The 129625-nt window shown below is 43.0% G+C and overlaps 1 protein-coding gene and 1 long non-coding RNA gene across 30 annotated transcripts; both read left to right on the top strand.

The window, feature by feature from the left end:
- Nucleotides 1-8041: 8041 nt before the first annotated feature.
- On the top strand, nucleotides 8042-10713 carry LOC125880426 (uncharacterized). Its single transcript, XR_007448069.1, has 3 exons — nucleotides 8042-8091; nucleotides 9259-9345; nucleotides 10646-10713. It is a non-coding gene; the product is annotated as an uncharacterized LOC125880426 (long non-coding RNA).
- A 12617-nt stretch (nucleotides 10714-23330) lies between these two features.
- On the top strand, nucleotides 23331-127160 carry tcf7l2 (transcription factor 7 like 2). 29 transcript variants are annotated; one of them, XM_049562877.1, is made up of 15 exons: nucleotides 23331-23918; nucleotides 24063-24129; nucleotides 24337-24461; nucleotides 59289-59390; nucleotides 69368-69427; nucleotides 106247-106379; nucleotides 109988-110090; nucleotides 111114-111200; nucleotides 117024-117161; nucleotides 117254-117416; nucleotides 118726-118834; nucleotides 119479-119541; nucleotides 120328-120378; nucleotides 121507-121583; nucleotides 124848-125013. In XM_049562877.1, the coding sequence occupies exons 1-15, from the start codon at nucleotides 23730-23732 to the stop codon at nucleotides 124878-124880; spliced, it is 1500 nt and encodes a 499-aa protein (XP_049418834.1). In that variant the 5' UTR covers nucleotides 23331-23729; the 3' UTR covers nucleotides 124881-125013. The 29 variants fall into 29 exon arrangements, with proteins under 29 accessions (XP_049418834.1, XP_049418819.1, XP_049418818.1 ...); XM_049562862.1 differs by lacking the exon at nucleotides 121507-121583 and adding an exon at nucleotides 122131-122203 and having other exon boundaries at nucleotides 23332-23918; nucleotides 117039-117161; nucleotides 124845-127160; XM_049562861.1 differs by having other exon boundaries at nucleotides 23332-23918; nucleotides 118726-118833; nucleotides 119493-119541; nucleotides 121507-121579; nucleotides 124845-127160.
- Nucleotides 127161-129625: the final 2465 nt, after the last annotated feature.

Below are 129625 nucleotides of genomic sequence, written 5' to 3'. Positions count from 1 at the left end.
CAAGGCAGAGTGGCGAAAATTGGAGCGTTTGATGGTTTGATATTCGCGCTGAATAGACTCGAAAACAAAGATCAGGCCAAAACTGTATACAGTTTCAGGTTTTTCATTAAAATCTACAAACACTCACAATGATCTTTATACTCGTGTCTCCCAGTGTCTCATTGAGGGGATAAACTGCCGCTGTATGTCACCTTCACCAACGGGAAGGTGACCCAGCTGTGGCTCACTGATCATATAAAGCGAACACTTAATGTTTACTTTCTCCAAATTACTTGTAAAGAAGTCTGGTAATATTCTATAGTTTTCTCATTGTCAACAAATCTAATGAAAAACAACAATGACTTTATTCTGCTAAGTACTCTTTGTGTAGCCAAAGCCTAGTATCCTCTGTGCCATGGAGTTACAATATTTCTGAGAAAAAAATTTAAAATACACCATTCAGCCACACTGTTGCACTTCCTTAATCACAATGAACATGGACATGAGTTTATTTTGACCTAACACGTCCCTCTGCCATAAATACTTGCACCAAATCCAGCTGAAGTACCATTTGCTAAAAACTATGAGCCCCGATGTTTAGGGAAATCCTTTAGCCTTTTAAAAAAAATTTCAGTGTACATTTTTCACCTGTTTATAAAGACTGTTAAGTCTTCAGTAGGAACCAGTAGGGCTGAGAGCAACCTGAAAAAGTTTTGAGGATGGACTAACATGTTGTTGGTGTTGGTCTTTGTATGGAATTTGCTGACAAATACATTTTCAATGAGAGTGTAGCTTTCTGCTTTTGCCAAGCTCCTCACGTTTTTCCACTCTATATATCTCGTGTGTTTGTTTTGTTTGTTTGTTTTTTCATGAGTGCATTGAACATCTCAAGTTGAAAAACACTTCATCACACAGTGGAAAAGTACCTGATGAATGGAGAGGCGGGCCCTCTGCAGTGACGACAGCAAGTGGGGAGAACATGGAGGACAAACTAGTGATGGCTGTTTACCCAGAGATATATGACTTTACCAACCTTAGGTTATAAACTAAGTAACTAACGCTGCGTTTAAATGGGGTTGTGTTTACCATGTTCATTAGAGGAGTCCATATGAATGCACCCTTTTTTGGCTTTCCCAACATTGTATTTGGAAATTTTGTCAGAGCTCCAAGTTCACGAGACTGTGTTCATCACTTTCCATGTTGTAGACATGCATAAGTTCCATTTGAATGCAGCATAACTAACTAACTAACTGGCTAGCTAACCAACTTAATGACGAGCTATTACTAACTAGCTAATAACTAAGTAACCAAGTACCTACCTAACTAACTAACTAACTAACTAACTGATTAGCTAACTAACTGACTAGCTATTACTGACTAGCTAATAACTAAGTAACCAAGTACCTACCTATCTAACTAACTAACTAACTAACTAACTAACTGACTAGCTATTACTAACTAGCTAATAACTAAGTAACCAAGTACCTACCTAACTAACTAACTAACTAACTAACTAACTGACTGACTGACTAGCTAACTAAATGACTAGCTATTACTAACTAGCTAATAACTAAGTAACCAAGTACCTACCTACCTACCTACCTACCTACCTACCTACCTAACTAACTAACTAACTAACTAACTAACTAACTGACTGACTAGCTAACTAAATGACTAGCTATTACTAACTAGCTAATAACTGAGTAACCAATTAAGTAACTAACTGATTAGCTAACTGATTAGTTAACTGACTACCTAACCAACTTAATGACTAGCTTTTACTGACTAGCTAACAACTAACTAACTGACTGACTGATTAGCTAACTAACTTAATGACTAGCTATTATTGACTAGCTAATAACTTACTAACTAACTAACTAACTAACTAACTAACTGACTTATTAGCTAATTCACTGACTAGCTAATCAACTTAATGACTAGTTATTACTGGCTGGCTAATACATAAGTTAGTAAGTAAGTAAGTAAGTAAGTAACTAACTAACTAACTGACTGATTAGCTAACTTACTGACTAGCTAACCAACTTAACGACAAGCTATTACTGACTAGCTAATAACTAACCAACTAAGGGTGCCTTCAGAAATACTCCAAGTACCAGAGCTCACTCTTGCAAAAACTGGCCCATTCGTAAATTCGGATCGCTGTTGGAATGTACCACATCGTTATTCAGAACACCACACTCTCGGAGCAGCACAGCATACCCTGGGCACTCTGTCTGGAGGAACGGAGCAGTAGAGCGCCAAGTGGAGTAACTTAATGGTTTGTTATTTTTTTTAAGCTTTTATGTGTTTTGGGGCTGACATTAAAGTCATGCGACTGTGGTGTAGTTTATCTATAGCCTAACCTTAGCTTTTTACTTCTGGTGGTTGTATTTAGGCTTTAGAAATCATAGAAGTGGTGTTCATATGTGAAGATTATCTTGCTGAACAATGTGTAAGTATCATAAACGTTTGTTTGCTTATTTTCTGCAGTAACCCAAAATCCAATGGAAAAATCCCATAGCCTTTTCCTAACGAACCAGGGTGATGCTAACCTTAACGCTAGGTTAAGGTTAGCATCCTTAGTTAGTAACCTAAACGCCTATAGAAAAACATCATCCCTGGAGCACTCTATGTAGCTAAGGCTACAGGCTGCATTTTGCAACCTGCGAAGAGTTTTCTGTCAGATTGGGGCCTTTCTTTGCAGTAAAGTAATTTATGCCAGTTGGTGAGCTCCAGCTGGGATGAAACTACAAACCTTGTCAGTGTTAGTGCTATTCTCTATCCAACCATTCACACAGAATCAGACAAATGTAAGAGCACCTTTTGTTTGAGTCTATTAAATAATTCACCGATGTATGTGACCAGTTAGGACTTTTGTATTTCATATGTGTCTGTATAGAAAACTGGGATTATAAAGGAGGACCAGCAGGCCAAAATTGAAGACAAAAAGCTCTCCCCCAAAAAGTTGAAGAACCTTGCATGAGGTAACTTCATGCAATCACCCAAAATAAAAAAAGAAAACAAGTTTGAGCTGGAGAACTTTTACCTGTTAGAGACCCACAGGATGCTATCAAAGATGAGCCTACGTGTAATTGTGTTTGGGTTCAGCTTTCCAAAATGTGCAAAATTGTTTGGCTTTTTTATTTTGTGCTTTACTAAAACAAAATTTGTTGTGATGCCAGTTAACACTTCACTTCTTCTGCACTCAAAAAGGAAAACACAGCATCATTTACATTTTCTGGCAGTCGTCTTGGATTCACAATGTTTTCTTCTTTGTCTCATTTATTTGATTCCTGGGAACTGCAGCTAAATGTTATTGTTTCCATGATCTTGGATATTGGCAACTGGGAACCTCAGCAGACTGCGAGTGCTTTGGTTGGTTGGGGAGCCTTGCTTGCATGGCCTTGAGTTAGTCAGCACGGGCTCATCCCATGAAATATTGAGGAAGCTGGAAGGGCTGGGCTGGGGCCTCATGTAGGGGTGTGTGTGTGTGTGTGTGTGTGTGTGTGTATGGTGGGGATTGCCTGACGATGGAAGCAGTGGATGTTGTGTCAGCTCCCCCAAACCAAAACAAACTCCTTAGCCCCCCAGTGTACTCGTAAAATCAGAAAAGTGGATTGCAATATACCTTCCATTGAAAATAAACCATTCTCTCTCTTGTTTTCTCACCCTCTTCCCCCTCCTGTTCTCCCCTCCTCTCTGTTTTACACACACACACACACACACACACACACACACACCAGCCGGGCTCTCCGAGATTTAATCTCATCCTTATTCCCGTACCCTTAATCTTTTCGTTTCTTTACATCTCCATTTCCCAATGCAAATCAGTTCTTCTCATCTTCCTGCTTATTCGCCTTCACTTTCTGCTCTTTCTCTCTGTTTTCCAATCAGCCAGCAGAGCTGCTGTATATGTGTGTGTGTGTGTATGTATGTGTGTGTGTGTGTGTGTGTCTAGTCAGTCAGCGAGCTGAGCTACAGTACAGACAGTTTAGTACAGTTGAAAGAGCACATCAGACTTCTGCCCTGCTCTCTCTAAGGGCTGATAATATGAGCCCTTCTTACCTGTTAGGAGCTAGTGAGCCGCTGCTCCTCCCTTTAAATGAACTTCAGAGGGGGAGTCAGATTGACAGGAACACAGAGAGGGCTGCCCTGTTTGACTGGCGGTCCTGTCAAGGTGAACCCAAGGTGCTCTCTCAGGCCCCGCGCTGCTTTCCACAAGGCTGCCCCTGCTGAGCTGATTGGGCCTTAATGGTACAGTAATGACCAAAACAAGCCCACACACACACTCACATATGCACACACACACACAGCCTCACTATTGTCTTAGCCAAGGGCGCGTTATCTCAAAAGATTTCAGAAACTTAAAGGTCTAAGCCAGCTAATTTAGCAAGTTAACATCAGTTGAGCCTCCCTATTAATCTTTGTTTCAAAGTGTGTGAGGGAAATATAAGGCTGAGTGTAGTAGCTGTTTGAGAAACCATTAAGAGTGCGTGGTCTCGTTTTCCTCCCCTGACAGATTCTGCATAGTAATAAAGGCGAGGGGAAGCCTCTCTTTAAGCCTCAGCACCTTAATAGCCTGTATGATGACACTTTATCTATAGTTTGTGCATATAATCACCAAACTAAAGGGGGTGACCCCAGGGCGTGGGTTCACCCGCTGACATTTGACATCTTTATAATTAACTGGGAAGGTCTAATCTCTGCCTTCAAATGACGCGTGGCCACATTCCATTTAATATGCTTATAAGCACTATGTATTATTCAAATATGCAGATGAGGCTCCGTTAGAAAACAGACTTTCTGACACAGGTTTTTCTCTCCCGTCGTGGTGGGGTATGGAGGCCACTAATGGACCTGCAGGGATCGGAGAGCAACAGCCCTTCTGAAATTTTCATTCCCTGAGAAAGACGACAAAGTTTTCTCCTACTGTACATCTTCTTTGTCTGTGTGTTACTATTTAAATTTAAGCCACCCAGTAAAGGACAGAACTAAAATGAGCACTTTGCAGCTTTGTCTTAAGAGTAAAGGCGCTGAAAACCTAATTCTTCCTGCTGTATAAGCCACAGCACACTTTTATCAAGCCCTCATTACTCTATATAAAACATCTTTCGGACAGGGACTGCTTGTGTGAATTTTGTCTTCGTAGGAGTTTTAATAGTTTTGGTCGGAGATGTTTTGGTGGAGTCGCCCATCTTTAGACTGAGTGAACCAGCAGAGCTTTTTATGGATGCGAGCTCTAACAGGGCTGGAAGAAAGAGGCTCTTATGTTCACTTTTGGCTTGAGTTACTTTTGAGAGGCTGGTGGTCGCTGGGTCAGAGGCTTCAGTGAGCCGGTAACCACTACACGAAGCCCTCAGTCCTCACCGGAGCTTTTCAGCTGCTGCAGCGCCTCGCCACATTCACAACCTTATATCCTCTCACTTTAGGGAGGGAATGAAGTCAGACTTATCAGTGCTGTGTGCTGCTGTCTAAAATGCTGCTTATTTTTTTGCCTTTTCTTTTAATCCATATTCATGAATTGCTTGTAAATTTGAAAATCAATACCACACTACAGTTATATTGTGGTGAGGTCATAAGGTCTCATTATTTGGAAATCATAGCTATACAAGAAATAAATTAACCATTGTAAAATTATTGTAATGAATACAAGATAATTACAAACAGGAATATTCATTACATCTTCTGTTTGAATCTTTTGCAAACTCACTTGTTACTTGTACAAATTTTAGTGATTTTTAAATAGTGTTTTGAATGAATTCACTTTATCATGAACAGCTGCTTTGTACGGAAGCCCAAAGGAGGCAAGTGAAGGGCAAGTGAGAAAAAAAAATTCTGGTAATCTATTTTCTAAGCCTGATCTAAATTATTTTCTCTCCTGTTTATGACTTGAGTACAGGTGAAAAATGTTTTGCCAGGTTAATCTTTCCTTCCTTAGAGTTCCTTTATTATTTTTTCATATGTGAAACCAGTGACTCTATATAAAGATGAACAACATGTCTCCACTTTCTCCCACTGTACAAAAATGAAGCCAAAATATCCTTGATACGGGCGATGATGTCATTTGAGACCAGAGTCTTGGCAGTAGTGCTCAGAAAGTGGAGCCATGGCATCAAATTCCCACTCATACACCTGTCTGACTTTATGGCATCAAATAACTAATTAAAACCAAACTTATCAGGAAAAACAAACACTTGAACATACATCAGTATGACAAGAACTACATTAAATGACAATAAACATCTTTGGGGAAAATGTACTTGATGTGTATTTTTTTAGTGTGGCCCCTTTCCCATCTGCTAACAGAGGGGGTGGAAATTATGGCCTGTACTGTAGCCATAGGGCCATCAAGATGATATGGCTTCTTTGTGTTTTACACAAGCAGCAACCTCCAGGGCTGAAAAATGAAGCCAATGCGGACGTAGCAAAATCTGCAATTCTTTAAACGGCCAGTTGAGGCTGTCTCCAGAGGCCAGTCAATCCCCATAGACCCCCATGATAAGATGCCCAACTTTACAACAGAAATGAACATGTTTACAGCCTGGTACAAAAAACAGTTTTGGTATCTATAGCTAATTTACCCCCTCATGACAACTGTCCGGCGGATGAATTTTTTCTGTAACTCTCCCATTTACATTTCTTAAGGCTTAAACTTTTGGATGGGCCACTTTGTCAGTTAGATCTTCGCTTCTCCACAGTGCCAACATCTCACTTAATAACGGTCACTTTTGCTCCAGAAAAACAAGATGGCGACAGCTGAAATGCTGGATTCAAGGCTTCAAAAGGGAGTCCACAAATGATTGGGTGACGTTACAGTAGCTACGTCCATTATTTTTACAGTTATGGTTTTACGCATACAGTGTAAGTGTGAAACTGGTTGAAAAAATATTTTTTTTTCAATTTATTTTTTTTCAGGATCATTTTTGTGTTTGTTGTAATATTCATTTTTCCTAAAGGTGAGTTTCAATTTATATTGTGCATTTGCAAATTACATTATGTCACTGACTTGTCTTTGTTTTGGCTAGAAATGTATTTTGATGCTAACATGCCATTATCGTTAGCTATACTGCCACTAGCCCACTACCTAGCGAGTGAAAACCACACTTTTTATGGTTTACCAACAAATACAACCTATGTTAACTCGACTGCATAGCTAAACCTAGCTGTACCGTTAGTCATGGTTACGGGACACTTCATTAGCATGACTAACATTACAGAAGACTTAACGTTAGCTTGAAAGTTAGCTAGAGCTTCACTTGTTCTTAAGCTAGAAACACAGGACAAAAAAAATTAGATCAGGCCTAGAAAATGCATCACTAGAATTTTTTTTTTCATACTTGCTTCTCAGGGCTTCCATAGCTTTATGAATATGATCTTAAATGTTTGACTTTCATACATGTATAAGTTTATAGTTGTCTCTTAAATTTGAAATGATGATAGACTAAGAGTATGAAAGAAAACCAGACGCTGCTTGCCACCTCTGGTCTTCTCCATCAGGCCTTACAGGTTGGGACATCTAAAAAACTGTACACTCTTTAAAAGGGCATGTCATTTGTGACATTGTGAATTTGTAACTAACATTACACAGATTAAAATATGCTACTTTGAAAAGTAAGTGTAAATCAGACGTTCCCCTCCTTCGTTATACTGATTGTTCTCATCTCACCGTTTGACAATCGAAAAGGTGAAAAACAAAAGTGAACAATAATAGGCTATTAAAGACCAAAAAAAATAACAACTGTCTGCTGTATTTGCCCTCTGTTTCAGGTTATCCCCAGTTTGCTGTTTGGCTGTTGCAGGGTTGATATCGAACGGCATCAAATCACCTTTTTTTTGTTCCTTAAAGGTTGTAAACATTTGTAAATGAGTGCTTGCATGTGTTGAAGGCATATTAGGTTTTCTCCTTGGTGTCCATGGGGGTTTATTGAGTGTGCTGTTGTTGATCCTGGGCCATGAATCCTTCCCTGCCCTCTCCTCTGCCTGGAGCCTGCCCCCAGCCTCTCCACAACCTCCCACTGAGCTCCCTCTGTCTCTGGCTTCATCTCCAGCTCTGTCTATCCAGCTCACCATCGCAGCTCCCGCCTCCTGTCTCATGTCCCTTTCAACTAAACTGTGAGCTTTTTTATTTTTATATTTATATCAGCTTTTTATTCAAGCCTTTGTTATTCAACCTTCTCTCATTTCTACTTTTTCATGTAGCTTATTTGTTCTTTTTCTTACTTTGGCTTTGGTTTATTGTTTCTTTTACTGTGGAAGTGGCTTCCTCTTTTTCCCTGGTAATATACAGTATATATAATTATACAGTTCAGATAATTTACATTGCCTAATTGTTCTACTGTCAACCTCACCTGTTGATAGTGCATCAAGGATGATTACCCTTCACAATTCTCACAGGTGTTTTCACCTTCTGTCTGTCAACGTTTACACTTCACCTGTCTCCTTCAAAAGATATTCAAGGTAGAACAAACAACAAAATGCTTCAAGCATGATTTTGTTCTTCGTAGAAGCCACAAAACAGTTTTTATGTTATAGGAGACATGCAATATTGCAAATTCAGAGTTTCAGTTATGTGCTGCTTTTGAGAAATCACACCTTAAAGTTATAAATGTACACTCCACTGAAGTGGATGACAGTAAAGTTGTTTTTTGAAATTTTTTTTAGTCAAAATTAAGATTAATTTAGCTAAATGAAGCTCAAAGGAATAGTTTGCCATTTTGGTAATACACATGCTTTCTTGCTGAGAGGTAGATGAAAAGATCAATGTCACTCTCACGTTAGCTTAACTTAGCATGAGGGTGGAAACAGCGTTGCTGAAGGTTATTCAAACTAACTGGGGAAGGCAGCTTATGCTAACATTAGCGCTAACCTGGGGTCTCATTTATAAACACTGCCTACTCACACAAAAGGAGGCCTGAAAGAGGTGTACGCCACTTCCCACGCAAAAGTTGTGATTAATAAAAACAGACTTGATGGGAGAAACTTTGACCCATGCTTACTAACATGTTGGAGACGGGAAATTGGAGACACAGATGGTGAGGTGGCAGCTTGATTGTAGAAACTGTCAAATATTTTTTGGTGCACGCCATTTTTGGCTTTTGTCTGTACGTATAGTTTCAGTATGGATCCTATGCATCGTTTTATAAATGAGACCTCTTGATCGTAGTAAAGAGCAGCAGATAGCTGGACTCAAGTAACAAATACATATTTCAGAACATGTGATCCTATGGCTTTGTTCACTTTTCTACAAATTCTCTCCTTTTTTCTTCTGTCTCTGTACAGTACTGACATTGAATGGTAAAGTGCCCACCATGGATGCATAAGGAGACTTGGATACAGCATTGGAGGCGGAGCCCTCTTCATTCCTACGTAAGTTGCTCAGTGGCGTATGAAGCCAAAAAAGCTGGATTTCCACAATATGAAATTACCCAGATGATTAGCACTGCCTCTGAATCACTGGGCCCATAGAGCAAGTGCACTAGAGACTTTCACCAGCCAAGCTGGCTACCTCCGATTTAGTGCTCCACCAACTTGAATGTGGAAAAAAAGATTTGATCTTGCGGCTCTTTTAGACTTTCCAAATGTTATTGGACTGAATGGATCAAATTCTGATAGTGAAACAATCATTAAGGGGACTGTGACGCTCAAAAAAAAACGTGTCCACTGATTTACAGACGTCTCTCCCAATGTAAGTCTATGGGAAAAAGTCTTTTTGGGCCCCATGGCATCATGTGATGGGCTCCAGCTTTGTAACTCCTACTGTTTGGCCACTACGAAAATTGGCTTCAAAGCCCAGCACACTTTCTGGGGACTTGATGCCTACAGACGGTAATAATGAGTTTCTGATTTTGGATTCTCTGTGATGTCACGAGAATCTTAATTGGCTTGGCTAAATTGAATGATTTCAAGTCACACAGACTCTTATTCATGTCTATCTGAGTCTTAGCGTTGACTTTGTGTGTAATTGCACCATGCAAATAATTTGTTTTGCATTCACCTGCACAAATCTTAAAAGTAACTAATAAACACCTTTTTGTTGTTAATTGTTAGTATAAGTAGTAACTTAATTTGGTCAAGACTTGGTACATGTACTACCCCAGAAAACACAAATGGTCATTTCCACACTTTTTGTACAGATTAAATTAACAGAATACAATATGCTGATCAGTGAGCTTTGGAGGTGCTTTCAGAGAGCCAGGCTAGCTGTTTCCCCGTGTTTCTAGAGTTTATGCTATACTAAGCTAAGCTAAACGACTGCCTGCTCCAGCTCCATATTTAAAGCGCAGACAATAAGAGTAGTATTGGTTTTCTCATCTAACTTTTGGCAAGAGAGCCAGTAAAAGATTTTCTTGATTTCCTCATTTCTTCTGCCTGTGAAATTTAAAGGTGGCATATTTATTTTTATCTGTATTGGGATATACAGTAAATGCTCTCATGCCAAGGGTCTGCATACTTAGCCACAAGCAGCATCCCTGAGAATTTGATTACAAAATGCCACACAGAAATGATGTGCTGTAAAATATGCGTGGGGCGCTCACAACATCTTGTGCATCTGTCCACCAACAATTCTTCTTTGCAGACACATAAAGAAAAAAAAACAGTCCTGATGGCAGCCATGTTGGCTGAATGATTTATTACTTTTCTCACATCCACCTGTTGTTTTTCATAGGGCCTAATTAGAAGCCTACTGTGTGTGTCATCATGTAACGTCACTCACAGAAACACAGGGACGGTTGTGTGCAATTTGATCTGCCCAGAATAAACAAGGTAAGAAATATTTCCCATCATCGTCTGTGTGAGGTGAGAGCACCGGGCAGCTTCAGCTATTTTGGCGTCCTGAGACTGCATCACATGATGCTATGGTGTTTTTTGGGAGAGCGATGTTAAAGTCTTTTCTCACTGTTTAACAGCCTAAATTTAACAAGCGAGATTTTCCCTCTTTACGTTCTCCCTCTGTCCTCCCTCTTTCTCCCACTTACCAACCCCTCTTTATCACTCCAACACATCTCTTTTCCTCTCCATCTCTCCTTCTCTTCATTTCTCGGCCCTGCAGATTGTCACTGTTATTTACCAAATATAGTCTGACAAAGAAGAAGTGGGATTTTTTACTGATTGAAGATCAAAGTAGCAAAGTCTCCTCCTCGAAGCCCGCCCCTTCTATTAGCCGCCCTTAAGAACAGAGGAAAACATCAATTTCTCGCACATCAATGGCGGCTTCATAATCAATTGAAAAAGACACTTGTATGGGGATGCAAATCTTATCTTTGTCTTATTAGAGCTTTTAGAAGATGCATGTCGGGATTTAATGTTATGAAATAAAAGGGGGTCGCTTTTTTTAATCTAAAGATGCAGAGGCGTTAGTAATGGTCGAAATCAAAGCCCAGAGACTGTGGTAATTACTGGAGGAGTTTGCCTATCCTTATTAATATTGATCAAATATTACTGTGATCTGATCTCTGGGCTTATGATGAATTTGGAAGGTGGTTAACGAGCACAAAGAAGAACATGGCACTCGTTTTCCCCCCGTGCAACAACTGGGAGAAAATGTCCGTTTTCTTCTTCCTGGGATTTGACCATAAAAGAGAGAAAGAGCAGGAAAAATGCACCTTTGTTTGAGGTGAAATTGTTAAAATGCTTAAAGATTTTAGACTCCCATCTTTCTCACATGGCCGTTTTTCTACGTTTTGCCTTTCGCCTTGAGTTGTAACAAAGTGATGCATCTTGTTTGAGTGCTGGAAAAAAAGACAGTTGTGTCAAAGGGAATTCAAGGTTGCTTTTTCATTGACCTGATGATGATGTGCTGTGCTTTAAAATGGCCCTAAATAAGCTGATGTCCTCTAGGCAAGAGGGATGCACAAAACACGCCGCTTCATCCAGCAACAATGCTGCGGATGATCACAGAATGTTAAAAGATCCTCATTTTGAAGTGTAAATAAGGCAGGCTCAAAAGTGTTGCCGGTGAGGGCACAATTTCTGCACAATATACCCCAATTCTTCGAGAGCTTGTTCGTGTTAAGTGATGCTTAAGTGCTGACCAAACAGATCATTTCATGCCCCGGAATATACATTGCGCATCACAGGGGATCGCAAAAAAGGTGGAAAATTCATTAGTGTTTATTTCATTGAAATTCACATATCAAAATCCTCCAGCTATGAGCACATAAACAAAAGAGTGAGGGAGCTTTGGAGCCACCCATGTGGAAAGCATTGATTGCTGCTCACTTGACGCCTTCAGGAGTCTATTGGACACAAAACTTGAGGCCAATTGATTTTTCTGCATTAATTTCTCAATTAGGATCCTTGAAGAAGACCACGAGGGCTGCAGCCAAAAAAAGTCTAGCTGAGGCTGAAGCATGAAGCTTTGGGGCCTTAATGATGTGTGTTTTGGTGCATATGTGTCCATGCTGTATCTGATCTGCCTAACACAGAACTATCTGTATGATAAAGAACGATTTTGGGATCAATTTTCGGGAAAAAGGAATACCTGAGAGGTAATCAATATTTGAGCCAACTGTGCCCTTAAACTTCATGCGCTCACATCCCTCAATCAGAGTCAAACATGAAAACAAAAGGCAGACAGACCGTTCAGAGCAGCTTTGAGCGTTCAGTGTGCGTCATATTGACAACTCAAAGAGAGGAATTACACCGCTAAATGTGCAGTTTGGTTTATTTTGTTATTCCTTGTTGCTTTTCAGCCCCTGCTAAATATTTTTATTTCTATTTTACCTGAAAAATAACAACTGTTGAACTGTTGTCCGGGGCTACATCCATTAACTTGAAAACTTGGGGATTTCTTTTAATACAGTAGTTGCAGGGTGAAGGCTGCTTCACAGCAAACTTTTATTGTGATTTAATTTTGAAGTTCTGCAAAAAAGTTCTGCATCTTTGAGCCACAAGTTTCCTGCTTTAACCTCCATTATCATAGCTGTGTATAGAGAATTTCAATCACGGATGGTGAATGAACTTTAAGCAGAACAAAGTGCTTCACAATTCAGCGACAAAGACAAACAGCAAAGAAATAAAACCATACAATTATTCAGCACTCATTTAAGGAGAAATGAGAAGAATTAATTAACTGCTCAATTAATCAATATATTAATCAACCAGTTAACAGTTAACCAGTTAATAATACTGAAATAAAAATAAACAGCAAACTAAAAACATTAAAACAGATAGCTGCTAGTTATAGGCTTTATTAAAAAAAAAGATATGTTTTGAGTCGTCTTTAAAACTGTCCACTGAGCCAGCAAGTCTAATTCTTAAAGGCAGGATGTTCCATATTTTTTAGGCGTAATAGCTAAAAGAAGCATCCCCAAAGGTTTTTGTACTGACTAGGAACAGTTAAAAGAGCAGCTGTGGAGGATATCAGGGTTTGTGGAGGGACATAAGATGATAGAGAGTATATGATATAGGAGGGGGCCTTAAAAACCAACAGAAGGATTTTAAAATCAGTTCTAAAAGATACTGGGAGCCAGTGTAGGTTACGGAAAACAGGAGTTATATGGGCTCTCTTTTTAGTTCTTATTAAAACCCTGGCTGCAGCATTCTGAGTGGTCTGTAATTTTGCAATGGCAGTTTTAGGTAGGCCATCAGGGCATCACAGTAGTCAAGACGACTGGAAACAAAGCACAAACAAGCTCCTCAGCATCTTGCTGGCTCAGTAGAGGTCGTACCTGAGCTATATTGCGTAAATGATAAAATACAGTTTTGGTTAATGAATAAAAATGAGCTTTAAAATTGAGATCAGAATCTAAAGTTACACTGAGGTTTCTTTCTTGAGGTCGCTTGGGGTTTCTTGAGAGTAAATCTGTACAATTCTTCAAGTATTGTACTTAAGTACAAATTTTAAGTAAGTATAATTTACTTTAGTAATTTTATGTTACTTGATACTTAAATGAATGGCACAAGTTTCTTTTCGACAATATAGGAGACATATGAAACAAGGGGTTTGCCTCCGCCTCAGGAAATTTTGAATCTCAAACGCTTTTTGTCTTCCCTTCTGGTAAATTGTTCTGCGCTAATTTGTGCCTTCTCTGTATCGATTTATGTTGTATATGTCTTGATACTGAGGGGGGCCTGTCCCCTGCGAATATTACACCTGTCCTGTCCCTTTACTAATCAATAGTATATGTAGTATAAATAATAGTTTGAAAATAGCTCCACCTCAACAATCAACTATTAATATAATAATATAACACTGACTTATTTTTATTATGAGTACTTTTACTTTTGATACTAAGGGACATTTTGCTGCTAAAACTCATGTGCTTTTACTTATGTAAGATTTTGAATACTTGACTCTTATCTGAACAGTCGGCCTGGCTTGGATCTTGCACGCATGCGGTGGTTCTCAACCAGGGGTCCGGAGACCCACCAGCTTCCTTGAGGGGGTTCCAGGGGGTCCCAGAAAAATGAAAATAGTTTATTTTCACTATTTAATTCACTATATGACTGAGCCCAGTGTGAGTAAGAGTCATAAGAGTCACTATTCTGATTAGAGTTTTCACTTTTCCATATTATAGAGTGTCTACAGGTCCTTAAAACATCTTAAATTCAGTGTTACAAGGCCTTAAAAGTCATTAAATACTCTTAAACTTGAATTTGTGAGGTCTTTACGGCTACAAAAAATGATCTAATTTCATTTATACATCTTTTCATTTCTGTTTGTGGAAATGAGTGAAGCTTTTTAATGTGTAAGTCCACATTTGTAATGTTACAAATCTTTAAAACTATAATACTGTCCTTGTACTTCAGACCTGCACTTACAGTACCTGTTGGCTAAATGTAGATCAACTTAACTCACTCTAATAACCATATTCCTACATAACACCTACCTCTTCACAAGGCCGCGTAAATACTACTTACCTGCAATGCTTACATAAGGAAAACATGATTTGTCCAAAAATCTGTCCCAAATTTGGGTAAAGGCGTCTTGAAAGGGTCTTAAAAAGCATTAAACTTAGACACCCTGGGTTATCTCCTCAACTATAATTGACATCTACAGAATTCTGGTCTTTATCAAATCTAACAACCAAAATCTTTTCAGGTGGAGGCTCCTGAGGTGAAATCTTACCAAATGCGGTTCAGTCACATAATGTCCCTCAATGTATGGGTCCTTGACACGAAAGAGATTGAGAACCATTAATCTAATACTATGATGGGTTGAAAACCTTTTGTCTTAGGTTGAACCCAGAAGTCCACTACAACATACAAATTTATGATCTACACAGGTACACGTGTGCTCCTATTAGATAATATTAAGCATCTAAAAGATTTATAGAGACATGAGATATAAAAGGATTTGTATGAATATATTGTTAATATCACTGGACCAAACAATAGCTGATATATGCCAAATCTGTATGTATGTTCACTATATGCATTTTCACAGGTGTTGATGGCACAAAGTAGCCCATACAGCATAGATTTCAGAGGGACGTAGGGGATATAGAACACGTGCATTTGTCTCCCCCAAAAGAAACATGAAAGTAGCAGAGGACTTTTATTTTACAAAGGTACAGATAAATACACCAAAAATTGAGCAGGAAAAGGAACAAATTGGTGCAAAAAAATGAACCACAGTGCAGTTTAATGCTCAAACTTTACTGGCAGACAACCCCCAGGCTCCTGTTTCATATGTGTACACCACATGTTAAAACTCGTGGTGAGGGAAAAATCGATACAGTATTGTATCGCAATATTTTTGTGTGGCAATATCATATCGTCAGACATTGCCAGGTACGATTTTTTAATTGCATAAATCATTAATATTGTAAATACAACTTTAGGTAGCCTGCTTGAATAATGTTATCAGTTGCTTTTATCACAATACTCAGCATATTGCAACATGTTTAATATCGCAATAACATTGTATCGTGACTAAAGTATCGTGATAATATCGTATCGTAGATCCTGTGGTTATTTTAAAACCTACACCCTTATCACATTTGGTTTGTATAGGTTGCTGATTTACACTCTGCACCCTCTACTGACATACTAAAATTTAAACTATCTAATAAAGGCTGAACAACCAAATATTAAAAATGAGTTTATATACATAGGGCCGTAGTTAACTGTCTGATGAATTTCAGTTTAGCTCTACATGCTGCTTTCCTGCTCTCTTTGTTCGGAGATACTGACAGAAACATGTGACTATAGAGATACATATGTGCCTTTGCATCAACTATAACCTGCTCACAACTTAACCTTGGGCAATCTAGCTTTCTTTTGACTCCTATTGTTACACAGAACATAGACTGATGTCTCATTAACAGACTCATCTTCCATTCTGTTAATAGAAACAAAGCCAGATGAAGTTCAAGTTCTTTAGTCTTATCATAGGAACAACAATTAGAGAGAAGCAGTTGTTGGCAATGAAAATCTGAGGCCCCATGGCTGCCTCCAACAATGCTCATTAAATAGCTATAAAACAGGAAATCATGCAAGAAGAAATAAAATCTGGATCGAAGACTTTGAAGCACAGGGCTAAAATATAAACATAAATAAAATTAAAGTAATATAATTGTGTGTGTGGACAGTTATGCAGATGAATAAACTGAATGCAAACAGGAATGCTGCATACATGTAACAGGAAGTAATACATGTTTACATACAGAGGTGTTTGTAAACAGTAAAGTATATAAAGATAAAGTGACAGCAGAAGGTAAAAGTGACATTATAATCGTAAAGTGTCAAGTGATGAGGTCAGGAGCTCAGGAGTTCAGAAGTCTTTAATGAACATGACGGTGTGCTGATTTGTACCGAGAGGCAACTCATTTGCCTCAAGGTCACGTCTCCATTGTGTTGCCCGTTAATGAGCGCGCATGCAGAGCGTTAAAGATGCAATTGTTCCTCTGTACTAAAGCTTTTTCCCGATAATTTATAGCATTGAAAGAAAAAACAGCCGCTACTTTATAACTCAGCAAATGAGCAGCAGTGACAAGATCAAATGAGAAAAAGAAGTTACTTTATGTTTGCTATAATTTATCAAATTCCTCTCTGGGGTTTGATTCTCTGTAAAGATGATGAAATAATGTGTGCGAAACCTTTTCAACCACTAGTGTCTGTAGTATGTTGAAAAACAGCTCTGAATTCAAGGAGAAAAAGCTGCACTATATGTTAGCTTTTATATCAGTATGATTGGATTTCATTGGTTGTACAAAGTTGGATCATGATAGTAAATGCACATGCCAGTTTAGATGCAAAATAAACGCGCACAAAACTTTGCTCCAAGCTCACCCACAGTCTCAGACAAAGACAACCTGCCTCCATCGTGCACATAATGACCCCTCATTCAGGCCCCAAAAGGTCAACTTGCCCTCACTGTGATTTTAATTATGGCCCCATTGTCAGGAACATGAAGAAGACACTGTTCCTTCTTTTACTTCTCTCACAATAAGGCCTCCTGCTTCCTGTTTTGAGAAAGTACCTCCCTATGAGATGCTCCCAGTCTCTTAACCGACAATCAGAAAGGGCTTCTCCCCCATTAAGAGCCCAGAGATGTGGAGGGTCCTGCATAGAAGTCCATCAGAGAAAGACAGAGTTCCTATTTGCTCCTCAAACACAAAGCAGGGGTCAAACAGGAAGCCACTTTCTCTGTGTGCGTTTTGCTTTAAAAACACAGAGGTCAGGGGTTAAATTTGTCGTCTGACTTTTGCATTAGTGGCTCAAACTAAACATCTCAAATTCATCTTGAAATCAAGACTGGAAACGCTGAGATAAAGGCTTAATATTCATCTCTTCACAAGGGGCCACGTTCTTAAGAAGAGCACCCGTGGGGGGTTTATCCATCTATGATTCCTTTTCTGGTTTCATTAAACAGTCTGTCAGTGATTTCCTGTGATAAAATCAACACTGTGCTCTGTCGTGAGGGCATGCAGGAGGATGACTGGTGTTTGCGTCGAGTCCGCGGAAGGTCCAGTGGCAAACAAACACCATCTTCTCTCCCAATCAAATAAATCAGCGCATAAAAATCCCTTTGGCTACCTGACTGTAAAGCCAGTGTGAGAATATGACTCAAACCATTAACCCGCTGGCATGTATACCACTGACCTTTAAGTAACATTTACCAGCCAGCAGCGGCTTGGCTCTGCACTCCCTGCGAGATGCTGCCGTGACGGACAGGTGAGCGGTGTTTGCACTGGAGTTCATACTGTAGGTTACCTTGTCTCTCCAGTGGATTCCATGTTTAGAGAGTTCAGGACCTGCCTCGGACCTTGATTAATGACTATCGCGTCCATTTCTGAAAAACGCTTGGCTGTTTGTTTTGGAGGCGACGGGAGACAGCTCACGTAGCTGGCTTAATATGGTTCCCACGATTGCTGTGCGGATGAGTTCTGGAGACGCTCGCCTCCTGCTCGAGTCCAATACCTACAGTGATATGAAAAGCAGTGTGCCTGCATTAATCATGAGTGTCCAGGCTGTTCACAGGAACACTCCTGATCCCACTCCTGGGGTTTTTTCTAGAAGGGGAAGAAAAAAAAATGGAGCTCTGCATCCTGAGATTTTGATTATTGATTCATAAACTTTTAACCTAATGAAATGCTTGTTGAGCTGTTTGTTATATTAGTTGAGACGTCTCTGGAGGGTGATATTGATTTTAGATGAGTGCAGAGTCACAGGCCAATGTGACTCACTCTTCATTACACTATTATTCCCTTTCTCTGCTGTCTTCATTGTGATTTGTACCGTGGATTGTAAAGAGACAGAAATTCTTTTATGGGAAAAAAAAGAAAACTGTTTTTGCCGTGTTTTCAATAAGGTGCTTTTCATTACTTACATGCTCTTGCGAAACTAAACTAGAGCCGCTGTTGATTTTCAGAAACTGTATTTCTATACATGTGTGTGCAGGCTTACACAATTCCAACAGTTTTTATATGTGAAAAGATATTACCCTCAGCTCTTAAAGCTTTGGTCAGCATAACACTGTGAGCATTTTGCTTTTTAAACTCAAGGACTTAAGAACATAATTCCTTCATACAAAGCTTTTACTTGCATTCATCAAATGTATTGTCCTATTGTGTCAAATGATTAGAGCGCCGAGGGGCAAGGGAGCAGAGAAGCTCCTTTTCTACAAGTACAATAACAGGAGAAAATAAATATATATATATATATATATATATACGGTAGCCTACATACGTGTGTATTTATATATATATATATATATATAATCATTTTCTTCCCTCATCATTTGCCGCGTTTTGATGTATAGAGCACAAATCCCAAGCCAGCAGAGACTGAGCAAATATTTCTCAGAGTAATTAAAATAAGTACACACAGAAATTTTCTGCATAGAGACACAGACGTGACGTGCTGAATTAAACAAGCGCAGTAATAAGTACAATATTCAAGAAAACACAATTAACCATTTGCGCGCAAATGTGAGTACAATCTAGATGTTTGCCGTCTGATTTGCTTTTACTCTAATGAGTAATATAATAATATATGAATAATATACAGTATGAAACAGTCTTTTTGGTAATCAGGTAAATCAGACATGTATTTCTGCTTCCTGTCCATTCCAAGAAATGATGAGGACCATTAGTACACATGTAATTATGGCTAACCACAGTATTATCCCGGTGATAGAATTTATATGAGCTGTGCAGGAAATAAATGCCAAAATACTTAACAGCACCTCTCCCAACAATAGAAGGAATTTGCACTTGACTAAATGCAACTAAATTTAATAAGTTTTTCGCTTATTATCAAGCGAACAAACTTCATTACTGGAATAAATCAAACCACACTTGCCATAAAACAAGCGTATTTCCGCGCAGGGGGGAAAAAAGAGAAAATGTCCAGCAGTAATATGTTAATCAGCGATGAGAGACCTTTTAGCTGGTGTGGTTGGCAACATGGATGCATGATGGGTAATTAACTGTTTGCAAACACAGGAGGATTTGCACTGTGTGCTGCTGCTACCTTTCCACTGCTCGAGATGAAACAGTGAGGGTGTTCACAGAGAAAAGTAGGTGATTTCTCAAAGTAGTTTGGTGTTGTGTGCGAGGGTTTTTCGAATCTGTTTCTTTGAGGGCTTATGTAGAATTGATTTTACCAGACATTTCTTTCTTCTTCTTTTATTTTCTCCTCAGACATTCATTTAGCAGAGTAAAAGCTGTTAAGTCAAAATTACAACACATCACCTAACTGTCTTAAAAACATAATTTTAGGGCAAATAACAATATCAAAACACTGATCTGTAAAATATCTTATATCCACTCTCCCATGTAGACTGTGTATGAAGGCTGTAGCGCAGACGCCATATATGTTAATGTGATTGTACAGCTTTTAAACCACAGCATCTACAAACATAAACATATGTGCAGTGGGATTCTGGGGGATTTAAGAGATTCACGGTATTAAACCGTCAGCCCCTCTTCTGTTCACTCTGCTTATTCAAACACTGCTCACTGACTTTAGATCGACTATTTAATTATTCAACATTAAAAGAAATCATGTCCCCGGAATCCTTTGAAACCAAAAAATGATTAAAGCTAAAACGTCTATTATGTAAAACACTTCCTGTCTACCTGCTCTATACGAGTGCAGTCCTGGAAAATGTACAAAAAAAAACAAAAAACAAAAAAAACACGAATTATACAAGCTGAATTAATTGGCACATCTTGTATATGTATTGTATATATTGTTATATATATTCCAAGGTATTTGGGAGTTTGTTTGTGTTTATTCATGCCCTTTATAGGGGCAGCATGGAGGGTGAGGCAGAAAGCATGCATAGGCGTGGATTTCAGGGGGGTAGCAGGGGACACGCCCCCCTCATTATTTCGAGCATGTGCATTTGTGCACCCCAAAAACATGAAAGTAGCAGAGGGCTGTTATTTTGGCAAAATTAAGGATATTTACACCATAAATTGGTGCAAAAAAGGCAAAAATTGGTGCTTAAATTCCCCAGAGTGCAGGAAATTTAGTGTTTGATGCTGATAATTTTTTGGCGGAGAATCCCAAACCCCCTGTTTTATATGTGTGTCCCCAAATGTTAAATTTATTTTCAAAAGCACCCAGAAACACACATAAGAATCCCAATAGAGCTGTCAATGAGATGTAAATATGAAAATATCATGTGCTGTTAAGAGCACTTATATTTGTATAGGCTCCATAGACTGAATTGTAATTAAATCCGCCCCATTTTTATAAATGCTGACATCAAATCTGACTGTCTGAGGTCAGAATCAGTGTATGGATTCATCATCAGGGCTCGTGAAGACTACAACAGAGAGCTGATGTCTCGTGATCAAACACTGGTGATGCCTCTGACTTCCTCCACACTCTGAGACACAGGAGTGCACGGATGAGACAATCCCCCGGTCGTACCAAACCACAGCAGCACATGGAGCAGAGGTGAGAGAAAACACAACAAAATAAATAACACCAACAGAAAGCCGTGGGTGCTCCTGCTCCATCTCCATCATTCAGAGCAGCAGCAGCAGCAGCAGCAGCAGCAGCAGCAGTGGCGGTGGCGACGACGCAGCCTATCATCATCTTATTAAAGGGTCCTGTAGATTAGAATCACCGGGGCGGCATCAGAGGCAGGTGTCCCCACGGCAGGCATGATAACACGCTGCCAGCCCCCAGTAAACTCTCAGGTACCTGCTGCGGCAATCCGGGGAGAGGCCAGCTTGGAGCTCCTCCGCTTTGGTCTGGTCTGTGTGGGCTCAGGTTTGGAGGGCCCCGAGCGGCGGGGTGCCTCTTCTTCCACCGGCTGCCTAAACACAGACACACACTGGATGAGAACCAGAGACGGCAATCCCTTTCCCTTTTCCCTCCCTGCTCCCTAACACTGCTGGCTGGGCTGCAGCCAGCTCGCACAAACACCGCTTTCACCTCATCCAGATAAAGCACATCAGTGATCATTGAGCGGAATAGTCTGCTTTCATGGTGTTGCCTGGTCGAGGTGCGTTGGTAGAGGCAGACTCACAACACTTCAGTGCTGCTCTGTGCACATTATTCACAACACTGCTGCGGAGAGCAGAGGAATTACTGTCACAACATTTGTTTCTACGCATCCAACAGCACTCTGACATGAAACAATATTTTTTTAATCAGCAATTGTACGTCTTGTTTTGATCTTATAGTGATTTTTATTTTATTTTTCTTTGCCAGCCATGTTGCAACAGAGTGTAAGTGTCACCTAGATGTATGCATCAGCTCCATTTCTCGCCGTTACATTTGATTGTCGAATTTGGGGGGTGGATTGCTCCATCAAATATCGGTTATAACTGAAACTGCATTTCCTGAGCTGATGAGATAAGGTTAGTGAATCACCGGTGCTGAGCTCATCACCGACACACACACACACAGAGACACACACACACACATGCACAATCCCCTTGTTCAATCACCCCTCCTATTGCTTTTAAATATATTTCAGGTGGGCTACGGCTGCGTTTTTTGTCTGCTACGTATCATTTAGCCTGTTTTCACACAGGAAATAGTTAAATATTCCACATTTTTTAATTTATCGCTTCATTTTTGTATTTTAAATTTTAAAAACAGGAATTTTAAGAATAGGAAAAACAAAATACAGTTTCGCGTTCATGTGCTTTAAATGAAATCTTATAATTTTACACGGTCAGGCTGTATTTTCCTAACATTTTACAATTAAAAACAATCACCTGCTGCCTTTTGAACCTCATATTTGTCTTTTCAGGGTGTATTTCTGACACAAAAATGGAGCAATCCAAAAATCTGCATCAGTTGTTTGTGTCCAGTCTGGCTGCTGAGGGAGAAGAGGAAAAATAAAACAGCCCAGCCTGTGCTTATGCTGCCAGTGAGGAATTCAGGTTAGTCCCAGAGGACATCACACCTGTCAAGAAAGCAGGATGCAATAACACCCTCCATCCCAAAAAATAGATCTGAGGAAGCATTATCTAATATAATGAAAAATAGATCTGAGGCACTGACAAAGCAGATGAAATGGTAAAACAAGCTCAGTGTAATCGCTTTTATTCTGCTTTGATAGGCCTCTGGTTTTAAGTGAAGAGGAGGAGGAGGAATGAAAATATAAAAGTGTGAAAGGTTGGGGGAAATTTAAAGAAATAAAATGTAAAGTTTAAAGTTATTTGGCCCCAGTGTGACAGACTGGTGTGGTGGAGGAAGCACCCTTTTTTTGCCTCTTCCACCAGGAGACCGCCCATATGTGCGTTTAATCCACATTTACAAGCAACTCCTATCTTCCTCCTATTCCACCATCACTGTCCCTGCTCCCCAAACTGCCTTTTTCCTCCTCACATGCTTTTTCTCTGCATTCGTCCGCCCGGCTTCCTCCAGCCTCTCTCTCTCTCTCCTCTCCCTCCCTCCCTCCTCCTCCTCCTCTTTCCTTTTTTTTCCTTCCTCCTATTTATGAAAACGTCACTTCAAGTCCCTCCCTGTTTGAATCTCATTAGTTTCTTGTGTGTTTCTCCCTGTCAATAATCCTGAATCCAGACTCTCTCTATTTCCATCCCTCTCTATCTGTCAATCAGCGCCGCCTTTGAACTGAAAACCACTCCGACCAACTTCAACTCACTCAATCCGAGCGGCTCGGCTCCTTCTCCGGCTTCCTTTTTCTGCCAAGATTCCCTTCTTTTTTAGTTTTCTACCAGCCAGCCAGAGCTTTGGAAAACGCCAATACAAGACCCCCAAAACTTAAACTCGGACTCTCTTAGATCAAGGGTTTTAAGAAAAAACTTCGTGTTTTTTTTTTTGCCCCCCTCACACACGCAACAACAAGAAAAATTTTCGCACGGGGAAAAATGCCGCAGCTCAACGGCGGTGGAGGGGACGATCTGGGTGCAAACGATGAAATGATTTCCTTCAAAGACGAAGGGGAGCAGGAAGAGAAAATTTCGGAGAACTCCTCGGCAGAAAGGGATTTAGCCGATGTCAAATCTTCTCTCGTAAACGAGTCGGAAACGAATCAAAACAGCTCGTCGGATTCAGAGGTAAGTTGCACATTATGAGCAACCCCGATGCGTTCAGGGGCCTACATTTCTTACACACTTGCAAAAAGAAAAGTTAACTCTCACCCCTCATCGCCCGCTGTGTTAACTTTAACGCAATCCCTGTGTTTCATTGCATTTTTCAAGGCGGAAAGACGGCCTCCGCCTAGATCTGAAACTTTCAGAGACAAAACAAGAGAAAGTTTAGAGGAGGGTGAGTCTCTGCTTTATTCTTCCACTCTTTATGCTCATGTCTGCACCGTGACATTGTGTGTGCCGCGCGGAGGGCATCTCCTCCGCCTCATTCCTCAAATGCATATTTGTGGGAAATTTAAAAAAAAAAAGTTTACAAGGCCACTTTATAAAAAAAGTTTTCTTCTTCTCCCCCCCACCCCTCCCTCCCCACCCCCCGCCATGTTAGCTGCGAAAAGGCAAGATGGAGGGCTGTTCAAGAGCCCACCGTACCCGGGCTATCCATTTATAATGATCCCCGATCTCACAAGCCCCTACCTTCCCAATGGATCACTTTCTCCAACAGCACGCACAGTAAGTTCATTTATTTACAACTGTATGCACACACACACACACACTCCTCACACACACACACACACACACTCCTCCTCACACACACACACACACCTTGCAGACACACCGGGGGCAGCCGTGTTGTCACCCAGAGAGTGTAGCCCCCCGATAAAAATGTAGAGCCAAGTTTTTGCAACTCATGAAGTGTACAGTACAACGGCATGCATGTCCGCCTGCAGCCTGTGTGTGTGTGTGTGTCATGCACAGCAGCTAGCATGCTAACTGTGCTAAGCGCTAATGCAATGAAAATGGACATTCTGGTTTTAAGGCAGCTCATGTGCACTTGTTTTTTACTAATGTGCAAGCTGGATTTTTAGTTTTGCAACTTTTAAAATTAAATGCATGAAAAATTGTATTAAAATATAATAATTATAATAATTATAATTGTGCAGTGTCCTGTATCTGGGCTACAAGTGCATGTTTTTAACCCCCTGAATAATGCAGTTGGCTTGTGTTTGCACAGCCTCATCAAACATGCCCTTTTTTCTACCACACGCTGCACGAGCATTCAGACCTTTACACTGGCTCCCTGACACAAGCAGTGCAACGCAATGTAAAAAGCACGCAAATAAAAAAAAAAAAAATCAATATGCAAATGAGCTTTTCAAAGTGATTTGCATGTGTCAAAAGCCATAAAGACATTATGTGGAAGGTGCATGCATTAAAATTTGATTTTTCCCCCCTCTTTAAAATAATAATTATTTCTCATTGATTAATATATATTTTTAAAAAGTGTTATTTATTGGATGGAAATGACTGCTGTGCATGTGCACCACCTTTGCTTCTAATGAGGAATTTACAGCCTTTAAAAAAAAAAAAAAGAAAAAAGAAAAAGCATGTGCTATGTAAACCCGTATTTATAAATAAATTCATGTTATTTAGACACAATCAGCCGTGCTATAATTATGCACACTTACTCATTTGCTCAGCACCTCGCCAGTCCCACTGGGCAATGGCAATCCTTAAGCGGCATAATTTTCTCAACCCTGGGTGTTTTTTAGCCCCCCTATTTTAAACGGTTGCAATTACAAGTCTGCGCTTTAGGACCTGTCATCTCATTTTACAAGGTTAAGGCAAAGACCAGGCATTAGGAAATATGACCCCTCCACCCCCACCGCCACCTCCACCACCTCAGCTTTGGCTAACGAAACTGATATTTGTCACCTCAATTTTTTTGTGCACACCTTGAAAATAAACGTCTGACACGTAATGCCTTCTTTTGTGTGTGACACAATTTCTGCTTTCGCTCGTCCAGGGGTTTCACATGATATAATTTTTGCTGCTTACACAATTCTTCTCTACACGTGTGTGTGTGTGTGTGTATTTTATAGTTAAAGGATTTTATCATTCCCGGCATATGCACATGTGAGAACATTTTGTCATTCTTTCCCCCTTAGTCAGCCAGCCTTGTTAACGCTACCGGCTGGTATGTGGAATTAGTCACTCATTATTCTCATCAGCACTGACACAAACACACATTCACAACAACACACACACACATGATTTGAACTGAGGCACTTCCTTGTTTCAGTGGTTTGTAGTTTTCTTTGTGCCTATCACAGCGCTGTGCCCGGTCCGTGGAGCGCTTCGTTTCATTGTGCTCATGCAGCAGTTAGGAAAGCAGTAAATTGTTGTAGGGTGGCTCGAGGATGCTGCGGCGAGACGGTGTTGACCTTTGCTCCCTTAATTCCACCCCTGAAATACTGTTTCCAGAAAAAGACTTCTTTTATTATTTAAATATGTGCCACCTGATTTGTTACCTGTTGTTTGGTTTCCTCTCTGCGCCACTTGTTCCAAAATCTAAAAAAGCCACAGCTGATTATTGAGATGCTTTATTCATATATTAGGAGACGACACTTACACATGTACCTGAGCTGTGACTGAGGATGGTTTTCGGCTCGCGGTGATCTTCCTACTGTACAGCCTCGGCCCCCACTGTCTGCAGCGCCCTGTGTGTCCAGCCATTAGAGCTTTGAAGTCAGCGGCCGCTGTAATATAAATGTATTAGACTTAAAGCTGGCATAAATAATTCACCTGGACATTGATTAGCTGTCTTGCTCCCTAACATGTCATGTGAGGCACTGAATATGACTGCGAGGATTATTGGAATGAGACTTTTCTCTGTCTTGTCATGAAAGGCTTTGATTCTCGCTGCTTTTCCCTTCATTTTTTCTTCTGCTCCTTTTGGTTTGCTGTGATATTATTTTTAAAATGGGGATTTCAGCATCGAGGCCTGTGTTTTGTATTTAATATAAATGATTTAAATTGAGATTTCTGTATGGGGAAAATTTTCAGGTATTTCCCAGAGCAAAATTGAGATTATTTTTAATATCATCTGGCACTGATCCTCATCTGTCTGGACATTTTACCTTGCTTCTGTTTTTTTTGTTTTGTTTTGCATGACTTGAGTAGGAGAAAAAAAAATTCCTGCATGTGGCGGTTACCATAATTTGTCTGACCTCTGGGAGCCATAATCAGTGGGAATTTGTTTTTCCTACCACCTAAGTCCAAGGAGGCTCACAATTTAGTATCATTTAGCAATTTGACATGACGTTGTGCCCCGGCTTTAAAAGCCTTCCTGTCCTCGTCTCCTCCTCTTCTCTCCCTGCCGTCTCCCTCCTCCCAAAACCTCACACAAAGGCCTGCTGGATCACTGGGTGCAGGTTGAATTGGAGAAGTGGCCTGCCCAGTTCACCCCGGTTTTTCTATCTCCTTTCACTTTCCCCCTGTTCCCTTTGCTCTCTCTATCTCCCTTCCTCTCCCTGTCTACCTTTTGTTTCCTGCCGATGCTAACACAGGGCTTGTGGAAAAAAGGCGGCGGGTTAACTGCGGTGCTGTGGGCTAACATCACACCTCAACAGGTCTGGAGACGCAGAGGCTCAGGGAGGGAGAGCGGGATCTGGGCGGCCAGCTCTCCTGCATCGGGGCTGCAGGGCCGTAAATCCACTGGCTTTATTTACTGCCTCTCGGACTTATGAATGTTAAGATATTTGACGCCACCCCTGGCCCCATAATTCTCCAAGCCTGGAGACTTTTGGCGGAGGTTTTGAGTTTCGACGTATAATTACGAGTAGTTTAAAAAAGAACAAGAAAGTGAAGGGGGGGGGGGGGGGGGGCACAGGGAGAGAGGGGGGGATGAAAACGCAACACCAGCATCCACTGCTGTGTTTAGAGTGAAAAAAGACGCTCCCAGAACCCGTGGCGATTCTACTACAAGACGGTGGAAAGGCTTTGTGTGCTTGAAACAATAGCTTTTCTCCCCTTTTCCCTCTTTGTTTCAGTTGTGTTGTCGTGCCAGGATGCTGCCGCAGATTCACCTTCTCGGAAAATAAATCCACTTTCATACAGTCTGACTTCTTCCTTTATCGTTTTTTTATTTTGAGGAAGACATAATGGAGGATTTTCTGGTCAGATTATTGTAATGAACATGCACAAGTGAATGCAACGCCACCTCCTTTGTGCTCACGTGCACACATTGCTGTGGCCTTATCTGTTCTAATTGACACAGACAGACAGTATCTTTCCTGAACGTGGCAGCAGCATAAGCATAACAATGGTATATCATATGGATTATGTGTGTTCGGCTGCTGTAAATGGATTTTTGGCTGTGACAAGAGGAAAGATAGTTTAATGCGGATTTAAGGGACAGGGCCCACACCTTATCAAATTGGCTTTACATGTTAATAGGGCCTAATTGGTGTCCGTGGGGGGTTTCGTGGCTCGACGCGGCCGCATTTTGTGCCTCCAGCCGCAAAATGCACTCTGAATTTAGTTGGAAGGTTGCGCTCCTTTTGTCTTGCAAATCACTTTTGTTTACAAAGTATGGCGGAAGCGGCTCCCGCTCTCTCTCTCTCTCTCTCTCTCTCCCTCCCACTACTCCTTTTTGTGCTCCATCTCTTCCTCTCTCTGTCTCTCTCCCTCTTGGTGCTGTTTCTCTCATCCTATGCGAGGAGAGGGGAAAGAAAAGGTCCTTATTTTTCTCCGACTCAATAAACAGTCATAAAAAGCACAATCTGCTTTGGATTTGAGGAGTTAAGTTAGAGAAAGGGGGGGGGGGGGGGGTTGGAGGGGTTTGGAAGGGTGGGGGGGAGTTGGGGGGGGGCTGGGAAGCAAAGTTTGGCACCATTAAATTAAAATTGGGGCCTGCTAGACATTAGCGGTGCACAGCACATTCTCGGAGCTTAATTAGTCCGAACTGTAATTGTTCATGGTCTGCCAATAGGAGTAATGCTCAGGAAAAGTGGAGTTGCACTAAATCGGCCCAGGGTTTTTAAAACAATAAATCACTTGCATATTTGTGCCGTGATTCAGATGGAGGCTCGACCTCTCCCATCTCGACATGTGGTAAATTGTAAAGTCAATGAATCGCAGATGTAGGGGTGGGGAGGTGGTGGTGGTGGTGGTGGGGACTCAGAAAGAGAGGGAGAGGGAGTACAGTAAGGTTTTGTTAGTGCCTGGTGAATGAATGGAAAAGATTTGTGCAGTAAATATTTACTGAGGAGATATATATATATTTTTTCTCTCTCCCAGCTAGCGGGGCTTAATTGTCTAATGCTGATGATGTTGGCAGGCTGAGCCGTGCGAGAGCTTACGCGCTCGTCGATCTGTCACTCTGCTTGAAACACCACAGAGGCAAAAAAAAAAAAAAAAAAATCAGTCAGTTTGTGAGTGTGTTTCTAATCAGATTTTTAACTAGTGCAAAGGGAGTAGTGGTTCCCTGGTGGCAGTGTGAGCTGGGTTTGGGTGTAGCCAGCTGCAGTCAAGTCTGGTTTGGGGCTGAACCTTTTTTTAATTAAATCATTGACTTCATTGTTTTTAATGTAATAACAGCTAATCTGATGCCTAATTTTGACTTCAATGTAACAGATTATGCCTGTTACTCATTAAGTCATAGCACAGCCTGGGTGTGTTTTTTTTTTTTTGTTTTGTTTTGTTGTTTTTTTTTTGCCTCTTTTGGTGAAAACAAATTATTCTCAGAATGGATAAATCCATTTTCACCTCCTGTATCCTTCCTTGTTTCTGTCAGTGAGCCACCACACTCTGCTTCTCTGTGCCTGAGCAAAGAAAAAAAAAAGGCATTAGTTTAGCAGCTGTGCACTGGTGCCCCCCCCCCGCTCCTCAGCCCCCAGTGTACCCCCCCCCCCCCCTCCCAGCCGTGCACCCCCCCACCCCCCCCTCGCTGCCTCTTTCTCCCATGCATTTCTATAGAGCTCAACACAAAGATAGTACTGTACATCTGGAATGCAACTTTTGTCATCTGTTAAATATAGGCTCGCTCTGCTGCTGGCCCACAGGGCTTGGGGCTCCCTGAAACATGGAAATTAAATTATTGTGTGTGTGTGTGTGTGTGTGTGCATGTAGCCACCAGTTAAATCTGTATCCATATACAGAGCATGTCGCTTTATTTTATTTACTGTTTTTCCTTGCTAGACAGCACATTGTGCACTCCCCGGAATTGTTGGCAAGTTCACTTTTAATTTCAAAAGCAGTGCAGAGGTATGCACACAAGATTTTAATTTGGTTTTTGAGCATCTTTCTCATTCTAAAGAACCCAGGAACACATAAACATAAATACGCACCCAACTTTCTGTCAGTACTTTCAAAATACATTGCTCTTTTTGCATTTTAAACTCTCAGAGGATAGTGCGTTCATCCCAGTTAAGTGGCCTCCAGTATAAATACACGTGTTGACAGTGTTGGTTGGAGACATGTGCAGCTTCCTCTGGAGCTGTTTCACATGAAGACTTGTTGAAAATGGCGTTACGATAATTTTAAGTGGTTTGCTAGAGATTTTAGATATTATTGGCGGTGTTACGGCGCAGCATCCAGCCAGAAAGATAAGGTTAACTGACTATTGATCGCATCTTTTTAGACATGAAGGTTAGGATTAGCTAGTTTCAAGAGATGATTCATAATTACAAAACCTTTGGAAATGTCATTTTCCAGAGAGGTAGTTTGAGTGTGGGGGAATTTCTCGTCCTGTGGAGTTGGAAATGTGCATTTAACCATATATTAACCATAGTGCATTTTTGGTTGAGGGGTAAAAATCCACAGAATGTTATGTGAGGAATTGTCTGAGCTCAGGTATCACTCCAGAAATACTTCTGGTATGTGCATTTCTTTTTTTTCCTTCTTGGTCTTTTCCTTGCCTTGAATGTGCATATTTCTGTAAGTTCATTCATAATGGGACCAGAGTGCTCCAGTAGCCAAATGAGTTCACCAGTAGCAGAGTGGGAGGGAAAGCACGGGGCAGGAGGGAGAGGAGGAAGAGGTGGGGGGGGGGGGCGAACAGAGAAAAGCGGGAAATGTGTGTTTGGGCTCTGCGTGTGTGTGTGTGTGTGTGTGTGAGCAAGTGGAGGGGGACGGAGGGGCGACGGCGGGGGGAGGCCGGGGGTCGGACGCACAAAAGCCGTCTGAATAGAGCGCATAATTGCTGTTAATGCCAGGGCAATGAGAGCAGCGACAGTTCCTGGTTAGATGTCCAAACAATAGTGCCCCTAGGCTTCACATTTATCTTCCCGTTAAAAAAAAAAAAAACAGCAGGTCCTGAGCGGAGAGGAACACAGATTGGAGCAGGCAAGTTTCAGTTTTCAGCCACGCTTGACGAGCAGGCATGTGTTCATGTGTGTGGTTCCCCCCACCCCCTCCTCACCCTCTCCTCCACGTTACTCTCTCCGTGCTTCCCACACTCAATCGTCATCAAAAAAAAATTTGCCTTAAAAGCTCTTGGTGAGAGGGCCGCTGTGACGCTGGAGGAATTCTGGCGGTGCCGGCCTTCTGTTTGGATTGTGGAGTGTGTTTGGGAAGGGTCAAAGTGCACCAGTGCTGACATGCTTTTCGTTGAGAAAGGAGCTTCCCCTCTCACCCCTTTTTTAAATTTTTTTTTTTTTTTTTTTTTACAACAACTGATAGGGAGTGCTTGAGTCTCCACTGGAGTTTTTTTTTCCCAGCTTGTGTGTGTGTATGCGTGTGTGTGTGCATGCAGGGAGGAGGTGCCACACTGCCATCACAGCTCTTAATGATCATGTCGGGCTAGATAATGACTAGCCGTGCCAGTGTGCAGTGAACACCTGTGGTACACCAGCCTTTTATGGATGTGGTAGAATGCTCTGGAACGTACCACAGAAGAAGAATCTCATTCATGCTAATGTCTTTTTCTTTTTTTGAATACTTTTTGTTTATATTTTTTTTCCCCATTTACCCTTTTGTACATGAATAATCAGAGAGTTCTGGTGGAAAATTCTGGCATTGAATTCATTTAATGGAAACAAGATCTTATGTTACCTCAGTTTATTTATCTTGCGGTAGTCTGAGCTTCTGTATATTCTGAATGTGCATTATCAAATATAGTTAATCTACATACATGTAATATAATATGCAGATGATGTCTTGTTTTTGTACCCAGTTTGTATCTCCAGTCCTAATGCAGTCAAGGGATTTTCTGTATGCAGATAATCTGTTCAAAATGGCTCAGATGGGAAGGAGGCACTTTGTGTGTGCTAAACACATAATGGAGGAGTTTAAGGTGATAAAACTCCAGTCAATGTATTTTTGATCTACTAATTAAACTTTTAATTGTAGCAGGATAAGCTCCCGAGAAGTGTACGCGTGTGTGATTATGTGTGTGTTTGGGAAGCGGAGTGAGGCCGCTAATGAGGTGATCGTCTGCTTGTTTGTCATTTAAAAAAAAAAAAAAAAGGTGGTGGATTCATAACTGCCTGCGAGAAAAGGTGAGGGAGGTTTTAAGGAGTGCAAGCAGAAATAAATTCATCTGCTAATCTGCGGATTATGGTAGGATTTGGGGGGGAAAAATGTCGGCGAGATTACTTAAAAAAATGCACAAGGCTAATAAAATGTAACCCCTTTTGCCTTTGCTGTGGCGTGCCGTGTGGAGCAGCGTCAGATTCTTCTTCTTTTTTTCTCCCTCCCTCCCTCCCTCCCTTTCTCTCTCTCTCTCTCTCTCTCTCTCTCTCTAGTTGATGAACCAATTCCAGTGGAAAACAGATTAAGAGTAAATTCCCATGTTAGCTCTTTAACCAGCTGTTAGAAACCTATTTACACACAATAATAATACGCCTCTTGTAAAGAGACAGCTGTCAGCTTGTGTACGGTGCTAGATAACATTTCATGTGAACAGCTTGTCACATCCACACATGGCCTACGCCTGGCACGTAAGCGCTGAATGGCCAGCCATTGTGCAGGTAATGTGTGTGTTTAGTTGGCTCCAAAATGCAGCATCGAGCAACATGATTGGTGGCTCAAATTTAAATAGACTCCGGTGTAATTGTATACAGTCTCTAAAGGGGTCCTTTGTATTTTAAATTACATTTTAGACTGACTTTCACATTTTTATTTTATTCTTTTTTCTCTCAAAAAATTGATCTTGTAATTTTATCCTGCACTGAAACTCAAAACATATGTATGGATATTGTTTTAGGATGTTCTCATCTTAAAAAAAAAACCTCCAGTGAGAGGCCGGTGTGTCAGCCGTGGTTCGGGGTCAATTCCAAAAGTGGACAAATTGACTCACGGCACTGAGCGTATTGTCAGTTGGCTTCCTCCCTTCAGGGGTCAGAGTGAATGGAGTGTGTTGTTTGGACAACTGTCCCGAGGTGAGATGAGTTGTGGCCTCTTGTCGTTCAGCCACTGATGGACGGACGGACAAAAAGATCCAAATGAACTGGCAGACAAACAGACAGGCAAGAGAGAATGTGGCACTGCTGAGGTGGAAGACAATGTGTAGTCACCCTTGATTGAAATAATGACCTGCAGTTTGTCGTCGTTGGCAGCTCTGATGGTGTCCGCTGCTGAGGCGTCGTAACAGGGAGGAAGTCATCATTGTAGTCTTCCTATAATCAAACCGAGCCTAAGTGACAGCTGATTTAGTAGACCTCTGTGTTGGATATTAAATGCAGATTATTGCTGCATATGTTCTAGAGTTTACAGACTTTGGCACGGGAATGCTCCTTGGATGATTATTCTACATCCTGGTTTCTCTAATGATGGGTCTTGACCCAAACTGGGACACAAGTCTTACTCCTGCAGGTTTTCCTGGGGCAGTCCCTTTGCTAAACTTGTTGGAGCAAGATATTGGATTTCGTGTTTGGTTTGGAAGCTACTGAAGCGGAGCAACCCCTGTAGAAGTCCAAAATTAACACCACAAAATTCCAAAGTTTGTCTTCGGTGGATAAACCAGGAAGGAGATACTGGCCTGTAACTTCCTTGTTCTATATAAGCAGTCTGTAATTCTTGTGTTCTCACAAACTGGCAGTGATCGCCTTAATATAATACGATCTTTCAGTACAGGTGAACTTGTCTAGATGGTTTTTCAGGACGAACATGTACACTATACTTTTATTCTCAGTTGGTAATTTATTTTACTGTCCCTTGGCAATTTTAATTTCAGGTGTAGCGGTAGTGCTGTTTATCTGTCTAGATTGTTTTCGTGTGAGTTGCCGAATGTTGGTGATATCGGCCTTTGAGATGTCTGCCTTCTCTCAAATATAATAGAAATAGATGATGCACGCTTGTGGTGCTCAAAGCGCCAAAAAATACATTTGAAAAACTCAACTGCAATGTCTCTTTCCAGGAATCATGACCTGGTTACTCAAGATAATCCACAGACCTTGTTATGAACTATTTTCTTTCACACCTGCTACTGTGTGGTGATACGGTTGCTGGGTGTAGTTCAGTGGAAAGAAAATAGTTTCTCCTAGAAACTGCTCACAACAAGGTCTGTGGATTATCTTGAGTAACCAGGTTCTGGAAAGAGACATTGCTGTTGAGTTTTTCAGCTGTATTTTGTGTCGCTCTGAGCATCACAAACAGAGCGTTATCCAGTTTCATTGTATTTGAGATAAGGCAGACATCTCTACAGCTGATATCTCCAACACACTGCAACTCACACCAAAACAATCTAGACTGATTAAACCGCACCACAGGTAAGAGGAAATGTGTTTTTGATTTTGGTGTGGCCTGTCCCTTTAACCGTGATTCTGAAACCTTGCAGTCATAATGAAAGTTGAGGTTAGTGACTGGCATCACTGAGCGGGGGTGGCCTTTGTGTCATGTGATGAACGTCACTGTGCCCTTTAGAACCAGGAGGTTCTTATCTCCACTTAACTGCCTCCTCTATCTTTATTGGCTGCCACACTTTGCATATTTGAAATATCAATAAAGATAAATTTCCAGCTTCGTCATTACAGGTGGCGTCAAGTGGCTTCAGGATGGATCCTTCAGACGCGTGATGATTTTAGCTCTTTGAATAGCTAATCTGTGTTCCGTGGGAGGTTAACGTGGACTCTGGCAGTCAGCGTTTAAGTAGCCAGCGCAGGGCTCTGGAGCATTTCTAGTAGATGAGTCCAGTTTTGCATGTCTATAAAAGCCCTTTTGTCTGTCGTGGATGACCCTTGCTGTTTGTAAGGCCTGTATCTGTCTCTGCTCAGGCAGGCAGGCAGGCCTGCAGTGAGGATGCAGCAGCTGGCCGGGGCCCAGGCACAGGAATGCTGTGTGTGCTGTTTAAACAGTGGCTTGTCTCAGTGCAGGCCTGGAGGAGCTGAGGGAAGGAAGTTGCTGCATGTTTACATAGCTGAATTGTCCTTTGGGCCCCCCCAGTGTCTAATGCACTTCTGTTCAAACATTCACAAGTGTGGAGATGACCCCCACTGATGCTGGTCTTCACAGCTCTGCCTTCACCCTGCCTCTGCGCTCTGTCTGAATGTGTGTTTGTGAACAATGAAGACTCACGGCCACTACTTTCTTCCCTACTGTGGGTGTTTGCTGCTTTAACCTGGAGGCTTGAATGATAGATAAAAAAAAAACAAAAAGTAGTACAAGGCTCAATTTATCACATTGAGACATAAGGAAAGGGCAACGAAAAGAGCTGTACAGACAGATGAAGAGATAGAGGGCACCTCATTGCTCTCACTAAGGTCCTGTCCAACAAGGAGCCAGACATTGACATACGGCGGAGTTGTCAAGCTAATTGTTGTTTGAATTACCTGTTATGATCCGATGACAAATCTCTCACACTCCTGCCACCAGAGCGGAAAATGTATCCGGGGATTGGCATGATCTTGGCGAGTGTGTAAACCCGGCTTCAACAAGATGGATAAATGCAATTATTGGGCAGACCTGGAGAGGAGAAAATCCATTTAAAGCCCGTAAAGCTAAGCAGGGGCCGTGGTTAATTCATTTGGCCAATTTACGGGTGATGTACGAGTGTCAGGGCACATTAGTCAGGCGGGGGAGAGGTGAGTGTGTGTTAGGTTGGGTGGATGTGGGTGTGTATTTTTTTTGTTGGGGGGGGCTACATGTGAAGATGCTCTTTGGTTGCAGAGCAGTCTCCTTGAGACCTGGTTCCCTACTTCCCTCCACTCCCCCATTGCCCCAGCTTTGCCGTCTCAGCGGACAAAACAAATGGAGCCTGGACACGGAAATGACAAAAAGATGCACTGAGTGCACTGAGTGAGAGGGAAGAGGGATTGCTTTGCAAATGAGGTGGGGAAACGTGGCCGTGGTCCGCTGGGCGGCAGAGTGAGTACCACAATGCTTTGCCATAGTGAGAGCTCAATCAGGTCCTGTCGCCTCCTGCGAGTTAAATGACTGCTTTCTCTATATGCAGCAGTTGTGGCCACGCTGTGACCACTCATAGTAATTAAACGCCCCAAAAAAGCAGACCTGTAACCTAATTTCTACTTCTAGTGTCAATCTATCAAGTGGTGTCTTAACAAACATTTTAATGTCTGTGTAATTAGATGTGAGTGACAGATAAGGCAAAGGAAGAGCAAGAGAAAAAAACAATTAAAATGTTGCCGTAGGGTTTGTGTTAATGTTGATGGGGTTACAATTCACTCTGACCCGGTGTTATAATTACAGTGCGGATCCTCGTGTTTACTGTGGGTATGCAAAGTCTTCAGTGCAGTAACCTGCTCACCTGAGAAATCTTTCCTTTTGGCTCGAGCACTTGTGGTCTCACCTATGATACTTTGACGAAAGCTCTTCAGCCGCTTAATGCTTCCGGTGATTTCCGTCTGTGTTTCTTGTGTAGCGCGGACAGATTTGTGTTTATCAACTCTTGCAACACACTGACATTAGATGGCTTCGCTCTGCTTAGTCTGTTACACAGCCATTGTCTCGCTGGAGCAAAACCACTCAACGGTTACACAAGCTGAGCGGTATGCAAAAACAGTGGTTAGAGCATAGCCGGGCGGGTGAGAGGCGTTGAGGGAAGCTTTGGTTTACAGCTCCAAGCCACAGCCTGAATCAGGGCAGGGTTTGCTATCAGACAGAGAAACATGAGAGGTTAAGACCTCTCTCACTATGATCCCGATGCTTTTTAAGTGGTTGAGATCACACTCGAGTGCCTCTTGGTTCTGTAGATTTAGTTTGCCAGTGCGTGTACGTGTTTTCAGTCAGTGTTGGAGGCAGTTTGTGTGAGTGTGTGTGTGTGTGTGTGTGTTAGCATTTGTCACCTGACTGCCGGGCAGCCGGCTTCAGGAAACCAGAGTCAGTGTGAATGCCGAGGCTTGTCAAAGACAGGTGCCAGCGTACTGCCGTACAGCAGCTGGGGAAAGACTGCAAGTCCCACAGTCAAGTGTGGGCCATTGGGAGACAGCATCAGCTAGAATTCCCTGCTGGTGGAGGATCAAATGGGCAGGCCTCACTGCAGTCCTGTGGCTTAAAGCTGAAACATGCTGTATGCGCCTGTGCATGCACCTCCTGCAGCCGCACTGTATACCGTACATACTGCACTCTTTGAACTCTTTAGAGGGACGTTAGCATGCTCTGAAATAAACTTTAACACTTGATTATCCTTGTTTTACTTCAAGCGCTGTCGCATGTGATTTAGGTGCTATCAAAATAAGCAAGCTTTAACTTTAATTAAACAGATTCTGTTTCTTTCTTCAAGTATTCAAATAATTTACAGGTGAGAATGAAACATTGTGCAAACATTTGAAGCCCAGCTGAGATTCTTTTTTTTTAATGTGGCTGCATTTTGAATGGAGAACTGGAGTTGCATTGCACTCACCAAGAATCAGAAACCAAACAGGGCGTGCAATGGGCAGTTAGTGTATCCGCAATGTCTCGAATGTGTGGAGATAAGCAACCTATCTGCATACATGCTTTGATTACATCATTGCAGACGTGACACTTGACATGTGCAAGTGAGCTCCAGCAACAACAAGAGGCATGTAATGGCCTTCAGTGTTAGAGATACTCTACTATGTCACATCTGTTGCCTAATTGTGAACAAGAAAAGCAATAAAATGTTTTTATTTGGTGTGTCCGTTGCAATTTAATTTTTATTCAGAAGTTCTTTTTGATAAGCTAAGGTAGTATCAGGAATGCAGGCTGACTGGTTAGAAAATCATAATGTAAAACTGATTTTCTATGTGTGCGACTTCCCTGTGAACACTGTGGTATAAAACAGCAGTGCAGCTTCCCTCCCAAGCAAAGCAATGTCACAACTGGAAAGTGGAACAGGAAACTCCCCCGTCCTCTCAGGATAGTGGGGTTGTAGATGTGCCTGGGAGCCATTACTGTAAGCCCTCTGAGCCTTCGAGGGGAAGTTCCATGGACCCTTTTCTTCTCGTTTTCTACTCTCGCCTTTGGGATCGCTCTGAGTCCCGCAATCTGAAAATCCCGTGCTGTAAATATGCAGATCTAGTCGTCATCTTCTCCATCTGATCCGCCTGCTTGCTTCTTCCCAGATGCTTTGCCCACCCTCATGGGAGAACAACTGCTGGCTGCCGTCTATAGGCCAGTGCAATTCCTCACCCTGACTCACAAAAAAGAAAAAGAGAAAGAGAAAAAAAAAACGCGTGGAAGTTTTCTATATGCTCCCACAGATCGTTTTACATCAGTAGACGTGCCTCTCAACACAACTGTTCCCAGTTAGTGGCGGGCTGCCAGTCTTATTACGGTCACCAGTAGGACAAATGTTTTTCACTACCGCTGTGTGTAGTTTCAGACGACATGGCCTGGTGTTAAAAGTTGTTCCAGCCATTGAACCAGACAGTTAAACTGGAAATGGACAGCTTTTTGAGCTCTAACTCATCATGATGAAATAATTGCTGATTGCACATTGTAATGGCATCAGAATAATGACACCATCAGCATTTAGACTGATTGCATATGAGCCTCACCTTCACTATGCAATTCTTTCTGCCACCGGGTTCAATCTCCTCAGAAAATTAAGGCTACACTTACGGCACCAAGGAAATGTGTTTCCATGGTAGCTATCAGTGGCTGTCCCCTACCAAAGAATATCAGGTGTGTCCATGAACCGAGCATTGTTTGTATACATATAAAGTCCACCCTTTTAATTTCTCGCCAGCATCAGATTAAGGTGCAGTGAGTGGCCGTCTCGTTCCATGGTAGCATCGGGAATGTTGCGGTCCAACTAAGTCTCAGTGAGAATCAGAATGCAGCGTTTCTCTGTGCCTTGCTGCAATGTTACCTTCAGTTTTCGTTGTCCGTCTTGTTGGAAAGGCATCTTACGTTTGCAAGAAAAATGGTTGGGAGCAGTAGTTTGTGCCTCGTAGCCTTTAGCTTAGTTTGTAGTTCCATTCACTTCCCCCGCTTCTGCTTTTGCTCTCACTGCTGTTTCCAGTGTCTCCACAAAGTCCGCCTCTTATCTTCTCGCCAGCATCAGATTAAGGTGCAGTGAGCGGCCGTCTCGTTCCATGGTAGCATCGGAAATGATGCGGTTCAGCCACGTCTTGCTGAGAACCAGAATGCAAAGGGTCTCTGTGCCTCATTGCGATGTTACCCTCAGTTTAAGTTGTCCGTCTTGTTGGAAAGGGGTCATGCGTTTGCGAGACGAATGGCTGGGAGCGGTACTTTGTGCCTTGTAGCCTTTAGCTTTGCTTGTAGCCCTATTCGCTTCTCCCGCTTCTGCTTCCACTCTCCCTGCTGTTGCTGGTGTCTGCCTCCTGGGATAGTAGCCCAAACTGATAGCTGTGCTCGGACAGTCTCAGTTGGTAGTCAAACACAGGGTGATTGCATGTAGTGCCAGTTCTTAGGAGATCATGGCGGTTGTAGGCCTCAACTTCATAGTCTGAATCGAACAATAGCAAAAACGACAAACAGTAATAAAGAAAAGATGCCATATTATCCCAGTATGAAACAATCCAGTTGTTGTTGCGACTGCTGCGCCAACAATAATACCTCATGGAAATGCTAGTAAAGGGAAGGTTGTCTGCTTCCACTTTTATGTTCTTCCTCTTATGCTTAAGTAAATTTAGAAGTAAAGACTGGCCTCAGGTGTCCAATATGTAGACAAGTTTTTGTTTTGGCACACATTTGTCTGCTCCCGGTGTAATACATTAAGTTGTGGCTTAATATGACACCAAGAGGTGCAAGAGGTAATTATGGTGCTAAATCACCTCAACAAGCAGCCAATCAACCAGAGAATTTATAGTCATCATCTTTTTTTGGTATGCCTGAGAACCACTTTCTGGTGATTGAGTTAGCATTAGTGGGAGGCCTCGCACGTTCAGAAAAGATCTCACTGAAAGCATTTTATGCTTGACATTAATGAGGCCAGTCAGCGCAGTTAATTTGCTGTTATTTAGCTCTGTGGTGGTGTTAAATCATAAACAGGCTGAAAGAGGCCTCACTACCAGTTAGTGATGAATAAATAGCAAAACTCAGGCCTGAACTTGAGGAGAATCTTGTTTCTTGGCCGGACAGCCTGACTGTTGGGGCTCCCTGGCCAGAGATTGAGATGCTGTGGTCTGAGACGCTGGGAAAGTCAACCTCTAATTGTTCACAGAAGCCATTGGCAGGAGGAGCTGAGAAATGATGAGTGAGGCATCACCGGGGGCGGATGCCGAGATGAGACCACTCACACTTGCCGTGCGGGGTTTTTTCGCACCCACTGGGATGCTCCCCAATGACAAACTGGTTGTCCTAAAGAGAAAAACTCTCGAAAAACCCAACTCTTTTTCCTTGGCTCACTTTTAAGAGACAGACACTTTCTTCACGTTTTAAATTGGCCTTGTCATGCGGTTTCCTCCGCTGGGCTGCTGGGAGCCGACTGTTTCCATATAGGCCAATGTTCTGTACCAGTTTTGGTTTAGAGAAAAATAAGGGTCTGTTTTTTCTGGCACTGATCACTGCGGTATTAAACTTCCAATTTTTTCCCAAAAGCTAACACAGTCATGCGCTTGTATTCTTCACGCCTTTTTGATCTCTGTCACAGTTGCTCGGCAAGAGACACATCTGCCTCTCTGTCCTAAGACTGCCGCGACCCCGTAACCCTCCCCCCGCTCCCACTTGTCGCACAAATCCAGTTTTTGTGGTATTTTCCTGTGTGCCATGATTTAGCAAATAACATCAGTAATGATTCAATTGGGCATAAAGTAATTGAGAGGCGGCCTGCTTGCCATCTGTCTGGTGAGATTACTACTTTCTGTGTAATTAAACGTGTGACCTTGCGGCCGTGGAGGGAGGTGCCAGTGGGCAGCTACTGCCAAAGAGCCAGGCCGTCTTATTTGAAGTCGGGGGGAGGCTGGCTGGGAGGTGGGGGGGGGAGTTGTTGTGCGGTTTTAACAGTTTAGCCCAGCTGCTAAAGATAGCACAGCCTGATGTGAGTTGAGCTTAAGTGCCAGTCTCTCTTACATGGATGTGTCCTGTGTACGTGTGTGCGCGCGCGTGTGTGTGTGTACACACACCAACGAGCCCGTGTCAAAACCCAAGTCACCAAGCCTCAGTCAATTTGGCGATGTGAAAGGCGCCCCGCTGAAGTCGGAGTGATCCCTGTGTGCATACAGTGTAACCAGGAAAGGGTAGAGACGCTGGGCCCAAAGAGTGTGTATGTTTGTGTGTGTGTATGTTTGTGTGTGTGTGTGCTGGTGGGGTCACGACGGGCTGAATAGAGGCTGCTGTTTTAACTCTGATTTTATGTGTGGTTTTGTTTTGACTCCTGAGGTTTGGTTTTCTCTTGGACAGTGTCCAGAGATTACAAGGCCTGCTTCTCCTCAGCTCTCCTGCGAGGCCGACGTGAAGGGCCCTGCAAAGCTGTGTGATTGGATTTCAGTCCTGATCTGGTTGTTTTGTGTTGTAAACAGGGCATTAAAGACAGGGGAGATGGTGTGCTAATGAGTCTTTGTGTCAGAGTGTGCATAAGGGGGAGTGTTTGTGTGGTTTTCTGGCTTTATCCTCTGCATCCTCCATTGCGGTGTCACACACCCAGTTAAGAAGAGGAACTAAAACCCCCGTAGTATGCTGATGACATATTCGCACACAAACACAAAACTGAAAAAGACATCAGTATGGTTTACTCAGTGTGGGCTGGATGGTGTCTTGCAATACTTCCGCCCAGAGCTTGGAAAAAAAAATCCCTCTTGTTCCCCCAAACAAAAATAACCATTTTAATTACTATGGTTGTGCTATGGTGCAGCCACAGCGCGGCTGGCAGGACCCGGCTGAGGTGGCACCGGCCACTGGGGACGGGGACGAGGTCTGGGCTGGCCTCCAGGGAAATTACAGGGTGGTGTGGAGGAGGAGGACAGGGGGGAAGCTGAAGCCTGCCTCCACTCCCTGCTGTCAGCCTAGAGAGCTACCGTTTGCAGCTAGCTAGCTCCTCTCCGTTTCATCTTCGCCCTCTGGAGATAATTGGAGATGTACTCCGTGTAAACATGTTTTTTGTTTCAAAGTTAAGTTTCATTGTTTCAGTCAGGAGATCTGTGTATCTGCCCAGCATGCAGAAAAAAAATCCATTTTAGTTTTTCTTTTATAAAGTACCACTATCAAGTGGACTCAATTTTCATTTTCCGTTGTTCTGTACATTCTTCTGCTTCTGTTCTCTCTCTAACCTCTTCAGCCATCGCTTTCCCCTTATTTTTCTCCACCTCCCTCTCTCCACCCAGCTATCCCTCCCCTCTCTCCCTCTCCTCTCTCAGTATGTGCTCTGATTACCTCTCCAAACTGGCAATAAGTTGATTGCTTTACAGAGATGATGTAAGCCTCTGCCCTAGGGTACATCAGGTTGGATTTCTCCCGCTTTATCTTGTAAAGCCTAAATTAACAGCTGGTTTGGTTGGAGTTCTCCTGGATCTGACTAAAGGATTAGGCTTGGTTCTCATGCGAGTCAATCCGGTTTGATTTATTGCAGGTCTATCAAAAAAGATCAATGGGAGTCCTTTTGAAAGTAAATCCTTAATCGCTCTTTGCACTTACGTGTCATCATTGTGAATTTTTTTTCCCCCCTCCCGTCTATCTCTTGCTCTCTCCTTTCTCCATTTCTCACTCCCTAATTCTTATTCTTCCCTTACACCACTGCCTTGTCTGTTTTTATTTTTTTTTTTCTTCTCTCCTTTCCACACCCCGCCCAACCCTGCCTCTGTCGATGGTATCATGGTGAATCGCCGGATAGATTTTTCTCTGTTCTCATTAGGTATCCATCGGGGCAAGGCAGCCCTAAGCACGGTTTTAGCATCCTCTGGTTGTGATCACAACTGAAATGAGACCCTGCTGCTGCCGCTCTTGTCTCGTCTTCACCCAAAACTTCACCTAAATCATGCCCCGACTTTTCCCCACATTAGGCCTGTCACTCACCTCTGGCTTTAGGTAACAGTGGAGTTGAGGAATTCATGTTTTGTCATCATACCCTGAGACTATCCAGTCAGCTGCTGGCTTGTTCATGTGATAAGGGTAAATTATAACACTGTTGTGGTCCTGTGTGAAGCTCATTTACATGTTGTGGTTCCTTAAAAACACCAAACACTTTGTGTTTTTGGAGAGATAGCTGTTAAACTCTCAAATGTTATTGGTGTCAGCCTCAAAAATCCAGCATCGGTTCCTGTGTTGACCACCTCCTTCATTCCCTCCAGGCATAGATGCATGCTAACACGTGAAAAACATGTGCTAAACCAATTCCAATAACATAATCCCAACTTTCAGTCATCTCAAATATTGGCAACCTGTACGTTTATTTTCAAGAGCACATGCTTCCCTGTCGACAAAATGATATAACACTCAAACAACACCCTGCTGCATATTTTCTTCCAGACGTTCGTAAAGTGACCTGGCAGCTGTTGAGAAGTAGGGAGGGAAGGGGGGGGTTAAGATCTCAGTAAGGTTTATATTTTTCCTCCTACTCCAGCGTCCTCTTTCTCCACTCATTCTTTCTCACTTTCTCTTATTTCTCCATCAACAGGGCTCATTATATGTTCTTTTCAGTGCCGCTCTCCACACCTTATTTTCCTTCATCTCTCAAGGCCGTGACTTTCAAGGAATCTGTAACTTGAAGATTGCAACCAGTAGCACACACCAAAGGGCTCATTGGAAGGCCAAACTGCATTGATGATATGCCGATGACGTGTTGTAGCCTAAGTGTCGGTGGCTCCTCCTAAGTTTCTCCACCCAACATCCGTATTCCTCTCGGGTATTCCACGTCTTTGAATACTTTGGAGACTCTGTTGTGTGAGAGTGCACGGGGTGGAGGGAGGTGAAAAGGGCTGCGGGTCGATCGAAGTCAAATTCAGGTGTGTCCTCCTGGCGTGCTCGGTGAGCTGGATGGCTGGCAGACCTGGGGTTGGAGGTGTGGGAGGGGCTGTCAAGAGGGGTGGAGGTTGGGTATATGTGTGAGGGGTGTGTGTGCAGGGGGGGTGAGATCGACGGGATACGTGGGAAGGAAGGGCTTGCTGTCAGCCAGCTGGACCTCTTAATCCCACAGCCTTGGGGAAAGGGTGTGTGTGAGTGTGTGTGTGTGTGTGTGGATTGTGTTTGTCTCGTAGAGATTTGTCAAGTTTAGCACACCTCTGCTCCCCTCTTTGGCCCAGCTGAGCCCGCAGTGTGTGTGTTGTGTGTTGTGTGTGCGAGTGTTTGAGAGACAACCAGGATTTCATGTGCACTGTGTTTACTGTAGTCCTCGCTTTTAACGGCACACTGTATATTTATGTCGAGACGACACAGCCTCTCGCCCCCTTGATGTTGGAGAGGCGCTGGGGGTTGGTGCGAGGTGGAAGTGGAGGGGCGGGGTGGGGGGGAGAGAGAGAGAGGCTGTCCCGTGTTGCTTGTTGATGCTGGGGGAGTGAGGGGGGGAAGTTGTGAGGGCAACAAACACTGCCAGCACCCCCCGCTCCACCCCGTCCTATCATGCCCTGCCCTCTCCGAGTATCAAACGGCTATCCTCGAAAACCAGTGTGTGCACTTTATCCCGCTCTACGTCATACTGTAACTAACTGGCTGATTGCGTCATCCCCTTGTCATTCATTAGACACAAAACATACTATTTAGCCACATTCCATGCAAGCTTCCTCTCTCTTTTTTCCTGCTCCCGACCCTCTCTCTCTCTCTCTGTCTCTGCCCCACTCTCTCTCTTTTGGCGTAGACTTTTGCATATATCACAGGCTGGCAGGCTAAGAGCTTGGGACTTCCCCACGCCACACTCCAAGCCTTTGATCCTTTGCTTTGGAGGTAACATCAAAAGGAGAGGCATAGAAAGGCAGCTACTACTGTGAAGTTCAATGTTCAACTTGATGGCTTGGCTGAGGGCTTTTTTTCCTCTCTCCTCCTCTCCCCCCCCCCCCCCCTCCCCTCCCCTCCCCTCCCTCCCTCCCTCACCTCCCTCCTCCCGCTGCTCCCTCGATCCCTTCGCTGCATCCCTCAGCTGACAAAAACACACAGTTTGTAGCCAAGGGTTTTTTTTCCTGTGCCTCTGACCTCACCTCCATAGAACCTATCTGGCACAAAACAAGACCTCCTCCCCGTAAAAACTCCGATATACAGATGGTGTACACAAAGATTCAGTCGTTTCTTTTTGATGGTGTGGTAAAAGGTGCAGTTCCAGCGGCTCGGCCCTTCCCTTTTCTCTCTGTTTCTTCCACTCTGCGTGTGTGTGTGGATAACATGCAGCATCCTATGTTGCAGCTGGTTGCATCAATGCCGAGCCCAGGCCCATTGCAACAGCGGTGCCAGATAGGTTAGCGGGAGGAAAAGGGCATCACGCCATATTGTTTTCTGCATGCCCTCACTGTGCATAGATCCATCCTTACGCTCAACGTCACTTCTCCTGAATGTGAGGAAAAGAGATGTGCTCAGAGGAGGAGAAAAAAACAGACCTTTTCTCTGCTTTCTTTCAGCTGCTTTGGTTGCCGTGTTGACACGGGGCACGGAAAGCTTGCAATCATTCGCTCACAGGAAAACAAGTGATTTTCATAATGAACGCCTCGACTGACTTTCTTATGCAAACTCTCTAAATTAAGGCAGTATCAGATGATGCCATGCATTCCAGGTCAAAGCCAGGCTTTTCTGTGGTGTAGTCAACTGTATTTAAATGACACAGACTTGATAAGGCGATCCAGAAAGCTGAGGTGCTCCACTAAATGCTTTTTCGTCTTTTATGAGCTTCCCTGTCTGACTGTGCCAATTAGCAAAGGCGTGTGGCCTGCTTTTCTTCTCCTCTTTTTCCTGCTCCAGCTCTCTTTCTAGATAGACGCTCTCTATCATGCTCCCGCGCGCACACACACACGGCCGTACACACACCAAGCACACGTTTGGTGTATCATTAGCTTAGTGTGCGGGGAGGCGTGCAAGCCCGGGCTCTCCCCTGCCTTATCTCCATGTCAATCACAGCGTGTGTGTGAACATCAGTTGTAATGATCTCCATCCAGCCTGTCGGTGCGTGTTAGCGCCTGGCTTCCCTCGCCCCCGGAGCAAGCCGTTCCCTAGCTAATAGATGCAAAATTAAGCTGATCAATAGATGGCCTCAGCTCATTATTGACATGTTATCGCGGCGTGGGATTTTTGTGCGGGGGTTTTATACAGTGCTAGCTGGAGAGATGCAAGGCAAGAGGAGGAGAAAAAAAAAAAGTTAGCTGTCTTCTCCAAATGGCTCAGGCCACTTTGTTTCAACCCTGCGATGATATTACATTAAGCTAATTTATTCAGTCGTATGCATGTAATGTTTTATATGCTAAAGCCCTTTTCTATTTATATTACTTGTCCTATTGGAAGAGTAATCACCTGCTCAGTGGTAGGAAATGAGATGGAGACTTTGTAAAACGCCATATTAAAGATTCATCAATAATTGGCATGTGTGCTGCTGTTTGTGTTGCGGGGGAGGAGGGTGGTGGGGGGGCTCTTATGGACGGATCACCACGTGATTGAGCTAAGTGGTAATTAACCATGAGAGAGGTGTGTGTGTGTGTGTGTGTGTGTGTGTGTGTGTGTGTCTTTCTCGGTGTGTGCGTGAAGATGCTGCAGTGTGTCAGGGAAAGGTGGGGATGCAGAGGGTAAAGTGGGGGCTGCAGCACTGACAGAGTTTATTTGGAGGTGAGCGCCGAGGGCACGTGGTCAGGTTATGGAGGGACGTGGGGGAGAGCCACCCACTCTGGCCCGAGCTACACAGCCGCCTCCCTTGACCCTCCTCAGGTCTTATTGTCATGGAAGCATCTCCCATTTTAATGAGCTCCAATAACCAAGCCCTTATTACTTATTTATTCATTAAGCCACCGTGGCAAAGCAGCAGCACCCCCACTGTGTGAGTGTGCATGTAATTGCTTGTGTGGGATTCCCCCCCCCTTCCTTCACATGCACGATATCATAGTAAATACCATGTTGCGTAACAACAAGTTAAGTTAAAGCTAAACGAATCTAAAATAGATGGATGAATGAGCCTAGATGGTCGGGTTATGAATCAATAACCTGAAACTATATTTGAGATTTGCGCCGAAACCCTTAAAATCCTGGGCTTTAGGTATGCTGAGGGAGTAGGCCTCATGAATATGGAGGCTGAACTGCTTCAAGGTGTATGTGCAAGTGTGAAAGAGACACAAAACAGACTGAATGTTTGTTGGTTTCTTATGATGCGTTTGTGAAGATTAATTGCCTGTTGGTAAAGCGTGTGTGTGTGTGTGTGTGTGTGTGTGTGAGAGTGTGTGTGAGACACCTTCAAAATAATGCTTTCTGATTGATGAATATGCGTAGGTGGAATTGTGTGATAGCGTATAGTGTTTTCACAATATCGGAAGTCTTTGTGAAGCCTGAGAGTGTACACATTCTCTCCCTCTGAGGCATGTTTCATAGTTTCCTTATATCCAGTCTACCGTTTAACTAATTCATAGTGAACTCTCGCAGAACAAAACCAGACACCCAACATCAAGGGCAGCGTTCAGCTCTCCTCCAGCACAATACCAAATACAGCGTTCTCCAGCAGAACGTGGGCGCTGCAATCAGCTTAGTTTTTCTCCCTCAGCAGAGCTCAGCTGCTGTTCACCTTTTTTAACTCTCCCCTCCACGCCCCAAACCCTGCTTCCTGCAAACAAAGGTAAGCATGTAGTGTGTGTGCACGAGTTGCCCAACCTCTTCTCCTCCTACCCCCTGGCCTGGCCTTGCGTAAGGGGCCCAGACACACCTAGGCCTGCAGACGTGCCTGTTCACCTCCATGTAGCCTTTAAGTAGGTCAGTGTGTACGAGACTGCAACCAGGAAGGTCCAGGACCTGATCTTTGACCCGCCAATCCCATCAGGCTACTTCCTCTGAGCTGTGGGTCCTCCACTCACTACCATAACAACAATGCTGATTTAATTACACAGAATGTACACAACAACAATTACTGTCAGTACATTTAGGTAATAGTTCAAGCAGATGTTGACATGCATCTCAGTAATCAAGCTGCTTCATGCTCAAGTTGATGCATGAAGCCTACGATCTGATATAAAAAAAGGCAACTGGATTTTCTGTTTGAACCTTGAGGACTTTTCACAACTCATCTAAGATGCTTATTAGTTCTCAGCATTGATATGCAACTAAATGTCCCCAACAAAACCAGTCAATCCAGTTGCCTTTTGAATAAGTACATCTTGATATCCTGTTACATGGATGACTGAAAATCTTCCCAACAAGAAAAGTAGAGGGACTTGTTTATCATGCTGATGATTTGATATAGCACCTTAACACACACCTTTAGTTGAGGGTTTAGCAGCAAAGTAAAAAATGTTTTGGTCTCATGCCAAAAAGATGAGCCTCGTCTGTGCTGCTCTTATTTTTTGGAATACTTGTGCACTTTGCATCCGGATATCTTTTCAGCATTTTTTAACCAAATACCAATAAGTATTGACGAGTATTCCCACTCTGTTAATTCATTAACTGTGATTACAACCTTAACAGTAGTAGGGTGATACAGAGAAAATCAAATATCACAATAATATTTTTGACCTAATACCTCAGTTGAGTATTGGTGCTTTCACAAAATATTTACACAGTGAGATTTTTAATATGTGGATAAAATGATCATGAAGTGGGTAAAGGCAAATAATAGACCGAATCACAACGTTTGATTGATTGACAATCCCAGTATCACATACATGAACTGAAACAGCCCTGAGCAAACGCTGCCTTAACTGGTTACTTTTTAGCCAACTGAAAAACATCAATGTCACTTTAAGTGTACACCATATTTGTTATATTTTCACTGCTTCACCTTGCTTTCAGACAGGAAACTGAAGCCGTTACCTCAAGGCCACCAGACTCCTTTGACAAAAACATTTATTTTACAAAGCAGAATACGGGAGTTGTTGGTCTACCGCTGCGTTGATTGGTTTAAGAAGTAAGGTAATGCAGAGAAAATATTCTGAATATAGTGTCTATTTAAACTGATATTGAAATTTTAGGTTGCTGTAATACATTTTATTGTGATCCCATCCACAGCAGTATATGTCTTAGCTTCCTTGTCAGTAGATTTATTTTAGCAAAGCAACATAGTACATCACATAAGTACAGCACAAACATCAGATAGGTTCTGACAGCAGAAATAAACAAGATTGCAGATTTCACATATCTCTATGCATATCAGTTGGCAGTTGTCTACCTGGAAGTGATTGTTGTTAGAGCGATGTCATGGTGATTTGGTCTATGGATCAAGAACAGTCTGGTAGGTTAAGAAAATGACATCACTTTACTGCACTGGTTCCCAAATGATCCAGCTACAGGGTCTAGATTTCCCCTACATCAGTAGTTCAAGGTCCACACAGTGTAATATATTCAGCGTCGTACATGCGTTTGGCCATGTTGTCAAGCTAGTTTGCTGTCTTGTCAAGTCGCTGTCCGGTGTACAGCTGTTAAATTCATTGTACTTAAGAATAAAGTCTGTTTTGTACAAACTTGACACATTTGCAAGTCACTTATGGTCCATTCAGAATGGACCTGTGACGCACTTAAGGACCGTGACCCATCAGTTGGGAACCACTGTTTCACTGTAATGCAGCCTTTAAAACCAGGAAAAGACAACAGTTATGATATTGCTATATCCAAAATCTAAGATGATATCTCGCCTCATATAATCATAGAGATACATTGATATATTGCCCTGCGAAGGAGTATTGACAAGTAATCCTCTGTTGATTAACTGTGATTACAACCCTAACTGGAATAAGTAAGACAACTCAATTAAGATGCATTGATTACCATTGCAGTAAGAGATGTTTCAACACTAGTTGTTACATTCCCAATACCAATTCCGATACCTAGACTTGCGTGTCAGTCGATATCAAATAGTGATCCGATATTACTGCGTTTACAATACAATGAACAGCTGTAAACTGCTAACTTTGTATGGATGTTTAATGTTTGCTTTGTAAAACATGAACAAATACATGTAGAGAATGAATGCCATGGAACTTTCCTTTATCCATTGTAAAATATTGCCAAGCGGCTAAAGTCGTGCTATTTAGCTGCTCTGAAAAAAAGTAGTTGCTGGTGTTTAAGAGCGGCAAAGATGAATGGATTTCCAGGGATGCTGCTGTTTAATCTGGGTGTGAAACTACTTCAAAGTTTATTATTAAATTATGTGGTATCAGATCGGTTCATAGAGTTACGTCCTTGCCGATACCCAATCCAGAATTTTAGGTAGTATCAGAGGCATTTCCAATACTGGTTTCAGTATCAGAACAACTCCAATCAGAGCTTCCAGCCTCATAATACACAACCTACTCGGTTTGTCACCCAAGTGGTCAGGGAAACCAATAAAAGCCCCCCAAAGCCTGAGTTATATTTATAGAAAGACAGAAAGAACTAAAGGAGGAAAGAAAGTCAGTCAGATAGCAGAGGAGCTCTGTGAAGCAGGAGAACCACCTGAAAGCAGAGGCATTCTGCAGCAGAGCCTGATGCTAAAGGTGCCAGAGCGCCTGTTCATTAGCGGGGCTGACGGAAGACCAGCCAGCTCCTGCTGGCCTTCACCCTCCCTGCCACAATATTTATAGAGCAGCCAAGAGATAGTCTTAATGACACAGGGAGAGGGACAGTGGGAAAGGGGGGGAGGGGGCGCAGAAGTCAGAAATGGAATGCTGTTTACTTTCTGAGGCTTGTTGAGAAGTTGGTGTGTTTTGGACTGCAATCATGTCACCCTCACACTTCCTTTGAGAACACTACATGTGCATCCAGGTGTGAGTAATCCCTGCTGTGGTCTGTCATCATCAAATCAGTTTAATCAAAGGAAGTGAACTGCATTTTTTACTACACTTCAACAAGTGGACAATTTTCTCTCCTTGTCATTATTGTAGAAAAAAATTTGTCGGCTACGTGTTGTGCAATCCTTTGAAACTTTCCGGTCAATCAGCTGGTGTTTGAACAGCACATTTGTCCACACTTGCTAAGTAAACAGTGTTCCAGCAAAGCCATACTTATCTCATGAACCAGTGTTTAAGAGAGCGAAACTAACTTCCAGAACAGGCCAGATAAAAGTTAAGTGTTCATGGAAATAAGTCAAAAGAAAGGACACCAAACACATCAGTTAAAAACAAAGCAATTGTTCCCTTTTTTTGTCAAAGACCTGCAATACTTTCTGAGATATTATGAACAATAGTGGTTTCACAAGCCTGTTTCTACAGCCTCGTTTTAAGGGGTGAGTAAAGTCTGATCTGGATGGAGAGGAAGGAGAGGTCATGCATACATTCTCCATGTGGAAAAAACAGGCTTATATGAAAAGTGTCAGGTTGAGTTTTTCTGCAAGAAAGAAAGAGAGAGAAGGGGAGTTTGAGGTGGAGGTGGAGATTGTTGGCAAAGGGAGTAGGGGTAGAGGAGGTGAGGAGGGGAGGTTTTGGATCAGGTCGGCGGCCCCAGTGCTGTCAGGGCCAGTGGAACCCCCAAGCGGTTCTGGCTTTGGAGTAAATATGGGCCCAGCGGACCCCTTCCTGCCCCAGGGCACACAAACCCCAGGCCTTCCCACATTCCACTTTTATTTTCCTGGTTGCAAAACGCCTCTGGCTATCAGAGCAGGTGGGGTGTGTTTTTTTTTTTCTTTAATATTTACTCATAAAATGTGCATTAGTAGAACCAAAGCAGCCATGATGGGCCCTCTTGTGTCTGCTAACTTTCTCCCAGTTTGGGCTTGGTATTCTTGAGCTCGACCGAATGTATCGTATAGCTGAGTGGGCTCTCTTTTTAACCAGGGGGATTTCAAAGAGTCTGTGTTTCATTAAGCTTCTCCCTCCCTCAATTACAGAAAATTACTGCCCCCTCCCCAATAAATTACGTGTTTGCACAACCACGTGTCTTCTCTGGCACCTGTGAGCGAGGACAAAGACTGCCGGCAATATCCGCAACAGATCAAGACAATATGCTCAGCTCTCGTTTTTTAAAGGGATAAAATTGTAGTCAAACTGGATGAACTAATCTTTTAAGCTCTGTGCAGTTTACTTGCAGAGCTTTGAATGGGCTCCTCTTACTAGCCTTGATCATTTCAGACTTAAATAAAGCTCTTTAGAGTAGCGGTCTGATTGGTGTAATCTGCAAGCTGTCAATCCCATCTCTGAGCGCACTCCCAGAGGAGCCGCCGGGCCTGTCGACCAGCGTATGTTCAAATGTGGGTGAGCATTGTTGTTCAGGTGCGAATGCGTGAGTAAGCATGTACAGCATGTCAGAGGGGGGGTCGTTGTGAATGTACATGTGTTATCTGTATACGCTGCCTATGACGTTCGTGTGGAGCTATGTCTGTCACATGAGGCGGCCACAGATGGGTCGAAGATCTGCCGGACTCTCCAGAGCAACACCCAGTATCCATATGCTGACTCTAAACCCAAGCTGCTATCTGTCTGTCTGTCTCTGCCTGTCTCCCCTCCTTTCTCACATTGCTCACATGGCTGGGAGGCTTGATGAAGCCCCGGTGGTCCTCATCATCTGTCCCTTGGTTCCCCTGCTGGAAAGTGGACCAGTGTTTGCGAGCCACATTGGCACATAAGGAGCTCTGTTTGTTTGATTGGTCTGAAGCCCTCTGCTCTTAATCCAAAACAAAACGAACAAGCCGTGCGATGGCTGCTGCTCCAGCCGCCAGGCCGCATGTGATAAACACATCAGATGGGGGCTTGATGGAAAAGGAGCTGGTTGTTGACCAGAAACGGGCAGAACAATCCTGCACTTTGTGTGTTTGTCATTCACACTAAAAAATGTATGAGCAAGACCTTCTCCCCCTCCTTTGTCAATACGTATTGACGTTTGGTTAATGTTTGATAGGATGTGGAAAAAATGCTTTATATTTGGGAGGATCAGAGTCGAATGCTGGTACCAGGAAGGAGTGTTTTAGGCCAAATTGCTTCTGTGCCAGCTTGTTGAATTAGTAACAGCAGTGGTGGGAGCTGGTGTGCAGACGTGTGAGGATGATGTGTGAGCGCTCAGGATGCCCCTCCAATTGTCTCCAGCCCGCTTCCCCTCTGCCACGAGCTGTGACACCGGGGCCAGGGCCCCAGCTTGTTTTCACTGCGATGACAGTCAGTGTGGATCTGGGTTAACACTCATAACATGCCAGACCTTGGTGCAGCAGCAGTAACTCACATTTGGGTGAGTAGTCCAGCGTGCAAATAGAAAGCACCTGCTCGAACGTAGTATAGTAAAAAACAAATAGTGCTGAAACAAGAAGCAGATTATTTTATCAACAGAGAATGAATCAGTGGTTCAGGCTCGGGATGTTAGCAATTACTAACCGTGAATTGGTTAACCACCAAGAATATGTGTCTGCTTACACATGTCGGTCTATAGGTTAATTTTGCTGTTTTACATTTTGCACTGTGCACCACCTGGCTCTGTTAGGAGCTAGTGAGCACGCTAGCACCACTCGTAACGTTGTCCCAACCCAACAGCGTTGCTGTGAAAACATGGTGGCCACCCTCCGCGCTCCCCCAAGGTTGCCCCAGGTAGTAAACGGCTCAGTTTTAAGTAGCAAACCCCCTTTAGCATTGTTAACTGTCACTGTTAGCTCTGTTTGCACCGTTAGCAGTGTCAGCACAGCCAGTGCTGCTAACACTGCTAAAGAGGTTTTGCGTCTCAAAATGAAGCTGCTCACTCGCTGGGGTGACTTGGGGGAGAGTGGACGACGGCCACCATGTTACTGCAACAACACCGTTGGTCGGTCCCACCAACTTATTGACATTACCAGCTGTAGTCGGTAAGTGACTGATGCCACTAGCTAACATTAGCTCACACGTGACCCGTTTGGATTGTAGTGCAGAGCAACCAAGGCTAGTGTTAACTAAGTATCGCAGCCTGGAGGATGGGCATTGTCGACTATGCATGTCAGTGTGGCTAGCTGTCTGTCTGTTAGCAAAGCCAACAGAAAATAAAATAAAAGGCCAGATATTTACCACACAAGCAATAGCAATGTGGAACTAAAGCTCACTGAGTCAACGGAGCACAGGACTAAAAGGAAAGGCCTCTTGTATTTTACGTCATTTCGCTCTTTTTTTCTCCTAAAAAATTAACTGGTTAGTTACCTGTAAATAGGTGTCGGGCTATGAAGCAAAAATCACAGGACCTGATGTCCCTAGTTCTGGCTTCTTTTATTGTGAGGATGTATTTTGGTTTTGACAGTTGGTTAGACAAGAAAATCATTTTGAAGACATCACCTTGGGACCCTGGGGTCTGAGAACAGGCACACTGTCTGACTAATTTTACAGAATTTAACAGTTAATTGAAAAAAGAACAGACACAATAATCAATAATGAAAATAATCATTAGTCATAGCCCCTGTAAACACCTCCCAGCAGCCCCCTCCTTGTGCTTGGGAAAGCAGTAGAGGACAGGCAAATCGGAACAGTGAGAGTGAGTTCATCCCTCTGTAAGGATTTAGAGGACTCCCTTGTCTTTCACTTCATCAGAGACAATTGAGTCATTCAGCTGCCATTGTGAGGCTGGCCAGGCGAGGAGGGGCGCGGGGCAGGGGAAGAGAGAAGGGGGTAGAATGAAAGGGAGAGGGGAGAAGGAGAAGCCGTCTGCTGCTCAACCCGAAGCACAGCCACTGGGTGGCTCTTACAGGGTGGGGGGGGGTGGGGGGGGTCTGTCAAGGGGTCGTGTTAGTGTTTGTGTGTGTGGGAGGGATGGGGGTGGAGGGGGGCAGGAAGAGAGACAGAGGAGAGGAGAGAGTTATCCTAGAACTCCGGAGCAATTTGTCACATTGGAATGGCTCTTGAGTTACCCGGGGGGCCCCCCTCATAGTGGGAGAGTTTTCAGGTCGCAGAGTGGGGAACAGGGAGGGGCTTGGAGCAGCAGAGAGGGGTCAGAGGTCATGGCCTACTCAAGCCCAGGCGGTGCGTCGGTTAGCAGGTCAGGCAGGCGGGCGGAGGAAGAGGAAGGAGGCCAAGAAGGGGGTGGTCGGAAAGCCCGGTGCTTGCCAGGGCTCCGTTTTCCTTGGCATGCTTGTAAAACCTGCAGGAGAGATTAGTGTGTGAGAACATTTGCAATAGCAGGGCTGAAGTGGAGCCACTTGTCAGGGCATGCGCTGCGGCACCCTCCCTCTCTCTGTTGTCTTCCAGTGTCTCTCTACCCCGCCGCCACACTCGGGGGGTGTCACCTTCACGCTCCTTACCCACCTACTCAGAATGTCCTCTCGCTCGACCCCTTCTCCGGCTGCAGCTGCGTTTGAATATTTGCATGTGGGAGCATGTGTGCACACGCGATGGCAGGACTTTCCCATGACTGGACTCACAGTTCCCCCCGTCTTCTAGCCCCCCTGGCACCAATGGACACTGTCTTGAATTACCTCATAGATGACAGCAGCCCCGTCACTCTCTTCCTCCTCTTTTACTGTTACAACACCACCCTGTCCACCCCCCCTCTTCTCCCCCTCTCTCCCCTTCATGGCAATTAATACCCAGTGTGGGGGGTCCATAAAAACCCACAAGACCTCAACTCTGGAGTTTTTACAACCTTTCCTTTTTCCACTCTCAGGACATACAAACAAGCATAAACAAACCCAGTTTTTTAGCAATAAAAACCTTCCCGGGGTCATAAATGAGTGGTAGTGGTGGAGAAAGACCAGGCAACAAACAGTTTTTTCCCTTGCATGGGCTGTAACCGAGGACATGGAGTCAATAACTCCCTCCAGCGTCTACCACTGGCAGGCACCCCACAGTGAACTCTTCGCTAATTACCACTGATTTAGACACAGTCTCAGGAAGGGTCGCGACACACTCCCTCTCTGACCAGCTCTGACACACACACACATACGCACACACACAGCCTCAGACATGCATACAAACTAGCCATCACCCTTGCTGGATGGCAACACAAAGAAATTGAATCTAATGTACCTGCATCACTATACAACTGCTACCAGAGAGACATAGCTTAGTTTCCTCTGCGCTTTATATATTGTGTAGAAGAATCACTGATGGTAGCATTTATAAACAGCTGACTTTATGTCACCAAGTGCCAAAATGTGATCCTGGGATTTTGGCCAATAGTGATAGTGAGATAATTATGAAGTGTAACAGGATAGCAGGAACTGTCTTAGGTTTTATATCATTATTGCAAAGAAGCACATGATCTCAATCACTCATGAAATACAAGCTAATAGGATTCAGATAGCATCTCCAAATGTAGGTATCAGGCGGTGGAAAGTGTTTGGATTTCTCAATCATGTCGAAGATTTATGTGCAAATGGCATCACAGGCCCAGATCCAAGTCCAGGTTGACCTGTCAGACTGTTTTAGGGGGATATTTGCTTATATGGATGCCCATCGAAATGACTCTACCTTTGTGATAGTACGGGAAGCAAAGGTTATAAAAACAGGCCTTTTACCCACTTTTGTACAACCCCAATTTAAAAAATGTTGGGAAGCTAAAAACCAAATGCAATGATTTGCAAATCGTTTTTGATGTATAGCAGAGGAAATAAGTATTCAGCTTGTCAGAGTTATTTTTCAATATTTCAAGTGCAGCTTTTCACATGAAATTGAGACCGGACAGTGGTATTGACTCAATAAAACTACTCTGACAGACATTTCAATTCATAAAAATTATGTGCACTAAAGTGGAATGACAGGGAAAAAAGCATTGACTACACTAACTTGAATTTATTTAATACTTGGAGAAGCTTTTGCTCGCAATGCTAGTTTCAACACGCTTCCTGTCTGGAGAAACTGATCTCTCACGGTGTTCAGATGAGATTTTGGTCCACTCTTTGTCACAGACAGTCTTTAAATCTTACAATTTCTTCAACAGTTCGTGTCTTAAGTTCCCAAATGCTTACTGAGTGTTGTTAAAAGAAAAGGTGATGTGACAAAGGGGTAAATATGCCCCTGTCCCAGCTTTTTGGAACGTGTCACAGGCATCAAATTCAGCATGATTCAGAATGCTACGTAGCATCCCCACTTTTTGGAATTGGCCAGCACCAGTGGTTGTTCCTATTCTTTCCTTTGGTTTTTTTGAGACAAACTATTTTACTGCCAAAATTAGGCTTTTTCATTTGAGCATGTGAACCTTAAACTGTCTTTCTTAGTAAGCGCTTCAGTGCTCCACCTAGGTTAACTGCTCTGGTCATTCTATCACCTGCCACCACACCAAATTCCCTTCTCAAATGTAACACTTGTAGTTTCTTGGAAGTGTCTTCAAGTATCTGTCAGTTACTTTATATTTATCATTCCAAAGGCCACATGATCCTATCTTGCCATTCGTTCAAGATCCGCCGCACTGGTCTCATTTTAATAAGAAAATACTTCACTTTTAAAGCTGGTTCGCCCGATACGCCTGTTATTTTCTTTTTCCAAAACAGTGGTGAAGAACACCAAGAGCAAATGCCAAGAGCTGAGTTTTCATTAAAACAAAATTATGACCGGTGTGTTAACTGCATGCCAAATTAATCAGAGCACACGGGGCCAAATTGCCTCCAAAGTTATTACTGGTTGCTGACAAGCCATGTAGCATTTAAAAGGCTATTTTTTGAGTCCAGCACTGTGCTCGCGTCTCATAAAACGCACCAGGGGCTACATCACATCATTTCCAGCGAACCTCACAGAGAACAATGAGGGCAAAAGAGCAAAACATTAAATCCGTCACCACATTAGCATGATGTCAACCTTTTTGTACCGACAACTGTGCAATCTTCACTTCACCTGTACAGCTGACTTTTGTAGGTTAGATAACAGAGCTTTGAGTGTCCTGCTATTATCACAGACATGTGAACTAACCACAGACACTTGCCTTGCACATGGACTCATGCTGCTGGAGAATGAATATAGGGGATAGATTGGAATGGATGTTACTAAAATATCAAGATTTTTTGGCCTGGTGAGGCGTTCCTATTGGCCAGGCTGGTACAATTATATGGGAAGCACTGGGCTTTTTTTTCTTAGTATGTATTATATTTAGTATTTCTTGGATTAAACCCATTTTAATTGAATGCAAATCCAGAACTGCCATCACTTATGTAGCCACTGAGGCTAATATCTGAATGTAATGGAACTTCTGCTGACTCAGGAGTTCACATTTTTTAGGCCCTTCATCCCTTAGCGCTCATTTCAAAGGACTTAAGAGCTGAAACAGCTGCGGTGACCTTTCCCTCAAACTAGGTGGCCTTGACATTGACAAGCAGAGTCTGGACCACATGCTATAGCAAGGTCAACACCAGGCTGACACATCTACACAGAATTTGCTGTTTTGATTCAATGTGAATCTGCGCAAACAACGTGTTCTTTAATGACAGTAAATTGTTTTATTATGATTAAATATATTAAGATGAGGACACCAGCTCAGTCCTGTTCATTTTAGGTAGAAGGCACAAGGTAGTTAGATTAAGGAAAACAGTCAACACAGCACATGTCATCAAATTAAAAGGACTCCACCCAGTTTATAACACAGACAGATGTTTCTCATGACCCTTGTTTCTGCTTATCTGTTGTTCTGTGCTTGTGTGTGTGTGTGTGTGTGTGTGTGTGTGTGTGTGTGTGTGTGTGTGTGGGAGAAAGAGGGAGAGTCTTCTGATAGAGGCCAAGTCAATCATTTATGGGAGCAGTCAGGAGGTTTAGCCCCAGAGGAGTGTGGTGAGACGCCACGCTTTAACCTCTTTATGGGCTCCAGTAAAAGTCTGACAACAGTCACATTTATGACATTAGGTCATCTGAAAGCCGTGGGCTGTGTACAGTGCTACCTTTAACCTCTGCCCTCCCCCAACTCCAAACTGGTGACTTTAATGAAATCCAAAGTCAGTTGTCAGCTGCTTTGGAAAAGAAAATAGTTTTAGTGCTTACTGTGAGGGAGCAAGGCTAGTTAAAGAAGAGTTTTGTGCTGTATGATTCTCTAAAAAAATGTGTTATTCAGTTTACACAGCTCCTGTGTGCACCCCTGCTGGACTCTCAGATGCATGCTTGAGGCCATCCTCACCCCATCCACCATCCGCCTTAAGATCTTTATTTGCTTTTCCATGTTTTTGAGTTCTCACACCCTCGTACACCCGTCAAGAAATGTCGTCTCCCTTTTTTTTTGTCTTATTTTTAATTTGTCCTTTTTTGGTTTCTGCATTGTTAACATGTTTTGTTTTCTTTCTTTCCATTCTGTTTCCTTTCTGCCATTCAGTACCTACAGATGAAATGGCCCCTGCTAGATGTTCAACAAGGAGGTCTTCAGAGTAGACAAGCACTTAAAGATGCCAGGTCCCCGTCACCGGCACACATCGTTGTAAGTAACACTCCGCCCGGTACTTTTTTTCTTCCTTCACCAGCTCTTCTTCCCTGAGTCATGACAGAGAGACAAACAAACCCTGCTTTCCTCCTCTCATCCGTCCTGAATACGTCCTCAGTGTTACAGCCCTCCTCTCTGTTGTTTGTTTTGATTGGAAAAATGTGTATTTGTTTGCATTTAATCACAGTCACTAACACGTCACCCAGTCAGTTGTGTGTAAACTTTTTTTATAAGTGCCATGAGCGTGTTGTGGATCGCAGAAATTGGAGTTTGTGTCTGTTAGTGAGTGATCAGAAGGCGAGTGGCACCGGGGGCTGCCACTGTGGCAGGTGCAGCAGTTGTTCTTTGGACAGCCACGCTGCCTGTAATCCCAGAGAAAATGATAACTCCTGGCTCAGCCTTGCACTGAGCTGGAAGATTATGGAAAACTGCTCTTATCTTGACAACTTCTTTTTTTTTTTTTTCACGAGAATGAGCTAATGCTGGGCTGCCGTCTTTGAGGGAAGTGTGGGCGTTCCTTCAACATTGATTACCCTATCCATGGAGTTGGAGGAGTAGTCTGGCAGGAGAGTTGGCTGGACAGCCATAGGGGCATACGCTGCACATACACATAACAGAGCATCCACCCCAGGCATGTCAATATCTAAGAGGCAAGCGGCTCTAGAATGAGCTGTTGAACGTGAACTTGGTAGTTCGCTAAAGGCATAAAGTTTTCAGGAGGTCAGCGGAAAGGTTGAACATAGGGAGGTGTACGTATGTGGTCACAGGGTTAGCAAGCCAGGAAAATCAATGAGAGTGGGGATTGAGCAGAATTAGTGAGGTGATCATCAGTGCCCTGGGCCATTATTGGCACAGTTGTTACTTTTTTTTTGTTATGGAGCCGTGCATCTTCTACATATCGTTAGGAAAATGAAAAATTTGAAAAATGCATAACGATTTTTTTAGATGGAGAAGCCTTCCAAGTTTGTGTGCTCATGAATACAGTATCTCCTGTGGTAATAGTTCAGCACCGGCGCTAATAATACATGGCTGACCCTTTTTGTTTATGTGCTCCGTGCAGCAACATGGTTAGCAGTCGTCACGGCTGTGGAGCTGACACAGAAGGTAGCGATGATTTTTTTTTTTTAATCACACAAATTACACCGTCAAGACACAGTGTCCCTCCGAGTCCCATTTGACATTTGATCAGTTCAGTTAGTTTTATGGTCTGTAATAAATACCATCTCGAACAGTTACTCAAAAGTTGGCAAGCCGAGGCCTCCTTGGTATTTTGCCCATTTAAGTTAAGCACGTCTTAAAATAGCAGGAGTCGACAGGGCTGTTTATTTGAAACAGAAACCTTGTCAAAAGTTGTATTTAAGACAAAGAGCTCGCGATGACAGCGTTATTCTGAACAAAACAAGCCCGGCTAAGGCCCTCCTTATCTCTCCCTGTGATGCTCGTGTTATTTTTATACCAAAGAGTTCAGGGGCCTCTTCTTACTCTGTTATTTTAGGAGACGCTGAGAAAAGAGTCCCAGCTCCTATGAAGTCATTAAACTGGTCGTAGGCAGCAAAAGCTGCAGGTAAATACTTGAGGTTTTATCCTGCTATGAGTCATATGGCTGTAAATACTTACCACCTCACATCCACCTAAACTCCTGCTGTACGATTCCCTTTTAAAGGAGGTTTGAGAACAGCAGTAAAGTGTAGTGGATCGGCTCCAACTTATGAGAATGCACCCCTGACGTCACTTAACATACATCTCTGTTGTGATATATTTTCTAATTCAGATTAAGTCGGGTGCTGAAATGATCAATAATTACAGCAGAACACTTTGAGGTTTTATTTTTGGCAAAATGAATTCAGGCATCAATATTTCAGAGTGTACACAGACAGTTGTAATACAAACAGTCAGGCATGCAACACTAACAGGCTTGGAACAAACAGGCAAAGCCAAAACAGAAACTGGCTGTGGGGCAAAAACAAACTTGAAACAACAAAGATGGACAACCAGTCAGATGGAAACAAATAAGCCTCCGCATCGCTGAAGTGCAGATCCATTCACAGCAACACGTCGAATGACTGCACCTATTGAGCCACATGAAAATACAATAGAGAAGTGCGCGTCATGTGATAGATTAGCACGATGTAAAAACAAAAACATGTTGGTTAAAGTAGAGCTGTAACGATTTATCAATTAGCTATCAACCATTAAATTAGTCACCAAGTAATCTGATAATAGATGAATCATTTTGAGTATTTTTTTAAGAAAAAAAAGTCAAAATTCTCTGATTTTAGCTTCTTAAATATGAATATTTTTTTGGTTTCTTTACTTGTCTGTGACAGTAAACTGAAAAATCTTTGGGTTGTGGACAAAGCAAAACATATGAGGACGTCATGTTTTGCTTTGGGAAACACTGATGGACGTTTTTCACCATTTTCTGACACTTTATAGACCAAACAACTAATGGATCACTCAAGAAAATAATCCACACTTTAATCACCAATTAAATTACTTGTAAATTGCAACCTCAATTAAAAATACTACATAACGCAATCCATCATTGGGTCTCTGTTTGAATTTCAGCACTGAAGAAACAACAGATTTGATTTGCTCGTGATTGAGATCTGACTTTCAGCCTTCAGATGGCAATTTTAGCCCCAACAGAAAATAAAGTTAACAGACTTGTCCAAATTCTAACGGTGTCTTCACAGGGTCAGATAGACAGTTGGATTTGATGATAAAATAACTCAGTATCTGAAACTTTAATGAACCCTCTGGTTTCTTTTCTTTCTTTGGGCTTTTAGTTCTAAGCAGGAGACAGAAGCAAAAGCAGAATGGGAGCAGTGGGAGCACCATTAAACTGATATTGTGATTAGTACTGACACTGATCAATATGAGAGAATATATTGTAATATTTGTGGTCATATTGCCCGGCCCTGGTGTGATCTGTTTGATAGAGTACACAGGCTGGTAAGATCAGAGGCATTGCAGCATCGCTGCATAGGCACACATCTCGCTGTTAGCACCAAGTGATAAAATTGAATGTGAAACGCAGCTTGTATAGTTGCCGCTCCTGCCATCCCGCTCCAGCATCCACCTCTGACTGAGAAGGAAGTGTGATTGAATGTTTCCCTGGTTTGCATCATACCGGCTGTTCATATAGAAAAGACAGATTACTGTGGACAGCATCGTGAATGCCAATGATAACCCCACACGGACTCCCGCTGGTGTCACTCAATCAGTCAAGCTTCTTTTCTTTCTTCCTTTCTTTTTCCTTAACTAGAAGATGTAGGCATGTTCTTGTACGTGATCCCCTTATCAATAAATCGGGCTGTAAATGGTAGTTTCTTTTTGTTTACAAATGCAAAGAACCACTCAGGCACCTTGATCTCTCCCTGGCTGGAGCGCTAGCAGGCTGCATTGGCCGTGATAAGAAGCCGTGGATTGGCTGGCGAGATAACAGCTGACCCTGAGACGGTTGAAACAACAACAGAAAGACAGCGAGAGATGGAGGGAGAGATACAGATGGCTGCAGATAAAGCCTGTTAGAAAGTTGTGGCTGAAGAGATGGATGGAAGGGAGATGGACAGGGACGGAGATGCAGACAGACGGTCTCATTTTCTGGCTGGAAGGCTCAGCCGAGGCGGAATGCTGGAGGACCGGCCCGAGAAAAGAGGAAGTGACCTCACGCAGGCTGGTCTTTCTGAGGGCGCGCTGTGTGCCCCTGTTTACTATGCCCTCAAAGGGGGCCACGCAGGACCCTTTGAAGTGCCTGACCACCCCGCAGGCAGCCTCAAAACCTGCCGTCGCTGAACTTTTATGCCATTGGCTGAAAGTTATTCAATATTTATCCACCTATTGATGTGTATTTTTTGAGGGAGAGACTCCAAGAAACATTTTTATGCCTCACACAGCTCCTGAGGGAAAGATCACAAACAGTCCTTGCTTTCTCAACTTGACTTTTATTGTGATGTTTTAATTTGACATTGTGGACTTGAAGAGTCTTTGTGGGTACTTAGCAGGAAGTGGCTTAAAAACTGGTGGCCGAATTTAGGAAGTGGTGTGTGTATGTTTTTTTATTTAGACTGTTATTATTGCATTAACCCAATAACACGACATAACATACCAGATTGTTTTGTGTGTGTGTTGATACCAGTGACTGTATATAAAGATGTACGGCAAGAGTCTGTGCAGTAGCGGTCTCCACCGTGTCAAGTTCCCGCCCATACACCTGTCAGATTAATCATGAGCAGCACCATTGATCACAGGCACTCAAATGACACACACAGCTGTCAATCATGTCATCAAACCCTGTTTTAATAGCATCAAATAACCAATTAAAACCAAACTTATAAGGATGGAGGAGCTGTCATGTCGTCCATCTTTATATACAGTCTTTGCTTCGTAGCATCAACAATAGTGCAGTAAAGGACTCAGCAGGAGCCTGGGCAGATGTTGGTGATGTCATGACATCATTTGGCTGAGCATTATTAAACCGTCTCATCTCACAAGTCGTGTGATCAAACGTTGTTTTTTTTTTAGCTAAAGAACAGCACCTCCAGACTGCGATATGAAAGCATTGTGAACACAAGTCACTGTTTTTGAATCAAGTTTCTTAATTTCTGGGAATTGGGGCAGAAACATGCAAATGTTAAGAGCATACACACACACACACCAACTTCTTTCCTGACATTCACGTGCATACACACACATACACACGCGCACACACACAGCCTTAGAGTCTAGAGCCTAGCCCTGGTCGAACAATGTCTCCATTGTTTTGTGGGCTTTCACTGGCAGCAGGGGACGGCTGGAGTGTTAACCATTTCCCAACTGCGCCTCGCTGTGTGTTATTGTGTGCGAGTGTGTGTGTGTCAGAGGTAGTGAAGCATGGGCTCAGGGATGAAGAGAGGGAGGGCACTTGCTCCAAGTGTATGGTAATTAGTGTGGAGGAAGTGATGGAATCTGGCCATTTTTATGGCCTGCAAGACCTCCCACCTCAGCCTTTACAACTACTGAACATGCTTATTTTATTCCCATTCAGTCTTGTTTCTCTGAAGAATGTGTACTGGAAAGAGGCAGTGTGAAAAGAGCTGACGTGTTTTTGATATTATAAGAGAGAAAAAAAAAACTTAACAGAACCTCGTCTTAGCCGGGCATTCAGAAAAGACACGCCACAATGACTCTGTGGATCCCAACAATGGGCCAAAGCACTGGACGGGCATGCGACTGCTACTCTGGGTTGGTGTTAGAAAAAGACAGAGCCGGGATCACATTCACCTTCCTTGACCGTGTCTCTGTCCGTTTTAGAGGAATGGGGATAAAGGGGGCTTCCTGTGGTCTGAATGGGCCGTGCACCTGGGCTAAGGCAAACAATTGCCCAGGACTCTGGGATGCCTGGCCTCCTCAGCTGTTAATGAGCGACCCCATGGTCAGCAGGCGCCACCCACACACTGTCCTCAGGCTTTACCTAGAAGGCTTTCTCTATCCTGACTTATGCCGACCTTAAACTGCTCTTTCCCTCTGCATTTCAAGCCTTTTTCCAAATAACCTCTACCCTGCTTTTGTCTTCTTTCTGTGCACGAATTCCTCCGTCCACCCTTAACCTTTGCTGCAAGAGAAAGCTCACATATTTATTTATTATTGTGGTCACTGTTGGCATGTAGGATTGACAGAACTGACATGTGGAATCTCTATCTATAAATAAGTTCTCAGCTGAATAACAGGAAGATTACGATATCATTAAATATATTAAGGATATCCTCATCAACGTTTTCTACCCCTGATCCGGGCCACAATACTGAGCATCTGCCCATAATGAGTACAGATCAGAAGATTCCAATTTTCTAGATGATACAGCTGCTCGGTGCACACTAAAAGTGCTTCCAAGTAATTAAAATCAATCCAATGTATGTGCTTGACAATTGAATAGCTCTGCAATACATTAAGAAAAGAAATGCTTGCATCCAAGCTGTTCTTTAAAGTTTTTTTTTTTCCGAAATACAGTAGAAAATAACAACCTTCTCTAGTCTTTTTGGCCTCTAGTCTGGCGCTCTTGAGTGAATTTAGCTCTCTCCCTTTAAGAGAACATCCTGCAGTGTTTGTTGCTTCAGCTCAGTCGCGCCTGAGTTAAATGAACAACCTGTATTTCAGTGTCATCTGTACGTTTCCTGCACTCATTACATTAATGAATGACTCTTCTTGGCTGTTTGCTCGTGGGGCTTTTGTTGCACTTGCAATGCCGTGCTGAATGGTGTTGTCATTGGCTCTCCAGTGTTCTGCATCAGCGGTGAAACACCGTGCGCCATAGATGACAGCAAAACACAAGAGACACTCACACAGAGCTGGAATTAAACAAGTGCACATAGATTAGGCCTCTATATGGCTCAATATAGCTGATTCCGGTAAGTTAAAGGCCTTGATCTGCCTCGATCTTTGAGATTTGATGGTGGCACTCCTAATTTATATTATATACGTATTATATATATATATCTTAAAGCTGCAAAATATGAGGAATATATGCCATAAAGTTGTTGAATATCAAGTGTATTTTTATTCTCCTACCCAGCATAATAGTGGTCTGTACCTGGTCAATATAGCTAGAGGGAATTGTATCTTTTAAGATTGATGGGTCCTCCAATAGATGCAATAGATGTTTGCAAAAGGGGACTGTCTGACCAATAATTCCCTGGACAGAACTGATGTCCAAAAGTCCTGAATATCATGTTTATGATATTACTTATGACAAACAGATATTAAAGTGTACTCAGAACTGCCTTTCTGTGCTTTCAGTATACTGCTAAGATACCACAAATTGCTTGTTGAAATAAAAAAAGAAGGAAATTATTTTGAACATTGAACTAAAAACAAAATGCAACAATAAAAAAGTGATAGTTACATTTTAAATTGCAGTTTTCTGCTTGCACTCTTTCAGCTGACTCAAAAAATCCCTGAGTGTAATGTCACAGTTCTTCATGATGTGTTTATCACTCAAGTTGACATCTCGATGATGATAAAAAAGATATATCAGTGCGATAGATATTTTGATTTACATATACGTTGCGTGATTGAAGATTTTATCCGTATCGCCCTGTTCTTTTTGGCCCGCCATCCCGACCTCAGATACAGGCCTTTGTGTCTGTCAGCTGTCTCTGGCCGTCTCTCCAGACAAGACGTTTGTTCGAGGGGTCACGCTTACATCATCGGCTTGGGCCAAAATCTGAGACGTGGCGTCAGGCCCCGGGAACAGTGACAAAGAAAATGAGAGCACCTCAGTCATTGTATCTGTCCGGCAGTCTGGACGGCGGCTTGTTCCACAGACAATCCACTCAGTGTTGGCTTAGTCAGCAACAAAACCACAACAATGACAGAAGAGTCTTGTCGCTACTTTATGGACTCAACAGAACACCTTTTAAATTAAAGGTCCCTTAATTAAATTGCTAAGAGGGTCCGTTAGGTTAAATAATGATGTTAACTGACCGACCAGAATATGTGTATGTTGACTATGCGAAGGATATCATCGAGGATCCTCTTCTTTGCACCATTTTATTGTAGGAGATGTGAACAGCAGCTTCTTGTATTGTCTCTGTGTGTTTCTCTGTGTGAATAGCTCTAGGGCCGTTGCCGTCTCTTTTCCTCACTGTGGCATTTGACCGATAAATAACCCCTGTGAACGTAAGCTACCACAGGGAACGTGTGACTCTATGTTGGACATGCACATTTAAAAGAAAAATACATATTTGTTTCTCTAAGTGTGTGTGTGAGTGAGTGTGTTTCACCAGTAACCACAGTGCTCACTGTCTAGCTGTTATGAAAAGTTATCTAGCTGGCCCCAGGGTCAAGCACAAGTACAAATAGAACCCAGTGATCTTGCTGCAGTGAAAGCGACCTGCACAGTAGCTTTTAGGTGCTGGAGCCCTTCAGTAAACTAAAGGCCCTCTTGCTTTTCTCTGCATGTTCTGAGGCTTCCACTAGCATGTCCTTTCTTCCTTAGGAAATCAATAACTCCCTTTCCCTATTTTCTTCTTCTTTCTTCCTCTACCTGTCCTCTGTCATCCCCTGACATCTCTCAAAGAGATGCGAGATCTGAATTTTTGCTCCTAGGAGCAGTAGGTACAAATCTGCCAGGTTAACCTCTGAATCCATCCTCCCCCTCGAAAGAAACTTGTGTTTGAACAGCTAGTAAGACTAGGCAGTTCACCACTCCAATTTTAGTGCACACAGTGAAGGGATAAAAATAGCAGACATAGCTGCTCTGGGGACCCGTAGTCAGCATACTTTACTTTTATTTACTTTATAATTGTACTTTTAACTATCGATACATCGATGTGGATCGATACGTTGAATCAGAGATCAATATTCTGTTATTATTAATGCAAATTTCATCTATAACCCTTTAAAATTAGAAGTCCATCGAGCAGTTTGCACAATGATCCTTCAAAATTAAAAGTCGCAATAGCCAGACCATTGATTATTCTTGCAGCAGAAAGCTCTGCTTCGGTCTTCCACGTCGTCATATCGTTATGTTACATTACGTTACCATACGTTAGGTGCAAACACTGTGGCTGATGGATTCCAAAATCTACCAGCCACTCTATGGATTACAGTTGTTTATTGGCTCGTTAGTGAAGCAAATGTAGCAGCCACTTGCATATTTCACCGGCATTCGTCTGATGGATGGTGCGGATTTCCAACTCTGAGTGCAAACGTAGTGACTGTGCAATGGCGCTGGTACTTCCCATAATCCGATATCAATCTAAAGTAAAAGCAATAACAGCTACAACATTCATTATTTTTGCGTCAGAAAGCTAAGGCTTCTGTCCTCTGTGTCATCATGTTATACACTTGTGATGATGTCATTATGTTACGTTATATGCAGTGCAAAAAACACAATGAGAAACACATGTTGGCGCGAGTGGAATGAATGATAAAACTATTAAAATGCCTTTGCATACTGCTCATAAAATGGGGCATATCTCAAAAACTAAACACTGCACATAGTTCAAATAATTTCCGGAGTGTTAAGATGTACTCATGTTTATACTGTAAGAAATCTTTTGGATAAATATGTTTTGTGAGTTTATTTTGTAAAAGTTTGTGAAAAATAAGGCAGTTAAAAAAAAAAAATTAAATAATGTTATTAATTAAAGGGAATATGAAGCATTTGAAGATGCTCCAAGAGTAAAACATCAAAGTAAGCAAAAATATCAATGTAGGCACTGGCGGCATTGCTATTGCACAGTTCAAAAGGTTAAGATATACCTTTATTTTGAAATTCCCATGGCATGTTCAACATCCAGACAGTGTTAGCGACCTAACGCCAAGTGGATAATCTGTCAAGAAAAAGACAATTAGGATAATTATTGACTTATATCATCGAATCTAAATCAAATTGTGGAACGCTTTGTGATATCAGTGAATATCGAATTGTTGTCCAAAGAATCGATATCATATCGTGACGACACTTGTAATTCACCTGCTTTATACCGCTCTAACATCAAGAAAAACATGACCTCGGCACGCTCATAATATGTAGAACTTTGTGTTGACAGTGGATCCCCAGACCAGCTGACTCCTCCTGACCGTGTGAAGGTGTGCGTGCCGAGGATGTTCTACCAAAGCGAAATATTGTTTTAACAACCAGCCAGCCAGTACCAACAGCCGTGTAACCAGAGCAGAGCCAGTGTTCTCCCGTTCAATCTGTGTAAGATTAGTAATAACGGGGCCGAACATGCACCCAGGAGAAAGCTGAGCCAGCAGAGACGAGCTAGTAGTTTAAATAACTCAAAAGCCAGGGGATGCATTATTTCCAGGGAGAACACGTTTCTTTTGCATAAAACCTGGCCGGCTGGGATTGTGTGCAGATGTATGTGTGTGTGTGTGTGTGTGTGTGAGAGAGAGAGAGAGAGAGAGAGAGAGAGAGAGCACGAAGGAGAGATGGAGAGCTGATATAATTGTGTGACTTGGGAACGTCCATCTTTGCCTTTCAGGGGCCCTTCTGCTGGGAATTCCCCGGACAGTCAGATCTGAGCCTTCACCAATTTCATTTGGTGAGAGACCTTTGAATTCCAAAAATATCTTGTTGGATTTTTTTGGCTGATTCCACACGCAAATTAACCACTGATGATTTAAAAACAAAAATAATGAATGAATAACCTAAATTCTGGTGATGATGATGATTATGATGATGATGATGATGATGATGATAATCATGCTGTGTTGTGCTTTGTGCTGTAATTCAGTGCTGCTGCTTTGTTGCTGGTGTGCTTCTGATTGTCTCAAATGTCAATCCAGGTGATGGGATGGGATATTTTAGGTGTTTCAAAAGTGCTTACTTAAAATTTTAAACACCAAACAGAGGCTGTCCATCTTCACAGGGTAGTAGAGGTGTTTACTTTATCTTCTGTTTGGCTTTTAACTCTTTTCTGTGTCGTAAGGATTCTGTTTGCCTTCTTTATTTGTCTTATGACTAACTGGCCTCAGTTTCTGGATTGTTCTGGTGTAATGACAACATCCTTTTTAGCTTCACTGTGGATGCATTTGGTTTGAATTAGGCCACAGTCCGCCGGCAGGAGAAGGGAGTCTTTCTGTTTTGTTTGTATTGCTTCGAGAAGCTGTTTTGCTGTCTTTATTAACAGCATCTGGGTCCCAGTGCAAGTCAGAGATACACACAGAGCAATAGCACACACTGTTGATAGATGGCCTAACCTGACCGTGGCATTAGTAGAGACTCCTGTGTCGTTTTCCTGCAACTTTCATCACACAAAACCCCTTCAATATGAGCCTGTGATTTTAAAGAAAGTTGGATCCATAATGTAAACTTAGTCTTGATGTGATGGTGGAGCTGACACGCTGAGGACATCAGTAAGTCTTGTTTTGGTTTGCTTCAGTCAGGCTGTGTGAAGTTGGATAGACGCTGGCATTACGAAGCCCAGAGGACGACTTATTAATCTCCTCTGAGGCGACCGTGGCTCTGTGGATTGCTTTCTTGAATTGTTTGACTAATCAATTGCTTTTTGATTTCGTACACGCCACAGGGCCTTTGTTGCCAGTAAATAACACAAGTCCAAAAAAAAAAGAGAAAAAAAAAGAAGGTAAATCGTGCTTTATTGTGCAAATAGCTATAAATATGTTGGTATAGTCTACTAGGATTTTAAAAAAACATTCCTCTCACCGTGTCAACTTGCTGCCTGCTTCTCCTCCCTCTCTTATACAAGCGTCTTTGCTAGAACTTGTTTGACAAGGTCTGGCAGGATCACTGTTGGGTGTGCCTGTCTTTCTGCTTGTGTGTGTGTCTTACAAACACACCTTTGTCTACACTAGCGTATGTGTAGTATCGCTGTGTCTAAGGTGTGACTTGAGTTTTAGATGACAGCTAGTCGGAGCTGGGTCAGGTCAGGTTATAACTTTCATGTGTTTGCATACAACAACAACATGAACTCGTTTAACCCAGAGATGTGACTCGCAGGCCGGATACTGAGCAAGAGGATTTAAAAAAAAAAAAAAAAAAAACTTTTTACAGAGATGTTGTAAGTGGGATTTGGTCCAGAGTTCATTCGCACAAAGAACTGGGATCAAGGTTCAGAAGTGATATTGATAAATAATCTAATTTATGATGAACCACTCCTAACAGAGCCGACAGGCGAGTGCACTCATCTTTGACAAATCTCCCTGGATAGCGCGATCGCCCAGCTCTGTTCTGTGGCCGGCCTGGTGAGCGACAACAGACTCAGCAGCTCCCCTACGCTACTGTATTAACACTGGAGGCCGTTTCACAGGGAAACTTGTTTTGACAGAACTCCAGGTGCCTCATTGTTGGGGCTGGCATGGTTCAACAGATTTACCAATTAGCACTGGGCTGAGGGCACAGGAAGGGTGGGAGTGGAGGAGAGGGGAGGGAAGAAATGAAGCTGGGGGAGGAGGAGGAGGGAGAATGGATGAGGCGGATTTGGCCACAGTGATGGAATGAGGTTTTGAGTGAGAGGTGCTGGTAGGGGAAGGTGTGGAGAGGAGGGGAGAGGAGGGGAGGGGGGTTATGACCATACGGAGGCAGGCTGGAGTAAGGCGATCCGTGACCTCGTTTTTTTTTTTTCCCAGCAGCAGTATGGAAGGGGCTGAGGTTTGAGTCAAGCCACAAAGAGGAGGGGAACTATATAGAAAGAAAGAAGAAGGGGGCAGCTGAGGAACACCATTAATACATGACAACTTTTTTTCCCTCAACATCCACCTTATCGCAGCTGAAATTCTTCGTCCTGCTTCTCTCAATGAAGCATATTTTAGCTAATTTATTATAGATAAACTCCTGACACTTGATTCTGTTGTTATGCGTTGCTAACACACATCCGTCTGCAGGAGCGTCGGGTTTGTTTTCGCTGCAAGTCCCCCTTGGCTTGCTGTTCTCACTCCGGTACGAGGCAGAATTGTGTGGGATTAAACACAATGTTATTACTCTCACTAACCCTCTTTGTTATTCCTCAGAAATGTCTGCTCCTTTTTCCAGGAAGTTTGGAAGTGAACTTTTGAGAACGGGGTGAAGCGATTTAGTGAATATCCCAGGGGTGGCCTGCAGAATTTAGAGTAGTTTTTGCCTCTTGAGTGTTGTGACACTGGTACATGCGTATTGTAGCATGCATGTACTGTAGGTACATGAGCACCGTGAAATCACCGCCCTTTGTTTAGTCGAAAAATAAAAAAGAAGGGGGGAGCTGGAAATATATAACAACTGAGGGTGTGTTTGCAATATTGTGCCTCGTTCAAGCTGACAGCTTTTTTGAAGTTGAGAAAAGTTTCACTTTTTTAGAGGAGCGCGCTTTTTTGTGTGTGTGTATATTTGAGTCGACCAATCACAACAAAGAAAAGTCAGGCTTTCTGTATGTGTAGGAAGCTGTCAGTTTACTACAACAACCAGACTTAAAACTGTGGTAGAGGAGGAGAAGTTGGGGGGGTGGCTGTTTGTCTGATCTTTTAGTCTGTAGGCAGTGCAGGGGATGTCTTGTTTGAGTCACTGTTCAATATCAGGGACAGAAGTGAAGCTCATGGCAGCCACGCTTTCACCAGTGACCTTGCCTCAATCTTTAGAAATGCTCCCAACACTTTCTTTTTTCCTATAAACATTGAGCAGGACTAAATTCATTAGCACTGGGAATGCTTTTAAATAAATATTTGGGCTTTAACACTCAAAGCTTAGATATTTATACTCGGCTTTACCAGTGCTGACACCCAAATCTCAGAAGATAAATGAAGACATTAGTATTTAAGGATTCATCTATTCCTAGGAGCCACATGCACCTCCAAGTATGAGTGGGCAATATGGCCAAAAAGTTCTATCACTATATATATATATATATATATATAATGGTTTAGAATAACAACACAGTACTTCATCACATTTGGAACTTCCATAGAAACAAAACAACTGCCTCATGTTAGGGTTGGGTACCGAACTTGGTACTTTTAAGGGTACAGACCAAATTACGTTGGTACTATTGATTACTGATTCTTGTTAAATCTATTGGTGCCAATTTTGCTATCTTAAAACTCACCTGGTTGTTCAAAAATATTGTTTTTTTGTACAGAAAGTGTAAAGTACCAAAAAAGGGTAACGTTGGGTATGGGTAGAGAATTCCAGGTACTGGCACTGGTACCAGGATTGTTTTCAAATGTGGTACCCAGCCACAGCCTCACATGAGACGACACTTAGTTTAAAACAAAAACTCAGTACCGTAAAACTTGAATTCTCTCAAAATGGAAGCTTCAAAGTTCCTGAGAACAATAATTTCAAGTATTACAGGTTTCTGTGTTTTTAACTTCACTCTCCTCCTCCATGTTTGCTGAAATCCTGTTACCTTGCAACGCAGATTGATTCATGAGATCATGCGAGACTCCAGCCCTGATTTGTGGCATAGTCTGCCTCAAAGAGCTCCCACCATAGAAACGATATTGCAAAATCTTCACCAGTGGACTCATTTCTACTGTAGCATGGTATATGTCATCATATCGTCCAACCCTACCTCAAAGCAGTCGATATTAGAAAAGCAATCCCCAGACTGTCATAGCAGCAACTGGAGGATGGAGGGCTTTTGTCAATGGTCAGTGTTCCTCAGGGAATACAAAGGCCGAATTAAGTAAGGCAGTAAGTACAGTGTATACCATCCTACTCTACCTCAAAGCAATCAATAATCATAAAAGCAATCAGTAATCAAACTACAAAACATGTTTTTAGGGATGCACCAAACAACTTACCGCTGTGTCTTTAATTACAAGCTCCAGATCACTGCGCGACCGCATGAATCTCACTGGTTTTGTAATGACTTAGCGTTGAGCGATCCCACAATTGCTATGGCGACTGCCTGTTGTCTCCATATGTACAAGCAGCTTGTGATTGAGAGTGATGGAGACAGCTTTTTGGGCAGGGAGAGAAGACTGGGGACTAGAGTGGAGAAGGATCGGAGGGGGGAGAATATGAGGCCCCGCCAAATTCCCCAAAGAACAATTTACAGTTATGGATGAATACACTGTCACAGTCAAATTTTAACTCCGTGGATGTGTGTGTGCGCGTGTGTGTTGAAGACAGTGGAATGCTGAGTGATTCCAGAGAGCACTTAAGCTGCCTTGAATTCAGTTTTCTGTTCCCGCCCGCGTTATAACAGGAGAGGGGCTTTTCTTTGGAGTTTGCAAGGGTAAACACTGGGTATCTGCTTTCTGAGTCATTTAGCATCGTCCTCTGTCACCTTCCTCATATATTCTAAACAGTGTTTTCAGGTTTGTCGGGCCAGCCTGAACGAGACTAACCCCCCAATTTATTTGATTTTGTTCCTCTTGGCAGTTCCACTGAAGACCTATCTGAACTTTTCTTGGATTTGTTTGGCTCCGGTTTTGATGTGCGTGTTGTTATTTTTTTTCTTCTCCGTCTTCCAAGTGTGTGTAGTCGACGGTGCCTGAGTGCCAGGCCCTGCTTTTGTCTCGGCCCAGGGAAGGAATTTGATGTGAGACTTATTTTCCTACCCAGTCAGTTTCTTTGAGCGTCCCCCCCTCCCTTCCTCTGTTCCTGCTTTTTTTGTTTTTGTTTTGTTTTTTCTAATAGTCCTGGAAGTTTGGGACACTTCTTTGAGGCAGGTGACGCTGCGATTTGACTGCTCTCGCATACCTGTGCAGGTGTGCACACGCATTTATTTATCCAGCCTCTCCAAAAAATGTACTCTAATTGAACGGGCTGTTAAAACGTCACCGAAATCAGTCATGTAATAGCAGGAGGGAAGTGTGATGGGGTGAAAAGGAGACCTGGATTCCATGAGATTAAGGAGGATCATCATACTAGACGTTTTGGATGAAGGCAGAGATGGCTCAATCCTGACGGTATACGGGGTGTTTTTCACCGGAGAGAAGTCTAAACTAATGTGTCAGACCACTTTTTCTCATCAGCGAGATGTGATATAGCATTGGCCAGACGTCGCCTGCGAAAAGATGCAGAGAATTGCATGCTGGGAAAAGAATAAACAAGCCTGTCACCAAAGTTGGGAAGAATCCTTAGTGCAGCGCTACTGTCAAAAAGCAGCTTCCATTTCATACATTATTAACATTACCTAAACGCATTATTTGTGTATTTATTCATTCATTTGTCTTGTTAACATCCTCCTGGAGTAAGATAAACAGCACGGCCAGACTGGCTGTGTGACAGTTGTGTGTGAGATTTGAATAAAAAGCCCGGCAGCGTGATTGGAGCGAGACAGGAGCGGATTCTATGGACACCAGACTTCCTCTCCAGGCTCATTAAGGGACAGTAAGGCGATGATGTCGAATCGGCGCGCACTTTACCGGCCTGCCTTTTTCTTTGAACAGCGTCGCCCTCTTATCTGCAACATGCTCTGTTCCTCCATAACAAGACGCTCCCACTCCCATGCACACACACACTCTGTCTGTCTCTCTCCCTCTCTGGCGCGCGCACACACACACATTCTGCCTACATACACACTCTTCATACTTATTTAGTTTGTGTAGACAGAAAACTCTTAAGTATGTGGCTTGTCCACAGAATTTTGGCAGCTTTTGTTGTATTTTCTCCTACGCTATCGAAAAAGCCTGGTACTTGTTTTTTTTTTGTTTTTTTTTTTGTTCTTTTTTTTCTGCACAGACATCACAAATGGATATTTTAATTGGAACTTTTGGCACTGTCTCCATCTTGTGTTGGAATGGCAGACAAGTGAGTGGCTGGCGAGGGCCGGGGCCGGGCTGATTGGTGTGTAGCGAGGCGTGCCTAAATCAACTGGCAGCATGAATAGCTCGCTTGATTCTCACTGGCATTCACTGGAATCCATTGCAGTTTTTTTTAAAACAAGATTCTTTCTTTGGATAAAGTGCGGAATAACCAACAAGCGGAGAGAGAATACCTCCTGTTTCCTTGAAGCATGACTTCCTTTTTGTTTCGTCGGTGCAGTTTACTTGCCTTTATGCCAGCTCACTTTCTGGTGCTTTTGTAATGTCAGAATAAAATGGCCAACCCGTGTTGTTGCTGTATTCCAGCCACAGATTTCATTCACTTCACAGCTTCATATGAAGGTTTTGAAATGTTAATGTGCTCATGATAATGGAAATAATCACGTTACCATAATGAATTATCATTGCACCCTTGATGTTTTTATTTTACAGTCTACTAACTCAAAGCAAGTGGTAAGCCTGGTGGGATTAGTGGAGAATAACAAAAACTGATGGAATCAACCCTGAAGATAATTTGAAATATCTGCTTTTTGAAGTGACATTCAGTCTGCAGACTATGTGGCAGAGTTACTCATGACTGGTTGTCTTAAGCTGTTGCGACGGCTTTAAGACACAAGCAGACTTCTCATATGAATTCAAGACAGTGTCCAGAGATGGAAGAGTTTCACATTCACACACATAGCACACGACAGGAGATTGTCCTAGATTAGATTGGACATTGTCCACCTACTGGATATACTCTGTTTATTTCAGGTGAGGGTGGTGCCTGGGTAGAGTGTGCAGAAGGCAGGACAGGACATGGAATACACCAGGGTCATGTAGCTGAATCATAATTTGGTCATAAATAACCAAGTGATCTGATATTCTGTCTGATGATATCGGCTTTGAATGTCACAAACAAAAGTTTCCAAATCTTTTTGTCTTTCCAGGTAGTCACTTTTGTCGCCATCTTTGTGTAGATGACCCGTCTTATTTATCTGTGTGTGTTTGCTTTTGTCTGTGCAATAGAAGCATCATCAACACCCCACACTCGTTGTGGATTCTCTGGATAATTACCTACTCCATTCACACATGTGCTCAATCGGACATTTTGTGGACTTTTGTACTACAGAGCTGGCAGGGTAAAGTCTGTTTAATATCCGATCCAACTGATTCAGACATTTGCGTTCTCAAATACAGCTCCTCTGGGTAATGTCGGGATAATTTCAGGTTTGGAACGCATGTGTGAAAGGAGCTATAGTGATGTCAAACGAGGGACTTTGTGCACCTTCAAGTTCAAGCATGAGGACTAAATTAAATGAATCAAAGCGAGCTGATAGAACGTACTTGAATGTGATGCGACTGAGGTAGAAACCTGGGCAAATGGTACATTTTATTCCTTTTTCTGTGGTTGATATACGATACCTTAATATACAATCATATATGAAAAGACTGCACCTACTATTTCTGTGGAGGACATCATCAGCAATAATTCAGTGGGTCTTATTCAACTACCTTTTTGGAATTTTCAGGAATAACCCACTTCCTGTACTCAGGGGATTGCAAGTAAATAGATAACCAACCCCAAATGACATGTTGTGCCTGACTCCTGCTCCAGCGAAAGCTCACTCTGGCTTCGCTGCAGCAACTAATGCTAACCACATGCTCGAGCTGCGCATCTGCATAAGTACACACCTGTTTAAACTGTGGACAGTCTTTTACCTCAAACAGTAAATTCAGGCACACTCACGCCAGAGGCGAAGCAGCTGCGGAGCCGGGTCAGGTTGGAGTCATTGTAATCCTCCTTGACATAATGTCGTCCTTGTGTTTGGCTGGGTGTGTGTGTTTGTGTGTGTGTGGAGGGGAGAGACTTGGGGAACGATATCGTGTGTGTGCAGGTGGGGTTGTGTGATCTGTATACTCACATACAAATAAGTGGTTCTGTGTGTATGTGTGTGTATATGTGTGTGTGGTGTGGTGGGCCTTTCTCTCTGGGCTGGTAGTCAGTGCTGTGTAATTACCTGGCTGTCTGCCACTGAGCCCCACTGGAGCAGAGACAGAAGTGGAGCTGTGTCTTACACAACGCAACGCAGCAGCCCGTCTGAACCACTGGCCCAGAGTTTGTTCAGCTTGGGGTCTGGACACAACATGGGATCTCTTGAGAAGCAGGAGAGGTCAGGGGAGATTTCTGAAGTCCAACGAATCAAAATGTATGTTCTTGGATATATCATTTAGGAAAAAAAATAGCTCTGAAATCCTCACTTTGATGTAGGTCAGGTTTACTTACATAGCACATTTCAGCGTTTCTCACAGGCTTGAAACATACTTGTGGTGGTAGTTAGCGGAAAGGGTCACATTACCTGCTTTACATTAGCTTATATCATAATGCTCTTTACTAGTCTGCTTGAGTGTGTGTCTGCCTGTCTCACTGGCTCTCTGTTACGAGCAGATTTGAATATTTCATCATGTGGGGGGTAAAAATCAGGGGAATTGAAACTCCAGGTGAACAGCAGAGGAAGGGCGGGAAAATCAAAAGTTGGAATGTACATGTCATCTATCAGCATTATATATCATATGGAATAAATACAATAATGATATGAGAATAAACTAGACAGCTGGCTGCAGCGTGTCCTGTCGGAACACCCCAATAGTTTCCATGGGCGCTAAAAGGGAGTGGACAGGCCTTAACGGCACTACGGAGCGTTTCCGCCTCGGTCACTGTAGCAGAACCAAACCAGTACAGGAGGCGGAGTGTGAGGGAAGATTGTCCACTTGTTCGTCGATAGTGGATGATATCGTTCTCTTTTCGGATAAAAAGATAAACACAAAAAAAGGTTAAATTGGGTCACCACTTTGGTGGCTGTTAATATACCTGAGCGGTCTGCCCATGTAAAGTTAATGTGTGGGGAACACTGTATTTAATATGACATGTGTGGACTCTGGATGTTTAATATAATACATTTGGAGCCACTGTCATCTTTTTGAAGAAGAGAAAACAGAAATATACAACACTTAAATTTATTAAAATCATTGCTGTGGTGCTATTAGGCTGTGGTGCACAAAATGGTATTACAAGTTCCCAAATCTCAAGGTGGCGTTCTTAAATTGTCCGTCATGTCCAAAAACCCCAAATGTATACAATACAAGATATAAAACAAAAAGGCAGCTAATTTTCACAGTGTAAATGTCTGAAAAAAATGCATATTAGCTTTATGAATGACTAAAACAGTTAATAATTAAAACTGTTGATCAGTTTTTCATTGACTAATTGATTTATAGAGGAATTATTTTAAGCTGAAGTCAGCACAGGGCCACAGGCCAGAGTTTGTTGTGAAATGCTGCTCTGCTGCCACAGGGTAGAAATCTCTTAACTGACAGACACAGACGGAAACAGAGCCAGCCAATCAGATGCCTGCAGAAGCCACATGACAGATTTATAGCTGGCATAAAGAACATCTCTCAACTGGTATGTGACTCCTCATTGCTTCACCAGTCGCTGGGGATCCGCTCTGATACCGAGGTGCACCCCCTGCCCGCGAGGGCCAGATCCAGGGTGCACACACGAGCTGCACGAGCGAATACTGCGGTGTCAGCCTGCCTCTCCCGCCATTTTAATTGTTATATCTCCTCAGCCTTGATATGAGCAAAAAGGGAGGCCTCGGCAGAACCTGGCACATCAAAGGCTACCTCCCCTAGTCTTACAAGTTGCCTGTCTCTTTGGAGGAGCCCAGGCTTCGCAGAGCCAGAAAAGGGGATTGGAGAGGCGGTGTGGATTCCCGGCTGGAATGAGTTTGATGGGCTAATTGTAGCCCCCAGTGGACACAGGCACACATCACAGAGGGCCGGCAGAGCGGGGAGCTGGAGCTGTGGATGAGGAGCTGCAGTGGCTGGAAAATACTCCTGCTAGCTCTCCCCTCCATCTCTGGATTTCTGCACATGGCTCTCTGGTGCCTTTGATTTCAGTATCCTGTCTTTACCATATGGATGTGAGGGATATTCCCGACGTATCTTCTCCTCACCTGTTCCCTCGTTTATTGTGCTGCACAGTTTTCCTTTGCTTTCTAAACCTGGCAGCTCCTTGAGAAGTCCTGCCCATCTTTGTGTTTTCTCACAAGCTTGCAGTGTCTTCTCTGAGACGGAGCTGTAGGCCTAATCTGCTCACTCTCACCATCTCCATCAGAATTGACACTTTCTCCAGGCGGTCACACACAATAACGATGCAAGCAGACCGGGGAAGCCTTGACCGGAGTGCATGTCGGTCATTACATTTAATAAGCCTCCTGACCGCTGCGGAATCAGAGGCTGAGCCATAACACAATGCATAACAAAGCAATGTAACGTACAGACAAACACACACAATCCTTGTGCTTTACTACCGACAACATTACCAACTGGCTCGACTGTAGTGGTGATCAAAAAGGCTCTCCGCAGCTTTGAACAGTTCTCTTTTTTCCCCATCTGCATCAAAAAGAAATCAATAGCCGAAACTTTTGAGCGCATGTATCAGTTTTTCCTCCCAACGCAACCCCCCTGCTCTCCCCTCCCCCAACGCTGGTTTGGCAGTTGTACATTATGCCACAAGAGTAAAATACAGTTAAAAGGAGAAAGGCACAAGGAGATGACACCGGCAAGGAAGCGGCTCGTGTTGGGTAGGGCCCTGGCTGGGAGAAAAATCAATGGGAGGGAACACTTCCATACACGGAAATGGCACAATGGGAGGGAGAGGAGGGAGTAAAGATGTTTTTTTTTTTAAAAAAAAAACTGAAAAATGATGCATTTGTTTTACCCAGGGAGAGAAAAAGCAAAGACGAGGAGAGAGAGAGAGAGAGAGAGAGAGAGAAAAAAAAAACACTCTTCTGAACATCTTTTGAAAAAAGCAAGTTCTTTGGTGAGGTTGAGTTGTGTGGTTAAGGTTTGTTTTATCCAACTGTGCGGAAGCGTGTGTAGCTGTCTTTCAGGTCTCTTTTTAGTTGAGGCGCAGAAAGACTACTCATGGCATGTTCAAGGGCACTCAGTGGACACGGATGCCCTGCAGGAGGCGGAATTATGAATACAACATGAGTAAACAGACACCTACATATACTATTAAAATAGTAAGCCTAGTACTTGGCAGGAGAGCCTCCTAAGTAGTAATTAGAGCCGGTCCGTAGCAGTTCAACCTTACTCTTCTGAGGGTCATTGATAAAGACTAGTGAAAAATCAGCTCTAATTTGCCTGATAGTGGAATGATTTGCACATTGGCACTAATATATTCCTGCGTGCATTCCTCCAATACAACCATTTTAGCATTCAGTTTAGTGATAAAGGATTTTTTTACACAGCAGCTGTGAACAAAGAATACAATAGCACACAAACTCGAAACACAATTCCAAGCCTGAGCCTTGAATGGCATTCAGACTTCACTGTGACTGAGCGAACCCATTCAGTGGGAGTGCGCGGCGGTTGGAGAGATGGTATCAAGTTGCCTGCAGATGGAGGTCAGTGTGACTGGCACAGTTGGCACCTTGGCACAGCGGCAGCGTGCTGCAGCACTCCAGCTCCGCAAAGGATGCGTCGACTGAAGGGGGGACTGGGGAGCGAAAGCGTTTTTCTCACTTCTTCTTTTTTTTATTGTCTGCGCTTCCTGTTTTGAAAGCCATTAAGGAGCAAATTTCCTCACAGCGAGAGGGGAGATGAAAAGGCCCGGTCTTTTGAAACATGTCCAAGCGCAAATGTGAAAAAGAGGGGGAATGATAGCTATCTGTAAACATCTCTGTTGAGAGGTCGACGGAAAAGGAATTGTGAGGGAATGATACATTCATTTGCGTTCCTTTTTTTTTTTTTTTTTTTTTTTTGATTTACTGATGAAAGAGATGCTGCGGTTTTTGTTCCAAGCCAGCTGTATTGCTCTATTCACAGCCACACTAATATATCAGGGCACATAACTACACAGCCACCACCCCCATCCCCCTTCCGAAAATGCTTTGTGACATCTGCATCCACACATGTCTGCATTCACTGTAGCCAGTGAGTATTTATAGACGAGTTGGTTTTGTCATCCATTGATCCCTTCAGGTTCTCTGATCACAAAACTGTACTTTTAAGTAGCTTTTATGTTGCATCATAAAGGTAATCTCTACGTATTTGAACTGAGAGCACCGGGGGTTACCTGCAGAGCCTGACCTGGTTATGAAGACTTGATCAGGCCCTTAGCAAATCTTTGTCTCTGAGTCCAACACCAGTCTGTGGGCTCGTCTGTCACAGCTGTCATTTCTGTTTAGTATCTGTTTAGTTGGCATTCAGTATATTTACACCAGTTTCCTCTCAGTGGTGCTTGCCTAGTTTCTCAAGAGTAGCAGTAGCTCGTTGCTGCAGACTCTCCTCCTCCCTCTCCTCTTCCTCCTCCCTCCTCTACCCCTCACTGCCCCCGAGCCTGGCCAGTCTGTGCCTCTTAATAAAACTGACAGGCTCTAATTGGGCTTAATTGCACCCTTCGGGCGTCGTCAAAAGGAGTGTTGCTAAACAAACTGCAGGGTCTGCAAGCAGGCCAGCCAGTCTACGGCAGCACATTGGCCGCCAAGCTCAGGCCTGCACGTATGTGTACAAATCGCCAAAGCTGTTGTAGAAATGTACAGAATGTGTGTAGCAGCACATTAGGAATGTGCATGAGTAAGCATCAAATTTAATTGCGTGGGTGTACGTGCGCCGAGGTTGGAGGGATGTAGCAAGCCATTCATTCCTCGCAGTGAGCCAACTGAACAAGAGCTCACAAGTCTGAGAATCTTATGCATTCAAGCAGGAAGCGTCACCTGACTGTGAACCTCCGTGCGCTCTCCACTGCTAAACCGACACCGACAGTAAAACAGAGTGCGTCTGTGTCTTTGAGGAAGTGTCTACAACTCTGGGTGTCAGAGAAGCCTTTTTAAATCCCCGCTATTATGAAAAACCCTCACCAAACAAATCCCCGTCTGCTTTTCAGCGGTGTAAGCAAAAAGATGAAGCAGTGCTCTGCATCCCAGTAGCACCACCTCCTGGTTGACGGACACGGGCGACCGCGATGCTGGCTCCCGTTCGAACGTGGTCTAATTCAGAGAGGTGGGGCAGGCGCTCGCCACATGGGCCTTTGCTGGGTCACTGAGCACAATCGATGGAGAGCTCCAGATGCGATTGAGTCATTGAAATGGCAAAGCCTAACCTGTGTGTGTGTGTGTGTGTGTGTGTGTGTGTGTGTGTGTGTGTGTGAGGCAGGGAATATAAGGCGGCGGTGACCCCTAAAGCTGCAACCCGCAAGGAAAAAGGAGATAATCACATTGAGCACAGCGCTGTGCTAAAATTCTTCTGGCCATTTGTTCCCCCCTTCTACCCTTTGAGCTATTTACTCATTACAGCCTTTCACAGCCTGTTAGTCTTCCCGAAAAGTTTTTGGACTTTCGGTTTGTTTTGAAGGCGTACAGCTTGATACGGAAAACGCCACAAACAGGATGATTTCTGTTGTGTGCGGCGTGTGAGCACGTTCTGCCAGGAAAGACACGGGGAACGAGGCATCCACTGTGTTTTTGTCCAGAGCTTAAAAGTCATGTAATGATGCAGTGGCTGAGCTGGAGGCCCCATAAAGACTGGAAGGGCCTCATTTCAGTGGCCTGCTGCTGCTTCAGTGCCTGACTAGCAGACTCCGTCACCCCTTCTTTTAGGAAAAGAGGCAGAGCACATAATTAAGATATACAGCCCAGGGTGGACTGAATATATAGACTGAAAATATAGAGGAGCAGACCAGTCGGCCTCAATCACAGCCTGTGGTTTAGTGTTTGGCTGCAGACGGTGCCCAGACCTGTAAGAGTGTGTGTATCAGTGTGTGTGTGTGTGTGTCTGTTGGTGTGTGTGTGCGTTTGTCTGTCAGCAGTCTGAGCAGCATGCTATAAAAGGCTGGTGAGTCGAGCCATAGCCTCTCTGTGTGTCGGGGTCACAGTGAGCCAAGCTGTTTGTGCGTTTATGTGAACACGTACACATACTCTATATATTTATTTGTGTGTGTGTGAAGGATGCAAACCCAACTCCCTGACCCAAAGTTCCTTCCCCATTCCGTCTCTCCGTATTCATCCCTGTAGTAATATATAATCCTGCTGTCTGGGGCAATAGTGTGTATCTGAGAGGACACCTCCTTGACTTCACACCCAGCGCTCACACACATACACACACGTACACACTCTGCCGCTCACGCCTCAGTTGTTTCAGTGCTTTGTCACTCTCTAATGATAACTATCCATCAATGGTAGGGGCGTTGCTCTTGGAAATGAAGATGGATTGAATTAGTGTTGAGTACGCTGGCCGCTGTATTGTGGCGGCAACCCGTAATTACACTGTCAGGACCATTGAAACACCCCCCACCCCCCCCCTTAACGAGACGCTGAACTTAACACATTTGCACCCGTGTTGATTACAAGGTCTTTTAGTCTGGGCAGATTCACATCATGTAGTTCCTAATAGCAAGTGAAAGGCCCAGTCATTTGCGGAGGATTAGTGTATCGTGGTGTGTACGCAGCGGTTCCACTGCGTTGACTCAACAGCAGTGACAGAGCGACTGCTACAAATTCACCCTGATTGTTGGAGAAATGAAAACAACGGCAAAAGCTTTGTGCTGTCTCATCGTTCCATCGGGAACAGATACACACAATCATGTCTGGAACTAACCTGCAGTACTACAGTAAGGCTACAATTAACAACTGTTTTGATATTTGATTAATTTCTCGACTTTAACTTTGATTAATGGATTATTATTGGGATAAAGAAAAAAGTTGAATTTGACAATTTCCAGCATTTTATTAAAAAAAAAAATCTTATTCCTCGTCTCTTGTAAAATGCTCTTTCAAACAAGCAAAAAAAGCAAGAATCAAATGTATGCCGCAATAAAAGTTGATAACTACAGACAAGGCCACAACAATAACAAATGAAAAATTAAATAAATTGACATATTTTTGATTAGAAATTGTTAAAGTTTCTGTTGTGAAAATAGAAGATTCACATGAGACTGTCTCTGACTACTGGCATCAAATATTCAATATTCAATTCAATGATCAATGTAGCCGACCCCTCCTTGCGTTTTTTTTTTTTTTTAAATGCTTTAAAATAGCTAACAAAGCTAATTATATAGCATTTGAAATAGCTATATCAAAGTGTTAAAAATAGTTATTTTAAATGCTCTAAAACAGCTTTCTTAGCTATATTTATCAGCCATTTTAAAGCATAAAGCATAATAGCTATTTAAAAGTGTTTGAAATAGATATTTTAGCGCATTTAAAATAGACTCATTAGCTATATTAGCTATTTTAAATTCTGTAAAAACTTAAATGTTTTAAAATGGCTGATAAATATAGCTCAGAAAGCTATTTTAAAGCATTTAAAATAACTATTTTTATGCATTTCAAATTGCCTCATTAGCTATATTAGCTATTTTAAATGCTTTAAAACAGCCTTAATAGCTATTTTAGCTAGCTTAAACACTTAAAGTAGCTATTTTAAATGCTTTAAATAGCAAATAAATGTAGCCAATAAAGCAATTTTAAAAGCTTATAAATAGTTTATCAGGGGCTTGGCTAAATTTGCTCACTCCACAGACAAAGAAAACAACATCATTTTCTATAATTCGTCAGCTACTCAAGGCACAGCATTGGCTTGCTTACTGCAGCCTACCTTAGGAGATGTTGCCACAGCAAATGCAATACATCATAAACTCCTCTAAAAGCTTATGAAATTCATAGCCAACTATTTCTGTAATCAAGTTTAATTGATTAGTTGTTGCAGCCCTGCACTATAGTGTAAGCATTTAAAGAAAATAACAGGCAGTTTGGATCTGCTTGTGTCACAAAGGGACCCAAATTTAGAGGGTGGTGTGTGTCCTGGACATGTTACCTTTCTGTATACAGACAAAATATTCAAGGGGCTACTTTTCTGAGCCACAGTACTCAGCAGCTGATTTGCAGAGAAGCTGATCCACAGTTTAGGGTGATGTCCTCCCCATAAGAGACAATGCTTTGATTCTATATAGGTCTTCTTGCATTCTGACTTTGCAGCTCAGTTAAAAGACATTTAAATCAAATGTAAAGTTTATGTCATTACATAAGATGTGCAGCCACAGTAACATAATAGTATCCAGCTTCATGGGATTTCAGATTTTTTTTTTTTTTACAAACAAACCTCAGAAAAGTATTTGGCTGGTAATTAGCTTCCAGGTATCTGTGGAAACCACTGCTGTATGTGCAGTCATAAGCAACAGGACATTCACACTTATTGTGAACTGGAGCTGACATTACACCATTGGTCTTTGAAGAAACACAGATAGCATTTACAGCGTAGGGGCGGCAAAGGCGAGCGAAACAAGCACAAACAACCAAACTCCCCCCTTTCCACCTCCACCACCCGTTCCCTGTATCTCCCCCTCTCTGTGGGAAATGAAAATTGGGCTGAAGTGTTTGTTATTAAATACGTCCGGGGGAAACTCCAGGAAATGGACTTAATTTCATATAGAGGCACATGACTCAGAGGATCTTAGCGAACCAATTAACCTCACCTCAGCTCATTAAAAACTCTCCTTTCATGGCCAGAAGCAGCGACTCATCCGCTAACACGGGACATGAAAGCACAAATTTGTCCATCCAAAACTCTTAAAAGTAATTGGAAAGGTAGATACGAAGGGCCAGTAATCTAGTGACACAGCCTAACTCGAGTGAAGTGAAAATAGAGGTGATTATTAAGAACAGGGGGACGGATCCATCACATAGATGATCTCATATAACTCTGAATATATTATCGGCTCCGGAAGGGCAACAGTGTGCGTTGGTTGTTAGAAAGTTGCCCCTCAGGATTAAGATAGTTTCACTCAAGGTCACCACATGGTTGAGGGGCATCCTGAGAGCAGCAGCAGCAGCTGGAAAGACAGAATCATCACACAGTGGAAGTCAGATCATTTCAAGGGCGAAGGTTTCGGGGGGACACATGTGAAACAGGGCATCAAATACTTAATTTCCTGCATTTTGGTGAATTATTATCACCAATATATGGAGTTAGCTTGTCAAAATAAAAGTCCTTTATTACTGTCATGCTTTTATTGAAGGGCACAGATGTTCTAAATATTGAGGGGGACGTGTACCCTGTGCCCGCCCCCTAAATCTACACCCATGGCTCACTTAGTGCCTACTTGTTCTGCAAAAAGCAACGACTACACCACACCTGACGTCATCACTGATTCCAAATTTTCCTCCTCTCAGCCTGCCCTGGAATTTGAACAAAGAGGCAGAGCTAAATGTTGTTATTTTTACCACCAAAGTAGCAAAAGATAAGATGTGTGTTGTGGTGTTTTCCTGCTTTGCTTGCATTTGTAAGCTTAACTCAACACGCTCCATTGTTGCCTGGGGTTTTCTCTTTCAATCTCATTGAAAGTCCATTTGTGTCACCCACCAAGAACATTAATATTAGTCATAACTTAGGATTATGGTGCTGTAATTGCATGTGCAACCATGCTCGGACTTTTTTTTTCCCCCTTCTGCACATAAAACATTATTTCCAGGCCTTTGTTGAAACTATCTAATGGGTTAATGGCACTGAGAGGAAACCATTCAGCTCTTTCCACGCCAGCGTGCGTGTGTCTGCGTGCGCCTTTCGCGAGTGCATGTCTTGGCTTGCACCGTGCACACTCGTCAAGCCACATGCAAACAAGCAATCTCTGTCATCCGCATCAAAATAATTACAGTGAGATAAACACCACCATTTGACCATTTTCACAGTGATCTAATCTGGAGCCGGGCTGTGAAAGCGCACGGGGGAGATGATCAAATCCCTGCTTAATGGAACTGATCAGTACTGTGTGTTCAACATTCAGCCGACAGCCGTATTACAGATGCATCTCTAAGTCTTTCTCTGTATTTAGCATGCCCGCTATGTCCCCTCAGCCATGTCTATGTGGAGCACAAATTAGGGTAAAAATTACATCTAGAATTAATTTAGATTTTGACTGTTTGACATATTTTTTGGCTGTATATATAAAGCAGATTAGATATGAGAAAAAGCAGAGGCCTTTTGTCTTGAGGTCAGGATGGCGATGAACTGGGAGTGTATTGGTTACAGCCTTATTGCTCCACGCGTTTCCATCTCCCTTTAGCTAGAAGGCAAACAGCATCCGAAATCTGATTAGCCTCCATTATAAAGAGTGATATTTTCATCCCGCCGATTCTCGGCACTGCGTCAGAGCATTTGGCCGCTTTAATGCCGGGAAAAGCCTGCTCTTTTGACAGATAGTAGATATTCCCAACATCACTTGTTTGGACATTTCTGTCTTTTGTGACATGGAATAAAAGACGGGCAAGAAAATAAAAAGCAACTAAATAATGTCAAAAGATCAGAAATCAATGGGCCGGAGGAACGTGATCCGCACGGCTCCGTGTGCGAGCGACCCCCCACCCCACTCCCTAACTCGCATTACGAGTGTCTTTCCACAGCCACTAAAGTTGCTTTTGTTCACTCCCTCGGAGATGTAACTCAAGCATGAGGAGGCCGTCTGACAATGTTTGGATATCGGCAAAAAATAGCCTTTTACTTAAAGGTTACTGGCCGAGGTTTATTGAGTTACACGTTCGTCAGTGATGGGAGGCAGAAGAGTTGAGCCATGAGAGAGCTTCATTAATGTGTAGGTTTGTATTTCACATTTTGATGTAACGGTGATGTGGAGCAGCAGGAAATGATCAATGAGGCTGTGGATAAAATGGAAGTTGGGTTTTTGAGCAGATGTGATGTTTGTTTTTGTTTTGTTTTTTTTAATTTAACAGAGCAACATCTAATCTGTGAAGCAAAATACATATAAAACTATTTAAAACAGGGTTGTAAATTGTGTACACAATATCAGAAATGCATTTTGATATATTTATTTCTTTAAAGGATGCAGTCTGAAATTCATTTATATATAGACAATACAGGATTTGTCAGTAAAAATCAGTTTATATTGACATATTTTTTTAAATTAACCTTTGAATTGTCCTGAATTTATATGATATAAATTACAAAAATGTGTTTACCATATCAGTGCAAACAAAATATAATAATGAATTTCAAGCATTTCATTGCGTCTGTAAATTAATGATGTTTATGTGTAAGATTGGTTTTAAAGATTGATAAATGGTAAAAATAAAAAAAAAAAAACAAATAGCTCCCCTCGTTGGGTAAGAACAGATACTGCATTTATCATTGTCGTCGTAGTATTTTTGTTAAAACTGTAGGTCACTTTATCGCCTCCTTTTCTTCCTAAAGAAATGTCGGACTCCTTTTAAAATGATTTTTACGGGTTGCTCCAGAGGTTACAGTATAGGGTTTCAACTTCTGTGGGAGTTGTGATCTGTTCTAATGAGAAAAAGAAAATGCAGCGCCACAATGCTTTGTGTCACCCACTGAGGCTGAGAGATAGACACAGGATTAAAAAAAAAAGAAAGAAAGAAAAGAAAGAGGGGGAAAAAACAATTTCTGGACATTTCTAGGAGATAAATTTAATTTCTTTGCTATTTGGAGGTCTTCTTTGAAAATGCAATTGTAATGAACACATTCAAAACTGGAGAATAGATTTACCCTCGGCTTCAAATAAGTCGGCGTTATCGGACTCTGTCATTCGCTCCTTCCCATTTTCGAGCTGCTAATTGATGTTTTTGATGTCGGCGAGAAAATTGAAGAAAATGTCATGTGTGAACCGGCGCGGAAGTTAATAAGATTGACTTCGTTGACTGAATTCACAATGAGCGAAGGAGAGGCGTGTAATGGGGACTGCTGCGAATTCGCCCGTCCATCTGCCGAGGGATGAAATCGACACCTAGCACGAATGGGCCCGTAGAGGTCGATATGGAGGGATGGAGCATTTGGGACGCCCCCTCCACCTCAAAAAAAAAAAAAAATCCCAGTTTTTTTTCCCCTCCCTTCATAGCAGTTGGGTTTGGGTTTTGTTTTCCCACTGATTGGAGTGCATAAGCAGCTGTTTTTCCAGAGGGCTCCTGCCCCGGCCCGGTCCCAGCTTTTCGGCGGAGTCGTCTCCCAGGGCTGCCTCCTTCCTCGCTCCAAACAATGGTCATTCTTAATGCTGTTTTGAGTCTGAAAAGCCACAGAGCTTTACAAAGGTTAGATTAAGATGTGGCTAAAAGATGCACCAATATCAGTTAGGGTCATTGCATATGCTTGGCCAATGTGTAACAGAGCCTGAACTTAAATCCCCTGAAATAAAAGGATAGAAGCACCACCGGGGTCGCTCCATCTTGAGCCATTTATCGGGCGCTGGCTGAAAGCCAAACGAAACCTCTTTGCTTCTCATGTTCTTTCTCATAATATAATCAAATAATCAAATTATTAGTCAGAATTTGCCAATTTTTAAAATCAATGTATCATTTTAAAGTGTGTATTTGTCAGCCCACATTAACGTGAAGTGTAATGGGTTCTGCGTTTTTAATTGGGGTAAGGATTAGTTGAGTTTGGTTCAGTGCTTCTGATTATTTTTCCTGGCCTAAAGGGGACTGAGCTAAACCCCTAATACGGCCAGTACCCCTAAGCGCTCTTCTTTTTGAAGACACCAAACAAAAAAAAAAAAAAAAAAAGAAAGAAAAAATAAAGTGGCCTCTGCTAGCGTTCAGCCCTCCGAGGATCGTGGATAAGGGACATTATTCTCAGAATAGGCAATTAATTCCGCTGGCAACGATCGGTTAGAGCTTCTTCCCCCACCGCCCCTCCAAATGCCCTCCTCTCCACCCTCCACTCGCCATTTGAAATGCTAACACAATGAAATATTTTTCTATTGGTCCGTGTCCCTCGGCTAAGCCACCGCCGCGGGCAAAGAATTTCATCGACTGATGAGACCACAGGCATGCCCGATAAAAAGGTTAACTGTACGTGACACGCACTCCAAGTAGCCCGCGGTACCTTGAACTCTCAAGTTCTGTAACTTTTATTTGACTTTTTATTGTTTGCGAGGCCGGGCTTGTTTGGCCGCCGAGGCTGAAGCAGTTTTCTGTCGCCGTATTACTGGAAAACGAGGATAACGTGACAGGTTTTTTTCTTTTCTTTTTTTTCATATATAAAGCAATTTTCTTGTTTTTGATTGTGCTTTCCCTGCGATGGCATTTTGCAGGCGAGTTTCTATTGTCTGCTGATTATTTGACGGCTTTTTTTTTTCTTCTTTTTTTATAAAAAGGGAAGGGCTATAATCAAATGCAATGCCTTTCAGATGATAACTCGGGATAGCTTTATCCATGTAATGCACTGTTTCATACAGTGCGATTGAGGAATTAATTCAGTGCAAACATTCCCCGTGAAGGAAGTGAAATTGATTAAAAAGAATAAATCATTTGTGTTTGCTCTGAATTATTATTATTATTATTCTGAAACAACCACAACCGTTTGCTTTCATTTACATTTCCCCTCCACACAACACAGTATACATTTTGTATCCATTGTGTTGGATTTTACAATAGCTTGGCTCTGCTGTGTGAGAATAAAGAACAATCCAGGTTGGCACATTTCTTCCACCTTCAGGGATCGGCAAGGTAGACTGCCAGAGAGTGGGAGGAGGATTCCAGGCTGTTTTTAAATTGTTAGTAAAAGATATATGGGCACAGAATAGGTATGGCTGCCGCAGTACCCCCAACCCCATCTTTCATGCACACAAACACACTCGCGCACATACGCCACACACACACACACACACACACACACACACAGAGTGCTGTGCGAGGACTGAGGCAGGTGGCTCCCCATGGCTGCAGCTTCATGACAACATGCCATTAGAAATAGCAGGCCTGTTGATCAATCCTGCCGACATGACAGCTTCGCCGCGAGGCCTGGCTCTTTGAGTGCCGACGCCGCGGCAGCTCCCTCTCCCGTTTCTCCCCACTAATTGGTGAAGGTTTCTCTTATATATGCTCGTGGCACAGGGCTTTTTTTCTCCTCCACCTCCTCCTCCTCCTTTTCTTCTTTTTCTCCCTCTCCCTCTTTTCGCTTTTTTAGCTCCTCTTTCCCCCATCCATACCCCCACTGCCGCCACCGCCACCCATTTTTATCTTTCTTTCTCTCCCTCTCTCCCTATATATATAAATATATTATATATAAGATATATATTTTTTTTGTTTTTCATTTTAACATTGTCACATTGGAAGCGATAACTTTGGATGAGATATTGCAAGTGGGTTGAGTAAAGGGATGTGTGTGCCGCGGGCACTGTTCGTTCTGTATTTTTTGCGGGACTATTGGAGCTGGGATTTGACATTGACTCTAGGCAATGTGCATCAGCACCAAATACACAATGGGGATCATCCAGAAGAAGAAAAAAAAAATTAAATCTTTGTCAGGTGAAATGAAGGAGAAACTAGACCTTTGATACAATTGCATTTTTAATTGCATGGTTTATTTTGATAATTTAGGCAAGGCTGCCGTAAATACTATATCCATAATTAAGTGACACTGTGTCATTTACATCGCGACTCATTTATTTATTTATTTTTCCGCTTTTCACAAACAGCTGTGTGGCAGAATCCGCATTTGTGTTTATTTGATTTATCACGTAATCCCTTTCTTTCTCATCAAACAGAATTAAGTTGCAAAATGTCAAAACAATTGTCAGGGAATGGCTGTGTGTTGCGTGCTGACTTGTCACGGCACACGGGGCTGCGTTCTAATTCCACCAGCGTTTTTTCGCCGGCGCATCACTCTTGAACGCCACCCACTCTGAATCTCTCCCAACTAAATAAATGAGGGGGGAGATAAGCACACATTAAATGTTTAACTGTCTCGCATTTGTCATCTGTTTTACCCCTCTTAATTAAACAGACGCAGCTTAGCACCGGCACTCCAAGTGCAGACACACTTGCACACAAACACACACACATACACACACACACACACACACCCTGCCTGTGAGCACTGGAGCCTGAGCGCAAACACTGTCCTGCCGATGATTAATTTAGCCGTTAATATTTATTTTACTCAGTCCTGCTAAGTTAGCAGCTCAGTGGAGGGTAAACCTGAGATTTAGTTTCAGTCTTGCAGGCTGCCTCGATGCAAAGTGAGCGGGAAAACATAGATTTTTTTTTGTTGTTTATTTTCTTGTTTTCTTTTTTAAATTTGTCCCATAGTGGTTTGAGCTGGTAGAGGGGAGAAGAATTCTGTGGGCCGGCTTGTGATTTGTGTCTGCTTCAGTATATTATAGTGATACGCTGCATGTTGAAAACATTAACTACTACCTCCACCCAGTGGCACAAAGTGAAAAAAAGGCAGGTGTGATTGGCAGCACACAGTATTTAATGTAGTGGGAAGACTTGCCTTAAGCAAAGAGGGGGATGTATTCACCACACAATAGTACTGCTATCTCCCACTCTGCATTGTCTCTCTCATCGCCGACCTTATTACATGCCGTATTTGGCATGAAGAATCCCCTTCTTATCGACACTGAATTTTAATGCGAATGCGCTTAGATGGCCGCCTTATTCTAGTAGTTGTTTTGACATCATATTGCATTTTCTGTGTGAGTGTTGGTTTATTATTTCTGGGTGAATCAGAAAGGAGATCTGTCTGCACCACTGTACACTACTGTGCTCTCAACTTGCTGACTGTTCTGTGGCGCGATTGAACATTGTGTGGCACCGGCGCTTTTGCCGGTTCTTGGGGCATCAGCAGACATGGAGAAAAGGGAAAGAGAGAGCTGGAGCCCGGGCCCGGGGTGAGTGGGAGAAGAGAGGAGAGTAGAATTGGGGGGTTCCTGTGAAGCCCCCTCTCCAGATCCGAGGAGCGGAGCGGGGATCAAAGTGGCTTGTTTTATGTGGCTGGTGTGAGACTTTGAAGTCTCAGAGTCACCTACAGCACTCACTTCATCAAGTTCACTAGTGTCTTAATAGCAGATCAATAAGTTTCAAAGTCAGAGAGTTAATTTGATACTAGCGCTGATGTGATCACGCTGGGCCACAGCGCTGCCTGCTCTGCTCCCTCTCGTCTCTCTCTCTTCCCTTCTCTCCTCCTCACCTAGATTGGACCTGTTTTAGGCTCTCAACTTGAATTAAGCCGCGGTGGGATTCTGTGTTCGGTGCCTGTTTTCACAGACAGCCTCGCGTGAACACTTAATCAGCGTCTGCGCTCGTGTCACAACAATTAAAAGATCATTTGAATAATTAGAATTCAATTTACGGCATTCCTTCGCAGCCATATATATTTTAAGATCTACATTTTACATCTGTGTTTTTAATGGTTATGTTATAAGAGCATCTGTTTATTTGTGTGAATTACAGATGTTTTATTTCTCTCATATTTTGGGCAACAAATTATTTAATTTGTCTGGTTCAATATAATTATTATAATTATTAAAAAGACTCAAATTAATGGAATAAAAAAAATATTTTTTGTTAAATCCAGTTTGGCTCCCTAATTTTATTACATTTATCTGTCTCTGCTGCTGAATTGGATCAATTCATTAGACTTCTCATTGTGACATCTTCTAAATATAAGTTCTGAATTTAAATAGTAAATTGTGTGTGTGTGATGATGCACATTTAGGTAACATTTTAACATTAATTAAATTAATGAAAAATATAACAGAATTTTTTATGTGAATGGAGCGCTGGGGAGAAAGTACGGCAATGCCGACGGCTTTCGGAGATTGGAAGAATCGGGGAAAACGGGGTGCTTTTCTTATGCGCGCTATTCATTTCAGAAAAAGGCAGCACCATCTGTATTTGGTTCCGTGACACCAGTGAGTCGGCGAGGCTGGATCGGCACCTGGAGAACAAAAGGCCAATTTAGTATGTTCATCTAAGGGTTGCTAATGGTATTAGGGAGCCGGCAGGGTGGTCGGCAGGGGCCCGGCGCTCCAAGGTGAGCCCGCAGCTTGACCCCCACACTCACACCAATTCACTGGGCTGCTGGCATTAGTGCCCCACATCTGCCATTTTTTATGTGTGACCCCCCCCTCAGTGCTTTCCCCTTTATTTTATAGTTGTATTCTTCACAAGGGCGCAAGTGGAAAATAACTTTTAATTTGACCCAAATAAGATTCTGCATGCGGCCGCTCCTCCTGACGGGAATAATTGAACGGAGAAAAGCAATCAGATAATTGTGGGGAAAGGATGGATGCTGCTTTGGAAGCTTGTGTCTGTGTTCAGGATTTTACAACATGTGAGAAAAGAGAAAAGCTTTTTAAAATCATTCAAAAGATGCAATGATGCTTTTGGTGCAGAGGAGTGAAGAAGATGGCATGTCATCAGCTTAATTTTTCAAGACAGGTACCGGTAGGAAGGCTTTTCAAATATTTCAGATATGAGAGAGTTTTATATTTGTAAAAAAAAAAAAAAAAAAGAAAGAAAGAAACATTCCAGAAATAATTTACGTGAGAAAAATTGGAATGACATCATTATTTAGAAACTGTGCATTGTGACATATTTGATGAAGGGTTGGAAAATTGTGCAGAGAGCCGTGTTTGACAGAGCCGCGGTTCCCGGTGTGAGGCTGCTTCTGTGGGGAGCGGGTGGCGGAGCAGGGAGAAAGCTCCAGGATGGAGCTGAAACGCTGCAGCGGGTGGTGCTGATGGAGGCTGCCTGTGTGGTCCTCAGCGGTCGGTGCTCCGCCGGGCTCTGCCGAGAGCGCTGGAGGTCCTGGGTTTTAATGAATGTTTCATGTTAAATTTAGCGCCAGCGTTGTTCACAGTGCAGCGCTCGCACGTCTTATTTCTATTAATGTTCCAACAAAGGTGAAAAAGCAAATCCAGATCTTCATGTTAAAAAAAAAAAAAGAATCAAGGAGAATAAATCCGTTGTATTTCATCAAAAGAGGAAGAAAAAAAGAGTGGTCTTTGAATTTAAATTTTGTCTGCCATCATCAAAATTATTTGTAATTTATGATTTCAATCCCTTAAAAAATGGTTAAAATTACGAGTCAAAATATTTCTATATTCCTCTCCTTTTTTTTTCTTGAGGTTCCCGCTGTTCATGCACCATGAAATCTTGCTTCATTAAAAGTGTATTAATCTTGTCTCGTCTCATGGGAGGTACCTTAAGATGATGTTGTGTCTTTTTCTTTAAATTGTTGGAGGAAAAAAAAAATCTTCCAGATTTGGTCCCTGTCAGTCAGAAATAATTGTGTGCTTAATCTTGTCCCTGATGGATGACTTGGAGTTCAGCAATGGGCCAGCTCCAATGACAAATACAATATTAATATTCATTAACTGCTTTGACAATGCTAATTTTGATGCAGTAGTAAAGGGCCTTCCAAAGTTAGCGGCCAAAGCATCAGAGCTGAGCAAGGTGGCAAGATAATTTGTGCTGCTTTACTGAGCTGAAGGCTTTTAAAGTCTTAAGCAGGGGAAAAAAAGGCTAGGTACCACAAACAAAATAAAAGAGAAAGGGAAAAAGTTCAGACGCATTGGAAACCAGGACTGTGGAAGTAATACGATCAAGAGACGGCTACAAAAATTTGACACCTCCAATGCTGCATCTTTGAGCAAATATTTTTTTTATTTAAACAAAAAACTTGCAACAAAAAAGGAGCACAACATGGTAAGTCAGCACATTCTCGATTTTTTTTTGTTTAATCTTTTTGATCTTTTCAATTATCGCTATTTGAAGATCAATAGTCAGTTTTTTCTGCTGTGGTTAAAAGGCTCACAGCGGTGGTATAGTGGATGGTCGGATCACGGCTTTAAGAGTGGGCTTCCTCTCTTCAAGCCACCAGTTGGCCGGGTTGAATTTTCTATTGCCAGCTCTCCCGAAAACCATACAGGGCTTGTATCCATTTATTGGTATTTTTGGTATTGTTTTAACTGCTGTTGTTGGCTTGTTGTGTGGCAGGTTTGACTTTGGAGTTGGGGTTCCTTTTCCCCTCGCAGTTGTCTTAAGAGAGTTCAGGCAGGAGTGTTGGAGGTGCAAAAGCTGCACCACAGTGACAGGCTCCTTTTGGTGATAAATGTTTTTTGTCTTTTGTGTGGCTGTGTGGGTTTTTTTTTTCTTTTTTTGTCGGGGGCTTCCTACATCAAAAATTGGGGCTACCGACGGGCAGGACTGAGGGGCAACGTGGCTGCGACACCACACACCCTTTGCCCCGGATCGGAATGCTTTCTCTAGCCTTCTTCTTCTTTTTTTTTTTATTTTTTTTTTTTATTCTGACACTTTTTCTGCCCAGCGTTTGTGTTTTTGATTTTGTATTTAATTTAGTGTGACTTGCGGTGAATGGAGCGTGGCTAGTTTTGGGGATTAATGACATGACGAGAGACACCCCGCTGCTTGAGTTTAGCCAAGTTAGGGCAACTCCTATAGACGGCACTCCACTACCTTTATGTCTGCCAAGCCGCTGAATGAAAGCCTCTCTCTTTCTCTCCCTCTTTTTTTTGTTGTTCTTTCAACTTATCAAAGAAAGAGAGATGGACACAAAAGAGCTTATTAGGGGGGATATGAAGATGGGCGAGGGGGAAAGAGGGAGTCCTGGTCAGACACGGAGAGGAGCAGCGCAGCCTGAGTGTGCGTTTGAATGCATGAGGGGGCTGAGAGTGAACAGCCAGCTCTGGCCATCGCGCTCCTCTTTCCGCTCTGGGACCTGAAGGAGCTGCCGTCCCAAGTCGCTCCAGCATACCTTGGCTCTCGCCCGGTCCTCCGGCCGCTCTCTTATCGGCTTAACCCATCGGGCGTTAGCGAGGGGCTGCCGTAGATGAGGTGCTGCCCCCCAGTGGATTAGTGGCTGACATGGTGGTGGGAGTCTGCTTGGAGTCTGTGCACTACCACGAGTGCCAGCATGCTTGTTTTAACCAGGAACCGAGCAGCATCCCAAATACAGCTCTTTTAAATGGTAAGACTTTTCAACATTTTAATTACAGCTCTGCTTTATTTTCTGCTGCTTGTTTGGCTTTAAATATTATGTTCCGATTGAATTTATTCATGGATATTTTCTCTGGGCTCCGTTTGGCAATTTATAACACTTATGTTGCTAAGTGACAGATTGACAATTTGGATAATGAAAGGCAGTGTTTGATTGCTTTGTCTTGACAGCCTGACAGGGGTGCATTATTCTAAGACATCAAACTAAATATTATTATTGTTTATCGTATGGTAGAAGACAATTACATTAAATCTAATTGATAGATGCCAGTATTTATATGGAAGCAATTTTTAAATATTATGTGTTGCATTACATTTAATTTAGGGGGATTTAGATCGTATCTGCTGCTCTTATGCTTCTGCTAACATCAATAAATCAGGGTTGTTATTTTTTATAGCTCATGTTTAAAATTTTTAAGTATCTGTAATTTTTAATCAAATTTGATTTATTTAAATAACATAATGATGTCATAATTATTGTGTTCAGAGTAGGTTTTCTCTGCAGTATTACCCTGCATTGTTCAGATTTATGTGTGAAAATAATGAAATTGTAAAGGTCACAGGCCGTTCCGTTTCCTTGTTTTGTCAAAGTTTTTGTTCCTCCTTTTTTTTTTTTTTTTGGTCTTGTATTGCACACTTTTTGGTCTCGTGCGAACATCTCAGACAGTGGAGTATTTTTTTTTCTCCCCCCTGTGCTCTCTTGTGTCGTGGCGTTGATGCCATTGTGGCTGGGTGATTGGGTGCTGTCCATCACTCGCTGGTGAACTGGCAGTTTACTTAAGAAAGTGCACGTGGGACAAAAGGAGATGGCAGGAGCGTGGCAGGCCGGCTGAATGGAGGGAGGGCAGGCAATTAGCCACCGCCTTGTCGGGGCTCTTTTACTTGTCAAGCTGGAGCCCCGGCGCTATTGTCCAAGCTGTGTAAAGGACATTCCCAGGGCTTTGTTTTGGCTTTAAGGGCCTCAGGACTGCCTGCTGCAGGCCAGGGGAAGAGCAGGGTCCTAACAGTGACAGAGAGGCTGAACGAGTGCGAGAGGAAAAGAAAGGGACAGCGTGTTGGGAATAAAAGTCTGAGTTTTTATCTGTTTTTTGTTGACAACTTTTAAAATGCCTTAACCAAGCTGATTAACACAAATCTTTTTGTTTTACTGGCCTCGATTTTAAAGATATTTTTGTTTCATTTTTCTCAACATTTGTAAATTCCCTTATTTTAATACACTTTAGTAATTATTTTCTGCTTTAATAATCTTGATCAGACTATATTAGAAATATATTAAATGCTGCTGTGCTTCGATGGAAATAATTCTTTGTATAAATATTTAATTTGTCATGGTCATTAGTCAGATTCAGGTTATGAAAGGTAATTAAAGGACGACAAGTCGAGTTAATTATAGAAAATAAAAATAAAAATTATCCTCACATTTTTAAGCAGTTTATTCTGCTGTCAGAAATTCTATTTGTGGTCATTTTAAGTTACTGTGAAAAATACAATTTCTTTATTTTCTTTTATTTTAAAAATTGTGTTTCTTGTTTTCTTGCTGCTTTATTAAACATGTAGATAATATTTCCCTAATGTGGGAACAAATATTTTCTCTCAGGCATGTAAGGAAAATATTTTATTTTATTGACACATATTTTAAAAACAACTCAGCAGATTTTAGGAGCACGTTTCCAGAGAAAAAAAAACTCAGAAGTGTTTGATGGAATTCCCCTTTAACGCAGCTTGTTCTCTGTGTGCTCTGCTGGCAAACAGATCTCTTGAATTTCCTTTGTTGAAAGAAAGTCTTGACCACGCGACGCTTATCATCATTTGACTTTAGTATTTAGACGCATAATGGATTTGAAGGTGAAATAGTTGCAGAGAATGTGGGGGGGAGAAGAGGACGGTGAGGAGGGGCTTGAGGCCTTGTTCACATGAACCTTGAATGGAGACAAGAGTTGAGGGGGGAGTTAAGAGAAGAAGAATTGTTCTCCACTCTGAGGTATTGTTTAGAAAAAGGGTGAGACGGGTGAGGGAAATAAAAAAGGATTGCGACGAAAGGTGCCACGTCCGTGTCAGAGTGAAGACTTTCCCTCCCTCTCCCTCGGTTCCCCCCCCTCCTGAAAAGTGGGTATGAAGAGGGGACTGTCAGCATCACACAGATAAAGTGACTGTTGGCCACACTTTGCTGAGCCTGCCCTCCCTTTGTGGATGTTGTTGTGTCTTGTTCCTTTTTTTTTTCCCCCCTTCTATCTCTCTCCCTCTCCTACTCTCTCCTCTTTGTCTCCATCTCTCGCCTTGCTCGCTTTACCTTGTAGCCAAAGCTTTTCAAGCTGCCAGTTCGTCTCTGGGCATCCTGGAGGCACAGCAGAGCCCACACACATACACACACATACTCTAAGAAACACATACACAGACCCAACATACAGCAGGGATTTGGGTAATAACTGATTTTTGTGTGTGTGTGTGTGTGTGTGTGTTTGTGAGTATTTTTTTTTTTGCTGGAGTATTGCTAGTGGGAAGACTGCTGCAGTGCTGAAAAGCTGCTCACAGTAATTTTTCCTTCTCTCTGTCCACATTCTGGCTCTCACTTCTTGTACTTCTTGTCACCGGCATCAAAACTTTCACTGAGAAAGAAGAGGAGACTGCTGGCTGCTAAGAGCAAGAGCTTCTGTGGTTAGAGTGAGGGATTTTGGGGGATTTTTCTTTTTGTTTTTTTTTTTTAAAGGATGGATGTGGGTGGGTGGGGAGGATTGTAGTGACTGTGTGTGTGTGTGTGTGTATGGGGAAACTAGGCCTCAGACCCTGAACGTGCTCTAAGACGCCTCAAGAGACACACACACTCTTAATGTCAAAAACCTGAGGGAACAATGGTCAGCCGGCCGCGGCAAAGAGAGGGGGGACGATAAACACCCGTGCACACGCACCCACACATGCCCAGCAACACACTCGCACACAGTGGAGGAAGGAGCCAAGGCAGAGACAGACAAAGAAGGAGGAGAAGTGGAGGAGAGAAGCGGCCAAGAGAAGCGAGAGGGCTTCTCCCCGGCGTAGAGAGGGAAGGAGGAGCTGGGGGGGCCAGGTGGAAGGAGGAGGAGACGGGGGCGGGGGTGGGACCGAGGGGGTCATGTACCCGCGGGATGGAGCTTCAGCCGGGCCGGAGGAGACGGGAGCCAAGGCAGGAGTCCTGGGCCCCGGGCTCTCTCTCCTCCAGCAGGTGGGCTGCTGGCACCTCAATCTGAGCAGCTGGGTGAGTAACTGCAGCACTGCTCCCCTGCTTCTTCACTGTCTCTGCTTTTTCTTACCACTGAAGGCTTTTAGCATTATTCTGACAGGTTGTTGTTGTTGTGGTGCAGGTTGGTAGTAGGTTGGCGAGGGGAAGGGGGGGGGGTGGTCTTTGGGTGGAGAGAGTCGTGGCCATCTGATTTTTAAGTGTTTAAAATGTGCTGGCACATGAAAACTTTCTGTGATATTTGTATTAAATATGCATGCTAACAGCTTGAACTGTGAACTGAAGCACCACACTTTTGTCATTGTCACACACTTTTAAATAAAACCCCAAATGTTATTGATGCTCTTAAATTGAGGCCTAAATAATAGACGTCATAAACACGGCACCCAAGTTAATTAAAAAAGTAGATTCTCAGAAACACGGTTCTCTCGAGAGGAATATTATTTACTTGACAAAACATTATTTGATCAGGCTCATGTCTTAACCATGAAATGTAAAATAAGATTTCAATAACCTCACAGATTAACATATTCCTTTGTTAATGTTGCCATCCAATTCAGATTCTTAATTGCCTGGCTTTCAACTCAAATTCTGAGGGGCTGATTGCATTTCAAAAGGCAGAATTCAGTCTGGCTCTTAACACTGTGATACAATATCACCTCTCAGAGAAGCCCCTTTAACTCAGGTACGAGAGCTCAAGAGGCTGTTTACATTGAAAAGAGAGGAAGAAAAAAAAAAAGGAGCTTTAACGCACGTGCGTCTAAGAGGCGATTTGTCTTCACAGAATACAACAGCTCCACCAAATACCACTTCATATTTAAGCTATTTGTGCGCAGTTTTTATTTGTCTGTGACATATCAGAACATGTCCTTTCTGCGATTCCATTTGATGTGCCGACTATCAAAGATGGGAAGCAAAAATAAATGGTGACGAACGACTTGAGTGCTAGCGAAGAGAGCAGGAGGAAGGGGAGCAAAGGCTCTGGCCCACATAATATTTTTGTTCGGCGCTCTGATCAAGCAGTCGGCATGTCACTGCAGCAAAGTGAATAGATTAACTTTTAAATATACCGTGGTCTCGGGAGCCCCTTGCCCTCTGAGACGCATCTTCTCTGCGAGAGAAAACTGATCAACACCTCCATATCTGCTTTTTAAATCCTTTGGCTCCCCCCTCTACAATTCCCAGGTTCTTAATATTGTGGAGTTCTCTCTCTCTCTCTCTCTCTCTCTCTCTCTCTCTCTCTCTCTCCAGTGATTAACCAAGAAATATTATTTCTGAAATGTAGCAGGGTTTTTTAATCAGTGTGGTATGCCGGAGGATCGAGGCTCTGATAAGCCTTTAATTTGTCAGAGCATTTCATATTCCATTGCCGTTAATCTCTAAGTATTCCTTTTAGATTGTCTGCTTGAATCTGAGGATTGATTTGACTGAGTGCTACCAGGGCCTGTGTGTGTGTGTGTGTGTGTGTGTGTGTGTGTGTGTGTGTGTGTATTGGCTGGTATGATATGCGGTTTGCAAGGAGATGAAGATCTTTAGCCTGGAGGGGGCACTCTATACCTCCCAGAGGAAAACAGCAATCGTGTGTAAACAGATTTTAGCAGGACGACATTGAATGATACCAGATGATTCATTAGATCGGTGGCAGCACAGTTTGTACTTTTTGTTTTGCTCGAATCAAATAGTGCGCACATACTTGCACACATGTACAAATTGCCTCCCAGTTTTGCTGTTTTGTGTGTGTGTATGTTTTCTGTCACTCCATGTGCTTTGGACGTGGGCCACTTGCACGCTCAGGGAGAGGCTCAGGGCGCTCTGGCAGCTTTTTCTGCTTGCTTTGGAATTCGGAGGCCTGAGAGGACCCCAATCCATCACGGCACTGTCATCCCCACATCTCTCTCCGCTCCTCCCGGCCTCCCTTCCCTGCCCCGGCCTCACTACAGCTCATTAGCGCCCCGCAAGCTGTTGTGACAACTCATCATATCATGACATGAAGCAGAGAGACAGAGGCTCTAGCCCTCCTCCTCTTCCCCCCCAGCCCGGCCACCCCCTGGGCCCGCAAGGTCGCCACCTTCACATTTAGGGCTTAAATTGGCCCTGCGAGGTGCCACCAGGCGGAAATGCAAGGCCAACAGCTTTTTCCTGTCCGGCCTCCACCTCTCTGTCTCCCCTCCCTTTGTCTCACTCTGTCCTGCTGTCACTTTCTCACCCCCTCTGCAATTCTCCTGTACCCCCCTCTCCCTCCCCAGAGGTCCGACTTGAAGCAGCTCATTCATTTGTCCACTTCCAAAAGGCTCTTTTCACACGGTGGCGCAACAGCATTAGTCTCCAGCTAGTGAGGGAAATATTTTACCCTTGAGGTAGCACTCTGGCTGTACGGGCACTGCAGATCCTGAGTTACTTTGTTAGAACTTTTGAGAACAAAAAAAGTGGCGTTTGTTAGCCATCATTTGCTCATAGATGCACAGGTGTGGTAGAGGCTGATCACAACGACACAAAAGCAGAACATATTCAGGCGTATAAGCATCTTCTCCTTTGAGCATGTGAGCCTTGCAGCTGGAAATAAAGAAAAGAATAGAATAAATAGAGCCAAAGCAATATCAATAACATAACCAGAGGCGGCAACTCCTGCTTCTGTTTGTGTCTGCTGTACTTAAGTGTGCTGCCTGCACTTCACAGCACTGGCCTTCCTCAGCAGCAGGCGCTGTATGTGTCCTGGACGAGGAAAGAGTCAATGTGCTCATTGATGTTCGTACAAGAGTGTGCTCTCAAATTTTTCTGCAGGGTCTTTTGAATGCCAAATCTCTTTTTTGAGGCTCGAGAACCTGGTCTTTACGCGCCCACAGAGCGGTGTGTCTGTTTGTCTTCTGCTATATTTGTTTATTGTAATGACGGAGGTGGTGGGAAGGATGCGAGTCAGCGGGGGTGTAGGGGCAGGAAGTGTTCTTTCTTTTCCCCTGGCTTTTGTCGAGCAGGGAGAGTAAAAGCCTCCCACGTTGCCTGCTTTTGTTTCTCGCCGCTCTTTGGGCTCGGTGCGGCTGAAGCACCCAGCGAGCCTGCCAGACGAGTCCTGGGCTCGCATTGTCCCACAGTGGCCTACGGGGCAGGTGCTGGGCCCTGCTTTTCCGCAGGGGACCACCGGGTGCTGCCTTGACGTCAGTGGGAGACAAAGTGGATGATGCTGCCTGTGCGGTGATCACATGGCATGTAGGGTGAGCAGGTGAGCGTATTGAAGACATCAAACCACAGGAAGTCCACATCAGCTGACTCACTATAAATGCTTTGGGTGATTAACACTGTGGGTGTGAGCTTGACTGATGGCAGCTTTCACCCATGTCAACGGATCACAGGAAAGACCTGTAAAGGAATGCAAAAAGATAGAAAGCTGGGTAACAATTCACTGTTACGCCACCAATATTCTTGTCTGTAGAGGACTGAGCCGACTGTGGAGGCAGCAGTCAGTCCAGCTTTCCGGGGGGGGGGGTAAAAAAAAAGAGCACACTCTCAGACCACAAGTGACTATGATGTAAATCGGCTGGCTTCTAGCTCTCCCCGTCTCTCTCGGTCCCACACACACCCTCTCTAACACCCTCTGTCTAAATGTGGACTCAGTGGATGGGCATTTTGAACTGTCTTCTCAATGGCCGGGGCCCCTGGACAAAAGAACTCATTTAAATGGCCACTAAAGCTTTTCAGCACCAAGAGATGAAGAATTGACAACATTCTTTCACATCATTACCCGAGGGAGGAGCAGGGAGTCGTGAAGGAGGAGGTTAGGAGGTGAGAGATAGAGGGGGGGAAGGAGGGAGCGAAAGAGAGGGAGACAGAGGCCATCTTCTAGCATTCAGCTGCAGACTCATCAGCTGCATTTGGCAGCTGTCATAACCCCCATCCTGATTGTTTTTTCTACCAGTTTATTCTTTTTCATCCCACTATTCTAGATGTGCAGATCAGATCAGGAGCCCCAACGCAACGCCTTGGTTTGTGTTTCTTTTTAACGAATCCCATTCCGCCTACCGCCCCCTCCACCTCCAGCCCCCCACCCGACACACAAACACACACACCCCCAACCCCTCTCTCTGCTTCTCTCCTCCATAGCCTTTTCAGCTCAGGGCTGTGAATGAGTCCCAGGAGTCTCTCTGCCTCCCTGGAGTTCTGCTGGGGTTCATTAATCTTTCATTGGGACCATGGCAATAGGGAATGCCCCCCTCTCCCTTCCTCCTCCCATTCTCCACTCCCCCACCACTGCCACTACAGAATAGAGGTCTAGCTGGCCAGGCTTGTACGAGCCATACAGATGGACAGCTTTAACTACCCCGGTGAAAATTTAGTACGGGGCTCTGAATGGACTGTTGGCGTATTAAGCTCTCGCACAGGCCCGATATTAACTTCAGCCTCAAACAGATGATTAGTTTGCAGCATTAAGTTCTGCTCACATTTGTCTCGCCCTGGGCCCACAGCTTTGCATGTGTATTGTCAATGAGCGTCGGGCAACTGAGCATCATTTGTATGTATGCCCCCCCTGCCAACATCTAGTCCCATTAATGTTTTTCAAAGTCTTTTGGAAATGTGCCACAGTGGAGCGCTTTTTTTTTTTTCTTGCATGGGTTAAAGTCGCTAATGAGGGTGTGTGGCCTACGAGAGAGCAGCTTGAACACACACATACACACACACACGTGCACACAAGCAGCTTGGTGTCTCACTCCTCTCCCCCTGAACATATCATCCATGTTATGATAAGCCTGATTAGTGCTGCTTCTTTGACTGCTGAGGGCAGGATAAGGATGTGTGGGTAAAGAGGCGAGAGCAGCCTCTTCCACCAGCCTAATCTACAGCAGAGCTCTAATCTGGTTATCTTGTGGTCGGGGGGACTGTGTGTGTATTAGTGTCTGTCTCAGCCTGGCCTGATGAGAGGGGCTGAGCTCCGGTTAACGCAGGGGCCCATGGCAGCACACCCCTAAAGCTCCACTGTAATCTTTGGGTAATTGAAAAAAAAGGGGGTCTGCACCACTTAGGAGCACAAAGAGAAGATTACATAGCTAAAACTAATTTGGCAAAAATGCAGAAATGGATTTTCAGCCCCACCTCCTCTCTCCTAACCCTTTTATTACAATACACCCCTACCCTCCGTGAACCAGGCCCTGGGGGAATAGATGAGGGGAAAGGGGAGCGAGGAAAAGGGGAGACCAAGGAGGAGGCTCGAGCGGAGCGCTGACTGGAGCTGCTAATGACTGTGGATTTACACGCGCTGCCTTGATTTCGTGGTTTACAGATGATCGATTACTTGACTGCAACCGTGGTTAAAAGTGCCTCATCACACATCAGACCCAAATGTGAACTGGCAACCCCCCAAGCCTCTTAGATTCTGTTACTGAATTCCAGGGTGACACCGCAGAAGTGTTTTTAATTACAAACCACACTATTTTCACTGTGGCTTGGCGGTTTGGCGCCTCGAGAGGACCATGAATTTGAGAGTTCTTCTTTCGAGAGCCTTCAGACCAAGTTGTAATTCTGTGGCAGGCGCCTGCAATCTATAACCCCGAACCCAAATATTAACACCCTGGCCTATTTTCTTTTCTCTCTCCCTTTTCTCTCTCTCTCTGTATCCATCTTCTGCTTCTTTCTCTCAGTCTAATAAGGTTCCAGTGGTACAGCACCCTCACCATGTGCACCCTCTCACGCCTCTGATCACCTACAGCAATGAGCACTTCACACCGGGGAACCCCCCACCTCACCTACAGACAGACGTGGATCCCAAAACAGGTAAAGCATTTTTCCACTGCATGCATCTATATGTTTGGCTAACAACATGCTACTTAACAGATTGCTGCAGGACTGAGCATGGGATGTATAAAGAGAATCTAATATAGTGTTGGAGGCGGAGGCCTGGTCATTCCTATAAAAATTGCTCAGCGGCACATGAAGCCAAAAAAGTTAAGTTTCTGCAGTATGAAATAACCCAGATCTTCTGCACTTTGGGGCCCATGAAGCAGGTGCACTAGAGACTTACAGCAGCTGAGTGGTTAACGTCTGGTTTAGCTCTCTGTGCTGCTCTTCAAGATTTTCAGAATATTATCAGACCAAATGGATCAAGTCCCCATCATGAAACAAGTTATTTTGCCAGGGTTGTGACGCTCAAATTAATTTATCCTCTGATTTACAGATGTCTCTTTCACAATGTAAGTCTATGGGAACAAGGCTCATTGGGTCTCATGGCATCATGTGACGGACCCAGACGTTGTAATTCCTCATTCGGCCACTATGTAAAATTGGCTTCAGAGCCCGGCACTGTTCCTTGGGAATGAGTTCTGAAACGGGAAGTGAGTTAGCATTTTAGCCCTTACGGTTCCCTCGACTTTAAGTCAATAGGTTTGTTGAATAGGTTTTTGGTTTGAATCCTGAAATGAGGTCTGTGGTTAACACAAGCTAAAGGAATTTCACATTTCGTTAATGCCTCACTCGTGAATTTTCGAAGCTTTTATGTGTCCTAAACAAGACGGTTGCTAACAAGTGACTGAGTGACACTATAGAGCGTCATCACAGCAAACATAGCCTCATTATGGTGGTGAAGCTGAAGTCATGCGACCGTGGTGTACCTCCTTTATAGCCTAACTTTAGCTTTTTACTTTCGGCGATTGCATTTACACCTCAGAAATCAGAGAGTGATGCTCATTTGTTAAGATGTCTCACTGAACAAAACACAAGTCCCATTGGCTTTTTGACAAGGGAACCAGGGCGACGCAACTTCCGGATCGGCCCACAGAAAAACGTTATCCCTGCCGCACTCTGTTCCTGCTAAAAACACTGTTAGAAAACAGCACAGTAAAGGTGTCAGGATGAAACTTCTGAAAACCTCAAGAAGTTAAGAAAACCACAGACGCAGCTCTCCTTAGATGAGGCACTCCAGCTCTTAGAGAGTGTTTGCACCGATGGGTGTGTAAATGTTTTATTATGCCCTGCCACCATGGTTCACATATACAGGGCTCTGTTTGTCTTGATGGCGTCTGTCTGTCTGTCTGTCTGTCTGTAGACACAGTCTTGTAAAAACAACTCAAGATTGAATGATAACTCAGAAGTCATATTTACAATATGAAAGATTAGACTGCATTGTTAAACTACTGTCCTGCTCAATATTGATATAATGTAAGGAAGTATTATGGAATAGACATTTTTCCATGCATTGCTTATTTAATGACCCCAGAATCATAACTAGGACTGTTTAAGAGGTTGTGATAGTTACAGCGGGACAGAGTTGTAGTCGTCTCTTGTTGACAACTGCAGCTCTCATCTGTTACTGATTGATGTAGCTGTCACGCTCATTAACGTGGTTTGGCTTCGGCGGAAAGTGGCCTCACATTCAAGAACAAGAACCTGAACGGTGGCTCTAAAACCTCTCGTAAAACATGGAATTCAGCAAACAACCACGACTTCTCATGACCGCACCTCCATTTGCCAAGACTCAAAACAAGACGGCCACTGTATTTGGAGTTCCTCACATCTAAATACCAGGGACCAGAGTCCTCAAAGAGTGTCTGCTCGGAGTGATGTCCTCGACTAAAAAATCAAAATGGATACCTGAGCACTTGGATCTATACAGATTTTCGATGATCGGCTCTGTCAGAGCTGTAGTTATGTCTCCGCAGCCTGTTGCTCCTGCAGAGTCCACGTTTAGCAGTCAGATTCTGCCCACACATCTCTCCCACAACCATTCAGCATACATTTTTAGGCAATTTCATTCATTTCCACGAGTGTCTTGACCCAGCACTTCATTTCGTTAACTGTCATTCAGCCCATCCTTTCAGGTTAATGCATTTGCGGTGCGAGGAATAATTTCATGCTTTTCAGTGGTCTCTGGTGGATTCAGTGAATGTTTTAGGTAATAATGTTCCCTTATTATGATGGCCCTTACAAAGGGGAAATAATGCGCCAGCTGCTGTTTAATGTAGTGCTTAATGGGGCTGCTTAATTGGGCTCAGTGTTTAATTAATTAATGAGCTATATTAGGTCTTCCAGCGCTGGGTGGCGATGGGATAATGTTCGCAGTGCTTTCCTTTTTAATAGAATTTGCCTTTGTTATAGCTGTACTCCAAGAAGAAAGTTTTCTGCTTAGACAGCGCAGCACATTGTCCATCAGTAACAGAATCCCCCTCGAGTCAGTTCCTGGATAACCTGGATCAGCTGCAGAGTTTGGGTGTAGCCCCCAACACGGGCCAAGTTCTGATCTATTAAGATCGATCTGGCTCTTCTTCGGCCGTGTTGGCACTGGTCAGAAATATCCGCAACAACAGCTGCACAGGCGAGCCAGCTGTGTGGAAGGAACGCACGTAAAGCCAAAATGAAAGTCCCCCGAGTTCCTGCTCTACTGAGCGCACACACCTCCCCGCTGTGCTTTTACACATGTCTAGTGTTCCCTGTTTCAAGTTTGTCATGAGAGAGAAAGTTATTTTTACACCCGGCTGTGTACGAGACCTTTTCAAGGCATTCATTCAGGGCAGCTTGTCGATGCAGTTTCTTCGCCTGTCAGCTGCCACGGAAAGCAAAGGCAACACTGCGGACGCTGCGATTGCTCGGCGATTCCCTCAACGAGAGCTGTCCTTAAATTGGACATCTTTGTCACTGTGCGTCTGTGGGGGGATAAACAAAATTTGGTTGCGTTTTTATGTTAAATCTGAGGATCAGGCGGATGAATAGAAACCAGCAAGCCAGTACGTACATCAATATTGTCATTAACTGTATCATAGGCGTAGCTTTTGAACAGTCGGCCATTATCTGAGTCAAAGTACTTCAACCTAAAAGGAATTTGCAGAAAATCTGATGCTGACTTTCAGCTCATGATCTTAACTGTTGCATATATTCTAATATTGGCTTATTGATGTATAATATCACGTAGAATCCATATCCATCCAGCCAGAGCGTCAGTGTAAATCAGCCTGACTCAACCCAGAGCCCCGTATTAGCAGCTCTCTGATCACAGAGGAGGCTTTAATTATATTGTTGTCTTTTGTTAACTTCTAAACCTCAGTCATTTTATATAATTAATCTTCTGAATCAGTAGACAAATGTGACAAGAATCGTGTTGGTGTTCTCTCCTCACCTCTCTCCCCTCTGCCTCTTCCAACACATTGTGCCGCTGCTGCCGCCTCAAAGGCCTTTGATCAGGAAGTGTGATTTAGCACTGTGTACATGCGAGCAACAAGCCCTCTTCCTCCTCCTCATCCTCCCATCTGCACTCCTGTGATGTCTGCCCCGTTCAGATGTGAAAACTCTCGACAAAGAATGAATTCAGCACTGACAAAGATTTGGTTCTCTCTCTGTCATCATCCTGTCTGTCCACCTCCTCCCTGCTCCTGTCATCCTCCTTTCTTCCGCAGGAATTCCAAGGCCTCCACATCCTCCAGATATATCTCCTTATTACCCACTGTCACCTGGCACTGTCGGCCAGATCCCTCATCCGTTAGGATGGCTAGTACCACAGTAAGCAAATCCTTTCTTTTTTTAATACTCTTTCTACAGTATTCCCTTATGGCTTGAGTGAAAAGGCTTACAACACCCACATATTGTCATGATTAATAAACTGTATATCAAGCCAAATCATTAAAGAGAAAAGCAGCAACAACAGAAGCAGACATTACCTTACATGTGTGTGTACACTGTAGAGCAGGATGTTGTTCTTTATGTACACAAAGTCAATTATGGAAGCTGTCTCTGTCTCATCTCGGTCCCCAGAGTGGGTCCTCTCTTTGTTTACGGCCTCTTCAACTCAAACTTGATCCCTTAACTTTCGAACACACTCGCTCCTGGACCACAGCAGCCCACAGCAGCTTCCTCGGGCCCTCGCCAACCTCAACTTGCTACTTTGTGGCAAATACTATTTTGCATGTCTCTGTATGGTCCAATTAGAGTAATGAACCGTGATTGCCCGTATTTTACCCACAATTCCACACGGGGGCTCTCCCCTGGTAACTCTTGTCAACACTTGTTAATATGACAAAAGGCTACAAATTAAGCTCTGTTAATTTAATGTTTTCTCACCGCGATCTAAATACCGAGAGAGGCCCCGAGCGCAGCCATGGCGCCCTTTGATTTGCTGCACTTTATTTTGGTATAAATTTACATTCATTATTGTTTGTCTTTGGATGTGTAGACCTCAATTAGCGTGATGGCTCCATTAAAGAGACCCGCGCTTCGTCTTTAATTATCACAACAAAACACCTAGTTCCAGCTTGGGGAGGAACAGGGCCCCACTCTGTCGACACCGAGCGAAGGGTTATGAAATTTAATTAGCCATTGCTATCAAGATTTGTGGCATTCAAATTGTTCAGAGTTTTCCTCCCTTTGATCTGCGCTCTGCAATCCCCTAGATTTTTGTCCTGATCAAATGAGAATAAAGAGGCCCACGGTGGGGAGAGGAGAGAGGCAGAGGGCTTTAACTTCTCCTCTTCCATCAACCCTGTTCCTTTACCTTTTCGCCTTTCTTCTTTTCTTCTCCCTTCCCAGGCAAGGTCAACCTGTTTATCCAATCACAACAGGGGGTTTTAGACACCCCTACCCAACTGCGCTCACTGTCAACGCATCCATGTCAAGGTGAGTTGAGACCTAGGAGCTAAACACTCCCTCGTACATTTATTGTGTGTTTGTGTTGGCTGTGAGGGCAATGCGCAAGCAACACACACGCACACTCGCACACGCAGAGACAGTGAGCAGCAACTTCTCCCTTAAGGAGACCCCGCGCTCCCCATCTCTGTGTTCAAAAGGCCAATTCTCCAGTGTGGAGCTCCAGCTAGCATGCTCAAATATTAATTATATTTATCATTTTCTAATGAGGCCCCTGAAGAACATTTACCCCCACTGCATGTCAGGCAGATCTGAAATGAGCTGGGGCATGTCCATGCTGTGAGTTTGAGCAGCCAGACAGATAAACAAACACAGCAACACTTTGAAGGGGGGACTAGATGATATAAGCCGGGGCCTGACACTTGGCTAGTGCTTTGGTCCAGCCCATTAGGGTCCAGCTCAAGTGCTGCTGTGGACATTAGTGCACCCATGGGGGGTATGTGTATTTGTTGCCATCTTGTATACATGTGTGCGTGTTTGTCAGTCGGTGTTAAACTACTTACTGTTCCCTTGAGGGACGCATGTCCTCTATATTGTGTGGAAAAGAATTAATTTTAGATGACTAAAAGCCCCAAAAAAGCAACAACACAAAAACAAACAGCTTGCTACTCCAGTGCCTCCTCCTCCTCCTCCTCCTCCCTCCCCTCTACACGCCCTTGCAGCAGGGGACTGTGGAGAGGGCTGGTTTAGAGTCTAGGGATGAGGCCAAGCTTCAGTTTAATTACAGCCTGATTGGAAAAGCAGCTCCTGAGGGCGGCGTGTTTAGACCTCTTTGACATTGATGGATCATGTAGATGCAGGGAGGGAGGAGTCACGAGGGGGAATGACATTTTTTTTAAAGCCAAGAGAATAAGGGAAAGCTGAGTTTGCAAGCTCCAGAAAGTTCAGTTTTGCAGCTTTTTTTTGTTTTGTTTTGGGTTTTTTTGCTGTCAAACTGCGCTTTAAATACATACTCCATCAAACATTACATTTAAAGAAGAGGTGTCTGGATCAGAGTCAGATTTGCCACTCCCGAACAAGTCTCAGGTGCAGGGGGTCAGACAGCGGGCCTGTCCAGACATCAGCATCTGGCAGCAGTACCCAGCCAACCTGGGCTTTAAGTGACTGCTAATTTGGTCCCTTAATGACAGCCTCTACATTGTGATCATCTTATTTCCAGTGCGGCTAATTGAATATACTGGCTGGGGTGTGGGTGGGGGACTGGCCATGGGGAAGAGCTAATGCCCTGTGATGAGGCCCCTAATTGAATTAGTATAACTGAATAGATGGAGGGCTGTGGGAGCTCTCTGGAGAATGGGAGGGTTTAACACTTCTAGGGAAAAAAAGCTAAATTCTGGCTTTGACAGGGGAAAAAAATCAATTTGTTTGACAAAATCTAGTAAAAATCAGTCTAATTGTGTCAGCAAAAATGGCAGAAGCCTTTCAAACGCAGCCTTCAGCCAGTCGGTTTTGTTCAAAGAATGGACCGGGCTGTTGTGATAGCTCAAACGATTTGTAGGGAGCAGGCTGACTGGAGGAAATCGGGAGAGAAAAAGACATCCTGGCCTTGTACTCTTGTCGGGAGCCGATTCTTTGCAGGAGCGCACCGCTTCAGTATCAGTCCCCTGTGCCATAGCCCGAGCTGAATTAGGATGCAGGGAAGGAATCTGGTACCTGGTAGTCCTGCAATGAGCACCTTACACCTAGGTCCTGTTAAAAAATGCATTCTTTTCGGACGGCAGGGAAAAGGAGCCAAGGAGAGAAGAGACAGTCAGCGGAGCAAATGAAAGACATTATTTTGATAATGGGGTTGGAGCCGGTGCAGGTCCCTGATATTGTGTGTGCGTGTGAATGTATGTGTGACAGGTAGGAGGATGTGAAGGCCCCTTTGCCCCTTATGCTTAAGCCTGCCCTTTGATATGTTCCCCCATCATCTTTTCCTTGGGAACGGGAGAAGCACACCGGCCGGATCATTATACATTAAACAGGCACGGGGGCTACTGCTTCGCATTGGCAATTAAATGGCACTGGCTGACACTGGGCTTGCTGCGCTTGTGACCCCCCTCTCACCCCCACCCCAACACCGCCAGCCATTCTTACCTTTTTAGATTGAGACGTAGGAGCCCCAGGGTTGGGGTGGGTGGATGGGTGGGGGTCTCCGCTGCTTCTCCCTCTCTGTGTTGGTTAAATTGGTCCAAGGCGCCGCTTGCCGCTGATGAGCCCGGATGATGATGATGATGCCCCCACGCTTCAAAGGGATGGCCGTCATGTTTAAACCATAACCTGGGCCATGCAGTGGCAGCAGGAGGAGAAGGGGGGGAGGAAGAGGGGAAGCGAAGGAGTGTGGAGGTGGTGAGGGGACAGGGAGGAAAAGAGAAGAAGAAGAAGGAGAAGAAAAAGAGAAGAAGAGGAGAAAAAATAGATCTTGGAACAGAGGAAATTTTAACAAGTGCACAGAGAGAGAAGGAGGGAGGGTGAACAGGGAGAGAGGAAACGGAGTGAGCGAGGAAAATGCAGCAGCCCTAATGATGGGCGATATGCAGCCACTGCTGCCGAGCTCCCCATCAACGGATGACATGGCACAAACACCAATGTGTCAGTGATGAAGGGAGAAGAGGGGAAAGGAGAAAAAGAGGGAAAGAGTTTGAGGGGGGAGCGCACTGGCACTCCCCTGAGATGGCCTCCAACAGAAAGTAGTTGTTCCTGGCGAGTTTATCCTCATCATTATATTCTGGCTCGGAGCCATGCAGCCAGACACAGCCGGATAATGAGCTGCTTTAAAAAAAAAAAAAAAAAAGAATTATTCCTCCTTTTTTTCTTCTCCTTCATCCTCCTCTCTTCTCTTAAATTTGTGTGTGGTCACGTGGAGCTGAGGTGCCACGCTGTAAACATGCGCATGCAGATAGACGCGTTCAAATAATCTGGCACAAATAATTAGTGTCATACATACACTGGCACATACAGTGCAGCAGTGTCTTATGGCTGTTGTAGCCAGTGAAACGATTTCATAAATAAGGGTTTCTGGCCTCGATATGTGGAGCGGGCTGGAGACGACGGAATGATGATAGGAGCGTAGAGGGATGAAGATAAAAATGTCAGTGCTGCTGACAGTGCTGAACTGGCAGAAAAGAATGGGAGGAAGCAAACAGAGACCCAATACCTGAAGTGATACTAGACTTTGATAGAACATTTTAATCTAGTTTGCAATATTCCTTGATAAGACATAATGGTTCAAGCTTTACCCCTCCAAAACCTGGCATTTTCATATCAGTGCCACTGCTAAAAAATGCTGCTTCCTCAAATATAAAAATGAATTGAAGTTATACGTTGGCATTTGGATGAAAGACGGAGCATTTTATCGTCACTTAAATCTTATTTGGAAACCATTTCCTCAGCTATCATAGGTGACAATTAGGGATGGGAATAGGGAACTGGTTTCAGTTGAGAATCAGCTCCAAATCGTCTGATCCACTGGAATTGTATGCCTCTGAGCTTATTTGTTCCTTTTATCAATGCCAGCAAATTTTTCTGACAATTGTGCGTTGCAAAACAATGACGTCAAATAAGAGTATCTGCACATTTTTTAGTACAAATTTAATGACTTTTAAGACGATTTTAATGCCTCTACAAGGAAAACAAACAAACCAACACCATCACTGTGACGAAAGAAATCAACAACCTAGACTTGTAGTGTTTTTTAAATAGGTTATGTAGCTTTAGAAATATCAGACATAAAAGAACAATTCATCTTTCAGTTCATCAGGAACAACTCCACGAGCATGGTGCTAGCATAGCACTTGACGAAGGTCACATTTCACTTCACGTCAGCCAGCCACTGTAAATGTTGTCCTTCAACCACTTAGTGAATTTGCTTTGACCATGTCTGAGCCTGCATTGCTTGCTCACAGCACCGCGTTCTTGTATTTTTACCTCATTCCCCACGGTAGCCCTCAAATCAGAAGTTACACATTTCTCTTCTAGGTTTAGATCCACACAAGGTGCACTACTGCTATCTACTAAGCAGTAATGTACAAACAAATAAGTAGTGGACATTGTGGAGATGGTAACTGTTGTGCGATATAACTTGCTAGAAACAACAAGGAGGGGCCATGGCGGAGGGGAGGTCCAAAGCTTCATTTTACGAAGAAAGTAACAACAGTGCTGCTTGTAATGATTGTAAAAAAATCGTGTCAAGTTAGAAGGAAAACATCAGCCATATGATGCAACAACTTCGTACACTACCTGGGCTTAAATTCCAGGAATACCATGTATTTGACGCTCTACGCATGAGTGCTGCTGCTTACTAGTCAAGCAGCGCGTCCATTACCGAGGGAAATACATAAACATTTAGGGGTGGGAATCACCAGAGGGCCCATGATACAATATTATCGCGATACTTTTGTCAATGCACAATATTGTTGGGATTTTATACATTGTGCAATACGCTGAGTAGAGCGATAAAATATGTTGCGATATATCATGATTTATTTCCTTTATTCAACTGCAAATTATGTTCCCAAAGAAAAACTTTGTCAAAACCTGTTTTATTCATTATTTGTAATCGCATATAAAATTTCTCATGCCAGTCATTTTTATGGCAACAAAATGTATCTAGAGGACTTACAAGCAATTGATTTTATGATTCTAATAGGCTACCAAAAGTCTAATTTGTATTTGCAATGTTAATCATTTCTATAATAAAGAAAATCAATACGATATTGGCACACAAAATATCGCGATACTGTGCTGTATTGATTATATTACCCACCCCTAATAACACTAGTGCCACACAGGCAGGCTTAACATAGTGATTTTAAACATTGTGCGATATGCTTTGACTAATAAAAATCTAAATGAAAACAAAATTCTGTACAAATATTTTAGCATTTCATCGCCACTGTGTTCAGACTCAGAGATAGTAAAACAGTTGCATTAACACTGAAAATCTGGATCAGGAATCAATAAGGGAATCAATAAAGAATGAGAGCGATAAGCAGAATCAATATTGGCGTTGTTATCAATAGAATCTTAGCTATTCCCATCCCTGTTTACAGTTATGAGGGCAGGTGCAAGCCTAATGTGAGGGGGGGGTTCAGCACTGATAAAAGCTATGGGAGGCACTGATACTACATCCGCCTGCACACTCTCAGTAACTACTCTGAATAGAAAAGTTCAGGGTGCATAGAGCCCTCAAGCTAACACGTTAAATTGAATCTATTACATGAATTGTTGCCTGTATTTGCTGGGACACTCTTGATAGAGATTATAAATCTCAATGAGGTTGCGATTAAATAAAGGTGAAGAAATGCACTTGGCTCAAGTGTTCACTGTGTAGGTTTTTTTTTAGGTTGTTAAAAAAAGGGCATTCAAGAGATTTATCCTTGTGCGCTTGCACTTAATTATTGCCACACAATGTAGCGCTCATGCTTTTGAGTTATATTTTGCTGATGTTTGGTGATGGTTTGCCATAATTTGCTGTTAAACCTTGCGTGAAGTGTGTAGTTGTCCAGGCTGAATTCTGCACTCAAATTAAATTGTGTGACATTTGATCCGACACTCAGTTTGAGCAATAAAATCAAACAGGTTGTGAATACAGGAATCAGCCTTGGACATTTTTATGTGGATGTTTGTATGTGCATTTATGTCTTTTTTGTGGCTAAAGGCCAATTCCATTTCTCTGAGAGAAACTGAAAACCCACTATTTACTTTGACATGCCATTGAGAGATGGAAATGGAATTGAGCCCCTTTAGTCTTGTGTATACATGTGCTCCATCTTCTCATTTCACCCGTGTCCATTCTGACGATTTACACAGTCTTCTGTCCTCTAGGTTCCCCCCACACATGGTGCCCCCTCACCACAGTTTGCACACCACGGGCATCCCACACCCAGCCATCGTCACACCCAACGTCAAGCAGGAATCCTCCCACAGCGACATCTCTCTCAACAGCTCGTGAGTAGACTTTCACTGCCCCTGAACGCATGTTTCAGTCTCGGTTGTAGGTTTGACTCTGCTCACCTTTGTCACCCTCTGCTCCTCCACAGGAAACAGTCAGACGCTAAAAAGGAAGAGGAGAAAAAGAAACAGGTCCACATAAAGAAGCCCCTGAACGCCTTCATGCTCTACATGAAGGAGATGCGGGCCAAGGTGGTGGCTGAGTGCACACTGAAGGAAAGTGCTGCCATCAACCAGATCCTGGGGCGGAGGGTGAGTCCTGACAGATCACTGGACACACAGCAACACTGTAGTGATCAGACTTAGCGTTCATCACAGTGGTTCCCAGTCTGGGTGCTCGGGACCTTCCACCCTGCTGATTTTACTATAAACATGGTCTGATTTTAAGCTGAATGAATGCACCTTGGTGGCAGAGAAGACAAGCAGAGATGTGGTAATTGAGGGCTATGATTGGGATTCACAGGCCTGTTTGAAGATAAAAAGGTTTTTATGGTGACCTGATGGTCCAGTTTTGCACAAGGTGTTTGCAGGTCCTCAAAATGTCTTTAATTTGATAAACATTAGGCTCTAATTAAAAAAAAAAGGATTTGTGTGATCTTTATTGTCACAGACATTTCATCTTATTTAATTTATCTATCTGTAAGTCCACATTTCTGATATTACAAAGCTTTAAACCACTGAACTTTAGGTTACAAAGGTAACCCCAGTTCTCTGATAACATAAGTGGAACCTAATACTGTCTTTTTACTTCATACTTACCACCTACCTGTGAGCAAATGTAGATTATAGGGCTGCAACTAACAATTATTCTCCCGATTATCACAATTAATTGATCACTAAGTCTTTAGAATGTAAAAAGTACTCATCAAGAGCCCAAAGGGATGTCTCCAGATTGCTTCTCTTGTCCAACCAACAGTCTGAAACCCCAAAACTCTTCATTTATTGTCATAAATGACACAGACAAGCAGTAAATTCTCACATTTAAGATGCTGGAGCAGCAAAAGTTTGACATTGTTGCTTGAAAATTTGACCGAAATGATGAATCGACAATCAAAATAGTCGGCGATTCATTTTCTTTTGATCAGCTAATCGATTAATACACTCATCATTGCAGCTCTTGTAGATGTGTCTGTGTTTATTTTATTTAGAAAGGGACAATGCACATTAATTAACATGATATAAGCACTGGTAATAAAACAATGACATAACCATGTAACCAAAAACATTAAGAACGTACTATACAAAAGTACAACATAGAACCATATTCAGTAACCATATTCCAACATAAAATCTATCTCTGCATGAAACCACAACCTTAAATTTATACTTACCCATAATGCTTTAATAAAAAAAAGACAATTTGTCCAAAAATCAGTCGTAAATGTGTTTTAAAATGATCTTTAAAAGTCCTTAAGAGCATTAAATCTTAGTGTCTTGATACCTGTAGACACCCTGATTTCGAATTGAAGTCCTATGCACAACCTGTATGCTGTCTGGTTCCTGCTCATGATGAAAAATCTTTCTCTCTCTTTCTCTTCCTGTCTTGTTTTTCCTCTTACAGTGGCATGCCCTATCGCGGGAGGAGCAGGCCAAGTACTACGAGCTGGCCAGGAAAGAGCGACAGCTCCACATGCAGCTGTACCCCGGCTGGTCAGCACGAGACAACTATGTAAGTTTTTAAGTTTACAAGTCGGGGGGCCTCTTCTTTTCCCCTCTCACTAGGTGACAGGACCAGGATGAGCTCTTTGTTTTCTATCTAGCCTGAGGGATCCCTTTTTTCTTGTAACTTTCTTTTGATGTGCATATCTGAGATCTAAGCCCACCTTATTGTGACACGAAGGGATATTTGTAACAAAGTCCGACCCTGTTGTTGTTAATATGGATCCAAGGTGAATGTTTTGCGCCTCAGACACATTAGCACGCAGACTCTAATCAGCTTCGTCCAGTTTTGGGATCGAGCTGACCAATCATCCATGAGCAGCCTTAGAGAAATCTGTCTCCCAAAGCAGAAGCTCGTCAAGACGTCTAGATGTTCACAGAGCAGAGGAAAATGAGACAAAAGATTACAGACAAAAAAGAAGAAAAGAGTAGAGAAAGACAGAGAGAAGGGAGAGTTCTGGTCTGGCCTGCAGTGGCTGATACAAACCGGAGGGCAGAGACAGAAAGAGGAAGAAAAAACAGGCAGAGAAAGAATGAATGAATAAATAAGTAAACACAAAGAAGAGTCCTATTCTCTGTTTCATGTTTTGGGCATTCTGCAATATAATAACTAAGGTTCCTGTCTGTGTCTATTTTTTTCTTTCTATTTTTTTGGCGGCTAACCAACAGGGGAAAAGGAAGAAGAGAAAAAGGGAAAAGCAGCAAGCAGAGAGCAATGGTAAGTGAGCTGCAATTATCTCCCATATTAGAAGAGCCCCATCATGTGTCAGGCAGATGTGACATCTTGCAAGATAAAAGTCAAGCTAGTTTTTTTGTGTTATGTTTTTTTTTGTATGTGTGTGTGTGTGTTATTGTGCCTGGCTTTTTTCTTTCTTTCTTTCTTTTTTTTTTGTATAGTTATGCTACCCAATGCAATATTTAAATGGTAGAGTTGCTTGTAATACCCCCCTTTTCCCATTTTTCCCGAGCCTTCCCCAGCTAATAACAACTGAATATGCATGACCCCCCCACACTCCTCACCTCCCCTCTTGACACCCCCCTCCTCCCTCCCTCCTCCCCTCCCCACTTTGCCCCTTAGCGTTCTGGTATTGTGATATGTATGTTTTGAGAATGTGAAGTTGAAGCATTGTGAGAGCCATTAACTTTGCTAGTGTTGTGTGCGTGGCCCCGTTTTATAATGCCTGTGCCCTGCAGATAGCCTGCACTACTGTACTCTGTGTGTGTGGGTGCGTGCGTGTGTGTGTGTGTGTGTGTGTGTGTGTGTGTGTGTGTGTGCGCTTGTTGGGCTGCCCCTTGCTTGCTTTCATGCATGCTTTTATATCAACATAAGAAAACAAAACAATCTCTTACATCTTAAAATTAAGGAGGTTTGCTAATTCTATGATTTGATTCCCATGATTCTTCTGATCATTTTGTGAGGAGCGACTTGTCATTGTGTATTTTGCGCTCGTTTGGTGACGGATTTCTTCTTGAAGGCCTCTCTATCTGTTCTTTTTTTTTTCAGAACACAGAGAATATTTTCCAAACCCTTGCCTTTCACTCCCTCCGATTACAGGTGCTAATGTCATTTTGAGTATTAAATTACTAACTTGTTTTTATTTTTTCTTCTTTTTTTATTTATCAATGTATATTTATCTATCAATGAATGTGCACATATGAGGCAGGTTTAAGATTAAACTATATGAAAATGCTCTTTTTTTGCTTTGTTTGCTGCTTTTCTTTTCTTAAAATGTTGCTATTTATTTGACTTCCAGCTAGATGATATTTCATTACCTCCATTTACTCATGTTGCTATTTAGTTTTAGAGCATTCTCCATATTTTGGCACTATGCAGTATGCTTGAGGAGCTGATTATATAAAGTTAGATTATAATTGTGGAGTATGACCTGAAGGATGTGATGTCAGGGTAAACCTCCTTAATCTGTACGCTTCAGTAGCTGCGCTGCCTTTCCTACAGGCCAGCATGAGTTTGGCTTCACTCCCCTTTTACTCCCCAAGACCTGGCCTCAAACACTCCGCCACCATATTCCGCTGTCACTCCGCTCTACTTCTGGGAACCGCACGGTCGCCGGGTAGAGCTAGCAAGTGACTGGCAGCTTTTCCTGCACCAGACAGCCAACGTTGGTGGAAAACAGTCAAGTGTTTGATGCCAGGTCTAAGGAGTAGATTCCCTCTTCAGGTTCCAGCCTTTTTAATCCTTCCCCTGGCGAGGGCTAACTCACGACCGTGCTGTTTTAGCAGTCTGCTACTGCTGCCTAGTTCTGCCACCTTAACCTTGTCTTTTTGAAACCATAGTGCACTGTAACACCTAGTGGTAAATCACTCCAACCTGCATTTGCTCCACTTATACCCTCTCAACCACATATGCATCTTCAGCTTTAACTCCAGTTAGATTTTAGAGTCTTTATTAATCTTAATTTGATAATTTGCATGCAGTTTTGATTCGTACTAATGTCTCAAACAGTCTTTAAAGGCACACTTGAGAATGGCTTTACGGGTGTTTTTTGGGGGGGATTTTCTTGCACATTGAGCCACTGCAAAGCTTCATAGATTCACTGTTACCTGTTTTTTCTCCTTATTTCTCTCCTCCTCTTGATTTCTGTTCCTTATTGTTTTGGTTTTTGGTTCTTTTCCCTTCTCTCTGCTGGCTTCCCCCCCCTCCCCCTCCCTGTTGCGGCATCAGACCTGAGCGCTCCTAAGAAGTGTCGAGCGCGCTTTGGGCTCGATCAACAGAATAACTGGTGTGGCCCGTGCAGGTGTGTATGGTGTGTGCTTGCACTGGCCAGGGCCAGGTGAAGGCTGGGTAAACTGTACACTGGGACTTCCTCCTTGGCTCTCTTGCTGCTGCCTTTCTCTTCCTCTTCTCCTCCCCCCTCCCTCTGTCTGTCTGTCACCGCCAGGCTATCGTGACCTCTCAGCTTCCTCCAGCCACGCCCTGCCGGTCTATCTCTAGGTTCCCACTATTTGATTTTTTTACCTGCTGTTTGGGAAGAAGGGTATTAACAGCATATGCCAGAGTGTGTATGAATGGCGTGTGAATGCGTATGTGTCGATGAAGAAACATTTGGGGTTTCGTTGCAGGATGTACAGTACAATAAGCAGGCTAAACTGGCAGGTCGGGGCTCGGAGGATCTGGAGCCTGATGGCTTGTTCAATATGGAGGACATCCCAGTGTTGCCAGCCTAAACCTAAGCCCTGGCTACATGTTTTTGTCCGTGCAATGACGTGTCCATTTTGTTTTTTCTTTCTTTTTCTTTTGTGTTTTTGTCTCTGTGTGTATGTTTGTGTCTACCTCTTTGGCTAACAGATGCAAATACCCCAAAGAAGTGTCGTGCCTTGTTCGGGCTTGACCAGCTGAGTTTATGGTGCAAACCATGCAGGTATAACTGCTGTAGTACCAATGGGAGGAAGACATCCACAATGAGCAGCTTCTTCTCCTTGATTATTTGCTCAGATATCCCTCTTAAAATGCGTTTCCATCAGTGTGGTAACAGATGGCAAACTCCTCTGCTCCTTTTTTTCCTTACTGAGGAGCTTCCTGCTATAAATTCCCTCGCAGCAATTTTTTTCCCCTCATTGAACTTGGTTCAAGCCCAGTGGCAGAAAATGGATTTCTAAATAAGATTACTGAGTATTTTATCTCAAAATATCTTGCTGAAAGATCATGCTTCCCTAATGTCATTTGGAATAACACGTCTTACAGTCTGGTTGAAATCCATTTTCTCTCCATGCAGTGGATAATTCCCTCCCATCTTAACTGTCATGTATGTTCTAATTGGCGTCCTTTTGAATAACAATGTTATGCTTACAAATTTAGCCCTGCTTTCTCTGAGGGCCTGCTCAGTGACACTCTTTTCTGTGCCCTCTTCCTCCTCCTTCTCCACCTCTTCTTCCTCCAAACTCCTCTTCAATAACCCTTACTTAGTCCCTACCTGTTGTCTTTCTGTTCTGACACAAGCAGTCTTTGAATTGGGAATATTTTCATGGTAGGTATTTGTCTCTGCTAAGTAATACCCTTCTCTGTGTCTGGCTTGCACCACACCCTTGCCCCACCCTCTCTCTCTTGACACAACTCTTCCAACACCAGCCATCGCAACACATTGTTTGTTTCCGCTTCTACACGTTTCATGTGTCGTTTTAGTCGCTCATAAGGGCCGAAGTCAAAATTTAGCAGCATTAAGAGGCCATTTTTAGCTGTTTAATAGAATATTTTTCTCCATTTTTGTCATGATTTTAAATGCACTGAATGTCCAACGAGAATTTAACACATTAACTACTCTTTTTTTTGCTGTTAAAATCGTCTTTGAAGCAAGTAGCACATCACACTCCACTCCCTCACAGTCCGCCATTGCCGGTGTTTCCACTTGGCTCTTATTTCCCTCCCAGCTGAAACACACACGATAAAAAAATAAATAAATACAACAACGCATTATTCCTTAAACAATAATAGCAGATCAGGAGATCAGGAGACTGGAAAGCGCGATAATTCACTCCTCGTTTTAGGAGCCGAGAGGTTAAAAGTTCTCTCTGGGCTCCATTTCCTAAAAGATGCATCTGGTGTAATTTCCCCCGAGACGGCAAAAATCAATAACATACACGGGCACATACTATGAATCGATATGTCTGTTAAAAAATGGATATTAGCTCATTTGTTGCAGTTTGACAGACAGTTATCGAGAGCAAGATGTCTATGTAGTGGCAAATGATAGCTTTTTATGGCCGGTCGATACACCGCACCACCCGGCGCTGCAGTATCAGTGTAGGATGCACTAAAAGCCTTATCCCCACTCTTTTCTAGACTTTTCTAGTGTTCTATACCGTCCGCTGTCGTGTGCCTGTACTGTCGAGCTTATCTGAAATGCATGCTTGTCTTTCACCCTGGCATGCAACAAGGTTTCGTGAGCCCTTTTTTATGTGATTTGTCGATGTCCCTCTTCCTTTTCATTCTCAATAATCTGCTCTCTTTGTCCGTGTTTACGTAGACTGTTCCCCCATCAGAGTTACAGGGAAAGCTTCAAACAGCCTCACTTAAACAGCAGATCAGCCTTATATGCTCCAAAAGCCTCAATAAAAACACCTTAGTCTTCTTTTTACCTACTCCCTGTCCCTGTGAGTCTTAAATACTAATACTCCATGGCCTTCAGGCATCTTTGTGATAGAATGGAGAGCTGAGAGAGGGGTCACTGTCAGGGTCAGGGTAAAGATGAAGTGGGCAGAGATTCCCCCTTAACCAAATCTGAGCACAGCCTTCGCAGGAGAGTCACCGCAGACAAAATGCAACAATCCCCTACTCTCCCAGCTCCCCCTCCCCCCCTCCCCTGCTCGTTCACTGGGTTCCACCGAGCGCAACGGGCCTGGCCTCGGGACTCGGCAGGCGGGGGGGAGGGTCCCGACCCCAGGCAGGAATGCAAACATGATGCCTTGACCCCTCACGCACACACACACACTCGTGTCTGTGGGGCAGATGCGGAGTAGTAGTGTGGATCTTGTTGACTTTTTCGCCTCGCATCCAAACTCTGTCCCCTCAGGAGAAGAGAGAGTAGGGCCAGATCGAGGTAGACGAGTGAGACAGGTCCAGTAACCTCGTGTGTTGCTGGAGAGAACATGCTGATCCCCAGCTGGAGCTCTGCCAATAAGACAGGCTCGAGTTTACATCCAGAGAGCAAACCATTACTACATCTAATCTTCTCTCATCATCATCACCATCATCATCATCATCTCTGTGTGTGCTTCTCATTTCCCTGCTGCTTCCTGTCCAGCTGCTTCACCTGTGATCTTTCCTTCATGTCTGTCCTGTCTGATGGTTTAGTATTTGGAAATCAACTGTCATTTCTACCACCTCTTCTCTTAGCACGAGCCGCTTAAACGCACCTGCAAATCCGTCATGTGAAACCAGTTTCATGGAATGGTTGGACTAAATTTAAAACAAGGTGCATTTAAGTCGGCGGCAGTGCTAAGAGGCGATGCGGTTTGAAGACGTGATGCTAAAAGATGCTCTCTCTGTCTCGCCTTGTCCCCCAGGAGAAAAAAAAAGTGCATTCGCTACATCCAAGGTGAAGGCAGCTGTGCCAGTCCTCCCTCTACGGACGGAAGCTTACTAGACTCCCCCCCATCCTCCCCCTCCTCAGTGGTTCCCTCCCCCTCCTCAAAAGAGTCCAAACCTCAGACTGAACAAATGCAACCTCTCTCACTGACTATGAAACCGGCCCACCAGCCACTCCACCACCCGCACCTCCTGGCTGGGCCTCCACCGCCATCTTTGGTTCAGCTGGAAAACTCTGCTGCAGCTAGGAAAACGCCCGGCGCCTCCTCCCACAACGGAGCCCTGGAGCACGGTGACGTCTCGTCCTCGCGGCAGCCGGGCTCCTCTGTGGCGTCCTCAATGGCCCGGCCCTCGGCATCGCTGTGTCATTCCCACTCGCTCCTCCCCTCCACGGCCCCTCAGCCTCTGTCGCTAGTGACCAAGTCTATAGAATAGTCTACCCTATTCTTCTCCTCTTTTCTAGCTCTGCACACACACACACAAACACACACACACGCACACACACACACACACACACACAAACACACCTTTCTAGGCCCTCTCTCTGCTATATTTCACTTGCTGTCGGTTCTTTTCTCTTTACGTTTCTGTGCCATACGGCTTTGAAATTTTAGTTTTTGTTTTATTAAAGTTCATTGGTCAATATTTGACCCATCATTATCAAAAAATCTAATTATTATAAAGAAATGATACAATGAGCTGTAGTATAGCTTTGTGAATCTGCCAAAATTTTTATGAATTTTGTTTTGTCTTTTTTGTAGTGTTAAACAGTGCAAACAGAAAAATTATCTAGTTCAACTTCAAAATGTTTAAAAGACGGATATAAAAAGGTAGGCTAGATTATTCAGTGAGCCCTTTTCTTGAAAGAGTTGGTTCTCCTTCTTTATTTGTATTAAATACGAGCTTGCGAACCAATCATTTGACATCTGTTCAAACTCTAGGAGGGCATGAGGCTAGCGGTGACACCTCTCCGAGGAACAACTTTAATTGTGATGTTACTTGTTCTTGTTTAAATGTACAGAATAATGGGGAGGGGGGGGATTACTGTGTTAAATATGCATTCTTCCACTGCGTTGTCTTTTTCTTTGTTGTTTACCTTTGGGGCGGAGTCAGGCAAGTTGGGTGGGCTTGAGGGGAGGTCGGGGTGGGAGGGTTGAGGGTTATTAAATTCAAAATGTCACAACGCTAGGACCAGTAGTATTTATTGCTTTAGAGATTGCTTGTTGTATCTTGTACGTGTCTCTTTTGACTTTTTTTTTCTTAATACATTGTACAAATATTTTTTCTTAAGGTAAGCGACTTATATATGAATGATCCATTTTTACAAGGAGGTTTTAAAAGGCAAATCTTTTTGTTATTGATTTCTTTCCTCGCTGAAAACCTGGATTCCACTCAGTGTACTGTGTAGATCTCATGAACAGAAGTATGCACAACTTCATTTCAAGAAATGCGTCTATAAGCCATTTTACAAAAAGAAGAAAAGAAAACTTGAAACAAGAGACAGTGGGTACCGTGTCTTCAGTAGTTGGAAAAGTGTCTAAAGCCCTTCTTTTTTATTGCACAGTCACATCTCTCAGACTGTAGATTCGTGTACAGATTTTCCGTGCCAAATTTTGTGATAATTTTCTCTGCCCCTCTAACCATGCTGTAGGGATCCTTTTTTTTGGTTTCGTTGTCGTTTGTTTTTTTCTTTTCTTTTCTTTTTTTTTTTAATTTCGATACCATTCTTTGCTGTGACGTTACATAGATTGCTATGTATGTAGTATAAATGTTGCTATAACAAATGTGTTTGGTAGCAAATTGTCAAATATTAAAATTTAAACTTAATAAAAAGGCGGACATCATACTGTATAAACCCACAAGGGCCAAATTATGTATATTAGGAGGTTCATAAAAAAACTATTAAATACAAAAAAATACACAAACTGCCACTTTTAAGTACACTACTACATATAGGTAGATAGAAAAAATAGGCATGTTGATGTTGCAAGAGGCTGTAAAAAAAAGCTACAAGAGAATCATCCACTCGGTGCCATTGTAGTTGACATGACGCGACTGTAATCTGTCGATTTCTTCTCTGGTTTATTAAGATGCTAATGATAAATAGTTTGAATGTTTCCTTAACGGCTGTGATGTTCCTGTTCTATTTTATGCTCTTATCTTTTTGTTTGTTTGTTTTTCCTGTTATTTTAAATGGTTCCAAAACCATGTTTTTTTGTAATGAATAAATGTTTATGCTGTACAGTCTCTGTAGCATGCAGTTCTGTATTAATAAAAGCAACTTAGTATGTGCACATCTGCGTCCTCCTTTTATTCCCAAATTCACTGGCAGGTGCAGCGACCTAACAAAGTGTTTGAACAGCATCCCGGCGAGTAGCTGTTATTCAGCTACAGATTGTAACATTGAATCACCAAAGAATGTGACAGTAATTTGGATATCTTCTTGAAATAAAATGAATAAAGTTACAGTCCAATAGAAAATCATGCCTTTGTAATTAAAATGTGGAAATAGTGGCTCAGACTTCATGGTAAGTTGTAAAAAAAATATTAAAACCCAGTAACTTTGTAAACAGAGGGGACAGTGTAAACTGTGTAAGCACAGACAGAAATCAAGAAATTATCAGTGAGGTCATTGTAGCCAAGAAAAAATGAAGATACAAAGGACAGAAAGATAGTTTAAGAAACAGTTTCTACAAATCTGGGGTTCTCAATTCTTTGTGTAGTGAGAGCTCTGGATTTGTTGGGTGTCTGTAAATTAAAGAGAATGGTCTAGACATATGAAAAGTGCTTTGGGATAACCTTTGTGATTTGGCACCATACGAATAAAATTAAATTGTCTTGTTTGCACGCATGCAAACTTTCAGCCATTTAACCAATCAAACACTTAGTATTTCACTTCAAATTCATTCACTTAGCAATCTAACAAGCCACAAACAACCTGTTCTTTTCAAGTGATTACGTGACTTCATGGTGTGAATGTTTCTTTCCAATGATCACACAGATCTCTCAACTGCATTCGCTTACCGATATTTTATCACAAATTATATGTCATTTTTAAAGGAGACATTGGACTGTACTTCAGCTAAACGAAAATACTGTGTCATCTCTCCAGGAGACATCTGATAAAAGAGAATGTTACTCAGTCTAAAGCTCTAATTATGTTCACAGTCTGCAGGCAAATGACTCAAATGAGGCAAACTTGTCAGGAAACATGTTCTTCCAAAATGTTACATCAAGACAAGCGATTTAGTTGATATGCTTTATGTTTGTTCCTTAACAGAAAATATAAATGTACTCCCCACATGATGACTTTCTGTAAGATGGAGTAACTGAAGTCATGCTTTCTAATATTTTCTTTGCTGTGTGGTAGAAGTTCACTGTTTCATGAGCATAAAAGTACACCTGGGATAATTTGTACTCATTTCGGTGGTTCTTCCTCATTTAACATAGGTATCAGTGACATCCATATACCATCATTATTTAAAGACCTATTGTTTATTTTTTAAAATGAATGCCCTCTTAAGAGTAAATCTGTCATGTATCTATTTATTACCATCAGCTATGCGGGAGCATAGAAAGACTTTACTTCCTAAGGTGTAACAAAATTCATGTCAATAGCAGCTCCTGTGTACACTTGTGGTTTCATTCTTTGCACATTTTGGATTTCACTTTAACTGTCTATGTTGTTATAAAGTAATCTGAAACTGTCATAGTATAGTATGAATAAAAGTCATGGTATAGTATGCCAAAAAGATGTCATAGTATAATATGTCAAAAAAGTCACTGTATTGTATGTCATTAAACATCATGAAAAAAAGTCATAGTATAGTATGTCGTCAAAAACCATGAAAAAAAGTCATAGTATAGTATGTCGTCAAAAATCATGAAAAAAAGTCATAGTATAGTATGTTGTTAAAAATAATGACAAAAAGTCATAGTATAGTATGTCGTCAAAAATCATGAAAAAAAGTCATAGTATAGTGTGTTGTTAAAAATAATGAAAAAAAGTCATAGTATAGTATGTCGTCAAAAACCATGAAAAAAGTCATAGTATAGTATGTTGTTAAAAATCATGACAAAAAGTCATAGTATAGTATGTCGTCAAAAATCATGAAAAAAAAAGTCATAGTATAGTGTGTTGTTAAAAATAATGAAAAAAAGTCATAGTATAGTATGTCGTCAAAAATCATGAAAAAAAGTCATAGTATAGTATGTTGTTAAAAATAATGAAAAAAAGTCATAGTATAGTGTGTTGTTAAAAATAATGAAAAAAAGTCATAGTATAGTATGTTGTTAAAAATAATGAAAAAAAGTCATAGTATAGTATGTTGTTAAAAATAATGAAAAAAAGTCATAGTATAGTGTGTTGTTAAAAATAATGAAAAAAAGTCATAGTATAGTATGTTGTTAAAAATAATGAAAAAAAGTCATAGTATAGTATGTTGTTAAAAATAATGAAAAAAAGTCATAGTATAGTATGTTGTTAAAAATAATGAAAAAAAGTCATAGTATAGTATGTTGTTAAAAATAATGAAAAAAAGTCATAGTATAGTATGTTGTTAAAAATAATGAAAAAAAGTCATAGTATAGTATGTTGTTAAAAATAATGAAAAAAAGTCATAGTATAGTATGTTGTTAAAAATAATGAAAAAAAGTCATAGTATAGTATGTCGTCAAAAATCATGAAAAAAAGTCATAGTATAGTGTTGTCAAAAATCATGAAAAAAAGTCATAGTATAGTATGTTGTTAAAAATAGTG

Source organism: Epinephelus fuscoguttatus, linkage group LG20 (genome assembly GCF_011397635.1).
Source record: "Epinephelus fuscoguttatus linkage group LG20, E.fuscoguttatus.final_Chr_v1".
NCBI lineage: Eukaryota > Metazoa > Chordata > Actinopteri > Perciformes > Serranidae > Epinephelus > Epinephelus fuscoguttatus.
Note: the sequence above shows the minus strand (reverse complement) of the source record. Positions and strands in the feature narration are given on the sequence as shown.

Excerpts from the sequence above, each read along its gene's own strand:
- tcf7l2 (XM_049562858.1), top strand. The coding sequence starts at position 23,730 with ATGCCGCAGCTCAACGGCGGTGGAGGGGACGATCTGGGTGCAAACGAT. Across the intron at positions 106,380-109,987 it reads AGACGTGGATCCCAAAACAG|GAATTCCAAGGCCTCCACAT; the intron begins GTAAAGCATTTT and ends TTTCTTCCGCAG. Across the intron at positions 110,091-111,113 it reads TTAGGATGGCTAGTACCACA|GCAAGGTCAACCTGTTTATC; the intron begins GTAAGCAAATCC and ends CTCCCTTCCCAG.